We start from the raw sequence: 144,179 nt of genomic DNA on the forward strand, positions 1-144,179 counted from the left end.
ATGCAGGGGACACGGGTTCGTGCCCCAGTCCGGGAAGATCCCACGTGCCGCGGAGCGGCTGGGCCCGTGAGCCATGGCTGCTGAGCCTGCGTGTCCGGAGCCTGTGCTACACAACGGGAGAGGCCACAGCAGTGAGAGGCCCGCGTACCACCAAAAAAAAAAAAAAAAAAATCATGAAGTCATGTGCAAGCTTTGGTGTCCTGAAGATAAATGACAGCCCTTCCCTAGAACAGAGGTTTGTAGACATCATTGTTGTATTTGTTTTTACTAACTTTTTATTTCCAATGACACTGTCATAATGCTTAATGGGATAACTAAAATTCCCAAGAAAGCAAGTCACTTCACTTCTCTCATGAGGTAGGGTTTCCCTCATCTGAAAAATGAGGGATTGCAGAGCAGCCGATCCCTAAGATTTCTTCTGGCCAATACCATGCTGTGTCTTCCCTTCCCTGTAGACTTAGAGGCTGGGGAGGAAGGGTAGGGAGTAAACCCAGTGGATTCTAACATACCTGTTAATGGTACTTTGGAATGATTCTAAAAGAATCAACTGGAGAGTTTGTTAACTAAAAAAATACAAGCTCCCAAGGCCCATTCCTGAAGATTCTAAGCTAGAAAATCAGGCATGAGGTCCAGTACCTACATTTTAAAAAACAAAACAAACACCTCCAAAGGTGATTTTGATGAGTAACAAAGTTTAGAAACCACTGGATTTTTGTGACAATCCATGATAATAACCAAAATGCAGGTTAAAACAATCGACTGGATATCAAAGAGGAAAAGTAATATTCAGTTATTTCAATAGCTGTAGTCGATGTCTAGGGCACAAGACAACACAAACTGGCTTTTTCCAAAGATGATATAAAAAACCAAGAGGCTCCCCAAAGGATGTGTTGATTAAATGCTCATTAAAATGGAAGTCCAGCAAGCCCAAAGGGCAGAGCCACAGTATCCCCAAATACATAGCTGAGACTAGCAACCAGGGGTTGGCAAGGTCTCTTTAATATATAAGAGCTGGTGCCTCAAAATAAGCCATTTTAGGGTAATTAAGGACATCTTTGCAAGTAAAGTATTCCTTCTGGAATAATACAACCAATACTTTCCCATTCCAAAAAAAAGGCAATACATATTTTATCCCTCCTTATAGTATTACAAGAAAAATCTCTTCAGTGAAACTAAGAAGTTTGAAGCATAAAGTGTGCAGTATAAAATCACTTGCAAGTCTCTACCTTTATATTAGACACAGCAAATATTCATAGTTTCTTTAGATCTCAGTTATCCTGAAAATAATAGAAATGCTCTCATTAATGTGGAAAAGGGATCATTAGAAAACAAAGAATTGAAAACTGCTTTTGAAAAGTCAAACTTTTTGTTTCAAAATAGATTTTTCTAGCTTTTATATTCGTTGTCATTGCTATGTTGTAAATTGCACCAAAATTTGGTGACTTAAAATAATACACATGTACAGTCTTCACAGTTCCTGTGAATCACAAATATGGAAGTAACTTAACTGGGTGGTTCTCGCTTGGAGTCTCTCATGGGGTCGCAGTCAAGTCCAGGGCTGCAGTCATCTGAAGGCTCGACTAGGGCTGAAAGATCTTCTTTCAAGTTGGCTCACTCACATGCCTGACGAGTTAGTGCTAACTGTTGACAAAGCTTGTCACCCCTTGCACCAACCTCTCCATGGGACGGCTTAGTGTCCTTACAACATGGCAGCTGGCTTCTTCCAAAATGAGTGATCCAAAAGAGAACAAGACAGCAGCAGCAAGGTCTTTTATGAACCAGCATTCAAAGTCATGCTCAGTCATTTCCATAATATCCTGTTGGCTGCACAGGTCAGTCTTATTCAGTATGAGAAGGGACACACAAGGGCGTAGGTATCAGGAACAAGAACCATGGTGGACAGGGAAGGCATCGTGGAGACTGGCTTCCACACTGCTTGAAATGAACACCAGACCTCAGTAAACACACATTTAATTGGATCTTAAATACCATTGACTGTAAGATACATCTTTATTTTATGTAGCAGTAAGAAAGAAAAAATGGCCAAGATTGGGAGACTCTCCAAGTAAAGCTAGTCCACCAAAGCTACACCTTCTGTTTTGGGGTAAATGAGAATAAATTCACCCCACAAAAAGAAACAGCAGAAGACTTGCAAGTCTCAACTTGCACTGAGTGAAGGTGGGGAAAAAATATTCCCTGAGGAATTTGAACCCAAGCAGATAGGACCCCCAGACTGAGAGAGCTTTAAATATCAATAGAATCTAAGATCCCCTCTTAAGAAACTTGATTTCAATCCAGGTTGAATGCAACTGAAGAGACATTCAAATTTTAGAGGATGTTAAAATGTGGGAAAATGTGCATCTTAAAATCAAGAAAACACAGTAAGTTATCTCAGTGAGGATTTGGGCAAAATGTACAGAAATGGTTTAGAGTCAGCCTTCTTTAGGGCAAAATTACATAAATGGAGTCTTATTTTTGAAAAAAGAACAGAATCTTGGTCCATCTGCTGTGTTCTGTTGGCCAATACTTTGTCCTTTCTCATATCATTTTCTTAGACTCAGCTAATTACAGAAGCAGAAAATGAAGAGAAGCAGAAAGTTCATGAAGGGAATCAATGTAGAATCAATAGAAATAGAGTGAACTTTGAATTAGACGCACTTAGGTGCAGGTCTTTATAGTTGTGTGATCATGAACAAATTGCTTTCCCTCTCTGAGTCTCCAGTCATATGACTTCAGGTAAGGTCCAGGCAATGATTTACTTTACAGAGGTGTAAGAATTAACTATCACTTGTGTGAAACACGGTGCTTAGCGTATTTGCTCAACAATGAGAGCTATTGTTATGATTACTACCTATTTGTCAGTCTCTAAGACTATACTCCTTTTCTGAGATTTTTTTTTTTAAACCTCAACAAAGAGAAAGCCTAATACCCAGGGAAGACTACCTTCCTCCTGCTGTTCATTCAGTAATAACTGTCAAAAACAGAACATAGGTCCTGGACCCATGTGTTATTCTAGCTGTACCAGCTAGGCAGCCCTGTTTCCTTACCAAGGAGCTGTACAGAGAATAGAACTGATTATCAGCAATGGCTTCCTCAAACCATCAAGAGGAGTCCCACTAAGCCTCCATCCTGGAGGACTCGGGCAACTCTCACTGATAGGAGAATTGGAGGGAATGGTTCTTCATTCTGCAAACATTTATTTACTAAGTATCTTCTAAATTCCACTCTGAACCAGGTTTCGGGGATGTAGAGATTCATAGAACATGGCCAGTGGCCTTGAGCGGCTGATAGTCCTGTGGAAGAAACAACAGGGTGCATGAATCATCACAGCGAAGTGGAAGTCCCACAAGAGCTGTAGGTGGAGGCGGTGGCGGCACCTAGGACACATTGACTCTGCCTGGGGAGATCAGGGAAGGCTTCAAAGAGGAAGTGACGCTTGGATGAGCCTTAAAGGATGAGCAGTATTTTGCCAGACTGATCGTATTAAGGTCTTAGGGGTTCACTATATAATATCCATTTATTTTTTCCCTTCTCCCTTCTTCAGTTGAGACACAAGAGGTAGACAAATGGAGGTCAAAACGTCAGCTTTATTGCTGAGAAAGCCAATTGGAGAACACGGCTTTAGACATGTGGTCAAAAAAGCATGTCCAAAAAAGAGTAACTTTATAGTGGAGAAACCTGACAGATGCTGTCTCAGCCAGGTGATCAAGGTCAATATTGACAGTTGTAAATCACGTTGATACCAAGTGCCCTCGATATGATATGATATGATGAGAATAACACTTTACCTCCAAGGTCTTCCTCCCCAAAACCTGTAACTCCAGTCTAATCATCAGAAAAACTTCAGACAAATTCCAAATGAGGAATTTTCTACAAAATACCTGACGAGTACTCTTCAAAACCTTCAAGGTCATCAAAAATAAGGAAACTCTGAAAAACTGTCATAGCCAAGAGGAGCCTACAGAGATGTGACCAAAAAATGCAATGTGGTGTCCTGGATGGGCTCAGAACAGAACAAGGACATTAGGTAAAAGCTAAGGAAATCTAAATAAACGATGGACTTCAGTTAATAAGAATATATCAATCTGGCTTCATTAATTGTAACAAATGTATCATACTAATGTAAGATGTTAATAATAGGGGTAACAGTACAGAATATACGGACCTCTCTAAACCATCTTCTTAGATTTTCTGTAAATTTAAAATTTGTCAAACCCAAGTATCAAAGAGAAAAACAGGTGGGCCATGCCAATATACCCCAGCCCTTCATCCAAGTGGAGACAGTGGGTCAGCTACTTGGGAACTGCGGAGCAGACCCCCTGACCCAACATTGCTGCCCAGGACCGCAAAGAGAGGAAACTGAATCCCCAAGATCTGAAGGCATTTATTTGATTGGCCCCATCCAACCATGGGCCACTGGCTGTGACCCCAAAGCTGGTCACTAAGACGGCCTCCATGGAGGGTCAAGAAAAGGTTGCAAGAGGCCAGATATGTTTCCAGAGAGGCTCAAGGCAAAGCACTCAGCCCGTGGTTGCTTGGGCTTGGCTGTCTGAACTCAAAGCCTGGGTTTGCCACTTTCTCCCTGTGTGACTTTTAGCAGGTTGCTTAACATCTCTGAGTCTCAGTTTTGTGATCTGTAAGATGGAGATGGCAATAGAATCTACCTCAGTGGGCTGGAGAGGATTCAATTAGATCCTACAGCAAAGTGGGTGGAGCAGTCCCTGGAACACAGTAAGTGCTCGATGAGTGTAAGCTGTTATTATTACTCTCATAGAAACAGAGAGCCAGGGAAAGAGGTGCCCCCCCTGACCTAGCAGTCAGCGTGGGAGAGGACGCTGTGGCCCAAGAAGCAGCCCTTGCTCAGGCAGGGAGGCGAACGGAATTGAGGGGGGCACGTCAATGCTGTGGCCACAACCCAGGGTACCTGTGGGAAGATGGGCAAGATCAGACTGGAGTGGAGATTGGCTCAGCTGCGAAGCCAAAGAATGCCAGGATTCTGAACTTCTCTAGGGAGAGACAGAAAATATTAAAGCTGTGGTATGCAGACTTTTTCTATAAAAGGCCAGGTAGTAAATATTTTAGGCTTTGCGGGTCAAGAGTCAAAATCAAGGATATTATGCACCTGTTACATAACTATAAATACAGGCCTACCTCGTTTTATTGGGCTTCGCTTTACCGCGTTTTTTACAAATTGAAGGTCTGTGGCAACCCTCCACCGAGCAAGTCGGCACCATTTTTCCCATGGCATTTGCTCACTTTGTGTCTGTCACGTTTTCGCAATTCTCATGGTATTTCAAACTTTTTCATTAGTATTAGATCTGTTATGGTGATCTGCCATTAGTGATCTTTGATGTTACTATTGTAATTTTTTGGGCATTTTTTAGCATTAAGGTATTTTTAAACTGAGCCGTGTACATTAATTTTTTATACATAAAGCTCTTCCATGCTTAATAGACTACAGTATAACGTAAACATTTATATGCATTTGGAAACCAAAATCCTATGTGCCTCACCCGAGTTCAGTACTTGCTTCACTGCCTTTGTCTCAATCCTAAATGTCTCTGAGGTCTGCCTGTAAGTAACAACTCCTAGGTGAGCCTAGTGCAGTTGGATGGCTTAATTCCACCCCATCTCAAATGCATCCCACCCCACTTTAGTGTAAGCATAGGTTTAAAAATGAAAACAACCGAGGTAAATTGTGGGATTCTCTGGTCTACACTTGTTAGCAAATCCATCCTCAGCAACACTGTGTTAGAATCCAGAGCTTCAGAGTCACTCACTTCTACCCTCTTGTTCTCTGTCATTTGAAGTCTCTGGAACAGCTGGTAATAAGAAATAAAAGGAAATGCCCTAGTACAGCAGTAGGGGCAGCTCCCCAAATGCTGTCGAGTTACAAACGCAGATTTACAGCGAACAGAGCAGCAGAGCGAGGCGATGAGGGCATCATTTGGGCTCTTGGCAACTTCTCTGCAGCTATGGCAGGAAACAGCCATAGACAACTTTAGATCAATGGGCGTGGCTGTGTTCCAATACAACTTTATTAACAGACTGAAATTTGAATTTCAGATCATTTTTACATGCCACAAAATGTCATTCTTCTCTTGATTTTTTTCCCAACCATTTAAAAGTGGAAAAACTATTCTTAGCTCCAAGACCCTGCAAATATAGGATGAATTCAGCTTTCGGGCCATAGTTTGGCCACTCCTGTTTAAAAGATGGTTCTAAATAAAGACTTAATCCTATCAAGTCATTAACAAACGACAGACCTAAAGCGTCTTCTCTCCGTTTCCCGGGGCTGATGGTAACAACCTCTCTGCTTGGAGGGTCTCTGCATCAGAGACTTAGTGAAGCAGCTTGATTCACTCTGTTCATCCATTTTCCTTGTTTGCAGCCTCTCACCCCTCCCTTCCATAGCAGTTGCTGTCTCAGATGGCAGGAGGATGAAACTCAGAAAAATCCTTGTCACTCTAAAATGAGGTGCTTCTGGGCTCCTACCACCATTAAGATAAAGCTTCTTTGAGCCTCATGACTGTTGCCAGGATTGAATGAGCTCAGTTCAGTCGCTATAATTCACTTCTGGAGCAGCCATGCAAGGTGTTACACTAGATGGAAGCTCTAAGCTCCCGGCCTCCTAGAAAGGGGCTTAGGATGCGCTTGAGGAAAGTGACATGTAAACAACCAAGGGTATGGTTCAATCTAGTAGCAACGCCTCCACAATTAAAATAGTCTCCGGGGCTTCCCTGGTGGCACAGTGGTTGAGAGTCCGCCTGCCGATGCAGGGGACACGGGTTCGTGCCCCGGTCCGGGAGGATCCCACGTGCCACGGAGCGGCTGGGCCCGTGAGCCATGGCCACTGGGCCTGCGAGTCTGGAGCCTGTGCTCCGCAACGGGAGAGGCCACAGCGGTGAGAGGCCTGAGTACCGCAAAAAAAAAGTCTCTGATTTTGTAATCTAGTGGCTTGCAAATTGAAACAGGAGATTTGAAATAGTAACAGTAACCGTAGGTGCTGCCATTCACACGTTGGTGCAGAATAAGGAACAGATGCTGGATGAACAGGAGTTAACAAAGAAAAGGAGAAGGGAACCAGAGCACGTGCTCCTTAATCAGTCCTGAGGCTGCACAACTGACCCATTTTTCAGCTCATTTTACAGAGAAAGAGACGAGGCCACAAAGGCCAGTGGCTCGTCCAAGCCCACTGGCCAGGTAGAGGTACAGCGAAGGCTGGACCTCAGAGTCCCAGGCTGGGAAGCACACGTCAGACATAGACTTCTATTAGCAAACTAGCTGAAATCACAGGATTTCTATCAGTTTACACCGACGGTTTCATGTTCCTCCACTTTAGGAAGTGGGCGTTAGGGTGGGTGCCCAGGACAGTCTTGTATCTATTTTTGTCCTGTAAATAACAGTAACCTTTTCACTCTCAGCAGAGTGTCTGGCTGAACAGCAAATGATACGGTCACCCTAGTATTTGGCTGGACAGATAGCCAGTGTCTGCCAGGCCTCAGAGACTGATCAGAGGGGAAGCGTTCCCCGACTCAGCTGTAGGATGGCCGGCCCTCTTGGGAAGGCCTGAAGCCTGTGTTCATAATGTTCTGTTTTTCTTCACCCAGCCCTTAGCCTAGGTATCACTTCAAGTGCAAAGAGTCTTTGGTCCTGTACACTCTGTAGTCATCTTCTTCATGCCCACAAACCGACACGTTCAGGTGCAGGAGCAGGTCGGCGCACACAGCACCTTGCAGCACATCTGCCCCGCCCCTCGGAACAGCCCCGGCCCCTCCTGACTCTCCCGGGAGAGCAGCCACACCAACGCTCCAGAAAACCTTTTCAGCCTGGAAGGTGCGCCTTTGAAGTTGGGTGCCCTCTGGGAAACAGGAAGGTTAGAAATGCTTACCTGGTGTTGAAAAACAAGTACCTAAGTCTGGACAGAAGGCAGTCGGAGGTAAACACCAAATGGGCCAGAGAAACACAGTGCGAGTTTAATCATCCTGACGGGCAGTTCATAAAGGAAGGGGGGGGGAGGGACACTATTTTGAGCAGGTTTCCCAAAATGGGACCTGAGGGCCCCCTGACGGGCACGGTAGAATGACGATTCCTGACCTCCCGCAGGGAATCTGAGGATGAGGTGGGAGGTTGCACCTACAGAGAAGATGCTGGGGTGTAGAAACGTGTTTCAATAAATATACTCGGACCATTCTTCCCTCTTCCTGCCATTCACGCTGCCTGTGGTGGCGTCACAGGCCTTTTTTCCCAGAACTGAAGGTGAGATCTCCAAAGACGGATTCTGCTGAGAGAAAGAACCAGTCAGTCAAAGAGGGGCAAAGAGACCAAGAGGAGAGGAATCAATCGTGTGAACATCCGTCTCTAGAAGAGTTTCCAGCTGCTCCGTGCTGAAGGCCCTCTGCCCTCTCCTCCCCAGATCATGCAGCATGACCGGGCTCATGAATTCAGAACATGCCCCGTTCTGTGGGGTGGGTTACAGGTCCGATCCCTCCGAGGCCAGCTTCTCCGTTTGCTGCACTCTGCCATCAAACATCTCTTCCTGTGCATCCTGCGAGGTGAAAAAGACGGGGAAGCACTATAATTACTGCACAACAAACATGTTTACTAGCCTTCTAATGATCGCGCACTCAGATCTGATATGCGTGGCTGGACGTGTGGTATGGATTCCCCCCCACCAACAAATTCTCCCACACCAGCAGGGTGTTACACAATTCAACTCAATTCTGACCCTACCTACCAGGAGACAGAGTCAGATCTCACAGGTTAAGAGCTCAGTCCTATAGGAATGCCCCCTCACCCTGCTTCAGATGCCAATCACAAGCCCAGGTTGTCACCTGTGCTTCTGACTGACCACCTATAGACCAGAGGTTCCAAGAAGCCCCCTCCTTGGCTTCAATGCATTTGTTAAAGTGGCTCACAGAACTCAGAAACATTTTACTTACTAGATCACTGGCTTATTATGAAAGGATGTAACTCAGGAACAGCCAGATGGAAGAGAGGCTTAGGGCAAGGCATGGGGAAGGGGCTCAGCGCTTCCGCGCCCTCTCCAGGTGCTCTACTCTCCCCAAAGTTCCTCGTGTTCACCCACCTGAAAGCTCTCTGAACCCGTCCTTTTGCGTTTTTACGGAGGCTTCATTATATAGGCATGATCGATTAAATCATTGACCATTGTTGATTGACTCAACCTCTAGTCTCCTCCTCTCCTCCCAGATCAGGGGGCAGGACTGAAAGTTGAACCCTGTAATCACCCCCTTGGTTCCCCTGGCAACCACCTCCCCTCCTTAGGTGACCTAGGGGCTTTCCAAAAGTCGCCTCATTAACATAACAAAAGACACCGTTATCATTCTCATCACTTTGAATAAACTCCAAGGGTTTTAGCAGCTCTGTGCCAGGAACTGGGACTAAGACCAAATTCACATCTTATTTTAATTATAAATCACAATATCACACCTTCTCTTCACAGGTTAATTTGGGGTGTGGGGAGAGCTTTCAGCTTGCTTGCAATTGAGTGGGAAGAGGATGCCACATTGTCAGATCCACGTGTTTCTGTCAAAGTCAGACAATCAATACAGGACTGGCTTATCACCAGGAACAGGTGGAAGATTATGCTTCCTTTCAGAAACGGCTGAAGCTCGCAGCACTAATCTGATCTGAAAACCTCCCATCCAGGCCCTCTCCTCTCCCCTGGCTTGCCTTCTTTCTTTCCCAGTTAATTTCTCCCAGCCCTCGCCATGTCTTCTGGATGCTTCTGATGTGTCAGCAATGAAAAGGAGAAGCTGGGGGCGGAATCCGGGTTGAGGGAAGGAGACAGAAGGAAAGTGCTGAGGTGACGGTTTCGCCACAGCTGGGTCATTTCACTTCGGGTCATTCTCCTTGAAAGATCAAGAAGGCCATTCATCCCTGCAACCCAGATGGACATGTGTTTCTCCTGAGAGAATCATTTTACAACTGATTTGCCCTTTTAAGCTACCCAAGTGCAACTCTAGAAGGTGTGTGAAGCTATATTTAACTTCAAACCCAAATCTGAACTTCTGCTGCTGTGAGGGCTGGTTGCTCCCTCAGGAACCGGCCAGACTGGGCTTTGCTCTCACCCACCCCTCACTCACCGGGCCAGGCCTGCTGGGAGACCTCTAGGAAGGATCATGCTCTGACAGCTGCTCTACAGACACTCCTTCTCCAGAGCGAGGACTGCAGCAGACTAGACGGACACTCCCCGGCCTGTTGGGTTCCACGGCCGACAGAGAAGGACAGCCATCTGCTGACTTTCTACGTGCTTGAGTAGCCGAGTCAGAACATATGTCCAGGGAGTTGTGGAGATACTGCCCATGTCGTGCAGCCTTTGTCCACACACTTTCTAGAACAAAAGCCCTTATTAATTCAATGCACCCCTCACATATCCCCCCCTCCCCAGACATCTGTCAGCCCCTTGACAATTCTACCGAGCAGTTTTCTTGTTGTCCAAAGAAGGTCTTTCTTCATATCTTCCAGATAGTGGGGGCCTAATGTCATCTATCACCGGGGGCCTGAAAAAATGGGCCATGAGCACACCAATTTTTTAAGTTAACTATAAAAAAAGACTTCTCTGACAGAGCGGCGAATATTGCAATGGGAAGTGGTGATGTCTCCCTGGTTATGTCCCTACAAGAGGAGTGAGCCCCAGCCACGTGATGAAGACTTTGCTCAGCTATATGTAGGTAGATATGCACAGACTAACTTGTTTTCTTGGATTGCTTTTAAAATCCTGTGACTTCGAAAAAAAAAAAAAGACGGGAAAAGTGCCAAAATGTGTGGCAAACAGTGTGTGGTACAATTATAGATGAGGGCTCCCTTTCTTCCTATTGGATGTATTTTCTAACGTTCCAGCACAAGCTTTTATTACCTTTGTAATCAGAAAGACTGGGGGAGACGCTGTCCTGGCGCTTGGACAGCTGTAGGCTGTACTATGCAAATGAATTAACCTAGGGGCAGATGCTTCATGGGGGTGGGGGAGGGCGGGCAGGTGCATCATTTCCATGACTCATGCAGTCGGAATCCAGTGTCAAGTATTCCACTTGGGCAGAGCTGCCCTCCTTCAGGAACATGCCCAAACCCACCCAGCCCTGGGGTTAGATGTGGAAGCAGAGACTGGTGAGGTATCTCCCAGCCACATTTATAAAACCAGTTAAATTCAGGCTTCCAGAAACTTCCTTATGAATTTGAGAAGCTCAACTATAATGAGAGCTACCATTAGCCATCCAATCTTGGCTAAGGGGTCCAGGAACAAAATTAGAAGAGAAAGAAAGGGAGATGAATGGGCTGCCTCTGACCCATCTGATTCTGTGTCTCTGGCCCATAAAACTGACCATTGTCAGCAATTCTCTTGGAGCTTGCCCCAGCCTGGTTTAGCAAATCATTTCTCTAAACTGCAGAGAGCTTAAGCACAAATTGGGATCAGGGAAGAGGGTAAGTGTTTAGACCCTTCTAGGAAAGTATGTTAAAAATAGGAAGCAATGAGAATTTCCCCTCTCGCCAACTCCCGGCATTGATTTTTAATGGCATACGCTGGACAAAGGGATATTCAGATACTTCCTCAGTGCTGTGGAGATGATAGCTTGGTAGCTCTTTATCTATTACAACCTTCTTCTAAGAGCTTTCATATACTGCAGTCACTTTGAAGGATTAAAAATGGAATTTACCAGACCCTTGGCCGGTTTGTCCTGTAATCATGTTCTCCTGAAAATCATTCCTGGGGACCCAGCCTAAAATCCCACACCTTTAGCCCTTCCAACAATTTTCTAAGCAAAGTAACTACAGTGGACTTTGTTATCTGCAACTGAACCCTGACTTTCAGCAAAGATGTGCTGAAAGTCCCATATGCCAGGCCCTGATGAGAGCATAGACATTAAGTCACCTGTATTGAGCACCTCCTATGTGCCACCGATCACTCTGCTATTCTTTCCCTTCAAGACCTTATTGATGATAAAATTACATTTGGATAAACAAAAATAATTACGAATGGTACGTTATGATACAACCAGTTAGTGGATAACAGGAGATCTAGAGTTATGGAGGAGCAGAGAAGACAGAGACCAAGAGTTAGGTAAGCTTTCAAAAATGGGGTTCCATGCCCCCTAAATGTAACACTGCTATTAACTGCTCTTAGGCTTCTCCAAAAGCCTGCTTCCTTTTCTGGTTGTCTGCCTGCGTGCTAGGCTCAACACTTTCACTCCAGCCAGGCTGGTCTTCTCATGATCTCTCACCTCACCATCGTTGCTCATTTTAACCCTCGTACCTTGAGTGTTCCTCTTTGCCCATCAAAACTCCTCACTCATCTCTACTTTCTCTGAATTCCTACAGCACTTGGGGGCCACGCTCACTGCTTTGAGCTCAGGCTTCCTCGTGTGGGGTCTGTATAGTTTGTGATGGTCACCCATCTGCTTATCCTGCTGTGGATAAGCAAGGGACTAGGCACTAAGCACGTGGCTAGATACATTTGATATGTGAACAGCCTCTGCTGTGTGAGTCACCTGTTTATCCACATGGCCCTCACCCTTGCTGTCCGGAAGTGAGATCAGCACAAATAGGAATTCAAGGAAGCAGAGGGCGGCGTACACTCAGTTTAAGAGTGAAGAGAGAACAAGAAAGACAGGGAAAAGGGAGGGTATTACACAAGAAAGCAAATGAAAGAGGGAAGGGAAAAAATACTCAGCCCTTGAGCTAGACAATACTTTTCCGTCTTCCTTGGGTAGCATCGCCATCCTAGCTGGTACTTGTTTGACTTCCTGAGTGCCTGTTCAGATGATATGAATCCTGTTGAATTCTCCTGATGCTCATATTAGTGTGACAATAGAGGCCAAGTTCTGAATAATGACCCCAGCCTGCCATTCACAATCCCCATCAGCTGAGGTGGTGCAAACCGCTGGCATTTCCTAAGTACTTACTGTATTTCCATCGTCCCAGTACCAAACACAAAATCCTATCCATCCTTTCCTGTCCACCACACTGCTGGGAAAACCGATCTGCCTCTCTTTCTCTACTGAGCTCAGAAAAGTAAAATACTTCTGGGAACAAACTAGGATTTGGAAGCCTTTGTAATATTTATTTCCACATATTTATCTCCAGATGAGAGTGTAAGCATTCATTCATCTGTATTGAGCACCTCTTATGTGCCACGGATCACTCTGATATCCTTTCCCTTCAAGACCTTATTGATAATTACATTTGGCTAAACAAAACAATAGTTACCACCAGCCAGTGCTATAACAGGAGTTTACCTGGGAGCAAACCGGGTTTGGAAGGCTTTGCAATATTTATTTAATCTAGTCACCTTCCACATGTCCCCATATAGGGTCGTACATTTGACCATTGAAAAGGCTCGTCGGCAGCTGCGCTGAATGTTCTCTGAGCATATTGATAAACACAAAAGCGTCACCTGGAGGGACTTGGCCCTCAAATGGATCCAAGGTTTTTTTACACTTGGAACTCAACGGCCCTTGCTTAGAACACAGAGCCTCCCGCTCATGCTGCTGATTCTTCCCCAGGGACTCTCCTAGACACCATTTATTCATCTAGATGCTCCCAAGAGAGAAATTACTCCCCTTGTGTGGGGCACTCAGGGCAGGCGCGGTAACTCTCTGACGCCCCTGGACACTCATTCATCACAGGCTGCTGACCGTCCCCCCTCAGAGCAGAAGGATGTGGTGCAGTGGCATCCACGGGCCAAGGGTGAGGTGGGACCCCTCCGCACAGGCACGCTGGGCCCCGCCCCCGTCCGAGCCCTCGGCAGGCCTCCCCTCACACAGCCCCGACACTTCCACGGCGGCCTCACAACCTCTCGAGGCAGATACTTCCCTCATGCGTCTAACGATGAAAAGGAGCAAACAAAACGAACAACAGCAAAACCCAGGCCCAGGTGGTGTGAACACCTTGGCCAAGGTCACGCCGCAAGATAGATTCCGAATCCTCAAACTCTTCAATGGCTCCTTGCGCCGATAAAGTCCAAACTGCTCAGCACATGTGCAAAGCCCCTGTGAATGGCTGTCGGCTTCACCCCTCCCGGCCTCGCGCTGCAGCCTCCAGCCCTGCTGAAATCGCTGACCTCCGAGACTCCTGGTGCCCGTTCTCAGCCAGATGCTTGAGCCGTGCCATTACCGCTGCTGGGATATCCTTCTCCAGCCGCCAACCCACCACCTAGGACGCCCCCTCCCGGCTCATTCCCACTCCTCCTTCGGGTCCCAGCACCTCATTCATCCTGTCAGTCAGTCAGCCCACAGGCATTCTGCTAGTTCTTTCCCTACGTGATGGTACTTGGCACTGAGGGTACAGCAAGGAACCAACAGATCTGGTCCCTGCCACCCAGAGTTCATAGCCCAGTGAAGGGACATAAGTAAACAGGCAGTGATAAGATGCTGGGAGGAGATGGTGTGACAGGATAAGAACAGGGTGTGTATTCAGGGTTCTCTGGAGAAACAGAGCTAGTGGGCAAGAGACTGTGTGTGTGTGTGTGTGTGTGTGTGTGTGTGTGTGTGCGTGTGTGCGTGTGTGTGTGTGTAGACAGAGATATAGAAATTTATTATAAATACTTGGCTCGTGTGATCACAAAGGTGGGCAAGTCTCAAGCCCTGCAGGTAAGTCGTCAAGCTGAGACCCAGGAGAGCCAATGGTTTAGCTCCAGTCCATGTCCAAAAGCTTGAGTACTAGGACAACCAGTGGTGGAGCTCCAGGCCAAAGGCCAGCAGGCTGAAGATGCAGGAAAAAACAAAGTTTCAATTCTAGTCCAAAAGCAGAAAAAGAGCTGATGTCCCAGCACCAAGGCAGGAGGAATGCGCCCTCATTTGGGGGAGGGGCAGCTTTTTTGTTCCCTTCAGGCCTTCAGCTGACTGGCTGCGGCTCACCCACAGCAGGGAGGGCAATCTGCTTTAGACGGTCTACCCTTTCAATGTGAATCGCATCCAAAACACCTTCACAGAAACACCCAGGATAATGTTTGACCTAATTTTCCTGTGGCCCAGCCAACCTGACACATAAAATTAACCATCACAGGGCGCCATGGGGACACACAGCCAGACCCCCAACTCTGGAAGTGCTTCCATGATCCCCACCAAGACTCCATTCAGGGTCCCTCTCTCTGTTCCCACAGCCCCCATCACACTCCGTATCATAATTCCTGTGGGCTTGCCAGTCTCTCCCTCTAGACCATAAACTCCTTGATGTTTTTAAAATGCTGTTAAGACCTTGCTCTGAAATCAGACCAACTAGGCTAACTTCCTGATGCTCTTACTTTTAGCTGTATACCTGGGCAAGGTTTCTAACCACTCTGAGCCTCAGTCTTCTTTTTTTTTTTTTTTTGTTTTTTGTGGTACGCGAGCCTCTCACTGCTGTGGCCTCTCCCATTGCGGAGCACAGGCTCCGGACGTGCAGCCATGGCTCACGGGCCCAGCCGCTCCGTGGCACGTGGGATCTTCCCGGACCGGGTCACGAACCCGTGTCCCCTGCATCGGCAGGCGGACTCTCAACCGCTGCGCCACCAGGGAAGTCCTCCTTTTTTTTTTTTTTTAATTAATTAATTAATTAATTTTTGGCTGCACTGGGTCTTTGCTGCTGTGTGCGGGCTTTGTCTAGTTGCGGCGAGCAGGGGCTACTCTTCTTTGTGGTGCACAGGCTTCTCATTGCGGTGGCTTCTCTTGCTGTGGAACACGGGCTTTAGGCACGCAGGCTCAGTAGTTGTGGCACATGGGCTCAGTAGTTGTGGCGCACGGGCTTAGTTGCTCCGCAGCATGTGGGATCTTCCCGGACCAGGGCTCTATCCCATGTCCCCTGCATTGGCAGGTGGATTCTTAACCACTGTGCTACCAGGGAAGCCCAAGCCTCAGTCTTCTTATCTGTAAAACAGGATAGTATTACCAGCCTCACAGGAATGTTGAGAGGATTAAATGAAGTAATACATGGAACAGGCTGCGTGCCAGCTGGCACATGGTAGGTCCCCAGAAAACAGCAGCTCTTACTATCATCCTCTGTTGAACTTCCAGCCCATGACAGACCTGCACGGCGCCACCTGACTCCCTTTCCTGTCCCGCCAGCAGTTGTGTCTGTGCCCGCGAGCATCTCAGGGCCTTGTTCTCACAGAAGGCTGCTAGCATCCCCCTGGATAGGTGCAGCGGGAGGGGAAGTGTCTGGTCTTGTGGGAAGGAAGGTGATGACAGTATGGATATTTGTGAAAGTCCGTAAGCGCCTGGAGCAGCTGTACCGAGAACTATTCTCAACAGCTGATGAACGGTTGTCTTTAGTGACCAGCGCTGCCAGGCTTGACCTTCAGTTAACAGCAGGACCGACTTCAATTGGACAATTGATTTTTGGTCAATCACCTTCAAAAGGTGGAGGCCTCAGGACAACTGGTTATCCGGTATTTGATTTCCACTTCAAGGAGAAACGGTACCCAGGGGAATGAATCAACATTGTGCAATTTCACCTTTCCCCATCATTAAGAGGTCTCCTGTCTTTCTGGGAGATTTGGAACAAGTCCTTTGTGTATTTTTTTTTTTAATTGAAGTATAGTTGATTTACAATGTTGTGTTAACTTCTGCTCTGCAGCAAAGTGATGCAGTTATACATATATATATACATTCTTTTTTAATATTCTTTTCCATTATGGTTTATCATAGGATACTGAATATATTCCTCTGTGCTATTAGGAGGACCTTGTTGTTTATCCATTCCATATATAAGAGCTTACATGTGCTAACCCCAATTTCCCACTCCAGTCCTCCCCCTCCCCCTCCCCCTTGGCAACCACCAGTCTGTTCTCTATGTCCCTGAGTCTGTTTCTGTTTCATAGACAGGTTCATTTGTGTCATATTTTAGATTCCACATATAAGTCATATCCTGTGGTATTTGTCTTTCTCTTTGTGACTTACTTCACTACCACTGCACCCCCAGGGAAGCCCCCGCCATAGCTTTTTATTTCTAAATCATTCTAACCCATCTTTCAGCACTACAACCACCAACTAAATGACTGTTTATAGTGAGATACTAAAGTATAACAGCAGTGAATGTTAACAGCACAATGGCCCCCAACAGCACTCTGGCTGGGGTTCCTCAGCACATACCACAGAGCTGTTTGGAATTGGGTATTTTTACTCATCAGCTAAAGGGCACTGCCTGAGGCCACAGCATAAGCTGTTTACAGTTCACTGGGCCCAGTATGAAAGCTGGGTGTCATGGGTTTGTGTCCCCTCCAAGACATTGAAATCCTAACCCCAGTACCTGTGAATATGATCTTATTTGGAAATAGGGTCTTCGCAGATGATCAAGTTAAGATGAAGTCATTAGGACAGACCCTAACCCAGTATAACTGGTGTCCTTACAAGAAGGGGAAAATTGGACATAGGGACAGACACACATAGAAAGAAGACAATGACCATGTAAAGACACAGGGAGAAGCCAGCCTTCTACAAGCCAAGGAACACCTGAGGCTAAGCTACAAGAACCTAGGAAAGGGACATGGAACAGATTCTCCCTGCAGCCCTCAGAAGAAACCAACCCCGCCAACACCTTGATTTTGAAGTTCTGACCTAATGAACAATGAGAGTATAAATTTCTGTTTAAGCCACGCAGTTTGTGGCCCTTCGTCTTAGCAGTATATTAGCAAACTAATACACTAAGCTATCCTTGATTATTTTAATTTGGAGGGACTCTCTCCCATAAGGTAATATCTTTTAAATTATTAAATAGCATACTGCTTCCAGTGTGCACAATTAGCAGTGGTAACCTAGGAATCCACGAAATGTTCGAGAAAGAAGAATTTGTAGAACTCTGGCCTTCCTACAAGTGAAGAATGTGGGGCTCAAAGCAAAAGAGTCTAGGATAGATGTGTAAATAATAATGGGAATAATAGCTAATATTTATTGGCTATTTCTATGTGCCAGGCACTGAGTTGAGCCCTTCACATATATTAACTCATTTAACTTGCACAACAAACTTACGTAGTAAATACAATTATCACCCCCATTTTTCAAATGAGGAAGACAGCCAGACAGATTTAGTTACTTGCCTAAGGTGGTCCAGCTAGTAAATGGGAATGCTGTGATTCGATCCTTGGCAGTCAGGCACCAGAGCACATCTCTTATGGCTAGAAAGACCTGGAAGCCACCAATTTTATAAGATAAAATTAATTCCGTGATCAGCGCCTCTGAGATATTGAGGAAGGCTCACATATATCCCTTCAGCCCATATTCACTGATGGCCTCTCATGACCAGGCATCATTCTGGGCACTGGGGAAGCAAAGCTGAACTTGATGCAGACCCTGCTTGCAGGGGACACAGCGTCCACGGAACATAGGCCAGTGCATAAATCCTTAATCTCATTTTCATCTCTCTGTGCTAACTCTTATTTCTGCTTACCACAAAATTGAGGCTTATACTAGGGGGATTTCTATGATATAGTTGTGATGGTTACTTTTATGTGTCAACTTGGCTAGACTGTGGTACCCAGTGATTTCATCAAATAGTCATCTAGGTGTTGCTGAGAAGGTATTTTGTAGATGTGGGTAATTTCTCAAAGCAGTTGAGAGTAAATAAGGAGATTAAGCTCGACAGTGTGGCTGGGCCTCATTCAATCAGTTCAAGACTTTAGGAACAAAAACTGAAGTTTCCCAGAGAAGAGAAATGCTGCCGCAAAACTGAAGCATTAACTCTCATCTGAGCTCTGGCCTGCCAGTCTGCCCAAAAGGTTTTAAACTTGCCAGCTGCTACAATCACATAAAATAATCCTTAAGATAATAATAATATGATAATATTAATAAATAATAATATTATATGATAATACATAATTCTGCAATTAAAAAAATAAATTTTATATACACACATATACACATACACGTTTGTATTGATATATGCATATGTGTATATGCATGTGTGTATTCTATTGGTTCTGTTTCTCTGGCAAACGCTGAGGGAACAATAGTTTTGTTTAAAAATCTCAAGATTAAGAGTTGAAGATTTGGGTATGAGTCCCAGATCCATCACATACCAGCTATGGAAACTTCAGAAGTTTCTGGAAGACATAAAAATTACCTTCAGAAATTCTCTTCAAGCTTTCAATTCCTTATTTATAAAGTGACAATAAAATTTTTTTGAATAATAATATTTGCCTCACCTCTTTCATAGAGTTGATGTGATGAGCATCAAATAATACAGATGAAAATACTTTTTAAACAAAATGCCACACCAGTATCAGTTATTAAATTCCAAGGGCATATTTCTTACAGGTGATAGGTGACTATTTCTTTTCCTTTCCAACTTTGCACAACTGGCCTCAAAGCGGGACAATAAAAAGACGGTGCTCGGCGTCAGAGGGAATGAATGAAGACGAGCCAGCTGGAGGTCACGGCGAGTCAGGGCCAGGAGGTGATCAATACATGCCGCGGGGCACCGGGGAGGACAGAGGCAGGCAGGCAGGACCTGTGTGCGCTCTGTTGGCATGGAGACAGAGGAGAGAAGGTATTTTCCATCAACCCTGCAATCTCCTTAGGAGACACGTTATAACAGGGAAGAGCCAATCCTGACTCCATGTTGGACCTGTTTCTTTTACCTTTGCTTCCTATTGCTTTTGTTCACTAAACGGATACTGTCTATACAGAATGGCCTGCCTCGGGGAACCCCGCCCCTCTGCCTGAATGTTAAACCAAAGTGCCTTTGTTCAGGGAAGTATCCTGACCCTGTCCACCTGTGGATGGCCGCAAGAAAGAAGAAATTAACACATCCTCACCCCCTGGCTGGCCGTTCCGGGCGATATTTGCAAGACTTGTGGCCTTTTTACTTTACTTCCCCACCTCCTCCTCCTCTCTGTTCTATAAAAGAAACTGGCATCCAAACCCAGATGAGATGATTTTTTGGAGACATCAGTCCGCTGTCTCCTCGGTCCAGCTTTCCGAATAAAGTCATATTCCTTGCCTCCGCACCTCGTCTCCCGATTTACTGGCCGGTCATGCGGTGAGCAGAGTGAGCTTGGACAGTGTAATAGCGTGACCACGAAAACCAGCAGGCAGAGTGCCTGCTCCGCGCCGGGCAGTGAAACTACTGGCCGAAGCCTTGGGATCTTGGGTCAGGATGTCCCTGAGCTCCAGCTGAGCAGCCCCCTGTGATTTGAGAGGTGGGGAGGGAACCCCTAGACCCACCAGTGGGCCAGAAATAGGCCTTCAGAGATGCACAGCCTTTGGCTGGGTTAGGAGCGGTGTCCCGTGGAGGGGTGCCTCCTTGTAGGTTGCACGTGGGAAGGGCGTGAGATGTGGGGCGCAGAGTGCCAGGGAACCCAGTGAGTGTGCCATGTGCAGAAGGGTGTGGACAAGTCAGCCACCAAACCACCCAGCAGCACCCCTGTCACTGGGACGCCCTGCAGTTACCTCCCGGTCTACACAGCACGGAGGCCAGGCTGCTGGTTTAGCTGAGTTCCTCCAGGAGCCCCCTAGTGAGTCCGTGTGCTTCCGCCCCTGCATTACAGAGCGCTCGGCAGTCACCATCTCGGGTGTTTGGGGAGCAGCCTCCATCCAAGCCCTTCTCTCTACTCCTCTTTAAGCCAATGGCACCGAACGCCAAACGACACCACACCTGTAGGGCCACAGGGCCACTGAGGATTTCCCTGGTCTTCCAGGTTTTATCCAGGCCAACCAATTAATTCTGAGAACAAAATGCTTTCTTCTCAAATCCAACAGAGTCAACCCAATCCTCTAATGTCATAGTCCGAACTTAAAACGTGTCGTGTGACTGGTGTGAGCTTGTTTGAAGCCCTGCAGCCTGTGGTCTGGAATTTCTCCTTTTTCTCAAAGCTCCTTACCATACATTTTTCATCACAAATATTGATTTCACACTCAGCCCTCAAGACGGGTCATATTTTTCTTTTGTATTTTCAAGACTGTTCTGTGTTAATGTTATCTTTGTCTTCCAGGATTACCGCCATTCCCCATAGTTTTCTTCCCTAGATAATCATAAAAATTAAAAGCCCTCATTAGTATGCATCATTAAGGATGCCAAGTATTTATGGCTATGCGTCCAGTGAACACTGCCTGGCCCACCCTGTGTCCCCAAGCAGCATCTGTTCTGGAGCGAGAGGCAGGAAGCGTTTCCACACTGTACTGCCTGCTCGGGCCACACACCAGTTTCCAGAAGTGGGATAAGCCTCATTCTGTAAGAATTTTATGGAGAAGAGTGACTCTGGCACTCTGCTCCTCAAAGGTAATTGATAAACATTTGAGTTCAGGACTTCCCTGGTGGCGCAGTGGTGAAGAATCCGCCTGTCAATGCAGGGGACACGAGTTCAAGCCCTGGTCCTGTAAGATCCCACGTGCCGTGGAGCAACTCAGCCTGGGCGCCACAACTACTGACCCTGCACTCTAGAGCCCGCGAGCCACAACTACTGAAGCCCGCGTGCCACAGCTACTGAGCCTGCGCGCCTAGAGCCCGTGCTCCGCAACAAGAGAAGCCACCGTAACGAGAGGCCCGCGCACCACAACGAAGAGTAGCCCCCGCTCGCCACAACTAGAGAAAGTCCGCGCACAGCAACAAAGACCCACTCAGCCAAAAATAAATAAATGAATAAATTTTAAAAAAATCTGAGTTCAAGCAAGAGGTTCCCATAAAAATGATAAAACGTGCAAGCAGCATATTGGATGGAAGGAAAGAAGGGAGGGAGGGAGGGAGTCATGGACTATCAGGGAGAAAGGGGAGGTGACAGATTGTGTGACTCTCCAAAATCATCTCAGGAGCATTTGACAGTATCTAATAGGCTTAGAGACACAGGTAGCCTCATCCCGGTGGTACTCAGAGCAGGACCATGCACTAGCTAGTTGCCCAAATCTGCCAGCGTACTGTGTACAGCCCTCAAATTAAGAATGGTTTTTATATTTTTACAGGATTGTGAAGAAGTTGGGTTGGAGGGTGGGGTGTAGGGAGAGAATTGACAGAGGCTGTTAAAAGCTTTGTGGCCACAAGGCTGAAAATTTTTATGATCTGGCCCTTTACAGGAAAAGTTTGCTCTGGAGTTTCCCAAACTTGCCTGATCATTTTAAGACTCACCTGTGAAGACAGTCACACGCATAGATCCCCTGTAATGACAAGTGCCTCACAGCATTGTTCATAATCACTAAAAGTCGGGGCCTAAACATCCATCCAGGAGAGAATGGACACCTCCTGTAGAATAAGTGACGTGGCCAAATTATCATACAGGAAATTCTTACATGTAAAAACCAGGTTACAGACAGATACATGGAATACGATGCTATTTACATGCAGTTGTTTTTTTTTTGTTTTGCTTTGTTTTTTTTTGCGGTACGCGGGCCTCTCACCGCTGAGGCCTCTCCCGTTGCGGAGCACAGGCTCCAGATGCACAGGCTCAGCGGCCATGGCTCATGGGCCCAGCCGCTCCGCGGTATGTGGGATCTTCCCAGACCAGGGCACGAACCCGTATCCCCTGCATCGGCAGGCGGACTCTCAACCAATGCACCACCAGGGAAGCCCTATGTGAAGTTTTTAATGTAGTATTGTTTATGGATCCTACATAAGTAGTGAAAATATGAAGACATGCATGGCAAGGATACACACCAAATTCAGGTTCATATTTACAGCTGCAGAGAGAGAGGGATGGGTCAGCGAGGCATATAAAAAGGACTTCAGTTTTATCTGTTTCCCTTCTTAAGCTTATGACTAGTAGATAAATAGGTGATGAACAGATATTTACATGGATATAGATAGATACAGATATAGATATTTCTTTTTTTTTTTAATTTATTTATTTGTCTGCTTCAGGTCCTAGTTACAGCACACGGGCTCTTCGCTGCGGCGTGAGGGCTTAGTTGCCCCGAAGCATATGGGATCTTTGTTTCCCAGCCAGGGATTGAACCTGAGTCCCCTGCACTGGAAGGCGGATTGCTAACCACTGGACCACCAGGGGATTCCCCAGATATAGATAGTTTGCTATTGTTCCTTGGATTTTTTTGTACACTAGAAATACTTTGTTGTAATAATTTCTTTTTAAAATTACTGCTCAGTAATTTACAGCTCTTAATAGATATTCCAAGAAGCTGAAGTCTTTTAGGGTCAACATGTGGATCACATGAAAGAAAATGCACAGTCTCTGTTCCCTTTTTAGATTAATTTATCAAGTGATGAAGATTTAAAATATCAAGTGACTCTTTCTAATCATTTTAGGGCGTGATGTCAGCTGGGTTGATGCTTGATTAAGGAGGTTCCTCCATTTCTTCCCCTGGAATTCCTTTTACACTTTGGTTTTTCTGGTTGAAGTAGGGAACATACCTTCTGTGAGCTTCTTTCTGAAAGCAGCAAAGAATGCTGGTCAGCATCTTTATTAAATACATGGACAGGTGGAGACTGATTTGGGGAAGCGCCAGGAGTGAAAATCAGTGGGGTAGGGATAGGCAGGGGGTGGCGGTTTAACAGGCTGTGGTCTCAGCCGGGCTTACAACAAAGACACACTGGGAGAGAAAAAGAATGCAGCCTAAGGCGGCCAGGGAAGAAATCGTACAGATGATGCTTCCAGACAGAATGAAACAGATTGGAGCTGCCAGAGTATGGTGAGAGCTGCAAATAAAACCTCGGGGCTAGGAGAAAGGATTCTGCTAATTGGAGTGTATAATTTAAGAGGTGAACACAGTACAAAGCCCTAGAGGGAATGACTGCAGGTTTAATTAAAGATGATTTTCCATAGCCTTGTCCTTGATTTAAAAAAACATCGGCCCGAGAAATGCTGGAAAAAAACATGTGTGCCTTGTTAGACGAATTTCTCCTTCTTTGAAACTTAGCTATGGACGCCCATTGTCCTACCCATAATTTTCCCCCATGGGGACGGCTACTGGATTTAGGGTACTTACTCAGTGGCCACCTCCACCCCCAGCCAAGTATGACCCCAAGAGGGAGAAATGATACAAACACATTTCAATACTAAGGAGTAGAAAGTGTCATACACAGACAACAAAGATCAAATCAAAAGTTCTTTCAGGTCCTCCAAGCTTCTAACTATGGAATTGGAGAGCTTGAGAACTGTGGGGTACAGACACTTGTCCCTCACAGGCAGATGCTCCAGTCTTGCTTCTAGAGAGTCTGATGGTGGCCTTGAAGACTTAAGGTGTGCTGTCAACTCCACTGAACTCCCCCTGGTTTCACACCTGTGGTCGAGCAGAATCAGATCAACGATGGGAACAGATCAAGAAGGAAGAGGGAGGAGAAAAAGCAAGGGCCTTAAGGGTAGAGATCATCATTTTTAAAACTGAAAATGAGCAAGAGAAGTATTCTAAGTAACCACACGCAGTATCTCTCTAATTATATAATAGTAGGGTGCTGTATGTTTATATATGCTAACATACATATAAACTCTAATCCTGTTGCTTTCCAACTTTACAGATAAAGAAAGCAAGGGGCAGACACTTAAGGCAGCACCTGAAATCACATAGATAGTAAGCAGCAGAGCTGGGGCTGATTCCAAGCCCAATGCTGCTGATTGATTGATTGATTGGCACCATGTCTTTGCAGTTACTCAAGCTTCCGATCTGATGAATACACTTACCATACTCACTTGCTTCTGGTCGATGGTCTGGTTTTTTTTGGCCGCGCCTCACGGCTTGCAGGATCTTAGTTCTCTGACCAGGGATCGAACGTGGGCCCTTAGCAGGGAGAGTGCGGAGCCCTAACCACCGGACCACCAGGGAATTCCCCTGCTTCTGGTCGATGTTTATGCTGTGCCCGACCTTTTACATTTATTGTTCATTTGCACCTTTCTCCTCCACAAGATAGTTAAGGCAAATATTCTTAATTTTAAGAGGAGGAAACAGAAGCCCAGACAGAATCAGTTGCCCGAAGACCCCAGGCTGTGTGACAGATCCAAGTGCTTTTTTCACTCTGCCAACCCCCTAGAGCCCACTGGAGGCCCACTGTGGACCTTATCATAGTGAAGGCCACGCCTGCCCCACACAAAAAAACAAAACAAAAAAAACAAAACAAAAAAACAAATGAAAGGGGGAGAACAGAGGCGGCAGCAACATTATTATTATTTTTTTTTGCGGTACGCAGGCCTCTCATTGTTGTGGCCTCTCCTGTTGCAAAGCACAGGCTCCAGACGTACAGGCTCAGCAGCCATGGCTCACGGGCCCAGCCGCTCCGCAGCATGTGGGATCTTCGCGGACCGGGGCACGAATCCGCGTCCACTGCCTCGGCAGGCGGACTCTCAACCACTGCGCCACCAGGGAAGCCCGACAGCAACGTTATTTTAAAAACCTGAAATGCACAGCGTGGTGGGCAAGCTCCATCCACTTTCCTGAGGAGACAATCCCACCTGACAACTACAGGTAATTGAAAAAAGCTCTCGCGTCATGAGAACCTACTGTATAGCACAGGGAACTCTACGCAGTGCTCTGTGGTGACCTAAATGGGAAGGAAGTCCAAGAAACAGGGGATATATGTATACATATAACTGATTCACTTTGCTGTACAGTATAAAATGACACAGCAGTGTAAAGCAGGTATACTCCAATAAAACAAAAACAGAAACAAAAAATAAAAAAATAAATAAAAGCTTTGGGTGGAAAACCAATGTGATTTCCAGACTCAACCAATCCCATATAAAGATCTGAAGAGTTAGTCATAAAACATCCATGGCAGACATCAACATTTACTTTCCCAATTACTCATAAATAACCCCCAAGGACTTTTCACTGAAACTCTGACAACAGAAAAATAATGACCCCCTTAGTAATGAAGTTAGTATTTGAGGGAGTTGACTGGATTAATGATTGGTTATCAGTTTCAAACCTCTTCATTTCTGCTCGTTTTTCCCCAGACGATCGTCACTGAACTAACATTCAGTTTGATATCTGTTGTTGGCAATAAAATGGGAGTTTCAACTCTTAAAGGGTTTCTGCCTTCAGGGTCTGCAGCTCATTAGAAATATTGCTTTGTCTGGTTCATCCTATACATGGATGAGTCATTCTTGATATCAGGGAGGTGGAAGGGTGGGAGACTGCTTAAGCAAGGGCAATTTCTGTTCTGAACATTAAATGTGCGGCCTGCTTGTAGAGTGGCTTTATGAAGTATCTTCCGTGTTTCCTCCACATAAAGATCATAAATTACGAAGCAGCACCTTGGATTAAATGAGATTCATGATAAAACACGAGCAAAAAGAGCAATTAAGAGCTTCCTCCTCCTGGGCTTCCCTGGTGGCACAGTGGTTGAGAATCTGCCTGCTAATGCAGGAGACACGGGTTTGAGCCCTGGTCTGGGAAGATCCCACATGCCGCGGAGCAACTAGGCCCGTGAGCCACAACTACTGAGCCTGCGCGCCTGGATCCTGTGGTCTGCAACAAGAGAGGCCACGACAGTAAGAGGCCTGCGCATGGCGATGAAGAATGGCCCCCGGCTCTCCGCAACTGGAGAAAGCCCTCACACAGAAACAAAGATCCAACACAGCCAAAAATAAATAAATAAATAAATTTATTTAAAAGCTCAGGGAAAAAAAAAGAGCTTCCTCCTAGACGTTATAAAATATTTTATGGAATTTAAATTCCCGGCCCAAATATAACACAGTAACTTTCTTTCTTTGCACACCTAGGAAACAACAGAAGAATGTACAGAGAAGTGGTTTGTTGAGGTCCAGGGCATCATTCTTATCCTTTCTTCCCTCGGTTTTTTTCCCAGGGACAGGATGATAAAGTGTGGACTTTTCTTCCACTCCTTGCTCTGCATTGCACACCAGTGTTCACATGCTTGTCTTTCACATGTTTGCTTGTTTGCCGACCTAAACAAGATGCTAGAAGGGATGGGAGAGGAAGGAGGAGGAAAGGTATTTCTCCAGGTGTTCTGTCAGCCCCGGGTGTGCACAGATTAGCCAAAGGGCTTTGGCCGTTGAAGCAGACCTGTGGCCTGTTGAAGCTAAATCTACACCAAAGGCTTGTGATCCTCAGAACCTATGGGCGGAACTCACCACACAAAGCAGAAGAGGACGGGGACGTGGAACCCACCTCCCGAACGAGCCTGTGTGTGAGTGAGACGGGACCAGCCCCACTGGCTTCCCTTAGTTCCCCGACCAGGGATCAAACCCGCGTGCCCTGCATTGGACGCGTGGAGTCTCAACCACTGGACCACCAAGGAAGTCCCCGGAACCTGCATCTTTTATAATGGGCAGTAAGCTCATGTGCTTTTTGCTTTAGAGGGAGAAACAATCTCTATCCTCCAAGGCTGTTTGCTGCACATACAAACATATTGAAAACATTTGTCCATAACTAAGGCAATGTCTGCCCACAAACATGCAGAAACATGAGAGACCTGTGTAGAACTGTCTCCTTACAAGGATAACACTGAATTTATATATGTGTGTGTGTGTGTGTGTGTGTGTGTGTGTGTGTGTGTGTGTGTATAAATGTGAGCAAGTCAACAGCACTAACATTAAAAGTGCCCTTTTTTAAATCCCCATGTTTGATAGGACTTCCTACCTCTAGAATCCACCAAAACAAGGTGAACCCCAACCAGCAAGGTCATTTAATACACCCTACTTGAAGAGCCTAACGCCAAAGGCAATATGTAGCAGAGATAAATCTGGCCTTATTTATTCAGTGGAGCCAATAAAAGCACCAGAAAAACAGATTTCCAGGACCTAATTTGCAGTCGTTCTCGTATCAGTACTCTACTAAGTTGCCCGTCCGGTGTGCTGTTGTGGGAACATCCACACAGCCGAGAGGTGAACAGTCCAGTCTCACACAAACAATTCATCCCCAGGCAAGCAACACCACAGTGGCATCAGAACCCTTAAGAAGTGAAGCATTTCCAGCCCTTGTGTCTGAGTCGGGGGGGGGAAGGGAACTCCATGAAGTCTGGACTGTTCTTTCTTACTCACAGAAGACCGTGAGAAGCCACCTGATTTTCACAGGCAAGTTACAAACACATAGCTAGTTCCGTCCCGAATCCCAAAGGGAATGGCACTAGCTCCCAGTAGTAACTCTCCAGGATCCTTTGGGTTGAAATAAATGCAAGAAAGAAGAAAAGAGCAATGTGGAAAATCACCGGTCCCCCCTGTCTGTGTCCAGTTTGAAACTGGCTTTCCCAAAGTTCCAGTTACCAAATACACTGAGTTCTTCTGTGTTTTCGGACAGACCACAGACAAGGGGTCCTCCCCACCCACAGTACTTCCCCGCCAAGCCACCTTAAGCCATTTGAGCCATCAAAGGGTCCTGAGGCTAGTGTCCAAAGCAGGGGTGAAAGGAGGGGGATGACAGGGGTGGGAGGAAGCTCCCGCAAAGTGCCTACACTCAGGGAAGGTCCCCGAGAAGCAGAGGGAAACCCCAGCACCTTTGACTCAGAAGAAAAAATGAGGTGGGAGCAGGGGAGTGTCGATCAGCAGTCACACGAACAGTGGCTCTGGGCCTGGGCGTCTCAACGAGCAACACCCGAGGGGCAGCGAAAAGAACGACAAGCTCAATCCCAGTGGGCTGGGCGTGGAGCAATGCCCAGAGCAGCACTAAGCCACAGGGCAAACATCTAGCTCCCACTCTGACCATGGAAAGGGACAAGCTCATCTCCCAGATGCTCCCCAACCTGTATCTCCAGGTGTGGGCCTCGTGCTTCGCTGGCTGTCTCTTGGCTGTGGCCCCTTCTCTGTACCCCTCCATGAAATGGTAGTCATGACTCAAACAGGGCTCATGTTCCCAACCATTTAGTCTTCTTGGAAAGAGCCAGATACAACCACGTACTCCCCTACTGTTGATAAACTGATTCTGCGCAGCACACAGTCCTTCGTGGGGACTCCAGGTCGTAAATGAAAATCAAATATCTGTGTGTTGCAAGAATTGGAAACCACATTACCCTGGGCTTCTCTTTCTCCTAATTTTGTTCTCTCAGGAAACTGATGAAAGGGCGCTCCATGCCAAGCGGCTAAGGCCAAGCCCAGGAGCTTTTTGTTAGGGGAGAAGGCATAAGAGCCCAGAAACAGAGGGGCCGCGGTACAGAGCCTGGCTGCCCTACAGCTCGGGAGCCCTTCGTTCTCAGGACTGAGAACCGGCAGGTGGCCGAGGACCCCTCCGACCGCAGAGCCTCCCCACGCGCCCCCGCCAGCTCAGGGGCCCGGCTCACTGTAGATGGAGTTCCCAGCTTTCACTCCTGTGCATGGCACTGAAAGTAACCCCTGTAAGAGGCAGATAAGCCTAATGGTCAAAGGGTTTGAATCTCAGCTCTGTAACTGTGTGACCTCAGGTAAGCTGCTTAACCTTTCTGAGTTGATTTTCTAATCTGTAAAGTGAGGATAATGCAACGCACCTCATGAGATTAATGTCGAGATTTAATGAGATAAGGCAGGTAAGCACTTAGCAAAATGATCAAGAAATGGGAACTATTATTATGATTGTTGTAAATGGACGCCCCTCCGTAAAGTTTAAACTTAGATTCACCAGTGTTCGAGCGATCACTGGGCCAGAAGTTGGATACTTTGGAGTCATTTTCCTAGTCCTGTGCTTTAATTCCCCTCCAGTAGAAAACACAAGGAGAAATAGATAATGTGCTCACGTCACAGCTGCCACCTGCCGTGACAGCACAAGCAGGATGCCATGTGATCAGATGTGTGCATCAGACTACACAAGAATGACCCAGCGGCCCAGGGCCGCTCAACCTGGGGACCTTAAAAAATGCCTGAGCTCTGCTCCTACAAATTCTCATTAAGTTGGTTAGGACTGGGGTCTAGGCATCAGCTGTTTTTAAAGCTTCCCAGGTGATTCAAACGTACACTCAGGTCTAAGAATCACTCTCCTAGCTGGGAAGGAAACAGTTGAGTTTTCTTGAAGAATCTTTTATCATATTTATTCAATTGACAAACACCAGGGGCTTAATTTATAAGACCCAGTTCTAACCTCAAGGATCCTAGAGTCGAACAGAAGAGATAACAGGTGAATAGCCAGTAGTGATACCGTGGAGACATGCCACGAAGCCGTGCACACACTTAGGAGGGGTCCAATCCAGCTCTCCAGAGAGAGCCTGTTGGTGGAGAGTGTGTTCCAGACCCAGGCAATAGTTTTAGCAAAGCTTTGGAGGAAAAAAATACAGAGAACCTTCCAGACACCCCAAGCTTGTGGCTTGAGCACTCAGGGGAGTCAGGGGTTGCCAGTCCCTGAGCAAGGGCAGGGAGGAAAGGCAGGCAATGCGTGATGTGGTAGGATCAGAGGCCTTTGGAGGACAAGTTCATTCTTATTTCCTCTGAAGACCGTAACTTGGGCTGGTCAAGCCTAACAGAAGTCCTGCGAATTCTGATTTTTCTGTACTCACAGGGTGAACGGGTTTCTAACAATAATTGGAATATCTGAGTAATCTGAAATCTTGAGGATTTACACCAGATGGGCAAAAGGGAGTTTTCGTGAAATGCAAGGGGCATGGCCTGAGACAGGGTTGGACTAGAAGGCAGGCAGGGCCAAGGGCACAGAGTCACTTTCTGTTTCCTTCTCAAGCCGGGGATGTGTCCCGGCCCCTTTGCTTTCACTGCCTGATCTGGAGACACCTCAGGTGAGGTCTAGGATCAAATGACAAAAGACCTGAAAATGAAAAGCTGATATAAATGCTTGGTACCCTTGTCTGCAGAGCATCTGATGAAGTGAAATCATCACGTCAGTGTTTTTTTTCAAGGCAAACACGTAAGCAGAATTGTAAGCAGCTTCATTTATTTGCGTAAATAGCTTGTAAATAAATCATTGGTAAACATTACAAAATTAAATACATTTTCAAAAGCTTGCCAGTGTACATAAAATTCACAAACATAGTTCTTTTAAAAAATAAAATATGTTCAGAGCACCCTTGATATAAAATGCCTGACCCCTGTCCTCTGACAGGGCCACCCAGAGACACCTTACAGTATGGGGTGTTTCTGTGGGGAGGCAGTGGGGACCTCCTGGAGGAAAGCAAGAGTTTCTCCTCTGACCTTTGACCCCGCCCACAGCCATCTGCATTTTGATCCTTCTCCAGGGATCTGGTATAGAACTGAGAGGGGCAGGGTAGGCATCCCAGGCTCCGCTCCAAGCAAAGGGATCAGGGTGCACAACTAGGGCCAGAGTCCTCACCACACGCCACTGAGAGAAGCCAGAAATGAAATCTCCACCACGCTTCCAAACCAGCAAATGCTCCTGTATCCACCTTCTTGAGAGGAGGTGAGGCTTTCTCTCTTTTACACCTGCTCATCACTCAGCTCACCCCACCCTGGTCTGATGCTGCCCGGGCACCGAAGTGACCAGAACTACTTCTAAGGAGGAAGAAACTTAATCTGCTCACTTCCTTACGACCTGCTTTCATGGAGAGAGAATAATACATAGTATTTGGTTGAAAGCAGAGGATGAATTGCTACACGGCGCTTCCTCGTTCCACTGCAAAACACCACTCAGGTAGCGTGGGCATTTCTCTAGAAATCTGAATAAACATTCAAAGAAAGGGTTCAGAAAACTCGAATAATACCACAAATGAGGCAATAAGTACATAACCTGGCAAAGCATCCGATTAACAAAATGATACAAAGTCCATAAATTAAGCCCTTGACCAACTCCACATTGTTGTAGTGTAGCTCATTAAAATAACGGATACACTGAATTCTTTCACTTTGGTGCATAAAGTGAATGTTGTAGGTCTCCAGCACTCACGCCAAGAATACCTAGTGGCCTCGTGAAAACATACGTGCCGTGACCTCCAATGAAAGGACGACCACAAGTGTATTCCATCAATGTGAAATAAAACTCACATCAACATGTTAACTTAGTTGCCTGAAGATATATACAAGCACGAGAAATTCAACTTCTGAGTCAAATGTACAACTTCAGAAAAAAGTCTAAGAAAACCATCATCCCTGTATAGTTAGGTCCTAAACATCTGGTTTCTCCAAGAAGATGCCTGGCCCAGCCCAGCCCTGCGTGTCTGCCTGGTTTGTCAATCCCTGGTTGGGCTGAAACCAGAGTGGTGATGTCTTTGCTATTAAAATATTACACCATCAAAACCTTTAAAAACAAAAACAAAAAAGTAACATTCCTGAATAAATGTCGAATAGATACCACCCCTCCCTACCCCCAAAAAAGTTGCTCATAAGGACAACTATTCTTTAATAAAAGTCTTCGTGAAGTCGAAATCCCTTCTTGGGTCTCCAGGAGAGCTCCACCTCGTCCGGAATTATACAGTCTTCTTCTGTGGGGGGCTCAGTTTCCTCATGCCTCTTATCCGGGAGAGCAGCTCCTTGATAAATTCCTAAGAGATCAGAAGAAGTTATTATGAGGGGGTCATGCTATTAAAATTTGGGTTTAAAATCTGCTTGAAGTCATTGATGTCAACTGCAGTTAACCTTAGTTGATGAGCTTAGCTGGGTGTGTTAACTCAACTGGTACAATATAGGACATTTTTTAACAAATGAAGGTGCTTAACCTTCACACCTTCCTGCTTTCTCACTGTTGTACTCCAGAGAGAAAACCAAGCTGCCTTTACTCACTGACGTTAACCACTTGGCCCCTGGAGGCCTTTGTGGCTTAGATCAATGCCTCCCAACCTTTACTAAATCTTTAATCCGTGCATACAAATCGCCTGGGGAGCGTGTAGACTCTGAATGAGTAGGTCTGGTTAGGGCTGAAGATTTTGCATTTCCAACTGGCTGCCAGGGTTAGTCTCTGGACCACACCTGAAATAGCAAGACTAGACCAGTGGCCTTCAAATCTGAGTGCACATCAGAATCACCGGTTGGGGGGGGACCTTATTATATAAACCAAAGAGTGCTGGGCCCACTCCCAGAGTTACTGACTCAGTAGGTCTGGGGTGCGGCCTGAGAATTTGCATTTCTAACTAGCTCCCAGGTGACACCTATGCTTCTGGTCTCAGCATATTCCTGAGAACCGCTGGTCTAGATCACAGTAAGAGTCTCTTGACTTTATTTGACTACAAATCACAGTTTGAAAAGAAAAACAGACACGTTTACATTTACAGTCCAGTACGTACGTACAAAAACATACCTGAAGTAAGAATTTAAAGAATAAATACTTACTATATGCCATGCACCCTATCGTTCCTATTTAAAAGGTAATGCTGGGGGAGACCCACTAAAATGATGTCGTGACTATTCATGGATGAAAACCCAAAGATTAAATAAAGGACAACCTAGAATGCTTCCCACTTGAAACCCTCAGCAATCTTTCATTGTTGCCTCATGTATTAAAGTTTTTGCCTACCAAATGTCACATTTATTAGATAACAATTACTTTGTCCTCCTTTCTTATATTTGTTGAAGCAAAGCTGACAGCCAGTCAGACTTTCTGATCAGCAAAGGACAGCCAGTGCACGACAGAACTGTGCACAGTAGGGGCATCCCAGAGCAAAAACACTAAGGAGGCTTCCTCTCCGTCACGGCCTCTGAAAACCAGCTCTCAGACAATCTCGCCTACCAATTACAACCCCTAGTCATAGCACCCAGACTAAATGGTCCCTGTGCTTCTCTCCAGCACGAAAACACAGTATGCTTAAATAGTTAATATTTTATTAGCCACCACGATTTCTTTTTTTAATAATCTTTTTGCTATTATAAAAATAACATGTGCTTTTTCTAGAAAACCTAGAAAATACAAACCAGCAACAATTACTCTTCAGAATGAACCACTATTAATGTATTTTCTTCTATGGAAATTATTTTTACCTAATTAAGATCATACTGTATAAATCTATCTTTTTTTTCACTTAGCATTATGTCAAGGCTTTTTCCCACAACATTAGTCTTTTTAAAAATTAATTTTAATGGTTATACGGCCCTTTATTATGTGGATGCTCTGCAGTCTGCTCAATTCCTCCATCACTGGATATTTGGTTGGTTCCTGGCTTTTCAAAATGATAAATAATGCCACAATTAACATCTTTGTGTATAAATCTCTCCCTGCAATTTGGATTATTCCCTTTGGAGAGCTATCCAGTAGCAGGTCAAAGGACATAAACATTTTAATCACCACTGTTTCTGAACCTGGACACAATGGAATACACGGGAGGTAAAATGACACCCTATTTTAGTTTTCTGAACACTACTTTTATCTAATTTAAGAACTTTCTAGGATGAAATAATGTCAAATTTCCCCACTTATATTTTCCCCACTTATATTCAATTTTCATTTTGTAAAGTTAAGTGCATTTCCTGTTGCCCCCTTTACCATGTGGTTTAAACAATACATAGGATACTGAGCATACAGTTTTAATTTCATTGTTTTTGCAATCTGTTACTCAAATGACTGCTGTGAAAATTTCAGCACTGGAGTGTAGTTTCCCTTTCCCTTTTTTTTTTTTGAAGCAAAGGTCAAAATCACAAACCTTATCATTTATCTTAACTCTGGTCATATTTCTGCACTATTTTAATAACATGTTTTTCATAAAGACCATTATATAAAAATAAAGACTAAAATCACATAAGGAATAATGTACCCTAAACTACAGACCTTTCTTCTTCAAGAGAAAAGCGATTTGGTAATTTAAATCAAATTCAAATTTTCTCCAAAAATTGGTCATGCTGTACATAAATCTCAGTGATTAAAAAGTTTAAATAATGCATCTTATATTTATGATACATTGACATTAATGAAAAACTAATTTTAAGTTTTACAGTAATGCATTTTATATGTCTATAACTTAATATAACTGTATTGTACATATTTTAAACCATTCAATAAATTTGCATAATGAGATGCTCAGCTAAGTTAAAAACTAGCAAGACCAACATTGATTCTTCAGAGAAAAACTTGTAACACCACTTGCACAGAAGGATTCTGTTGATCACAGATGATTCTCAAAGAAGATTCAAGGATCTCTAATCAAAAATAATGGGCTTCCCTGGTGGCGCAGTGGTTGAGAGTCCGCCTGCCGATGCAGGGGACGCGGGTTCGTGCCCCGGTCCTGGAGGATCCCACATGCCGCGGAGCGGCTGGGCCCGTGAGCCATGGCCGCTGAGCCTGCGCGTCCGGAGCCTGTGCTCCGCAACGGGAGAGGCCACAACAGTGAGCGGCCTGTGTACCACAAAAAATAAAAAATAAAAAAAAATAACTGACTGATGGGTCTTGGCTTATATTACTCAAAGATACCTTATATAAGTAACAACATATCTCATTCACTTCCAAAACAGATCACCTGGACTTGGGTTGGGGACACTACTTTAGTCAAAGAAGGACTGCCCCTTTGAAGAAATGACTTCTGAGTTGCAACTTGAATTAATAAAGAGAGCCAGCTTGAAGAAGATCTGGGGTCTGGGTCATGGCACGTGTGCAGAGTCACTGCAGAGAAACAAGCAAGGAAGTGGGTGTTCCTCGTGCAGAAAGGCCAAGGTGAGCGTGATGGGCGCCATGCTGGAGGTGCGAGGGCTAGCTCACCAGGGCCTTGTAGGCCACAGTAAGGCCACGAGGGAGTATCCTTGGTGTAATGGAAGACCACTGGAGGCTTTAAGCAGAGAAGCAACATCGTCTGGTTTAGGGTTTTAAAAGATCCCTTTGGCTGCTATGTGGAGAATGAGTTTTATGAAGACAAGAGTGAAAGAGAGATCAGTTTGGAGCTGTTGCAATGGTCCAGGCAAGGGATGCCAGTGGCTTAGAGTAAGTCCATGGAAGCCAAAATGGAAATAAATGGGTAGATCTGAGATCCATTTCAGAGGCAGAGCCTAGACCTTGCTGCTGGACTGAAAGTGGGAGTAGGTGCAGGGAGCAGGCACAGGAGCAAAGGAAATGAAGGTCACTGATCCTTAGCAGAACACTGGCAGAGGGTGGTGATGATTACTGAGATGGGGGTAACTGGAGGAAGAAAACAACAAGTTTACAGACTTGAGTTGCCTAGTAGGTACCTGAGGGTAAGTGTCAAGAAGTCAGATAAATGTAACTTCAGGTCTCAGCTCATGGCTGAAGACATAAATATGGGCATCACCAGCATCTAGATCAGTGGCTTTCACCTAAAAACAAAAACAAACAAAAACCCCTAAAAATCTCTATGTGATCTATCCATGGTTATAGCAACCTAGTACACAGAGATGCAAGAAGGAAACAAAAGTTTTCTGTAAAAACGTAACTTTTACTACATGTGAGATATTTTCTATTCTATTTCATCTTTTGAAAAAAACTACAGGTCAAGACCACTTAATGGTTACCACCCATAGTTTGTAAACACAATGATCTAGACCCAGGCTATTCAATACAGCAGCCCCTAACCACAGGTGGCTATTTCAATTTAAACTAATTAAAATAAATAAAAATTAAAATTCACTTCCTTGGTCACAGTAGCCACATTTCAAATACTCAATAACCATATACATCTAGTGGCTACCACATTGGACAATGCAGATATAGGATTTTTCCATCATCTCGGAAAATTCTATCGAACAGCACAAGATGACAATACTTGGAATCACAAAACCAGCTGAGAAAACTTTGGAGGAAAGTGTACATAGAGAGGAAGAAAAGGCCACAAGCAAGTCCAGAGGCCCTCTAACAAGTGAGGTCTGGCAAAAGAGTTGCAGCCAGCAAAGGACACCTTAAAAAGAAGAACCAATGAGACAGGGGAGAACTCAAGAAAGTGTGCTGTTTTAGTTTATTTTTAAAATGTTTAAAAAAATGTTTTTAATTGAAGTATAGTTGATTTACAATATTGTGAAGAAAGTGTGCAGCTAAAGCCAACAGGAGGAATTGCTGATGAGAGGTTGAATCAGTCAAAGACAGAGCTATTGGATTAGGCAAGAAAGGGGCCACTGTGTCCTGGAGGACAAGTTTCAGTAGAATGGTTGGGATAGAAGCTCTCAACACTAAAAGGATTCCAGGGACTTTTCTGTAAACAGCTTTATTAAAATATAATTGTTATGCCATAAATCAGGCATATTTAAAGCATAAAATTACTATGAGCATACCATCTGTACAGTGAACGTAATGGACCCATCCAATACCTCCAGCAGTTTCTTCATTCCCCTTGGCAATCCCTCCCTCCTCTCCCTATTCCTCCTACCCCAGGAGAACACTGATGTGTTCTGTCACTATAGATTAGTTTGCATTTTTCCTGAGTTTTCTATAAACAGAAACGTAACACTATATACTTTTTAGTCTGGCTTCTTTAGCTCAGCATAATTATTTTGAGGTTCAGTGATACTGTTGCATGTATTCACAGTTCATTTCTTTTGTACTGCCAAGTGGCACGCCACTTCAGAGAAGTATCACAATTTGTGTACCCATTCACCTGTGGATGAAAATTCGAGTTATTCCCAGTTTGGGGCTATTACAGATAAAGTTGCTAAAACATCACGTACAAGTCTTTGTATGAAATATGCTTCCATTTATTTGGGGTAAATACCTAGGAGTGGAATGGCTGGGTCATTGATCTATTTATGTGTCTGTCCTTACACCAATACCACCGTCTTGATAAGTACAGATTTTTATAAGAAGTCCTAAAATCAGGTAATGTTAGTCAGCCAAAGTTATTAATCTTTTTCAAAACTATTCTAGGTCCTTTACATTTCCTTCATAATTTTAGAGTTATTGAGCTTGTAAATGCCTACCAATAAAAACCTGCTGGGTTCTCACTGAGACTGCATTAAATCTATAGATCAATTTGGAGAGAACTGACATCTTAACAATAATGAATCTTCTCACCCATGAAAATGGTATATCTCTACACCCGTCTAAGTCTGGTTTAAGCAACATTTTGCGGTTTTCAGTGTACAAATATTACACATCTCCTGTCAGATTTATTCCTAAGTATTCTATATTTCATATTTACGTTATTGTGACTGGTATGCACTTATTTCAATTTTACATTGTTTGCTGCTAGTACAGAGAAATACAATAGATTTTTAAATATTTATCTTGTATCCTGCAAGCTTGCTGAACTCACATATTAGTTCTAGTAACTTTTTTGTACACTATTGGATTTTCTACATAGACAATCATGTTGTCTGTGAACAAAGACAGCCTAAGTGAGTATCAGCAGAAGAGAGGATAAGTGTATTATAGTATATTAATACATAAGAATGTTATTGCTTTTTTCGGGAAAGACCATTGCCCTGCATTTGCAGTACTTGCATTCTCTTGGGATTCCAAAAAACTTGATTTGGGGAGAGAAGAGAAGCCTCGCCTAACTTCTTTGCAGTTAACACTTAATGCTTTGGGGTCCTTTACTTGGCAAGGAGAGTTGGTAAAGTGAGTAATACACTATTTTTGGAAGATAAGCCTGGACAGTTTGAAAATGTTAAGTTTGGGCACAATTATTTAACCCTGGAACTGCACGTTAAAAGCCAGCAGAGTAATAGAATGTTCTGTTGCTCAGGTGCCCACTGAAACTTTTTTTTTCTTTTTTTTGCGGTACGCGGGCCTCTCACTGTTGCGGCCTCTCCCGCTGCGGAGCACAGGCTCCGGACGCGCAGGCTCAGCGGCCATGGCTCACGGGCCCAGCCGCTCCGCGGCATGTGGGATCCTCCAGGACCGGGGCACGAACCCGCGTCCCCTGCATCGGCAGGCGGACTCTCAACCACTGCACCACCAGAGAAGCCCTCGCCACTGAAATTTATAAGGAATTCCAGAAGACACTTGAGTGTGGGCAGGTCTGCTAAGATAGTATAGTCTCAGGACCTGGGAGGCCCGGCGACCCTTTCAGGTTTCCTATGAGGTGAAGACTTGTCATAATGACACTAAGATATTGGCCTTTTTTACCATTCTCAAATAAACAGAGGATTTTCTAACGAGTGGAAAGCAGATGCCCATGAGAACCTAGATGTCTTACTAAAGAGATCCATGTCGGTTTCTAATGTATTCATGAATTATAATAAAGATGACTATACACACTTTTGAAAACGTTACTGCACAGGAATGCAATAAAAATGAATAAACTAGAGCTTCCTGTATCAACATGGACAAATCTCACAAATTTCACGCTGGGCACAATAAGCAGGCTGAGAAAACTTGCAAAGTATCATTTATATAGTTAAAAAGCATGCAAGATAATTCATGTGCACACTTGTCACTCCTACTTGGTTGCAAGGATCCAACTCCTCTTTGTTTTCCTAGCGTGGAGCTTAATACACAGGAGGTGCTCAGCAAAGGATTGCAAAGTAAAGATATGTGTGTATGAAGCAATTAATTCATACGGCTGAGGCATTAAAGTGAAGTAGCAGAGAGAGGCAACCCAAGAGTCTTTGTATATCAGTGGGGGAGGGTGGAATTGTACAAAGTATCAACTGGCTCCAGCTACCATGGAGGAAGGTTCTAGAAGGTCTCCTTTCAGCCCTGGAACATTAGGCCACCTGGGAGAGTTAGGGAAAAGGAGAAGCACTTGGAGAAGAGCAGAGCCTAGGATGCTGGGGGTGGAGGGGTCAGGGAGGCATGTGCGCGCGCACACACGTACAGAAGAGATCAAAGAAGCAATAGAAAGAAAAGAAACATTTCCAGTGACCCTGGAAACCTGACTTTATATGACAGGCAGCCACCTGATTTACAGAGAGACTCCTAAGAGAGAAAGAAGCCAAAGTACACTTCTGAAGGGACCTGGCAGCATCACGAGAACACAAGGTCCCTCCTCGCTCTGGAGTTTTGGCCGTGTGGCGCTGGCACAGGGCACGGCCTCGCGGTGGCCATGAGCTCTTGTCCCGGATCCCTCCTGGGTCCCGTGGCTTTCAGCTGCCACCCCCTCCTGCCTGCTGGGGTCTGCGCCAGAGGCGGCAGATGGACGCGCATTTTGTAATTAACACCATAGGCAGGCGTCTGGGACCCTTCCCTAGTCGCTCAAAGTGAAGTGATTCATCCGTAACACTCAGTGATGACACTGCTCTGCTTTAAGGAAGGTGGGTCCAACGGAAAGGGGGAAAAGGAGAAACCAGGGTATCACTGCAAGTCGCTGCTCTGTGCATGATTCAACCGCACTCGTGTTCTTTCAAGCATTTCAAGTCACTGGAAAAGATAAACAAGACAAATGGATATTATGCGGTAGCCCTTTGATTGGAAGTATTTCCTGACAAAAGGACTTTCCAAAGAAATGCTTAAAACCGCAGCTCGGTGAATGGTGCCACCCACCACAGTGATCGTGTAGATCATGCGAGCGCCGAACAAGGGCACCCAGCAGAACACTGGATGCTCTACCTACTTGCCAGAAAAATACCACCCACCCCTTCCACGGAGTACCAACCGGGGTGAGGAGAAACAGCAGGGGAGGGTTCTGAAGCCTGGGATCATGGGGGTCAGCGGCTTCCCCGTGTGCTGCCTCCTCTTTGTCACCCCAATCAATGCACTAGTCATTTCCTAAAAATGCACGTTCACAGGGCCCATCTGCCCCAGGTCCTGAGCCTCACTGCCAAACGACGGCAAATCAAGTCACCTCGCGCACGTTCTACACAGCTACCTGACGCTTCTTCCCAAAAGCCTGACATTCAACAGATGACATGGGAATCAGGCAAGTAGTGATCGGGTGGAGAAAGAAGAATTTCTTTTTTTTTAAATTGAGATGTAATTGACATATAGCATTATACTAGTTTCAGGAGTACGACGCAATGATTCAACATATGTATATACTGCGAAATAACCATGACGGTAAGTCTAGTTAACATCCGTCACCACAAAGAGTTACGATTTTTTTCTTACGCTGAACACTCGTAAGATCTACTCTCTTACCAGCTTTCAAACATACAATACAGTATTGTGAACTAGAGTCACCAGGCTCTATGAGAAGAACTTCTAGATCCAACAAAGATTAGATACGTGAGAACAATGGAAGGGTAGGTAGTACGTACCTCTTTTCAAACGTGATGGCAACACCTGAAAACTGTTCCAAATGGCAGAATGTCCTCACCCGAAGAACTGGCTAAGCATTTAAAAATCACACTGTAAACTTTCATTGGCTTGGATATCGGGGTCACACAGGAGGCCAAAAGGGGCACGCAGTGAATCAGCCCTGAGGAACACAGCTTCGGGGGCGACCCCATCCCTGTGTGATGCTGGGATTTGCTCCCCGCAGCCACTGGCATTATTCAGTACCACAAATGCCATCATCACTCATCACTGAAACACTTCACTTCCCCTGCTTTCTTGGGGGGAAGGGAGAGGGTTTACCTTCAGAGAGGTTCATTTGCTGGCAGGGCACACAGAACTGATCCTGTTTCTCATTATCTGAAAAGAGGTTTATGAATCTGCTTTGGGTGAGGGTTTCTGCCTACTGTGCTTATAATGACTTCTGCCAACATGAATTCCTGAAGGTCTTAACAGCATCCTGGTTTCCCCGCCTTCAACTTAAAACCACTGACACTATTCTATTTATTTTCTTGACTATCCACTATTAAAGATTAATTTGTTCTGCTGGTGAAAGCAGTCCCATTAATCTATTCTAGAGATTCAGACCACTGCTCTTAGATTAATTTATTTTGTACCCAAATTCTAACCTTGATTTATATGCAGCGGAACAGTTCATTTGCCCTCACCAGATTCAACCTTACTGGCATTTAATTCTTCCTTCACTTACTAATGGGTTTCTCACAATCCGTACACTTGCAATTCCCTCAACGTAAGGTCCACATAAGTAATCCAACCACAGTAAATTATCAATGGAGTAAATTCAGCAAAATTATAATCTCCCACTTTATAATCACTAAAGAAACTACTTTCATCATGGGTCCCATTATCAATGAAGAACAATATTATTTACTACAAATACATGAATCTTGTCTAAATGAAAGAAACCCATTTCTGAACTGTTTGAGACTTGCTTCTTTGATTGTGACTCCCTTTGCTAAAGATATAGAAATCCAAAAGTCACGTGTCAAATTGTCTTTAACTCATATTTTTTTCTTCTGTCCATTTAAGTCTAAACACAAAAGAATGTAAAGCTGTTTTTAATATAGGGTTGATCAGCTTTTAAAACATGATCATTCATTCTGAATTTAATGGAAAAAGAAAAGGCCATAAAATCACAATCAATCACTGGAAAATGCCAACCATTTGAAGATCCACTGCCCTTTAAAGCCTGTACCTCCTCCACCAAGTCTTTTATAAAATAACAATCATTAATTTCTTGCAGGGGGAGGTCAGAGGGGGGAAGCCTCCCAAAAGGCAAGATGCATGTGGCTCTTCCTAGAATGGCATCTCTTTCCTCTTTCCTAACGTTTTCTTGCAATTACTGTTATCATCGTCATTATCATTATTCTCATGGTCATCCTGCTTCTAAGAGTGTAGTAAAGAATTTAACCTTGCCCTAAAGGAGGTCTGGTCTTTGCCCTAGAATCCCAGGTGGCAAGCTCTAAATCCTTGGAACGCCTCCCTGATAAAAGTGCCTTTGTTTACCCGGGGACCTTGGGCCATGCAAGAGAGTCTAACAGTGTGATTTCGGGGGCGGGGGGTGGGGGGACGACACACTTCAGGTCATGTGGTATCAGCTCTATATCCCCAGGGTCTGGAGACTGAGGTTAGCTACATGCACAGTCAACCATGTCTATGTGTCCAGGTCCCAATAAAAACACTGGACTCCCAGGCTCAGGTGAGCTTCCCTCATTGGCTACTCTGTACATAACACACACATCACAGCTGAGGGAATCAACACTGTCCATGACACCACGGGGAGAGAACAGTCTGAGGCTCTGCATTTGCATTTCCTGGATTCCGTCCCATATATCTCTCCCCCTGGCTGATTTTAACCTGTAGCCTTTCACTGTAATAAAACTTAACTGTGAGTATGACAACTTTAAGTGAGTTCTGTGGGTCCTTCTAGCAAACTGTCAAACACGAGTATGGTGTGGGGACCTTGGAACTTGCAGTTGGTGTCAGAAGTGAGGACGGTCTTGGGGACCATTCCCTAACACTGCAGAGTGCTGAGTAAGACCAGGAAATAAATGCAGTTTTGCTCCATGATTACATGTCTTTGGCAAGCTTTCCTAATATTTCAGGGTTGATTTTCCTCAATAAAGACAATCAGAATCAGATTTATAAATACTCCGAAGTAGAGCTTGTGCTCACCTAGTAAGAATTAAGAGAAAGGCAGTGAGAAGAAGACAGCACAGGATGTCGGCTCAAAATGTGTCCAAATGCCAGCTCCAGCACATCCTGGCTCTTTTCCCCTGGTCAGAGGAGGCCTAATGAACGTGTGTGAGCAACTGACATACTGGGACTAAAATCCTTTGGGCCACAGGTGAAGCTTCCCATGTTTCTGGCTAATAAATCCCAACTCTTTATTATTTACCTGTCTAATTACACTAAGACATAATTAGGCTCTCATCGCCAATGGCTCCAACCACTAGAATGTCATTCTCATTGATTTGGGTCTTTCTTTGTAATTTCCCAATTCTCACTTTTCAGAAACATCGTTCTGAAGGTGACAGCTTTCAAAGGGTAGGTTTCCCTGCATGTAGCCTGCCTCTTCTGCTTTTTCTAGCAGAGTACAGATCCCCTAAACTCACTCTCCATTAAGCAACTGGTTCCTAACTTAGAGAACCATGGGATAAGCTGACACCCTGGCATTTCTGTCCCTTTATTCCTATTTTAATATTCTTTGAGCATTGAAATTCTCACCATAGTTGGCTGTGTCCTTCTAAGAGATTGTTTTTAACAATCACATATTCACTACCCTAAGTCCCTAGATTAGTTACGGGCATGCAGATTTCAATAAACATTTGTTGAGCAAATGAACAAAGAGAATATAGCAAAATGCCAAGCCATGCCTCCTCCAGTCACTCACCCAGCCTCTCCCAGTTTATATTTTCTCTCTGCTGCAGTCGGCTCAGTGATCAGGGGCTGGGAGTACTTCCATGTACACATAAACTGAACAATATTTTAAACGACAGGTTAAGATGTTAAATGGGAAAAAAAAAGATGTTAAATGGATAGAGGACTGACGTGAGTAGTATGAGTTGACAATGGCCATCACCAAAGCCTGTCAGGAAAGTACGATGCAGTGACCGTGACACCAAAGCAAAGGAGAATCTGCCTTCCTACCACCAACACAGGACGAACAATAGAGCAGGCCAGCCTTTTTGAAAGCTCTGGTCAATTCCTATGTGCAAACAATAATTAGATGTCCTTCTTCTGTACCGTCACATGGCATGACATTTCCATGACCCAGCTGACTACTGGAATTCAAAGATGCCTTTCACCACCTACTCACAGACTGAGTCATCCTGAGTGAACCCCTGATGCATATCAACTTACAGGCTTTGATCGCTAAGATGATAGGTAGTACCTCGACCTCCATATAACAGAAAGGAAATAAATCAGAAAGAAAACTCCGATGTTTATCAGAGAGCAATGGCACAGCCCCCTTTAACTATAAAAAGAGGCTTCTAGAAGTCCACAGATAGAACTGGCAACTCCCTTAACAGATGGTAAGAGAGATGCCCTCAAGCCCATACTACATGCATTTTTCTGTCCACCACCCCAGTACAATGGAAGCGCTCCTCCGTGATCCTGAGATTTGGAAACCATGCAAAGTAAGAGTGAGAAATAAGAAAAGAAGCTCCTCTCTAGCCTGGCTAGCTGGCCTCGACATCCTTCTCCCTGATTTCTACAATGTCCACTAGGATCCTTCAAATCCAAGTAATAACCAAAACAAAATTACTCCTTTTCTACCTTTAGAAGAAACATCCTTCTTCTACCTTTAAATCAGCTCTATTTTAATATCAACTACATCAGAAATGGCATTTGCTCAAGGGGAAAAAATTAAAACACCATTCATACTAGTTAATCACTAATCTGTTAGTGTGGTGACCACAATTATACTGCTGTGTTTTCTAAAGGGTCTAAGTCAGGAAATATTTAAATGTCAAGGGTCCACAGTTTGGAATATGAATCAACATGGGGACACATGAATATGAATCAACATGGGGTTCCTTTCTTATTAGCCAGGGACCCACACACGATGAAACCATGGAGCCACAGTCTGTGACAGAAAGTGACATGCCAAAACAATATCACTTCTGTGAAATCAGCAGCTTCTTTAAAGTCTGCTCTTCAAATTGAATATCATTATCAGTGAATTTGGGCATGTTGCGTATTTAATATGTAATGGAGTAGCACGGCCTTACATGGAACCAGATTCAACTGGCATGTGTCAAGCTCCATGTTACTTGCTTTCCTATGTACCCTGACTTCTCCACTTATTTACTATGTCACCTGACGCAAATTATGCAGCCTTCTGTGTCTCACATTCTCTAGCTGACGATCATAGTGCCAACCTCACAGCTCCGTTGCGAAGGTGAAATGAGTTAATACATGTGATTAGATCAGTGCCTGGCATGTGCTCAGTAATGACTGAGCTGTTATTATCATTGTTGTTGTTGTTGTGGCTAAGAGAATTATCATTGCAAACAGCCCTTACTAAAACCCAGGGAGGTGGTTATGATTACCTCCATTTTTATAAAGGAGGAAATGGAGGCTCGGAGAGGTTGAGAAAATTGCTTAAAGTCACACGCGTTTGCTGCCGGTGCTGGTGTAAGACTCTTGATTCAAAGCCCAGCCTTCTTTCCACCCGTCACTCCCCACCCCAGCCTCTGCAATGAGACTATAAATAGACGTGTCTGATTCCGCAAAGATGGCTTCCTTACATTTCTAACTTCAAAGTGGCATAATAATTGTATGTAAAATTCTTTTGATCAAAAAAATAGCACCTCCAGAGAAGACGACTTGAAAAAGAACATCATTAATTTGTTAGGCATTTAGCTGAGATAAGACAAAGTCCTTTAATGTCCTAAAGGTCTTGCCGAGTCAAGCAGCTTAGGAAGACTGGCAGGATAGAAAGAAAGAGCACAAGATCAGGTGTCAGAAACTCAGGGATGAGTCCTGGCCTCTCTGCTCACTGCCATGAGGTCTTAGACAAGGTATGCAAGTTCTCTACTTCAAGTGATGGTTGTGAGGATTAAATAAGATAATGCTTTTTCCCCCGCAATCTGAACTCTAGAGCTCTGGGGAAACACAAGCTATTATGTTTATCATCACAATCCCAGAGCCAGTAAAATCTGTTTCTTATGCACGTAAGCTCAAAGGCAAAACTACCCAAACTTTTCTGAAATGATTCTTTAATAGATCAATGACCTTGACTGAAATTCCCCAGCATTTGACACCACTTCCATTCCTAGAAACCATGAGCTAAACAAGGAACACGAGAGGCTCACTCGTAAACTCCAGCGCTTTTTCCTTCTTTCTCCCTTTGGAACTCTGAGAGCATTCAAATACCATATCCTTTCATCTCATAAGCCTCCTTACAGAGACCGGATGAGGAACGCTTTTGTTCCAGGAGGACAAGACCTTGCATTTCATCTAACTGTTGTGAATGAGTGTAAATATTTTTCTCCCTAGACACTGCAAAACCTCGAGGGAGAGGGGGACTCATGCATATCCAACCTTTCTCACCTAAACACCAAAACATGAACTTCTCCACCCAGAAGAACTGAAGAAAAAGGGAATGATAAAGTGAGTAAATGGCACGTCTACACCCACCAGTCCGGATCTACTCTCAGCTGCAATCCCCCACCCCCTCATCACGTGTTAATTCATCAGCATATAATCCGTCACTTTTCCTGACTACGATCCCACTAAGCTTGTCTAACCCTTCACAGCAATTTGCTACTGCTCTCCAAATACCTAATTGTTTTAACTCTTACATTAATTTCCCAACTAACTATAAATAAAGGAGTTCTAGTCCCCAAAGAATTCAATGGTGAGGTCTTCTGCCACCTTCCCATCCTTACTTCCAAAAAGGCTGAAACCGGATGATCAACCCTCAGATAGGAGTTAACAGGATCAAACTCTTTAAAAAAAAAAAAAACTCCAGAAAAACGATGTCCAAATAGTGACAGTATGAGGAATCCCCCTGCTCCATACACACACACACTGAAAAAAATCTGATTTGCAACCTGGTCACTCCATGGTGAGACCCACCAATGGACAAGCTGTGCTCACACAGATTCCAATCAGTGTACTGGGTCCTAACATTCAAACATGGGTACACGCCCCAGAATCACTAAAGACAGACAAAAACAGACAGAAAAAAAGGTGACTCTGAGAAAATGCAGAGGGCAGAATAATCTTGAAAACAAAAACAAGGAAAATAAAACATTTGACTGATATTCTCAAAGGAAAAAAAAAAAGAAATGAGTGCCTCCATAATATAAGAAGAAATACTAAAATGAAATAGTAGGCAGTGATTTAAAAAAAGAGTTCTTAGATATTAAAAATAAGATAGCTGAAATTTTTAAATATCAGTAAAAAGGCTAGAAGATAAAGTCAGGGAAATCTTTCAGAAAGTAGAACAAAAGATCAAGGAGATGAAAAACAGAAGGGAAAAGATAAGAAATTAGAGGTCCCATCCAGAAGGTGAAACATCTAAATAACAGGAGAGCCAAAAATATAGAATACTGAGGGCAAAAGTAATAAATGATAAAAGGCAAGTTTTGAAGAACTGAAAGGCATAAATCTTCAGACTGAAAGAGTTTACAAGGGTGGGAGGAATTGGGAAATTGAGATTGACACACATACACTATTGATACTATGTATAAAATAGACAACTAATGAGAACATACTGTATTGCACAGGGAACTCTATTTAATGCACTGTGGTGACCTAAACAGGAAGGAAGTACAAAAGAGAGGGGATATATGTATATGTATAGCTGTTTCATTTTGCTGTACAGTAGAAATTAACACAACATTGTAAAGCAACTATATTCCAATAAAATTTAATTTAAAAAATAAATAAAAGAGCTTACAAAGTACCCAGCATATGAATAGAAAAGGACACACACTAGAGCGTATCACTGTAAAATTTCAAAATATGGAGATAATCCTAAAAGTTAACTGAAGGGAAAAGAATAGGTCACCTACAAAGGTCTGAGAATGGAAAAGGCATCAGACGTCTTAACAACAGAAGTAATACAACAGTAGAATAATGCCTTTAAAACTGATTTTTAAAAATGAATTTTATTCTAGAATTCTACACCATCCAACCTATTGATGAAGATACATTTTCATATATGCAAGGATGGAAAAATTTACCTTTTATGCATCCTTTCTCAAAAAGCTACTGGATGATGTACTCCAACTAAAATGAGGAAGACTGGGATTTAAGAAACAAAGCATCTGAACAGAACTTTCAGGACAGTAGCTACTCAGGAAACCCAGAGAATAACTTCTCCAGATTGTTGCATAGGGGCTCCAGGAAGAAAGCCTGGCATGGAGGAATAGTAATTATATGTTGGAGCGTACAAAAAAAAAATTACAAGTTTGACAAAGATTCTGGAGAGTTTAACAAAAAATATCAATAGGCACTAGACAAAAATAAATGACAAGGTAGTTATCAACTCCAGGAAAAACAAATGACTATACAAGAAAGGAGCAGTGGTCATACTTCACTGTTTGACTTAGCAGTGAAAACATTTGTTTAAATCATAATATTATGCACCTTGACTACTGATTTAAACTAATACTCTAATGTAACTTTATTGAGGGGATGGAGGGAAATGAATTGTGTGGAGCGTGAGGGATCTATCATATTTCCTCTTAAGTCAAGAAGTGAAAAAATAAGCAGTAAATGTATATTTAGGAATAAAAGAGTAAATAGCAGAGAAACAGCCAAAATTGTTGTTGTATAAAAATATATAAATATAGTATGTAAATATAAAATATACACCTCTAGGGAAGGGGACTAAGGAGTGGGAAAGACACTCCTACTTTTTCTTCATAAGCCTAACAGTATTTTCAGCTTTCAAAATTATGAATATGTATTACATTGATTAAAAAATATATTTTTAATAACTAAAATTTAAAAATCTCTATGAATACAGAATGTAATCAATATAAAGGAAAACTGGAGATTGTTAAGAATAAAGCTCAAATAAGTAACTGACCTCAAACCAAATTACCCTAAAGCCCCACACTCATTTAAATGTTACACACTCTTAAAAGCATGCTTTCCTCTCACTTTGTAATTATACCACTTCCAAAAAACAGAAGTCCTACCATCATTGCTTTGATATTGCAAACAGACTACAAAACATCTGATGGATCTTCTAATGTCTCTGATTTATCGCAGGAACAAACTGAAAGTACCTCTTTTACCAATATATTCATAACTGATCAAATTCTTAATTTGTACACTGCTCAAGCTTTTGGTCATTAGAGTATACATTAAATGCTTTGCTCTAATCAAACTAACATCTATTGTTTTTTACATTAATACTTACACACTTGACAAATATCCAAACAAACCATAAAATGTATCCTTCCAATCAAGGCAATCGCTCAATTGTGAATGACAGAATCAGCTTTAAGCTTTAAAAAAATACATACCTATACACTAATAGAATGTATTCTCCAGTTATAAATCTAAAACTTCTACTGAAATGATTCCAAACCCTCTCACAATTTCCTCTGAAGTTTGGCTTTTATATAAAAGCAGGCAACACACCCAATTCCATTAGTTTTAAGTCTTCCGGAACCAGACGTGCTGAGGTTTACAAATAAGCAAGTTAGTATTATTCAAACCCGTGAGGGTTTCCCTGGTGGCTCCGTGGTTAAGAATCCACCTGCCAATGCAGGGGACACGGTTCGATCCCTGGTCTGGGAAGATCCCACATCCCCCCCGGAGCAACTAAGCCTGTGCGCCACAACTACTGAGCCTGTGCTCTAGAGCCCGTGTGCCACAACTACTGAAGCCCGCGTGCCTAGAGCCCATGCTCTGCAACAAGAGAAGCCACAACAATGAGAAGCCCACACACCGCAACCAAGAGTAGCGCCCGCTCACTGCAACTGGAGAAAACCCACGTGCAGCAAGGAAGACCCAACGCAGCCAAAAATTACTTAATTACTTAATTAATTAAAAACAAACAAACAAACACATGCCCTTCACTTATGGATAATAATGGCTACTTAGTATACACATAACCACCCCGATTTAATAAAAACAAATTCAAACTTGGCATTTAGGAAAAGTAATTTGTTTACCTCTGTTGGTTTGTAGCAGTCTACGAGAGCTTCCTAGAAGGAAATACACAGAAGTTTTAATATTCAGTATCATTTTAAAAGTGAAGTCAAAAATCATTTCATCTTTATAGTATTATTCTTAACATGGTAAATCAATTTTTCATATTGACTACCTAGAACCACACTTTATTTCAGCATTTGTTGGTCCTCTGAAGATACAAAAAGTTGTACCCTTCCTTTGCAGGAATGCCTTGCACTCTTCAGAATACACACACACACACACACACACACACACACACACAGAAGCACACACACATACCCGTCCTTCTGGCTGCCAATGTGGTTAATAATGAACTGGATACACTTAAGTTGAGACAGCCTGTAAGAGATGGTGACAATCACACTGGACGTGAAGAGTGAGAGCCTGGCTGTGATTTAACCACAGAGTAGCCTGTCACACCTCAGCAGGCTTTGGTTGTCCTCCCCTGGGAACCAAAGGGGGTGATCTGATGGCAGCCAAAGCCCCTTTCAAGTTCTTTCTTTTAAGAAAAATATTTTATGTCATTACATTTTTTATAGAACTGGTGCCTGTTTTTTTTGTTTTTGTGTTTTTTGTATTGTAACTTTCAGAACTAGGATGCTATCTTCTCCCAGCTAAATTTACCAACAAGAGATAAACATTAAACTGAGACTGTTCACCACTCAAGAGACACTAGCAACTGTTAACACATTAAACACATTCGTATGTGCCCTTTACTTGCCTTTAGTGATCATTTGCCATCAGTGATAACTGACAGCCATTAACGGTAGATATCAGTGAACATTAAGAACAATGGCAGGTCAAAGGTTAATTGGTTTTAGAAACTCCCAAATGCAGATTTAAAAATGATAGATTTGACTTCCTTCGGGGAAGGGAAATAAATAATTTATTGCTCTGGACAAAGGAGACATGGGGCATCTCAACATCCATTGTATCAGGCGAGCATACTCCAATAAAGGTTATTTTATTAAACAGAATTATACAGTAAACAATCGTATCTAGAAATTAATTCCATGAATGATATAATCCACAACTGCAAGACCAGAAGCCTGAGCTTAGATACTCCAGTTCCAGCTCAGCCCCTCTCCTTCTCATGTAACTGTGGGACGTCACTTCCTTCTCTGGCAAATGGATCTTTGGAGAGAAGAAAGAAAGAACCATCCTTCTTGGAAAGAAAGAACCATCTTTCTCCCAAGAAGTTAAGGCTGGAGAAACTCATATCTGTAAGGTGCTTTAAGAACTGACTATAGTCAAGACCGGCCTTATCACCAGAGATGCAGTTTGTGAGGGTGAATACTCAGCATCCCATTGCTTTCTCTCTGCAAGCGGCCATTGCCCGAGTGCCGCCCCGGGGCAGAATCAGTGCAAGCCAGCTCAGGAGACCCAAGTGGATTCAAGCATCCATCAGAGGTTCTAGATTTTGAGTGCTGCTTACCCGTAATTTTAAAGCTCTCTCTTCTTCACTGTCTGCATCAAGAAGATCGTCAATGTCAATTTCCACATCCGGCATTTCTTCTTCCTGGGGGGCAAATGTGAAAGCATTCTGTTTAGTGAGATACTACATTGTATCGAACCAATTTAGTTCAGTTATATAGATGCGTTGACAATTAAGGGGTGGGGGGATAAAGAGACTAGGAGGAGGGGGAGGAAAAGAAGAAGGAATGGGAAGTAGGAGATAGAGAGAAAGGCGGAAACAGTAGAAAAAAGGAAGAAGAGGTGGGAAGGGGAAGGAGGGAAAAGGAACCGAGGGAGGAGTAGGAAGCAAAGGAGACATAAGAGTCACAAAGCGTAGAAAGTAACGCTATTTCAAAAATGACGATTTTCTACTTTCTGGCAAAAAAACTGCACATCTGAGTATGTAATGGGGGATTGGCAGATTATAGGAAGAGTAGTGAGACTTGCAGTTTCCTGCCCAACATCTACCCTTCCCTGATCTTTTTTGGGGGGAGAGGGGAGGTCCGCATCTCCCTTCCTAGCTCTGGGTCTGGGAAAACCTGAGTGTGCCACTCATTTCTGAGGCAGGGCTCTTGGGTCAATATCACCCCAATCCCAGTTACAGACTCAACCGAGACTAATGGGGGTTCTGGGAACAGAAGCTCTTTCAATAGAAGCATCCCTGCTGGAGAGCCAGCTGAGGAAGCCTGTAACCTAGAAACTGCCGGCAACAATCATGCAACCACGAAGGGAGAGCCTGACTCACGGTGGGCAGAGTGGGGAGAAATACGGAAAGAGGGTTCTGGATAACGTCACCGAGTCAAACCACTTCTGAAGCCCACTGACATTCTAGTAAAGCCCTGTTATTATGAGTCAAGTTTCATATTCCTGCAGCCAAAGACATCCAGTCCATAACAGAGGGCAGGAAAGTCCAGCTGCAATGCGGTGACAGACCTCACTGATTTGGAATCTGCAGCTCCAACCCACAGTAGGTCTTGGCTACCTCGCATTCTGTCTGTTACCTGATCTTCCCCACATCTCTGAGAACGTTGAGAGAAAATCGCATTTAGGACAGGGCTGTAACTTTGCATTTCCCCTTCCCACGAGGAGTCACCTGCAGGCCAACTCGTCCCAGCCACAGGGATGGCCGAGGAGTGTCTGCAGAAGCCATGGAGAAACCTGTGTGGAGGACACCTGTGCGGACCCCTGGGCTTAGCCGCTCTGTGCCAGCTGTGTTGTCTGGTCTTCAGGGGCAAGGCTGACCTTCTGAGAACGTCCTTTCTAGTAAAATGCATTTACTAATAGTGCTCAACCATTCTCTTTCCTGCTCCAACACAAAAGTGACGACCCAAGTGTTTTGAGAAAACTGAGGAATATTATACACCACTGTGAATAATAATAAGAAATATATATATTGGTCTCTGCCTCCAGTTCCTGACACAGAGTTCCTAAAACCCTTGTAAATAGAGGTGCTGACTTGTTTCTTTACTACGGTGAGATATGCAATCCACACTGGAAAGCTCAGATAAAGCAGAAGGAAAACTGAACCCAAAGCAGAGGGGCAAGTCTAACATCTTAGCCTTATTAAGGTTAAAATCTCTTTTAAAAGTTTTAATAATAATACTAACAAAAAATGGGAAAAAGAAAAGCATATCTCCTGGGCTTCCCTGGTGGCGCAGCAGTTGAGAGTCCGCCTGCCAATGCAGGGGACGCGGGTTCGTGCCCTGGTCCGGAAGGATCCCACATGCTGCGTAGCGGCTGGGCCTGTGAGCCATGGCCGCTGAGCCTGCGCGTCCGGAGCCTGTGCTCCGCAACGGGAGAGGCCACAACAGTGAGAGGCCCACGTACCGCAAAAAAAAAAAAAAGAAAAGCATATCTCCTTAGAAAATTCAAATGACCTTAGAACTAGAAAAGAACACTTCTTACTGGAGAGTAGGGATAGGAGTAAAACTAAAACAGAATCACCTGGCTTCCGAGGATATCAGGAAAACGGTACAGGGGTGGAGGTGTATCTGCCTATGGGAATATTTGACAGTATGTACCAGGCCCTGAGACATCTACATATGGCAATGGACACAGCATCACTGCCCTCCGCTTAGATCCGGCTGAGCGGCTGTGGCTTTTCCCTCCTTCACTAGAAGCCATCCATCCCACACTTTCATCCAGCCAGTCTGTCTCTCAGACTGGCACAGAGCTGCTGTTTCAAATGAGATGCCATTTTTAAGCCCCCTCCAGGGCAGAGCAGGGAGATGGGTACAGATGTGGCCTCCATCACGGGGGAGGATGCTGGAGGATCCCAAGGCTGTACTCCATTCAGGAAGGATGCTGCGCAGTGCTTCCCCGTATGGGTACCAGCCTCCCTGGCGACTGCGTCCCCTCCATCCTGGCATTCTCTTGCCCCAATGTGGCCTATGCCCGACTTCCGATTTTGTGTATATTTGGAATTGTGGCTGAAAGTAAGACTGCAGGGGGAGAGGGGAGTCATTTGGGGAGCCACCAATAGTGGTACAGCTCTCAAGGGTCTGCCAGACTTTCCACAGTGAAAGGACCAGTGGGAACTGAAACACCAGCAAAGAAACTCACTGGATTGTAGAACAACTGGCAGCCCATGAACACAGATTGCAGCTGGGAAGCTGCAGTGTGGATAAATCACACATGGACCACGTGGACCCTCCCCAGGCCAAAGAATGCTGAAGCCACAGCCATCCAGCCTCTGGAGCAGCGCCGGGCACACGTTGTGTGTGTATTCCAGCAAATGTGGCTCAAGATTAATTCACCTACGTCTACGGCTTGGCGTGGCTTTAATAACCACCGTGCGAGGTCAAAATACCCAGAACCGATTTCAGCTGACTCTGTTCAAGAAAAGCCAAGCAAAAGCGATAAACCCACAAGTATCAATCTGTGTAACCGTCTATACAGCCTCCCCCTAAGTTCCCCCGCTCCTCCCCCAAAACCGTCATTTGGGTTCAACATTTATACGTGGTTTGGGCACCAAGTATGTATTTATGTCACGGTTTAATGAAATCAAGCAGAGGAAGCAGGTTGTAGAAACTGTTCAAGTAATCACAGCTAAGGGGAGCTCTGTGTCTGCTGTTCTGAAAGGAAATAAAAGAATGAGCGAACAATGCCCCCAGCAGAACAGCACAGCCACGGGTTTCCCTGCAAACACCGTTCAGCTTTGAAGCCCGGCCAAGTTTGGTCAAACAGGCTTTTACTTGCATAGCAGAGTCGCACCCACGCAGCAGCTTCTGCAATTAGGTGTCCTCTCAGCACGACTGCACTGGGCTCTCCCGCAGGCGCTGACCGCATCTGACCCATTTTTCCCAACCCTTGAGGTCCGGGCTGTATTTCAGTTTAAATTCGCTAAGATGAACTACAGTTAAGAATCCAGTTCCTCAGTCACCTTAGCCACGTTTCAGGGCTCAGTTGCCACACGTGGCGAGTGACTGCTGCACCAGACACGGGGCCTTTCACACCGCTGGACGGGACGGCCCTTGAGTCCACTCACCTTCTGGCCCAGACAAAGCAAAGCCTCCTCCCCTCTCAAAGGAGCTTGACAGGAATAAAGAAAACAGCTAGCATCGCAAGGTCACTACCAGGCCCCAAGGGCATGTGGCTGCGAAACCCTGGGCTAGGCTCGATGCGAAACAAGTATTCACTGGCTGAGTAATTACAACAAATCACTAGACATCGGCATTTTCTCCCAACCTATGAGCTTCTCATTACCCCCATCCACTTCTCTCAGGGGCCAGGAGGAGGTCAGGCTCAGCCAGGAGCGTGGAGCAGGGTGGGTTCTGCAGGTCGGCGATACTGAAACCAAAGCCCCACTGAGGACATAGAGATGGGGGTCATGGAGGTGCACGTAGGCAGAAAAGACCGATCTAGTATCCAGCATAGAATCCTGTGTATATGTGGTATTAAATATTTTTAACGAGTGCAGCAATAGTCCAAATTCAATTGTTCTCTTGAGCTCTATCTTCTGTATAAAGCAGTATCACTGAATAACCTTGGTGACAGATCAAATCACTTACCAGGGAGTGACTACACCCACAGCCTACTCTGGGGGATTTCCCCACGTTAAAAATAGATCTGCAAACGGGGCTCTGGTGACAAAAACGAAACAACCTCTTAGGAGTGGCTGGGGTAAGTCACCAGCTAACAGCATCCTATATTCACCTTCCTGCTGATACCCACAGAACGAGGCCCTTGACCATGTCTGTGCATCTCTCTGGTTGTACGGCGTTGGGCATCCACCATACACGAGCACTGTATCAACACTGTGAGGCCCTGCTCTGGAGGGGCAGCCGAAGCATAGAAACAAATGATATCCAACGGCACCAAAAGACAGAGACAAACCCAAAGTGCTTTATGATTAAGGAGGGGGCAGGCGGGGAGGGTTTCACAGAGGAGAGAGCATGTAAGCTGGCCTTGTGGAACGGCAGGATTTGGATAGGTTTAGACGGAGAGAGAGAGCACGCAAAAGAGGCAGAATGATATACACAGAAGGCAAAATACAAGGGCTGTTCTAAGTACAGGGTGTAGAAAGGTCCTTGGCCTGGGGCTCAGACAACTCTGGGCTATGAATATTAATGACTATGAAAGCCAGAATGAGAGCTGAGGCAGGTGGGGGGCTATAAGGAGTAGTGAGGAGTGCGGCAAACAAGAGAAAGCATGCCCCAAGGAAAGGCAGCAAAGAGCAAAACAAAACAACCCTCCATTTCCAACTCTTGTAACCTTTTAGGAACACGTGCTCTATGCTGCCAGATTTTCCAACTTTTCAGAAAACCTGAAAATACAGATTTTTAATGCTAAAATACCTTTCCTTTTTTAAGTTGGTTTACAACTCTTTAAAATATTGTGAAAGACAAACAAAATCCATCAGCCTTCATGCTGCCAGTTTCTCCTCAGCCTGCAGAGACTGTAGCCCATGAGGGCTCCAGAGCAAGGGTGGGAAATGCTGGGAGAGCTGGCCCAGCAGCAGGGCCCCGGGAACGAGGAGGGGGCAGGGGAGGCTGCTGAGACGTGGCCATCCCGTGGGAGGTATCAGGGCCTGGATGCCAGCGGTGGCAAGAATGGAAAGATTTTAAACAGGAAGGGAAAAGGGGTGGAATGTGGAGATGAACTGGATGTTGGAGGAGGGAGAAGGGAAAGGTAGAAGGAAGGTGCAGGTTTTGAGCCCGTGAGGTTTTGAAGAAACATGCAGTGACAGAGAGCATGCCTGGGACCTCGAAGACACTCATAAACCAACAGGCAGTTCAGAGGGAAGCCACCTCCAGCAGCCACCGACCCTATGCAGAAGGGGGACCCCGCGCTGCCACTGCACAGGGACACACGGTAGCGCCGAGGGCCAGAGGCACAGCCCCGCGCAGGCAGGACCTCAGCCGGGCCTGCAACCACCCGGGACCCAGGCACCAGGATGCAGTGGTGCAACAAGTATTGTGCTCCCGAAACAGACGGCCTGCGGTGAAAACACACATGCACACTCACACACACTTCCAACTCGCCAGAAAATCCACACCACGAACCCCGTCAAGCGTGGCGTCAGCTGTTAAAAAAATACAAATGCTCGCCGATCTCCACAACAGTGAAGGGGGCAGGAACGCTAAAACAGCTTGAAAACGGATGATGGTTTCCACGCTCCACAACACACAGCTTAAGGGCTCCCCGAAAGTGACAGCGGCTCCCAGTTCTCTGTATCTCTGTCCCAAGATATGGACGTGAAGGACCGTGAGATTAGAGTGCGGTGGACACCGTGGCAGTGAGGGAGAAACGTGGGCAGCAGGGGTCGGGGTCGGGGGGCACTGGCCTATTCTGACAGCCCACACTCCCCAGGGCTCCCCTCCACAGGTCTACAGGGAAACTGATGTAGGAAAAACCTAAGAAGAACAGAGGCACGCCGCCTCCCAGGGACCATGTGAGTATTACTATTTTCTCTGTGAAATTATTTACATTTCATGCTTTCATTTTTTTTTTTTTTAATTTATTTATTTATTTTTGGCTGTGTTGGGTCTTCGTTTCTGTGCGAGGGCTTTCTCTAGTTGTGGCAAGCGGGGGCCAGTCTTCATCGCGGTGCGCGGGCCTCTGACTGTCGCAGCCTCTGTTGTTGAGGAGCACAGGCTCCAGACGCGCAGGCTCAGGAGTTGTGGCTCACGGGCCTAGTTGCTCCGTGGCATGTGGGATCTTCCCAGACCAAGGCTCGAACCCATGTCCCCAGCATTAGCAGGCAGATTCTCAACCACTGCGCCACCAGGGAAGCCCCCATGCTTTCATTTTAATGACAACCCAAAAACATTTCCATAAGCAAGCACATTTATTCTAAGAATCGTCTGGATGACCATTCTATAATCAGATCAGCCCTGTGTTTATCATCAAGCAGAATTAGGTTAATGACCTAATGAGAAAAAGGCCGGAGAGTAGATTTAATGCATAACTGACTTACTTATTCACACCAAGTGAAGCCCGAAGCCATCGCTCAAAGGACTCTGTGCTACCCCCAACTGCACCTAATTCCTCTCACAGAAAGAATGACATCAGCCGTCCCAGGTGATTCACGTTGGACATCTGAGTTCCGTTGGCTGGTTACTTTGTGTTTAATGTGCAATTTTGATTTTCTAATCGGAAGAACCATAGCATAAAGAGTTTTCCCTTTAAGTGGTACATATCTAAATATTATCGTATTAAATCTTTAAATCAGCCCTGGCATCCGCAAGAAATTTTTTCTACTTAAAAAGGAGCCCAGCCTACCCTATGCACATCACTGTGGAACACCAGAACATTGGGGACGAAGCGGAGATCTGGGAAGCTTTCAGGAGGAAAGCAGGTCACACACAGAAGGACAGAGAATCAACGTCACCAAGATTCCCAACAGCAACGCTGTGAGCTGGAAGCCAAGGGAACAATCATTCCAAAATCCTGAAGGGAAACGATTTCCAACCTGGATGCCTACATCCCCCAAGACTGTCGACTAGGAGTTAGAGAAAAACTATAGACATTTTATGACACATCAGGCCTAATATCTTATATGTTTACCTCCCATTTCAGGAAGAAGTGCTCCAGTGAAACAAAGAAATAAACTAGGAAAGTCACCTGTAGCTGTGGACCATGAAGGCCAGAGGCATAAACAAATCAAGACTGAGGCAGGGAGGCTTAAAGCGCTGGGAAGCTGCGTGAAGGGAGAGGAGATGAGCCTATTTTTAATACGGGCATGGGGTCCGCTGCCTGATGGGCACACATCCACTGGGCCACTTCGAGGGGCTGGGGCAGGAGAGGCCTTAAATGGAACTAAAATGGGGTAAACAATTGTAGGTCATTCCAACTTCAACACTGGCGAATGGTACCATCCCACGTTACTAACATGACCCTAATACACGCTTGTTTTAGAAGTTAAATAACCTTCAAAGGCTTGCTCGAACAGCAAAATCCCCCAAAGTCCTCCTCTAAAAAGATTAAAATATCCTGACTGAACTTCATCCTATGATGAACTGAAGGGATGGTTTAAATAGTATGCAGAGAGGCTGCTGTCCTTGCTGCCCAGGAGAGCAGGTCTGGACGCCCCTTTATACCACACTCCCCACAGCTAAGGTTCATTTCTGGGGCATCAGCGCATACAAATGACGGCTGCAGCAGAAAGCAGAAAAGCCACAGGGCATGCCCTGTCCCGAGCGCCCCCCCTTTCCTCCTGCTTAAGAAAATACACTGTGATACCACTGACGTTATTTTACAAACACCCAGAATATGTTTTAATTTTTTGATAGTTCACCACTTTTATTTGGTCCTTTCACTATTATCATTGAACCAATTACTCGGGACACATCCTCGTGTCACAGCAGCCCAGCTGAGGACTGTCACCCTAACAATCAACAATATAAAACAAATACCAGCTCAGAGATATAAAGATCCACACTACTGGTCACATGAAAATCCATGGGACATCTAGTTACTGAGGACCTGCTATCTTCCAGAAACTTCCTAGACGCCGGGGATAAAGAATGAGCAAGGGACAAAAATACTTGCTCTCACAGAGATTCAACCCTGATGGGGGGGACTTCCCTGGCGATGCAGCGGTTAAGAATCTGCCTGCCAATGCAGGGGACACAGGTTCGAACCCTGGTCCGGGAAGATCCCACATGCTGCGGAGCAACTAAGCCTGTGCGCCACAACTACTGAGCCCACATGCCACAACTACTGAAGCCCGCACGCCTAGAGCCCGTGCTCCGCAACAAGAGAAGCCACTGCAATGAGAAGCCCGTGCGCCGCAACGAAGAGTAGCCCCCGCTCACCACAATTAGAGAACGCCTGCGCACAGCAACAAAGACCCAATGCAGCCAAAAATAAATAACTAAAATAAATAAATTTATTAAAAGAAAAAAAAACCCTGATGGGAAAGACAGGCAATAAACACCTAAGTACAATATATGATGTAGCACATGGTGATAAATATTTTCAAGAAAAAACAGCAGAGGAGAAGGACAGGGGCTAATACGATGGCTGGAATTTTAATAGGGTGGTCAGAGTAGTGAGAGAAATATCTGAAGAATAGACCTGAAGAAGGACTGTGCTGAAATCTGAGGGAAGAGCACCGAAGGGGAACAGAGCAGGTGCCCAGGTAAGTCTGAGAAGCAAGGTTTCCAGGGTCACTGCAGTGGACTTGGGGTAGGGCCCCTGTAAAGACTCTGACTTGGACCCCGACTGAGACAGAAGCCTCTGGGGGTTTGAGCAGGGCATGGCGTGATCTGATTTTCTTTTCTTTTCTTTTCTTCTTTAACATTTTTATTGGAGTATAATTGCTTTACAATGGTGTGTTAGTTTCTGCTGTATAACAAAGTGAATCAGCTATACATATACATATATCCCCATATCCCCTCTGATTTACCTTTTACAAAGGCTCGCCCTGGCTGCTTTGTGAAGAAAGGGCTGAGGGCATAGGCAGGACCACTTACAAGGCTGCAGAAATAACTGGGTAAGAGATGACACTGGCTTAGACCAGGGCGACTGCACAAAATGTATTCTGTTCTTATTTGGGTCACCGCTAATGCAAACCTCAAAGGGCAAACTCCTCTATGTGTAGCTGCACCGGTTAACAAGGGGGGCTGAGCCGGAGCGTTTTGCGAGGAGTTGACCTCAAGGCCCCCTGTTGAGCTCGGTGGGTGCGACGGTGGGTGTGAGCTGTTGGCAGTGAGGGAGGGCACCTGGCGAGGGTGCCCAGGCCGAATGTTGGGGGAGACGACCTAGATGCTGCCTGGGAAAGCGTGGAGCCCGCTGAGGGGCTCTCCCCAGGCTGCACCCCGGTTTCCTTCCCTACCCTCCATGCATGCCACTCCCCTTCCACAGGGCAGCCGGGGTGGGGGCCTCCTCTACCCCCAAATCTCTGCCCTTCCTAAAACACTTAGCAATTCGTTTGAACAAAGGATTGTCTCTGGAGAGATCATCATAACTCTCCAAACAAGGTTTTTAAAAAAGGACTCAGAGTCCGGGCAGAAAGGGTTATATGTCCCATCCTCGGTCCCAGGAGCTCATGAGGCCACATCCTTCTGTGATAAAAGGACACCAGGGAGATCTGGGTCAGACCCTGCATGTTCCCACACACGCCTCAGGTGGCTCTGCTTCTCAGCACATATGACACCCCTCTGGCAGGGGACACATAGTGGTAGGCCCAGTGCGCGGAGTTTGGAGACAGGGCCAGGTTTAAATTCTGTCCCTCCCCCTTACAACTGGCGTGCGAGGGGCAAGATAACTCACCTCCCTAACCCTGTCTCCCACACCTGTAATTCTCAGGGCTGGATAAGAAGCTGGCCTGCAGGTGCCTGGCCAGGTAGTGCAAAGTAGCAAATGGTAACATGACCTCAGAAGGTGCTCAGTTGACTGGGCACTTTTGATCACTTCATTCCTCTTTAAAAATAAATAAATAAAGTTCCATGTAAATGTCTCTTCCAAGAACTCTTTCATTCCTGATGACTGAAAATGGTAAGTAAAGACCTAGCACATTGAAAACTTGTTCAAAAACATAAGGACTGGGCTTCCCTGGTGGCGCAGTGGCTGGGGGTCCGCCTGCCGATGTGGGGGACGCGGGTTCGTGCCCCGGTCCGGGAGGATCTCACATGCCGTGGAGCGGCTGGGCCCGTGAGCCATGGTCACTGGGCCTGTGTGTCTGGAGCCTGTGCTCCGCAGCGGGGGAGGCCGCGGCAGTGGGAGGCCCGCGTACGGCAAAACAAAAAACAAAAGACAAAAAAACAAAAAACAAAAACATAAGGATTAAGAGGAGAAAAGAAAAAGAAAATGTAAGCAAAAATCCCCAGATGCAGAGCTTTCTGGAAACAATAACACTTGGTTCTGCATTTCTGCATATGAACATTATAACAATGCCAAAGTGACAAGAAAACTGGGAGGTTGTCCCTAACAAGGTATTTGAAAATAAGGGGTGGCTAAGGCATATCATAAGGATGACAGGGACAACCTTCTTAGCCACGGCATACCTGAGGACAGTGGGGACCGGACATCCTAAAGGCTCTGGCTACAGCAGATGCTCAACCACCATCCTCATGCTCCCTGGGCTGACGGACAGCACTGCCTGGCCTCTGACCCTCTCATCTCCACGGCAGCACCTGCATCATGAGGAACACCTCACGTAAGCTCCCAAGTGGGTACCGGGGGAGTGGAGGACACAGACATTAGGACACCATGAAAAGACAGGAGGGACCGGGCAGCTCCAAAACATAATATGAACAAGGCAACTCAGCAATGATCTCAAATTGGTCCTGGACTGCAGGCAGTGAATGAGGACACTGGGGAAGAATAGTGTGCCAAAGGACAGGGCTGATGTCGTCCAAGGACAGCAAGAGGCAATGGCCGTGCAGCCTGTCTCCAAGAAGTCACACTTGGCTATGACCCGCTTCCCATCCATTCAGTGATCTGGCCAGGAACGTCTTCTGATAAAAGATGGTATACACTCACCTTTGCAGTAGAACTGCTTAAGGACCAAGCAAAACTTTTTAGGCTGGAAACCCTCAATTTACCCCCAGGGTGTCACAAAGGCAATAATAACGCAAAGTGTGGTACAGCCCAATTCTTAGAGAAGGCAGTTCTCCCAGCTACCAAAACTTTCACTGAATCATTCCGATGGGAATATGGAGTCACTGTGATTTCCTGAACACGGAACACTGAATCCAGTCATTTTCCAGCTCCTGTCTTGGGAAGGCTCCTAAATCAGCCAAATGTCTTCAGGACTGACAGGTGCGGAGAAGCGCAAGACTGAGAAGATGATGTGGAAATGCCGCTTGGAAGATACGCCAGGCACCGAAAAGAAATTGTGATTTCCACAAGGAGACCTCCAGGTACAGACCGGTAGCCACGGTGCAGATGGAATTCAAAAGACTTGGTGAAAGGAGCTATCAAGTCACGAGAAGACGCGGAGGGGCCTTCATGCATATCAGTAAGTGAAGAAGCCCATCTGAAAGGACTACAGACTGTGTATGTAAGTCATACTGTATGACATTCTAGAAAAGGCAAAACCATGGAGACAGTAAAAAGATCAGTGGATGTCACAGGCTCACAGGAAAGGAGGGTTGAATGGGTGGAGCACGGGGCATTTTTAGAGCAGGGAAATCACTCTGCATGAAACTGTCATGGTGGATCCGTGTCATCACTGTCAAATGCCACAGAATGTACGACACACAGAGTGAACCCTAATGTAAACTATGGACTTCAGTGAATAATAACGTATCAATATTGGCTCATCAATTTAACAAATACACCAGACTAGATACCAGTTGTTAATCACAGGGGAAACAGAGGGAGGGGCGGGGACCGTGACAGGTGTATGGGAGTTCTGCACTTTCCGCTCAGTTTTTCTATGAATGTAAAGCTGTTCTAAAAATAAAGCCTACTGATTAAAAAAGAGAGAGAAAGACTACTGTTTGGTGGTGACAACACACAGCAGTGTGAGAGGCTGACCCTCCCGTTAATGGCCATGTGAATCCTTATTACAGTATACGGAGGTGTAAAAGGTCCCAAGTGTGAGTCAAACTATGACATTCAGCCAACTTAGGTGTATCCAGGCACTTAGCTCCACCACGGACCAGGATGAGGGTGTAGGATGAGGACCCTGGGGGCAGACTGAAAGGAGCCTGCTCGGCCTGAGTGGAGGGTTCAACTTCATGCTGAAAGGGCCACATCGCTGTCAGAGGGTACATGGGCCCAACTGCCATTGGTCAAACACCAGCCTCAGGGAGACAGGCCAGCCCTCTCGTCCCCCCTTAAAAGTCATTTAACGAGAGTTTCCATGAGAACTCAGCATACCAAAGGGAGAGCTGCTTTATAATTAGCATAATAATTTACATTTAATGAGGGCTTACTCTGTGTAGGCAATGTGACTATTCAAGGATACCTTGCCCCCGACCCCTCCTCTCCCTCTGTCCCCAACATCAAATCATCACCAAGTCTATCAATTCCACGGCTTAACTGTCTCCTGAACCTGCACTTTTACCACCTTCCAAGTCTAAACTAAATCATCTCTTGCCTAAATTATTCCAGGACTCTCTTAATGGCCTCCACACATCCACTCTCATTCCCCCTCCAAATAGCTTCCAACTTTGAGAACACAAATCTGTCACTTCCCTGCTGAGAACGTTTAGCGGTTTCCCATCGTTCTTAAAAGCCAAATTCTTAACACAGCCTACCAGGCTCTGGATGCCGGGCCCCTGGCCTCCTCTCCAGCCTCATTTAATTCCTCCTCACACTCCCCACTTAGGCCTCCACAGGGCCTTTGCACATGCTGCGTGCATATGTGATATGCAATACTCATTAGCTCAGCAATTACTTCCTTGGTCTCCCTTGTAACGAGGTCCCCCTCCCCACCCCTGAAAAGTGCGTTCCTAACATCATGCATCTCTCCTTTGTGCACTTACCAACAGATAAAATCTCCATCTGTTGGTCTCCCTCCCTAAACTCCAAGTCCATAGAGCAGCGCCTTGCACAGGGCCTGGCACACAGTAAACCCTTGATAACCATTTTTTGAGTTAAAGAGTGAACAATTCCCAGAGGTGGGTATTATTATCATCTCTATTTTACAGATGGAGCGTGTCAGGGTCTTGACTAACGGGGCTGATAGGTTTAGTTTCAAACCCGGACAACCTGACCCAACACGTGTGCTCTACGTCTTTCAGGATGAGGCACTGTTGGGGGAAAAGCTCTCTCCCTTTGATTTCCGTGACTTTTGGAGCAGCGAGGGAGAATGGCAGAGCCTTGTCAGTGGTGGGGGGCCAGCAGCCAGGGAGCCCTCCAGGCACTCGGCACATCAGAAGCAGCCGGGGCACCCACGGCAATCTGGAAGCAACTCTAAATTTCCACGGACCACACCCTTTGTGAGATAGAAGCAAATGGACTCAGGGTTTTAGGGCAAGTCTGGGAATGACTAACCATTTCCAGAGAACATGCTAAACCGCCAGCTGGAGGCCTGGGCCTCACCTGTGACAAATCCTATGGAGGTTTTTTGATTTAGACATTGCTGTTCTCTGAGTCTGTTACATCTGCCCCTGAGGGGACTTGTCCACAGGGCGGGAGCCAGGGGCTGGGCCAGTGCCCACTACCCTGCAGTCAGTGGTGAGAAAGGAGTGCTCCCCAGGCTGGAAGCTGGAACTGGATGGATTTCCTTAGGGTGCAAAGGATAAGCCCAAGTCTGGAGACTTGGGTAGAGAAGGGTTCAAGGTTACTGAGAAAAAAAAACCCTCAACTGTTCTGTAGAAGCAAGTAATTAGGACCCTGACACCAGGAGGGGCGGTTGTGATGTATCGCTAAGTCTCCTGGGGCTAAAATCGAGTTTCTTTAAGATCTGATATTTGGAAACTTACATGTTTTTAAAATGTATGTCCAGTAATTGTTTATTATTGTTCTCCTACAAAAGTACTCAATTTTTAAAATGTCAGCTGGTTGCAACCATGCCACTGAAGATTTAAAGTGTACTTGAAGAGAATTTTAAAGTGTGCCTCGGAGACTCAATGTGGGACGGCAAAAGAAATCAAAGGTTGGGAAACCCCAGGTGCACGATGAAAGCAGGGGGAAAGGGCAAGAGCTCCCTTCTCCAACTGTTGATTCCCCACTTGGAGAGATTTTTCCAGAGCACTTCTCAGCTAGAAACTTGAAGGTCTCTTTCTCAAGTCATGATGCATGGAATACCTGCCCCCGAAGCCCCCTGTGGAGGTGCAGATTCCCGGGCACCCCCCTCAGGGTCATCTGGACCCTAGCGTGTAGGGAGGAACTCAGAAGCCCCGCAGGTAACCGGAGCCCAGGGGAACTGAGGCCAATTACAGCTTGCGAACCACTGCTTCAAGAGGTTCTGAGCGTCTTCTAAGATAGTGACAACAAAAAAAGGAAAAGCCTTTCCTTGTCCGTGGTGGCTGATTTCCATAGCCCTTTAAAATCCTTCTTTCTACACTGGCTGCCTACCAGGGGCTGGGCAGGGGCTGGGTGCTGAGGACTAGACCACGAACAAGATGGGAGACCCACACCTGTGCACAGAGGATGCTGACGGAGGCAGGTGGCCACTACCCAAAGGCACGCTGCCGCTTGACCGTGGCAGCAAAGCTCAGCTAAGCGAGCGGGAGCCGGCCGCCCTGTCCTGACCAAATCAGGGGCCTGGGAGGTTCTCTCCAGGCCCAAGGCCGCCGCTGCTCTGCTGCTGCTCAGGACCCTCTGCAAACAGATGGCACTGCTGCGATCACCTGAGTGTTTCCCAACTCCTGCCGGGGCCTCTATTTTGGAAATGAGTCCCCAAAAAGCCATCTTCCATAGCTTTTGTAATTGCGCAGGTCTTAAACACAGGAGAATGCCCAGGATAAAGGAAGTTGCGGCAGGGGGACTTGAGCCATCCACCAGCCCTCATCAAGGAGCTGCCCTCCTCCCGCGGGGTATGGAGGTCATCTGACAACAGCGCAGCCAGAGCAGGGCCTAACCCAGGGCCTCCACCGCATCGACCGTGGCAGTCAGGGGACAGATGTCACAGGCAGATTGCTTCCACACTGGAAGGCGATACCTACCACCAGACATCCCATAACAGCCTGGAATTCAGCAATCTGCCAACTTACAAGTAGCCCTTTAACTTTTGGGCCACCGGCCCCCTTCTCCCTCACTTCACAGATCCCAGGGACGGGGTTAACATCAAATTCAATTCAAACACGTGGTGCCTTTTACACGCAAGCCAAGTGCCCTCCGGAGCCACGGGTCTGCTGGAGCAGCTTCTGGAAGCGGGTGCTGGTGAGAAGAGGCCCACAGTGGAACCTCCTAGACAAACGACAGGGAATAGAAAGCAGTCTTCACCTGAACTGAACCTGCAGCGGGTCCAGCTTAAATTCTCAGGCGGGGCTGAGGTTTCACCCTGGATCCCTCTCCTGACTTTCTCTCTCCCACAGAAATACTCCCCCATCCTCCACTTGTACGTGGCCGGAGGAAGGCAAGTTCGGCTGCTAATCCCCGTAACCGCCCGGCAGTCCTTCTAGGACAGTTTGAATCGTTCCCCCAGGCTACGTGTCTGGGAACTAAAGGGGTGAGGCAAGCAGCAGAAGTTCAAGGCTTAGTCAGTGGTGAATGGAAGGTTACTAGGTTTATGTGGCACCGCGGGCAGGGGAGGGGAGGACGCCCAGGCCTTCCTGAAACCTGGGAATTCTCATCTGTCTTCCATAAATGCTGTCAGCCCTGATTATGATAGAGCTTCCCCTTTACGACAACAGCTTTGTAACTTAGACCCTGGGCAAGTCACATACAATTCCAGTAATCCCCAAAACTCCAATTCTGTTATTCTGATTCAGTCACAAAGTAAACTTCAACTAGTGAGGCAGCGGGTTGTCACCTCGCCTCCATCTGTGACTTCAGCTACTGGAACAGACGCGCATCTGAGAGCACCAGCACTGGCACATGGAGCAGGAGCAGGGGTGCCAATACTTTTGCATTTTAACAAATGCATGGATTGAACTACAGATTTATTTTTCAAAGGGAAAAAACGGTGACAAATAACAAGGGGGGCAAATTTCTTGCATTTACTACGTTTTTATTCCCAGAAAGGTGCTGAATGGTCTAATCTTCCCCCAAAGCTTTATTTATTTTGTCCTGAGCAGAGAACAATTTGGATTGAAGATGATACACTCAAAACCACCTTACCAATTTTTTCAAAAAGTCCTTAGAAGAGAAATTAGATTCAAGAATCCGATGCCTGCTCCTACTCCGCTAAATATTGACATAGGGCTTCCCTGGTGGCGCAGTGGTTGAAAGTCCGCCTGCCGATGCAGGGGACGCGGGTTCGTGCCCCGGTCCGGGAAGATCCCACATGCCGCGGAGTGGCTGGGCCCGTGAGCCGTGGCCGCTGAGCCTGCGCGTCCGGAGCCTGTGCTCCGCAATGGGAGAGGCCACAACAGTGAGAGGCCCACGTACCGCAAAAAAAAAAAATAATAATAAAATAATAAATATTGACATAAATGGGGGAAGAAGGCCTCACACTTAGTGGGCACTCCATAATTATTTGTGAGCGACTGCCTGAATGATTTAGTCTGAGTCCCGATGGGCCTTTGCACCAACAAGCTAACTCCGCTGTTACAAAGGCAAGCAGGGTTGAAGATTTATGATGGCCCAGTTGCCCCCATGACCATAAATGTTCGCCAGCCTCTAGGCTGCCTGAAGCAGCCCAGCTAGTACTCAGCAGGCATAACGCCAGTATATTGTGATGATTCCCTTCTGAAAACCCTGTTGTTATTCCTACTTGGAAAGGGAGGCTCTACTAGGACTACAGTCCTCAGAGTCTATGACACAGGACAGGAGAACCCCGTTTCTCCCTCACTGAGACAGGTTCTTCTGCCCAGTGATCAGGCCAAAGGGTCTCGGGCCTTCTCCCCTCGGTATCCAGTGAGCATCAGTAGATGGGGTGCCAGCCATTCAGGGCAACCACTGCCCACAAGCGGACACTGTGTTAGCACCTGGAGTCTCCAGCCGCCCGCACTCTGCAGTCACTGGCACATTAAATCTCATCACGGTCACTAGCACATTAAAACTCATCAAGATGTATATCTGCTGTCTCCGCCGGCAAACTCAGAGCTCCAGGAGGGCGGGGGCTGTGCTCCGTTTATTTTAGTAACCCTCATGTATACCATGGTATCCAACCCACATACCCGCGCAGTGAAATTTTTATTGAGTGAATGAATGAGACCCTCTCCCAAATAAAATGCTTAGGCCTAAAGCTTTACCATTAAACACACTTTCTAGATTATTCAAGTTAAGAATGAGGAAGCCATATAATCGCATGGGTACTTAATTTCCTCTTGAAATTGACCCAGAATTGGAGATAAGATAATCATGCAGGTTATATAAGAGAGGCTGTAGATAGTAACTGCTCTAGGTATGTAAGTAAAGATAGTCCAAAGAGAAAGTAGGCATACATTCTTTTTATAATTCTTGCCTTTGTTGATTGATTCAACCCAGACAGAGACCCACTTGGATCTATCGTTATATTTATGAACTGGCTCGAGCTCACCTTTAAATTCAATATCAATAATTAAATTCAATAAGCATCAGTACTTAAACAAGAGGATTTCCCCTTGACTCATTGAGATGTTATAGAATAGAAAACATCTACTGCCCAGGAGTTTAAATAAATGAAACAGGGTTTTAAATTATGGAACAAATTATAAGAGCATCTTTTGCATTTTGTAGTCGGCCAAGGCAGGCATTTCATAAAGTTAACAAATGCCAAAACTGTTGGTACTAAAGGTGAAATGACGCAAGAGTCGCCAGCTTCTTACTAAGTAAAAGGGTTAGTGATGTCAGAATGAGGAGAGGCCGATGTAACTCTATACAAAGTAAAATCTTTTAAATGAGAAGTTTTTTCATCACTTCAAAATAACGTTCAAAAAACCATCCTAGGATAATAAACTGTTACTTGGTAGACAATTGGAGAGGTCTTCCTTTAAGTAATGGAAAAAGAATGATTTGTAATTGACACGTAAATTATGGTGGGACATTAGTTGGTTCTCCTCACTAAGTTACACACACCGCTTAGAAGTCCTGTTGACTGTATCCTTCTGTACACATTCTTTAAAAAGAAAACAAACAGAGCTGTGCAATACAAAGATAAATCTTGGCTCAAGCTGTGTCCGAATCCTCAGAAGGGTTATGGACCCGTTGAGTAACCATTTCTTGGGATAAGAGAAGGGTAATCAAAATGGAAGAGGGATTTGGGGGAAAAAGAGCTAAGAAAACCATGCCCACATCAGGCATTCAATGAATGTCTGCCAGAGAACTGGATGAGAGGCAGGGCAAGGAGGCTTAGGACAGTGGTGGCAGGAGCCACATCATAGGAACGACAGTTGAAGGAAACGGGGAATGAGCTATTATCAAGCCCAGCTGTTCAAAACCAGAATGGGCTGCACTGGAAGGCCATTCCAGACCTGAATGACCCAGCAGAGGCAGATGGAGGGCGCCATCCCTCCTCCAGACTATAGTCTCCTTCTGTTTTTCAATGTTGATTCTTGGGCCCTTTCTCCGGAGATGCAGATGAAGTAGGCCTGGAGTGGCTTTAGAAAACTCCACTGATGACTCTGATAAGCAGTAAGCTTGGGAAACACAGGACTTGATAACCTCTAAGCTTTTCCCTCCATGAATCAAGGCCTGGCCCCTACCTGTTGTCCAGTGGTAGCCTACACAAATGATTTTTACTTTGCAGTTAAACAAGAGATTAAGAGAGGAGACATGCAGAAAGGGAACCGAGCACTCAGAATATTCCAGGGCGTATCTCCTACGGGAAGCTTAGAAACAGACAAAATGGAACTGCAAACCAAGTGACTCATTCTGCACATCGAGTCTGAAAGCTCCCGCCTCCACATACATGGGCGTCCACACCTGGAATGCTCTTCCATCCCCATCTACACCTCACTCCCAGCTTAAGACCACTCTGGTGCCTGAAGCCACTTCCTTGTAGAACAGATGGCAGGGTAAGATCTCTCTCTTTTAAAGCCTCATATCGGGATGGCACTTAAATAATGATTCTAAAAATAGGTGTTATGCACATGTCTTTTCTGTCATGCTATCGAGAACAGTCTGAGAGCATTATACAGTCTAATTTATTTTTGTGTCCCTCCCAATTCTAAGCACCATTCTTTGTGCATAGTGACCATAAGTAAACATTTGGCAGATAAATTCATTCCTCAGATATTTATTGAGTGCCTACTATATGCAAGGCATTGTTCTAGGTACTAGGAATAGAGTAGGAAACAAAATAGACAAAATCCTTGTCCTCCTGGGACTTATTTAGGTATGCAAAATAATGTTAAGTGGAGATAAGTACTATAAGGAAAATTAGAGCAAGAAAGGGATATAGGAGGGGTTGAGGTATTGCAACACCAAAAATGTTGACTGTGGAAGGTTCACTGTGAGTAAAGCGCTGAAGGAGGTGAGGGAGTGAAACATGCAGGCGTCCAGGGGAAGAATGTCCCAGGCAGAGGAACAGCAAGTTGCAAAGCCCTGGAGAGGAAACACACATGGCTTGTTCAGGAAAAGAGTGAAGGGAAAAGAAGGGGAAGATCAGAGAGGTAACGGGGTGGGGGTGAGGGTCAGATCATGCAGACTCTGTAGATCAGAGGAAAGACATACACATGATTTGACTTACAGTAACAGGATCACTCTAGCTCCTGTGTTGAGAATAAAGGGGTAGGAGGCAAAGGAGGAAGCAAGGAGAACAGGTAGAGCTAAAATAATCCAGGCAAGAGAAGTAGGTGATACAGATCACGGTAGAGGCGGTCAGACTCTGGTTATACTTTGAAGGTAGAGCCAATGGGATTTGCTGACCGCTGGAATACAGGATGCAAGGAGAGGACGGCTCCAAGGTTTCTGACTTGAGGAACCATTAGGATGGGGCTGCCATTTCTGAGATGAGCAAGATGGGCTGGAAGAGCAGTTGGGGGAGGGATGGAGCTACAGGTCAGAGCTTGGTTCTGGACGTACTGAGGCTCGGCCACATTCTAGGTATCTAAGTGGAGATGTAGAGGATGCTGTTGGATATGTAAGGATGAAGTCTGATGGACAGGTCCAGGCTAGAGACATAAATTTCACAAGTGTATAGATGACATTTTAAGCTATGAAACCAAATAAGAACCCCCAAGAGATGGAATGTAGAAAGAAAAAAGGTCTGAGGGCTAATCCTCGAGACCTCTAACGTGTAGAAGTTATAAAGATGTGGGAGGGTGTTTGGAAGGTCTTCCCTGAGGAAAACCAGGCCACAAAGTCTGGGAGAATTTGCTGATTCTTCAGATGTGGAAATCCTCACAACAAAAATAACAAGGCAGGGAGTCAAGATGGCGGACTAGGCGGATGTGGAATTCGCATCTCCTCACAACTAGGGCACCTACCAGGCACGGTGTGGGGGACCACAGACATCTAAGGGGACGGGAGGAACCCCCAGCAACCAGGTAGGACGTGGGGCATGGGGGGGAGTGAAGGGGGAGGAGAAGTGGGATGGGACTGGCACCCTGTGGGGCGGCTGGGGGACCAGAAAGGATCCCACGCCCAAAGGGATAAACGGGTACCACTGGGAGGGCAGAGGATCAAAAGGGAGCGTGGCCAGGTTTCCCCTGCCCACTTGGGCCCCCAGGAACCTGCTGAGATTCCGGGCCTGATCCTCTGCCCACCAAGGCCCCCTCCAGCCATGCGGGTCCTGAGGGAGCAGGAGGGAGGGAAGGGCGAGCAAAAGTAAAGGCTGGACCTCAGGTACGGCACCCCTGAGGGGTGGCTGGGGGAGGGGACGAGTTCCTACACCCAGTGGGACCCACCCACAGTTAGGGGTCCAGCGGGGACAGGGGCGACCCTCGGGGAGATGGTGGGGGAGGGGCGCGAAGGGAACGGGGCCAGTGCTTTCCCTGTCCACTTAGGCACCGGCAAGCCTCTTGGGCTCCCGGGCCTAATCCTCTGCCCTCTGAGCCTCCCTCCTGCTGCGCACAGCCCAAGCCCCGCCCCTACACCCCCACCCCCAGGGCCCCACCTCTACACTCGGAGACCCCGAGCTGGGCCTAAACCACACCCACACACCCTCCTCAGGGCCGTGCCTCCAAGCTCCAGAACGCCACACTCCGGAGGCCCTCCTTTCCGCGCTGCCTCTTCCCTTCTGCGCAGGTCCTAAGCAGAGGCCCCACCCCATGCTTGAACGTCGCTCCACCTAGGCTCCGCCCCACATTCAAACGTCACCTCCCCACCCGCCTAGGTCCCGCCTCACCCTAAACACTGCCCCTGCCTAAACTCCGCCCCCATGGCCAAGGTTTTTTTTTTCTTTTCTTTTTTCCTCTTCTGGATTGGCGTCCTGTTTTACCTTGTTGATTCATTGTTGTTGATTCTTTTATATTTTTATTTTTCCTGATAAATCTTTTACTCTTCTAATTTTATTTTATTCTTTTTACTTTGTTAGTGATCTCTCCTTTTGGCTTGTTTCCTCCCCCCCACCCTTTTTTTTTTCTTTTTTCTGTTGTGGTTTTATTTTACCTTGCTGCAGGTGTTTCAAATATAGTTTTATTTTTCCTAATATATTTTTATCTGTCTAATTTTATTTGGTTTTTTATTCTTTGGTATTATACTGCTCCTTTTTCTCTTCCTTTTTTTTTTTTTTTTTTTAACTGCACCATGAATCTTGTGGGATCTTGGTTCCCAGGCCAGAGGCTGGGCCCAAGCTCCTGTGGTGGGAACTTCCGAGTCCAAACTGCTGGACTAACAGAGAACCTCAGACCCCAGGGAATATCAATCAGAGTGAGGTCTCCTTGAGGTCCTCATCTCAGCACCAAGACTCAGCTCTATCCAACTGTCTGCAAACTCCAGTGCTGGACGTCTCAGGCCAGACAACCAGTAAGACAGAAATACAGCACCATCCATCAAAAAAAAAATGAAACGACAAAAAAATTTGTTACAGACAAAGGAGCAAGGTAAAACCCTAAGGACCAAATAAATGAAGACAAAATAGGCAACCTCCTGAAAAAGAATTCAGAGGAATGATAGTAAAGATGATCCAAAATCTCAGAAACAGAATGGAGAACATACAAGAAACATTTAACAAGGATCTAGAAGAACTAAACAGCAAACAAACAGTGATGAACAACACAATTACTGAAATTAAAAATACTCTAGAAGGAATCAATAACAGAATAACTGAGGCAGAAGAACATATATATGAGCTGGAAGATAAAATGGTGAAAATAACTGCCAGGGAGCAGAATACCTCTGGGACAACATTAAACGCACCAACATTCGAAGTATAGGGGTCCCAGAAGAAGAAGAGAAAAAGGAAGGGTCTGAGAAAATATTTGAAGAGATTATAGTCGAAAACTTCCCTAACATAGGAAAGGAAATAGTCAATCAAGTCCAGGAAGCACAGAGAGTACCATACAGGATAAACCCAAAGAGAAACATGCTGAGACACATATTAATCAAACTATCAAAAATTAAATACAAAGAAAAAATATTAAAAGCAGCAAGAGAAGAGCAACAAATAACATACAAGGGAATCTCCATAAAGTTAACAGCTGATCTTTCAGCAGAAACTCAGCAAGCCAGAAGGGAGTGGCAGGACATATTTAAAGTGATGACAGGGAAAAACCTACAACAAAGATTACTCTACCCAGCAAGGATCTCATTCAGATTCCACGGAGAAATTAAAAGCCTTACAGATAAGCAAAAGTTAAGGGAACTCAGCACCACCAAATCAGCTTTACAACAAATGCTAAAGGAACTTCTCTAGGCAGGAAACACAAGAGAAGGAAAAGACCTACAAAAACGAACCCAAAACAATTAAGAAAATGGTAATAGGAACATACGTATCAATAATTACCTTAAATGTAAATGGATTAAATGCTCCAACCAAAAGACATAGACTTGCTGAATGGATACAAAAACGAGACCCATACATATGCTGTCTACAAGAGACCCACTTCAGACCTAGGGACACATACAGACTGAAAGTGAGGGGATGGAAAAAGATATTCCATGCAAATGGAAATCAAAAGAAAGCTGGAGTACCAATTCTCATATCAGACAAAATAGACTTTAAAATAAAGATTATTACAAGAGACAAAGAAGGACACTACATAATGATCAAGGGATCAATCCAAGAAGAAGAAATAACAATTGTAAATATTAATGCACCCAACATAGGAGCACCTCAATATATAAGGCAAATGCTAACAGTCATAAAAAGGGAAATCAACAGTAACACAATAATAGTAGGGGATGTTAACACCCCACTTTCACCAATGGACAGACCATCCAACATGAAAATAAATAAGGAAACACAAGCTTTAAATGACACTTTAAGCAAGATGGATTTAATTGATATTTATAGGACATTCCATCCAAAAACAAGAGAATACACTTTCTTCTCAAGTGCTCATGGAACACTCTCCAGGATAGGCCATATCTTGGATCACAAATCAATCCTTGGTAAATTTAAGAAAACTGAAATCATATCAAGTATCTTTTCCAACCACAACGCAATGAGACTAGATATCAACTACAGGAAAAAACTATAAAAAATACAAACACATGGAGGTTAAACAATATGCCACTAAATAACCGAGAGATCACTGAAGAAATCAAAGAGGAAATCAAAAAATACCTAGAAATAAATGACAAGGAAAACACGATGACACAAAACCTATGGGATGCAGCAAAAGCAGTTCTAAGAGGGAAGTTCATAACAATACAATCCTACCTCAAGGAACAAGAAAAATCTCAAACAACCTAACCTTACACCTAAAGCAATTACAGTAAGAAGAACAGAAAAAACCCAAAGTTAGCAGAAGGAAAGAAATAAAAGATCAGACCAAAAATAAATGACAAAGAAATGAAAGAAACAATAGCAAAGATGTATAAAACGAAAAGCTGGTTCTTTAAGAAGATAAACAAAATTGATAAACCATTAGCCAGACTCATCAAGAAAAAGAGGGAGAAGACTCAGATCAACAGAATGAGAAATGAAAAAGGAGAAGTAACAACTGACACTGCAGAAATACAAAGGATCATGAGAGATTACTACAAGCAACTCTATGCCAATAAAATGGACAACCTGGAAGAAATGGACAAATTCTTAGAAAAGCACAACCTTCCAAGACTGAACCAGGAAGAAACAGAAAATATAAATGGACCAATCACAAGCACTGAAATTGAAACTGTGATTAAAAATCTTCCAACAAACAAAGTCCAGGACCAGATGCCTTCACAGGTAAATTCTATCAAACCTTTAGAGAAGAGCTAACACCTATCCTTCTCAAACTCTTCCAACATATAGCAGAGGGAGGAACACTCCCAAACTCATTCTATGAGGCCACCATCACCCTGATACCAAAACCAGACAAAGATGTCACACACACACAAAAAAACTACAGGCCAATATCTCTGATGAGCATAGATGCAAAAATCCTCAACAAAATACTAGCAAACAGAATCCAGCAGCACATTAAAAGGATCATACACCATAATCAAGTGGGGTTTATCCCAGGAATGCAAGGATTCTTCAATATATGCAAATCAATCAATGTGATACACCATATTAGCAAATTGAAGGAGAAAAACCATATGATAATCTCAACAGATGCAGAAAAAGCTTTTGACAGAATTCAACACCCATTTATGATGAAAACTCTCCAGAAAGTAGGCATAAAGGGAACCTACCTCAACATAATAAAGGCCATATATGACAAACCCACAGCCAACATCATTCTCAATGGTGAAAAACTGAAACCATTTCCTGTAAGATCAGGAACAAGACAAGGTGCCCACTCTCACCACTATTATTCAACATAGTTTTGGAAGTTTTAGCCACAGCAATCAGAGAAGAAAAATAAATAAAAGGAATCCAAATTGGAAAAGAAGAAGTAAAACTGTCACTGTTTGCAGATGACATGATACTATACATAGAGAATCCTAAAGATGCTACCAGAAAACTACTAGAGCTAATCAGTGAATGTGGTAAAGTAGCAGGATACAAAATTAATGCACAGAAATCTCTTGCATTCCTATACACTAATGATGAAACATCTGAAAGAAAAATTAACACTCCCATTAACACTCCCATTTACCACTGCAACAAAAAGAATAAAATACCTAGGAATAAACCTACCTAAGGAGACAAACGACCTGTATGCAGAAAACTATAAGACACTGATGAAAGAAATTAAAGATGATACAAACAGATGGAGAGATATACCATGTTCTTGGATTGGAAGAATCAACATTGTGAAAATGACTCTACTACCCAAAGCAATCTACAGATTCAGTGCAATCCCTATCAACCTCTCAATGGCACTTTTCACAAAACTAGAACAAAAAATTTCTCAATTTGTATGGAAACACAAAAGACCCTGGACAGCCAAAACAGTCTTGGGAAAGAAAAATGGAGCTGAAGGAATCAGGCTCCTGGACTTCAGACTACACTACAAAGCTACAGTAATCAAGACAGTATGGTACTGGCACAAAAACAGAAAGATAGATCAATGGAACAGGACAGAAAGCCCAGAGATAAACCCATGCACATATGATCACCTTATCTTTGATAAAGGAGGCAAGAGTATACAATGAAGAAAAGACAGTCTCTTCAATAAGTGGTGCTGGGAAAATTGGACAGCTACATATAAAAGAATGAAATTAGAACACTTCCTAACACCATACACAAAAATAAACTCAAAATAGATTAAAGACCTAAATGTAAGGCCAGTCACTATAAAACTCTTAGAGGAAAACATAGGCAGAACACTCTATGACATAAATCACAGCAAGATCCTTTTTGACCCACCTCTTAGAGAAATGGAAATAAAAACAAAAATAAACAAATGGGACCGAATGAAACTTAAAAGCTTTTGCAAAGAAAACCATAAAAAAGACGAAACGACAACCCTCAGAGTGGGAGAAAATATTTTCAAATGAAGCAACTTACAAAGGATTAATCTTCAAAATATTCAAGCAGCTCATGCAGCTCAATATCAAAAAAACAAACGACCCAATCCAAAAATGGGCAGAAGACCTAAATAGACATTTCTCCAAAGAAGATATACAGATTGCCAACAAACACATGAAAAGATGCTCAACATCACTAATCATTAGAGAAATGCAAATCGAAACTAAATGAGGTATCACCTCACACTGGTCAGAATGGCCATCATCAAAAAATCTACAAACAATAAATGCTGGAGAGGGTGTGGAGAAAAGGGAACCCTCTTGCACTGCTGGTGGGAATGTAAATTGGTACATCCAGTATGGAGAACAGTATGGAGGTTCCTTAAAAAAACTAAAAATAGAACTACCATACCACCCAGCAATCCCACTACTGGGCATATACCCTGAGAAAATCATAATTCAAAAAGAGTCATGTACCACAATGTTCATTGCAGCACTATTTACAATAGCCAGGACATGGAAGCAACCTAAGTTTCCATCAACAGATGAATGGATAAAGAAGATGTGGCACATATATACAATGGAATATTACTCAGCCATAAAAAGAAACGAAATTGGGTTATTTGTAGTGAGGTGGATGGACCTAGAGTTTGTCATACAGAGTGAAGTAAGTCAGAAAGAGAAAAACAAATACCGTATGCTAACACATATACATGGAATCTAAAGAAAAAAATGGTTCTGATGAACCTAGGGGCAGGACAGGAATAAAGACACAGACGTAGAGAATGGACTTGAGGACATGGGGAGGGGGAAGGGTAAGCTGGGACGAAATGAGAGAATGGAATGTACATATATACACTACTAACTGTAAAATAGCTAGTGGGAAGCAGCTTCATGGCACAGGGAGATCAGCTCGGTGCTTTGTGACCACCTAGAGGGGCGGGATAAGGAGAGTGGGAGGGAGACATAAGAGGGAGGGGATATGGGGATATACGTATGCATATAACTGATTCACTTTGTTATAAAGCGGAAACTAACACAACACTGTAAAGCAATTATACTCCAATAAAGATGTTTAAATAGAAAAAAGAAAGATGTGGGAGGACCAGCAAAGGGAATGGGAACAGTGTGGTGCCTGGGAAGCCAGATGTAGAAGAACAAGTTTTAAGGAGGAGGGGCCAATCAGCTGCATCAGATCCTGCAAGTGAGATGAGACACTGGACTGAGCACCGTGGACGTGACAGCTCCCTGACAAGAATGGCCTTGGTGAAGTGCTGGGGCAGAACCCAGGGTTGGACACAAGTAAAGCAGGTTCCTTTTTAGTGGACCTCTCACGTCACCTTGCACACTGTTGACACTCCATTCAATATTTGCTCCCGAAGGAACATTCTCAAACCCAACATCACCTGCACCTTCAAGCCGTAACAGTATTTCAGAACATAGACACTAGAGCCGAGCAGACCAGGGTTTGGGTCCCAGCCCTGCCAGTTATAAGCTGTGCAGCCTAACCCCTCTGCAGCTCCATTTCCTCGTCCATAAAAATGGGAAGAAGAATAAGACAGCCTACCTCACTGGGCTGTTTCAAGGATTAAATAGCACGTCTTTTGCTTAACACTGTGCCGGCCTTATGGTAAGTGCTCACCAGTGAGAGCTTCTATAATCCGAGGAAGTCAACAGTGGACCCAGGCCAGGGAAAAGATTAGTCTTGATTCAAATTCTTTATCATATCTGAGCGATGCCTTTGTTTACCGAGCTCAAAATATTTTATTACGCAGCTTTTTAGGGCGACTGGCCTCTGTCCAGAAGACCGCTTAGCAACCACCAGATCTACAGCCTCTGAGAATCAGGAAAGCCCCAGAGTAGAGACTATTATATCCACTGATTAGTAATAAAAAGGCAAAGTCCTGAACCATAATCAGCTATGAATCAGTGACTTAGAGCCTACGTGTTTATTTTCTCTAAGAAATCTGTGTAAAACACAAACTATCACAAAGCACAGGCGTAGGTCTGGTCAAATAGTGCAAAAGTAAGTAAGGCAGTCCTCTGTTTTTCAAAATAATAATAGCTAATATTTATCAACACCTCTGTGCCAGGCATTGTGCCTGTAACTTTTACAATCAAGAGTTTAATTACTTCTCATCTCAACCTAATTGTAGGTACTAGTATAACAAGTGAGGAAATGTAGACTTCTAGAGGTTCCATGATTTGTCCTCCGTAAGGCAGCTTGACCCACAGGTGATCTGACCAAAAACATCTTTTCCCTCCTTTAACCTGCAAGTGAGATGGAGAATCAAAGCCAGGCTAAGAGCCGGGAAGGTCTTGATGGGCAGTGACCTACTTGACCTTCACCTTCCAGGAGCTGGTCTGTGTTGGGGAGAGTGGGAGGTTACAGCCCGGAACAGATCTGTGTGACTCCATCGATTCAGAACACTAGGAAGAAGGGGGTTGGATTCAGTACAGAACCAGCCAGGATTAAGATTCCAAACCATAGTTGTTGGTGTTAAGATGTCTACGGCTTTCAAACTCTACCCAGAGGTATGCTTATAATAGCTTGGCCGTCACCAGAATCCCTCCAAGGTAAAAGATGGCTTGATAACATATTGAGGATGAGACTTGGGTATTTCCTCAGTCCTCCACAAGGCGACCAGAACACCTGCCAAATTCAATCAGGGACACGCAGGTGTCTTCCTTATCAAATCAAGAGTCCGGAGTCTCCCTCAAATCCAATAACAGTGACCATGAAAAATGGGACGAGGATGTCAATTAAGTCATGAAAGAACACTGCAATCTGCTCTATTGCATTCTGACCTCCGTCTGAGCTGGCACTGTGTCAACAGAAGGAAATACGTCAAGAAGCACAGCGGGTGAGGGATGAGACGTGGACGCAAACATTTTAAATGTGTCACTCTTTATCTGGCACTTTGGGGGGAGAGGGATCGCACTGCCTCTCAAGGATTGATTTCAGTCAGATCCACAAAACATAACTCAAAGGAGGGGGAATTTAGGGAGTGAACAAAGGGAAATGAAAATACCTCCTACAAAGGCAGCTCCCTTTGTTCTGTTCACCACCAATCCTTTGATCTCCCTTCTCAGTACCCTGGTGCCCCTGCCTTGCAGGACAGCTGCCCTGAGCAAATGACCACTGTCGCCTTCCTGCTAGACATGACACCCATCCACTGGCAAGTCCTGTCAATCTCACCTCCGAGGAGCACCTGCACCCACCCCCTCCCCCCAGCCCCACCCCCTTGGTCCAGGCTACAGGCCCCCTCCAGCCTCCTAACTCTCTCTCGAACTTGGCACTGTCTACACACAGCAACCACCTGGGTTTTCTCCAAATTCTGATCTGCCTTCAAACATTGAGAAACAAAACTTATAGTTTTAGAATGTGTTGGATAAACATTTGTCTGACCATCTAATTAAGCTCTTACCAAAAGAAGAAAGATTCAAGTAAATAGATTATCTCACCATAAAACCAGCAAAGCCAGAAGTATATAGATTAATCTGTTGAAATTAGAAACATTTAAGCACACACATACAATGTTAAATTTTGACAAAACAACAAATGGTAGCTATCACCTAACAAGAGAAATAAACCCTGATAATAAACAGATCTCTCTCCACAGTGACTGAATCTATGCGAGAGAATAATATTCTCCCTCTGCTTTTTGTTGAATTTTCTGTGTGAGTGAAAAATACTGGAAAAGATGAGTTTAAGTGCGGTTATTCAGCGTAAAATATAGCTTTAGGTTTAAGACAGAAATTTTGCAGAGAGTCATTAGTCGTGGAAGTATAAATCATACCAAGAAGTAAAGCATGGGAAACAAAAAATTTTATGACTAAATCAAGAATAACTGTAAAAAAAAATCAAATCTGAACACCTTGCTCCCCTGCTTCCACCGTGACGGACTAAACTCAAAGTTCTGACTCCTCAGTTTGCCCACAAGGGTCTCCTGATCTGACTCTACCATCTTCATTTTGTGCCTGAGGCAGCCATGTAGGCCTGTGAGCCTGTCCTGCAGTGCGCCCCCCCCCCCCCACACACACACACGCCTTCCACTGCAGGCCAGCTGACTGCTGACAGCTCCACCACCTGGTCAGCGCCTGCAAGAGGCCCAGCCTGCCTGACCCTCCCTCATTCTTCAGCCCAACACTTCCCTTTGCTTCTTCTCTCAAGCCACCATCGCTGTGTTTATTAACCGCATGACCATAGCACCCCAGCTCCCAGCACAGTGCTGGGCACAGGGAGGTTACCCCCGCAAAGGGTTATTTACGAGATTATCAAAGCATGCTTACTGGATGTGGAACTTATCCATACAATGACAGGCCCACCCAGTCATCAGGATGCAAGGCTGTATAAACCCCTGGCAACAGCCTGATAAAATAACTGAGGGGCTTTTCTTGTAAAACACTCCCCTTTGAGGCCCGGCTCTAGATTACACAGGACATGTGGTCTTCAGACAGACAGCGGTTATTTCCTTCAACGTGGACAGGAAGACTGTTCCGGGGGAGCTTTGGAAGACCCTCAAAAAGGAAAACCCCATTTGTTAAGCTTCCTGGGATTAATTTGTCTCCTTGACTAAATAAAATAATGATTTAATATGAGGGCAGAGACGTGGCAGGAAACAATCCCTTTAGTGACAGTAACACTCCATTTTTCAGCAAAATCTCTCTGGTTGCAAATATTCTGGTGGCTCCGTCTGGGTACAGGGCGGGTCTGTGCTTTGCTGCTCCCTCTGAAGTTAGGTGTGGCAAGTGACTTGCTTTGGCCAATAAACGGGAAGCGGAAGTGCTGTGTGCCCTTCCTGGTAGAAGCTTTAAGAGCCCATGGGTGTCTCACACGCCACTTGATCTGCTGCTTTGCTAATCGTGGAAACACGTGTCTAGAGGGAGCCCCGTCGGCCTGGGCCCCTGAGTGGTGATGAGGAACACAACCCCCCGCATCAACCCACACTGGATACACGGCATGAGTGAGAATGATGATTTTGTTGTTTCAGACCACTGAAATTTTGGGGTCACACCTGATTGCAACATAACCTAACCTATCTTGACTGACAATGCTGAGCTAATTTGTCACTGATTGTTGTAATAAAAGATCATCATCAGGGCTTCCCTGGTGGCACAGTGGTTGAGAGTCCGCCTGCCGATGCAGGGGACACGGGTTCGTGCCCCGGTCCGGGAAGATCCCACGTGCCGCGGAGCGGCTGGGCCCGTGAGCCATGGCCGCTGAGCCTGCGCGTCCGGAGCCTGTGCTCCGCAACGGGAGAGGCCACAACAGTGAGAGGCCTGCGTACCGCAAAAAAAAAAAAAAAAAAATCATCATTAGTTTCCTATTACAGACTAGGAGTCTGCAGATCTGTTATGTAGTAGAGGCCTTCAGACTGTGGGGCCTTAGCCTCACACCTGGCAGGGGCCTAGGCGGGGAACCTCAGCATCCTCCAATCAACAGTTACTTATTGATATGCATGACTTGCAGACCCTGGGCTAAGAGCTAGGGATACAGTGGACTGTAACTGGAAAACTGCAGTTAATTTTCTGGTGGCTGTGAGGGGTGTCCCCAGGGCAAGTTGAACAAAGTTCGGAAACCAGTGAGGTAGCTGGCAGGGGCAAGAGTAAAGCAGAGATGGCCCAGGGCCTGAGTGGAGACAGCTCTGCATGTGTACACGACACTGAGAGTGACTGTTAGTGATCAGAGCTGACCACTGCCAGGCACTTTCTAAGTACTGACACTTCACACCATTAACTCCTCTCCTCCTCGCAGCCAGCCTATCAGATGGGCAGAACCACGGTTGTCATTTCATGGATAAGGAAAGTGATAAGGAAAGAAGTTCAATAACTCACCCAAAGCAACCCAGCTAAGCTGAGAGGTAGGGATGTGAGAATGCAGACATTAGAAATTAGCTATCTTAATATGAAATTAAAAGGGGGAAAGATCTGTAACAGAATGTGATAGCCAAGATCCAACAACAGATGGTATGGTTAGCAGAGAGAAGGTCCTGGCTGCCCGGCCAGGAATCAAGGGCAAGAAGGGGGAATCAGTCATTCCCTCCCCCGGTGGATGAGTCAAGATCAAAACCTCTTCATTGTATCTCAGGCAGGCCACGTGTGCCAGCTCTGGTTTGCTCAAAGACATAAATTCATTCATTCACTGACTCATTCACAAATCTTTTGGGGCGCCTGCCACACGCAAGGTACTATTTACTGTACATTCAAGGATACAATCGTTAATGAGCCCATGCAGTGGCTGAACTCCAGGAGCCTTTTATCCAATGAAGAAAACAGACAAACTGCGAGTGTGGACCCCCTGGGCAAACCAGGGGTCACTTATCTATATCTTCGGCAAAGAGAAGCTCTAAACATGCCTAAAAAGCAATATCCCCCAAATTGCAAGCAATGGCGAATCACTGCACGTGGCCATAAAGGGAGAGCAGTGGGGAAGGGGACAGAGAAACAGGCATCCATATGTACCTGGAGCTGGCTGGATGTGCTCATCAAAGAGAAGGCAGCTTGCCTGCTAACAGGAGGACGTGTCAGTGAGTAAGACAGCCCCTCGGTGCTCCACACAAGTGCCACCTCAGCTCAAAGACGCGACAGGCCCAGTGCTGAGCCCCTGCTGTGAGAGCATCACATGCTACCTGGGCTACATGCTCACCAGGTGCAGCACTTACTGTACTCAGACGCATGACTACACCTGCAGATTAGTCAATGCAGAGCCCAGACATTAACTTCTGAGTCCGTCTATGACAAGGAAGAAAATGATATTTAACCTGCCCAATTTAGTTGCTCATCAAGTTTTGACAACCAATCCTTCTTCAAAAGCCAGATGAATCACTGACCTGACACCCAAAGTGACTACTCAAAACTTGAGAAATATGTGAACGGTCAAAAGGAGAGCATTCCACCATGGCACGTCTCCTCTGCTTTTCTCAGATGTTTAAAATAAAGACTTATTAATGTTTGCATCCGTGTGAGATTTTACACAAATCACTGAAACTTTTCTGTTTTACTCACTCATCTCAAGAAACTTCCCAGTTTAGAAAGGTAGAAAGCAACACTCAGATGTTTCACCATAGGTCTGTAATAACTCTCCGTGTACTATGACATTGGGAAGGATTTTTCTGAACGCTGAACTTCCCTGAAGTCCTAAGACAAAATACATTTTATTTTTCATTCTATTTCCATTCTGTGGAGATAAAGTTGAATTTATAGACCCATTTCACCAACTTGTTTTCCTTTTTATAATTCTGTAGCTAACTGTACTATAGAAAACTCAATTGAAATTTATGATTAACATTAGCTAGAGTTGCTTGCTAATAGTCCAAGATAATTCATCTTAAAAAATCACTCCCTTTCAAATGTGGAAAGTCTAAGTTACCACAGCAATTATGAAAAAGACAACCCACAAGCCAACAGAATATTTGCACTTTAACTGGGGATTTATGAATTTCTAGAGTTATAGCGTGCTTCCTTGGTGACGGTACAGCGCACCTTACATGTACCATTTCATTTAATCCTCACACTGACCCTATAAAGGAGGTATACACCTTATTATCCTCAGTTTACAGTTGAGCAAACAGAGGCTAATAAGTAACTTGCCCCAAGGCACACAGCTTGGAAGTGACCAGGCCAGATTCAAACCCAGCAGGTCTGAATGTTGAATATGTGCCCTTGGCCATACTAAACTAACAGTGCTTCTGGTACTGACCCTAACCAATTTGATAAAAATGGTTCAATTTAATCCAATGACAAGATTAAGTTCTATTTTTCTTTAATATTGTTGACATCCAAGTTAGTTAGCTGTATAGTCCACATCAAGTTCAGCATTTCCAAAAAACGGATTCTTTTTTTTATTTTTTATTTTTCGCGGAACACGGGCCTCTCACTGTCGTGGCCTCTCCCGTTGAGGAGCACAGGCTCCAGACGTGCAGGCTCAGCAGCCATGGCTCACGGGCCCAGCTGATCCGCGGCATGTGGGATCTTCGCGGACCGGGGCACAAACGCGCATCCCCTGCATCGGCAGGCGGACTCTCAACCACTGAGCCACCAGGGAAGCCCCAAAAAACGGATTCTTATTCTACCCCTGCACCCAATTTCCCACTTCATCCAGGAGCTGCTATGGAAGAAAAGGAAGAAAGAGACAAACCATTTACCACACAAGGTAGTTTTATTTCAAGTCTCAAGTTAGAGGAGCAATGAAAAAGAAAACCAGTCAGAGACCCAAATCAAAAATAAATCATCGGGACTTCCCTGGTGGTGCAGTGGTTAAGAATCTGCCTGCCAATGGGGGACACAGGTTTGATCCCTGGTCCGGGAAGATCCCACATGCCGCGGAGCAACTAAGCCCGTGCGCCACAACTACTGAGCCCGTGAGCCACAACTACTGAGCCTGCTCACCTAGACCCCGTGCTCTGCAATAAGAGAAGTCACCACAATGAGAAGCCTGCGCACCACAACGAAGAGTAGCCCCCACTCACCGCAACTAGAGAAAGCCCGCGCGCAGCAACGAAGACCCAACGCAGCCAAAAATAAATAAATTTTAACAAATAAATCAATCAATCATCACATTAATGAAAAATCTTAACAAAGATACCCACAAAGTGTGCCATGTTTGTCAGGTAGATGGCTCACACAGACTGTGGGCAACCTCTCTCTCCAGTGTGCTACAATTAAGGCAAAGGACAAAGCATCTTATGTTTAGAAACAAGAAGTCTAGGCTCCTATGTGACATTTTCCCTAATTAAGGTATAAGCAAGAAAACCATTATGTGTAAGAGACCTTTTTTAAATTTGAGAAGTGTGACACCTGGGGAAACAGGAAGGAGTAAAAGTGAAGAGCTGGCATAACAGAGAAGAACATGAATAACTAACAGTTAAATATTCAAGACAAGATTTTTTAAAGGTTCTACCATACTGTTAACATTTCTCCTCTAAGGACAATCTGAATCATAAAGCAGAAAGGAAGGGGAAATGCCCACCGGTGCCTCCCCTCCCTGAAAAGTGCCCTCAAATGATAACTCCAGGTGAGGAGGTGATTCCCCACTGGGCTGGGCAATCCTTATCAAGACTATCTCCTCGACTGCCAGCCTCACCGGAAGCAGTCAGCCCCTTACAGAAAAATAGACAAGGAAGCAGAGCGAAGAAAACTTGCACTTCTGAAGACAGGCTTAGTTGATTTCACCTTAAAAAAGATATATATCATTTACTACTAAATTTAAATCTGACCATTAGTTCCTAAGGGAGAAGCTATAGTTTGTCTACCTTGCTCTCACCCAAATAAACCTAAACTCTGTCTGTCCTTACTTCAGATGCACTGCGATAAGAACATGGACATTAATTTTTCTAGTGACAATGCAGATTGGCATTAAGTCATTTCTTTTTTAAAAAATTAATTAATTTTTGGCAGCGTTGGGCCTTGGTTGCTGTGCGCATGCTTTCTCTAGTTGCGGCGAGCGGGGGCTACTCTTCGTTGTGCGCGGGCTTCTCATTGCAGTGGCTTCTCTTGCGGAGCGTGGGCTCTAGGCACGTGGGCTTCAGTAGTTGTGGCACGTGGGCTCAGTAGCTGTGGCTCACAGGATCTAGAGCGCAGGCTCAGCAGTTGTGGCACACGGGCTTAGCTGCTCTGTGGCATGTGGGATCTTCCTGGACCAGGGCTTCAACCCGTGTCCCCTGCATTGGCAGACGGATTCTTAACCACTGCGCCACCAGGGAAGTTCCAACTGAGTCATTTCTTATTTCAAGAAGAGCCCCTCTGAAACCTGATGATATGGTTCAGGATTAGCATTCAGCAGTAAAAACCACACCCAGGCTTCCTTCAAGTTCAAACCTGTAGTTTTCACACTCACCCACCCCTTCCCCCATCACACTGTTTGGTGACAGTCCTAAATCTCTGCAAAATCACCCTGGTGTCACTCTGATCTCCACATCCCATGTGCTGAAGGAGCTCACACAAATGGCTTCTCCTGTGACTCCCACTGAAGTGACCCCAGGGATGTCCTCCAGACACACGCTTAAAGCATCACTTGTATGGCTGTGACAATGTTTACATCAAAGAAAACAAGCAAAGGCAAACTGAGGAGCTCTTGAGATTTATCTCCATGTGTAGAGTTCTTTATGCAATGCTGGAGAATTAAAAAACTACCACGTATGGTCCAAAGTACTTATATTTTGTGAAAGCACTTTCCCCAAACACTATCACGGTCGCTCTTGTGACAGCCTTTTCATATAGGTGAACTCATCTCCCCATTATACGAATGAAGAAACTGAGACTCAGAGAAAGAGGTTCAGTTACTTGCCCACAGTCACACAACCGGAGCCTTGTATCAGTCTACACTATTCTGCCTCAAACATTATAATAGCTAACATTTACTGAGAGCCTAGTATCTACCAGACACCGAGCTAAATGCTTTATCACCTGGATCACCTCAATTCAATCTCACAACATCCCTTTCGTGACCCCCAATTTTACAGATGAGGAAACCGAGGAACAGAAAGGCTAAGTAATTTCCCCAAGGTTGCACAGTCACTATGTGGCACAGTTGGTGCTCAAACTTTCCTCTTCCTCACTCATTCTTTGCATGCTATTATCCTTCAGTTTCATCACAACCACATTACAAAATAATTAGAAGGATGTTTCATCGAACATATATAACATCATCCTGAATAATGGCCATTATTTTAATAGCTCATGAACCAACAATAGAGTTTTAACATGAGATGCGTATTTGGGGATTCAGATTCTAATTAAGGGCAAATCTGCTGGAATAGTTTCCCCCTAAAAGACAGGCCCCCAAGTCCGGACACTTACTGGGACCCTCGGCCCTGGGGGGCCGTTCCCTTCACTGAGGATGAAGGCCTCTGGGCCTGGAAGTCTCTTCCCTCCCTGTGCCCCTCCCCAGGCTTCCCCACACTGGATCCACTCTCAGGACAGCTGACACCACAGGCCTCCCTGCCGTCCAGGAGGAAGTGGGCTGGGAGGGTAATTTAGGAAGTAGAACAGAGCTTTGAAAGGGACTTCTGCACTCCCAGTGACAGAGAGTCTAGGAAGCTAACAAGCACAGCTGGCTGGCCTTCCCTGGAGAGCTTGCTGTGTCTGCGGCATCCAAGAGGAGCACGGATCTCATCTTCCCTCCTTCTCTGTGGATGAAGAAATGAGTCAGCTGTGCGATTTGAAAATCCCCATCTCAGGGAGCGTGCCTACATGCCTCCGTATCTCCTCACGCCAGGTCAGAGTCTGCCAGCTCTTCATCTCAGATCAGACGTAGTAACACAACAACCAACAGCACAGAGATCCTCTTCAGTGTTCCTGATACCATATTTTGTGGCACCATGACTATTTTGAAAGCCAGGTGTAACTCTGATTCCAAAAAAGGAAAGTGGAAACCAAGCCGTGTGGTGATGTGTCTATGACTGTGCTTTGCTCACACACACAGTCATCTCTTGGGTTGAGATACTTTTCCAGCAGGTCTCTAGATCAATCATCAATTTACTAACATGAAGAACTGAACTTCAAGGGCTGGCCGGGCATAAAAGGAGAACAACAAATCTTCACCTGCGGTAACCCCCTTCCCCTCCAATCAGAGCCCGGAGCCTCCTGAGACCCTCCAGCTGGTCTTGCCCCTCCCTCTCTGTCAGCCCCCATAGGACTTCCACCGTCCTCGTGGCCCCCAACATGCTCCTCTGCCCACACTTGGGGTTTCCTCCAGCCTCCCGCATGGGCTGGGTTATCAGACAGACCAGACCCTTCGCCAGACCTCCCACTACTGCTCCCAGGTGGGCCCGAGACAGGCCACCGCACGCCTTTCCAGCATGGTGCCAGCCCCTGATCCCTGGACGCAGACGGACCAGGAAGCCTCCTCAGGGGAACTGTGGGTGGTGGCGAAGGGCCCCGGGTGCCAGGACACACATACGAAGCCCGCTGGGAAATGATGTCACAGCCCACAGCCATGTGCGGAAAGCATGTTCATGATCGAGGTAAAACATTAAACCAATAAGCAACTGAACAATGTTTGTTCCACGGCCAGGGCTAAGTGCAAAGAAGAAGGACACAGACAGCAAAGAAGCCCATCTTCCTCGCCCGAGACAGGGCCCTGGCGATGAGGTCTGTCCCGTCTACTCGCTGGGAGGATCTCTGAGCAGCCCTGGCTGCTGGGTTCTGATGCAGGACCAACCGGCCCAATTAAAGTAACTCTCCCCCATCGGTCCTCTGCCTCCGTCCATGGGAGAGGAAGACAGGCGTGCAGAATGGAAAGGAGAAGGGAATCACCGCATCTCCGCAGCCCCTCGGATACACCTCACATGACCCTGTTTCCCTTCTTTATTGTCAACAGACAGCGTCCAGTCCTCGGTCACATTGGCAAGGATTTTCACTTATCTGCCGAGATAGTTCCCTTCCCAATATAGACTTGGCCTGAAAGCCCCATTAAGTGAGACCCACACCTGGGCCCAAACTGTCACTTCATTTTCCATCTCTTCTCCCCAGATCCCTTCACAGAAGCGACAGGTACAGAGTGGTGTGTCCTTGCTCCTCTGGAACTGTTGGGATGCTTCTCCTGAAGCAGACGCCCCTTCCCTCTTGGCCAACCCACAGTGCAGGGGAAAGGCCTGCATTCTCTCTGCTGCCTGTTGAGACTGGGCTTAACTGTGTACAGAGGACAATACAGGGCCCAGGGCATCTACAACAAAACCACTCAGCAAGTCACCTGTCGGGAACTAGGGCCCAGTTTGCAGGCTGGGAACACGGATATTAGAATTTCTGGTAATAGGAAGGCAGCAAACAGGACATGGAGTCATGAACTCGGGAAACCAGAAGGTAGAGAGACAGGCCAGCTAACACACAGGGCAAAGGCCAGGTCACTTGCCCGGGGGCACCTGCCTTAAATAACTAGCTGTGCCTGCAGATCTTTCATCCCACTTCCCTGAGGGGCCTCATCCGTCAGTATAAAACCCACCGCCTCACCCACAGGGTCCCCCCAACAGCGAACAGGATTCTCCTGATTCAGTCACTCCTCCAAGCCCTCTGCTGAAACCACGCATCTGCGCGATGGCAGGGACCTGCCTGACACGGGCCTCACCCCCAAGAGCAGCTTAAAAGAAAAATCTCGCTTCTATGACCGGAAAGGGATTTGTCTGAATGTGGACTAGTTGAAGATGATCGTAAAGGCTCTGCTGGTTCCCAGCACACTAACCCACGAATCCACCGAAATACCCATATAAAGAAGCAGAGCATGAATCAGAGAACAGTTCCTTCAGAGGCACTAAGGCAGTACTCACATTTATTGAGCTTCAACTTAGTTGGTACTTTAAATGTCAGCACAGACAGAAACAGGATGCTGCTCTTCTGTCATCCCTTTGGCATTAAGACTTGCAGTCAAGGAGAAAGTTCAGTTTAAAACAAGAGATATTGCCTTGAGACAGGAAACAAAACAAGAAGTGACAGCACCCACCTCACAGGTCTGTTAAGAGGATAAAGAGTTAATAGGGGGAAGGCTAACTGTTGTTTGGGTTTTACTATTTGCTCAGCGGGGATTAGAAGCCATAACAGCACCATTAGCCACGTTCAAGCCACTCACAGTATGCTTCAGGTAGAATGAGACCAAAACACACACACTCTTCGTTATTTATTACCGCATGACTTCCCAGGAAATCACACTTACTTATTAAAACACATTTATCAAACAGGGAACATCTGCTGGACTTTCCGGAGGACACAATATACTATAAACCAAAGTTCCGACCCTCAAGGAGCTTACAGATGAATTAAGAAAATAAAACGTGTACACATAAGAAACCACACCACAGGCAGCATATGGGAGGTGCCAGCTGAACGATGCCTTAGCATTTATTTTCAATTGATTTATAAATACTAAGAAGTGCTGTGTAAGCTGATTGATTTCAGCCTAAAGTGAAAAACATCGTGGAAGTGGAATCTGAGTTGGGCTTTGGAGGATGGATAGGAGCCTAACTGAGAGAGAGGGGGAGGGTTTGAGGAAGGGTAATACTGGCCCGTCTTAAATTTGAGACGATGGACTGGTGTGTTTAAGAACTTAAGGTCCTGAGTCAGACGGCCCCTGTCCAAACCCCTGCTCAACCACATACTAGCTGTGGGACTGTGGGCAGTTAGTTACTTAACCTTCTCTGTGCCTCAGTTTCCTAATCGGTCCCCCTCATACGTACTGTCCTGAAGACTAAGATAAAGCATCTCAGGAGCTTAGCACAGTTCCTGGCACACAGTAGGAGTCAAGGTCAGGCATTGAGACATTAAGTGGTGTTAGGGAGGCTGCTTCTTCTCTGCAGAAGAGGCCAAGGTCAAAGCTGGAATGTGGTGCAAGACGAAGCTGGAAGGTGAGAAAGGAGGCTGCGGAGAGCCCAGCTTTCACTCAGGGAGAGCTCTGAGCCGCCTGGGAAGAGTCACTTTATGATGGTTCACTTGGCATCTCTGGGCATCTCACAAGAAGGTGGGCAAATTGGGGGCAGGAGTCTGATAATAACGGGCCAGGGTCCACATGTGAGTGACAAGGAGCTGGAGCTGCATCCAGGCACCTGTCCCAGGAATGGGAAAGACGGGCAGGTGTAAGGGGCCAGACCAGGTGGCTCCAAGAATGGCTGGGCTAGGAGAGAAGGGGTCAAGAACAAACGCCACTAAATGCACTGCGATATTCTAGATTAGGTCCTGGAAGAGGAAAAGGACATTAGTGGGAAAACAACAACAACAACAAGGAAATCTGAATAAAGACTGTAGTTTAGCTAACAGTATTGTACTGATGTTGATTTCTGAGTTTTGGTACATGGACCAGATGATAAGATGTTGGCATTAGAGGAAGCTGGGTGAATGGGGATATGGGAAAACTGAATACTATCTTTGCAATTCTTCTGTAAATCCAAAATTATTTCAAAAAAAAAAAAACTCCAGGTCTTTTGGGTGAGTCATCACATCATCAATAAAAAGAGGGAAGCCACGGCAAGTACTGGTTTGGAGTTCAGGTAACGAGTTGATTGACCAACTTAGACGGCAATACGGTTGCTGGGAGGCCAAGGAGATACGCAAGCCTGACATGGGAGAGCGTGACCTCCTGCCCACATCCATTAAACAGGGAACATCTGCTGGACTTTTCGGAGGACACAATACACTATAAACCAAAGTTCCTACCCTCTAGGAGCTTACAGAAGAATTAGGGAGATAAGACACATACACATAAGAAACCACAGGCAGCATATAGGAAGAGCCAGCTGAGCGATGCTATCACATTTATTTTTAATTGACTTATAAATGTGCTAAGAAGTGCTGGGTAAGCTGATTGATTTCTGCCTAAAATGAAAAACATCATGGAGATGAGATCTGAGTTGCGCTTCGGAGGATGGATAGGATCCTAAACGAGGGAGAAGGAGGATTTGGGGAAGGGGAATACTGAGCCATCTTAAATCTGAATGGAGAGACTGGTGTGTTTAAGAACTTAAGGTCCTCAGTCAGATCTGGACAAATCTGGCCTCTCAGGGATGTGGGATGGCCGGACTACACTCTCCAGTCACCATGTTCACGGTCCTCGTCAGGAAGCTACCTCCCCAGCCCAGTTACGTAGAGCATCCCCCTACACGCACGCTGCTTCCTGTTACAGCAATTTTGCCCAGCAGGAGCCGTGTCAGATAGCATTTCCAGAGAACTTTATCTTCAGACCAAGAAGCTTCTATTTTGAGGCCCATAATAAACCAAGGCTTCTTAAGGAAAATATACCCCTAGCAGCGGCTCTCAGTAACTCAGGTCGGCCTTGCTCTGTAGCAAGCCTTGCTCTGCAACTGTGCTCCCCACCACTCCGCGCGGCCTCGTACAGAAGGCCATGTGTGGTCTGCTGCATTGCCAAACACACACAGAAATGCACTTTCACAAAAGAGCTTCACCATCTCACAAAAGCACCAACACCCCAGGGTTAGAGAGATCTTCTAGAAAGTTGACTAGTCTCACTGGCCTGGGAGAATCAAATATTTCCTACCTATACAACTTGAACCATCAGTTCTGAATGTTGAAAGTAGCATAGAGTGAATATATATGTATACAAAATATATGTATCATATATATATACCTGTGCGTGAATATACCATATAAGGAACATACATAGGTTAAATAAAACCTATATAATGAATATCCTTTAAACCATGAGTGATGAATCAGTAAATTCTTCAGTAAAAAACAAGAGAGATTCTGAACACCTACCACATAATAAATGCTAATAAACATTCATTGATTTTACTTAATGACATGGTTTGGTGGTCTTTTTTTTTTTTTTTTGCGGTACGCAGGCCTCTCCCCGCTGTGGCCCCTCCCGTCGCGGAGCACAAGCTCCGGACGCGCAGGCCCAGCGGCCATGGTCCACGGGCCCAGCCGCTCCACGGCACACGGGATCCCCCCGGACCAGGGCACGAACCCACGTCCCCCGCATCGGCAGGCGGTCTCCCAACCACTGCGCCACCAGGGAAGCCCTGGTTTGGTGGTCTTTAAATTAATCCTTCCAAATAAAATATATCTTATGCTAAATTATGAAATCAGGAATCGGGTTGTTTCCATAAGAGTGAAATTAGAGAGCAACAGGAGAAAGAGATTAAACTCCTGTCCTGGTTTGGAGCCTGAAGAAAGTCCCTTAACTTTCCAATGTGTATGTCAGTTATGGGTTCTGCACAGGGACATGAGAAATCCGAGCAGCAGAAGCCCTGGAATATCCTTTTACCCGACTGTAGATGGAATTAATGTGTCAGGCAGAGACAGCGGAATCGATGATCTCTAGGGTCTCTTTTAGATCTGAGCTTCTGGGATTCTTTCACAGAGTTTAGTTTGTTGTTATGGTCAAATAAGGTTACACAGTATCCCTCAGCTCTAAGGAGTTAGGTATGTGCAGTGGGGTGCTGGAGCTGGCTTATACCAGCCCACCAGAGACAACTGGTAGCTTTTCAGGAATTTTACAAGACAGCTAGTAAACAATCATTATTAAAAATTAAATTTTATAGACATACAAGTAAATTAATTATATATAAAACAAAGTTAGTAAATATTCAAAACTCATCACTTTCTAATGATTTTATTAATTTCACTATTATCTACGCTCTTGAGGTGAATTCCCTGCTCTGAGTTTGTGGCTTCACAATGGTAGCCTGAAATCAACCATGGAGGGAGTGTTTACACCAAGGACATGGGCAAATGCTATAAATCAGGGGAGTTTTCTTCTGAGAGCTGGTTGTTATACATTTACCATCAATGCACTGGACCTCTGTGTCCTTCAAAGACAATGGAAATGGGAAACTGTATTGTGATGGGGAGGGGAAAGTGATAGGGGGAGGGGAAGGTGATAGGGAGAGAGGAGAGAAAGTGGAAGGGCAGAGAAAGTAGTAAGGGGAGATGGAGAGGTGGGAGGAGGGAGACAGGGGAGGAGAGTGGGGAGGGGAAAGGGAGAGAGAAAGGGCAGGAAGAAAGCAAGAGGGGGGAGCAGAGGAAGAGGGGAGAGAGGAGGAGGAGAGATGGGAAGACAGAGAGAAAGAATTGTTTTCTCTATTCAGTATTCTGAGGAAAATAATGGCTCTATATGTGTAAGCAAATTATTCCAGATAACCAATATTTACATTATTTTTCTGAAATTTGCTCTAAATGTGCCTGCCTTCTGAAGCAGAGGTTACCAACAACAGAGTTGAATATTCTCTTAATAACTCAGGTCAGACGTCCTACTGCGCTGCACTGCAACCCTCCAGGCCACTGACACGCGTAGAGCTCTTTGTCTTCTGTGAAGATGGCTCCAATCTCCTGAGCTTTTTATAGATTCCCTGTCAGCCCCCTACCGTCAGGCTGTCAGCCGTCTTGAAGATGTTCTCCCCGTACTTCTATCTAGCAGCCTACTTTGCTGCTTCTAAATCAGAATGAACTAAGAAGACGGGAAATCAAGCTTGTTAGAACCACGGCTAAAGTAGGAGGAAACAAGCTCTCCCCAAAGCCTCAGGCCCTCTCCAAGAAAGAAAGAACAGACACTCCGGGACAGCTCCTTCAGCTCCCAAAGTTTCCCATTCTGCTTTCTTTTAGGTTCTTCTCTGTGTCCAAATGAGTGGCCTCTGGATAGGTGAGGTTTAACTCAGCACATAAAAACATTCAATTGAGACAAACTAAAAAAAAGAGAGAGAGAGAAAATAAAGGGCCAACATTCACTAAATAAGAAAGTGAATCAAAGTCCTGCATGTAAGTGATAGTCGAAGGAAGGAAACCCTGTTCTCTTGCCAGTCTCTGTCCTTTTCCTGAGCCAGAGGGCAGAACCGGCCATGGCCCAGCTCCAGGGCTGCCTCTCCCAGTGTGAACAAAGGGCTCTGAGCGCCGGAAACCACCGGAAACAGGCAACAGTGGGCAAGGAAGGGCTGGCGGGGGCAACCCCAGTTTCCAGCAGCTAATGCTGGGGGCTGGCTCCAGCTTAGGGTATCTGCCCAACCCAGGCCTCCTCATTCTCATCCCTGGAGAGAGTCAAGGAGCGGGGCCCTGGGACATGAATAGAGCCCTAGCAACACGGAGCAAGATGGCGGCCACGGAGAAGCCATCAACTGACAGGTCACGCAACGGACAGGTAGCAGGAGCGGCACCAACATGAGACCCACTTACAGTGCAAGCTGAGGTAACAGCACTGACTCTTCTCCTAGGCACAGTGCCAACCTCCTGAAAATGCACGTCTCTATTCCTCTGAATGTGTTCTTTGGGCTGGCACTAAATTCTGAAAATAAAAAAAGTATTTCACTGCTCACTAAATTCACTGGATGAAATAATGTGCTTTTACAAAAAATGTTTGGGGCTTCCCTGGTGGCGCAGTGGTTGAGAGTCTGCCTGCCGATGCAGGGGACACGGGTTCGTGCCCCGGTCCGGGAAGATCCCACATGCCGCGCAGCAGCTGGGCCCGTGAGCCATGGCCGCTGAGCCTGCACGTCCGGAGCCTGTGCTCTGCAATGGGAGAGGCCACAACAGTGAGAGGCCCGCGTACCGCAAAAAAAATAAAAGTTAAAATAAATAAAAATTTAAAAAAATTTTTAAAAATGTTTAATCTCTTTTCTTTTGTAGGGTTTTGTTTTAAAATATTCTGATAGCAACATAAAAGCTCTAATTCTTAGGTTTGTTGCCTGTTTACCCAGACTGTCACAGAAAAATAATTTAAAATAACTATAATAGAACAACAAAGCTATCCCCGAAACAGAAGAAAATTCTAAAAATTACCCTCCTCACACTGAACATTTAACTTGTAAAGAAAGAAACAACAAATGTTCTAAAATCAAAAATAGAAACTCTGGAAGTAAGTCAGAAAGAGAAAAACAAATACTGTATGCTAACGCGTATATATGGAATCTAAAAAAACAGTACTGATAAACCTAGTGGCAGGACAGGAATAAAGATACGGACGTAGAGAATGGACTTGAGGACACGAGGAGGGGGAAGGGGAAGCTGGGATGAAGTGAGAGAGTAGCATAGACACATACACTACCAAATGTAAAATAGATAGCTAGTGGGATGCCGCCTCATAGCACAGGGAGATCAGCTCGGTGCTTTGTGACCACCTAGAGGGGTGCGATAGGGAGGGTGGGAGGGAGACGCAAGAGGGAGGGGATATGGGGATATATGTATACATATAGCTGATCCCTTTGTTGTACAGCAGAAACTAACACAACATTGTAAAGCAATTAAACTCCAATAAGGATATAATAAGTAAATAAATAAATAAGAAAAACAGAAACTCTGCAAAGAATCCCATTGTTTCATAGTTCTACTTTACACCTGGCACATAGTAGGCCCTCAACAGCTATTTATTGGGTGGCTGACTGGATGGTTGAATAGACGTGGCCCTACCAACTCGTCTGAAGTTAACTGACCTTCCCTAGGACTGTGGCCAGCAGGACTTTTCCAAAACCATATTTGGGCCTGTTGAAGAAATATAGTTAAGTAGTCAGCAAAGTCTTCTCTAAAATGAAATCTGAGTATCTTTTCTTTGAGCCCGAACCTAGGGATTTTACATACTCTCGCCAAAAAGGCAAGTTCAGACCTAATCATCAACTAGCTAATACCTACTGACCATTTACAGTGCATGGGCCATTGTGCCAGGACTTGGAGATGGAGTACAGTGAGCACGACGGGAAGGTCCGATCCAGCATGAAAACACACTCAACAGAATCTATAATAGACCCATACATACAAGGTCCTCTGTTTTGTGACTACTGCACAGTGGGGAAGAGGATGATCTTTTCAATGAATAGTGCTGGGTCAACTGGATGTCCCCACGGAAAAAAACGAAATCTTGATCCCTGCAGTATACCATACACAAACATCAATTTCAAATAGATTACAGATCTAATTATAAAAGGTAAAACAATGAAGGGTCCAAAAGATAACATTGGAGAACACCTTCATGAGCTTGGAGCAGACAAAGATTTTTTAGACAGGATGCAAAAGGCACTAACTATTAAGAAAAAAAACTGGTAACTGGACAATATTAACATTAAGAATTTCTGTTCATCTAAAAACACTTAAACATTAAAAGAGTAATAAAAAAGGCAACTCACAAAGTGGGAGAAAAGACATACAATACATATTTCTGACAAACGACTGATATCTAGGATGTATAAAAGATTAGCATCCAGGATATACAAAAATCAGTAAGACAGACAACCCAACCTAAGGTTTTATTTTTTAATGGGCAAAAGAGTTGAACAGGCACCTCACAAAGAGGATACCCAGCGGGCCAATAAACATGAAAGAGGACTGAACTTCATGATAAATGCAAATTAAAACCACAATGCAACAACAATATATACCTCACAGATGGTTAAAATGAAAGAGAAAATACCAAGTGTTGGCAAAGATGTGAAACAACTGGAACTTTCAGATACTGTAGTGGGAATGTAAGTCACTATAGTTACTTTGGAAAATTGTCTGGGAATATCTAGCAAAGCTGAACATATGTATACCCTATAAGCCAGCAGTTTCTCCACTATGTAGGCAACCCAACAAAAATGCAGACATATGTTCACCAAAAGACACGTGCAATAATGTTCACAGCGGCTCACTTCAGAATAATCCCAAACTGGAAACCTCCCCAATGCCCATCGAAAGCAGAGCAGATTAACAAACAATTGTGATGTATTCATACATGGAACACTGCATGGCAACTAAAATGGACAAACCTCAATGGCATGCAACGACTTGGGTGTACCTCACACAATGTTGAACAAAAGAAACAGACATAAAAGTTATTTTAAAAGGCAACCAGATTACCTTGCAGGCAGGGGTGTGGGGGGTGGGGTGATGCTAATGATGGAAAGAGGGCACAGCAGGGACTCCTGTGGTGCTAGCAATGTTCCCTTTCTTGATCTGGATGGTGGCTACGCCGTGGGTTCAATTCTAGACAATTCATCAGCCCACACACTTAGGATTTGTCTTCTCTGTATGCCATACTACAGGAAAAAGTTTTTTTTTAAAGTACTCTCACTCATGATCTCAGCTCACATTTTTTTCTGTCCCTAGTCCCTTGACCATGTCAAGGTCCATCCTGCCTTGGGGTCTCAGCATTAACTGAGCCCACTGGGAAAAAGCTCATCCTCTCCCATCTTTGCACAGCTGGTGTCATTTCTCACCATGTAGGTCCTGGTTCAAATGAAACAAACTTCCTCAGAGAGGTCGTCCCTGGTCCTAGCAACCTAGGCACAGTCATTCATACTTTATTCCATTACTATGTTTTATTTCTTTCACAGAACTTCTCACAAGCTGAAACCATTTTGTTTTACTCATGTGTATTTGCTTTCAGAGCACAGGGACTCTGCCTCTCTGGTTCACTGCTGTTTCCCTAGCACCATACGCCTAGCACTTAAAAGTACATCTGGCATATTTACCCAAATGATTTGAAATTTATAACCACACAAGAGCCTGTGTGCAAATGTTTATGCCAAGTTTATTCATAATTGCCCCGAAACTGGAAGCAACCAAGATGTCCTTCAATAGCTGAATGGACAAATTGTGGTACAAGCCAATAAACAATGGAATATTATTCAGCTATAAAAAGAAATGGGCTGTCAAGTGATGAAAAGACATAGATGAATCTTAAACGCATGTTGCTAAGTGAAAGAAGACAGTCTAAAAAGGCTACATATTACATGGTTCCAATTGTATGACATTCTAGAAAAGGCAAAACTACGGCAATGGTAAAAAGATCAGTGGTTGTCAGGGGCTCAGGGGGAAGTAGGGAAGGTTGGATGAGTAAAGCACAGGAGGTTTTTTTTCGCGTGATGAAACTATTCTACATGATACTGTAAGGGTGGATACGTGACATCATGTGTTTGTCAAGGCACATGAACTTTACAGCACAAAGAATACGTACGCAAATTTTTAAAAGATCATTTAAGAGATTGGGGGATCCCAAAATGGAATGCAGAATGTGATAAAACAATCTGACTATATTACAAATGTATGAAACAACCTCACTTTAGGAGGTATGGGGAAAAGGTGCTGATCTAAGTAACGGGAAATGAATAGAGTCTGTAAGACTAAATGCAAGTGAATTGCGCGTAAGCACTCTAGTTGATAAAGTTGTTTCCCACAGGGATATGGGTTAACTCTGATGCTGCTGTACCTGTATGCCACAATCGAACAATTAAGTGAATGGATGGCAGGTGGTGGGAACTTCAGGTTTCTTGCTGATGGAGTGAGAATTTACAGATGGGCAAGAGAAAGAGGCTAGAATAATTCACATGGTAATGGATTCGAGCTGGAGACATCATCTTGAACTCATGTTTCACTTAATATAGATACTGATGGCTATGTATAGAAATATTTACAGATATATGTATATACACAGGTTAGTATACACACATACATTTCCTTACTCTGACAGCTGACAGACCCTAGAAACAATGACACCCCAGTAGCAACAAGCACACCTGTCATCCATGTCTTGGTTTCTGATACCATTCTCCAATAAAAGGAACCAGATCTCCTTGGAGAAATGGCTGATTCTATGCCTGAGGCAAAAAATATACAAGATGAACCTGGAACACCTTGTAGTGCCAGAAAGTATTAAACACACACACACACACACACACACACACACACACACACAATGATGGGAGTACGTCAAACATACAAAGGAGCCAACTGAAATAGCTCCCAAAGTTGAAACAATTTGAGCAATTTGAATTTTAACCCAAAGTACATAATAAATATCCCCAAGTCCATATTGATTTAAATAAATTATTGACTAAATAAACAAATGGGGGAGAGGAGACAAATGTCCCATGCAGAAGAATTCCATATAAATCATATAGAAATATAAGGAGTTGGAGCATAACTCCCTATTCCTTAGGTAGGGACTGCACGTAGTGATTTCCTTCCAAAGAATACAGTATAGAAAGCGGGAGAGTGAGTAACTTTACTGTGAAGGAACCTGACAGGCACCACGCCAGCCAGGTGGTCAAGGCCAGCATCAACAGTGATAAGTCCTGTTGATAGGATGCACCTTGACAGGATGTGATGAGAACTGCCCTTCACCTCTGTGGCCTTCCTCCCAAAAACCCATAATCCCAGTTTAATTATGAGAAAAACATCAGACAAAACCCATCTGCAGAGCATTTCTACAAAATACCTAACAGTACTTCACACAACTGTCAAGGTTATGAAAAACAGGAGAGCCTAAAAAACTGTCATAGCCAAGAGGAGTCTAAGGAGACATGACAACTAAATGTAACGTGGTATCTTGGACAGAACCCTGGAACAGAAAAAAGACCCTGGATAGAAACCAAGGAAGCTAAATAAAGTGTGGATTTTCGTTAAAATCATGTATCTATATTGGTTCATTAATTGTAACAAATTTACCATAGTAATTTAAGGTAAATAGGTAAAACTGGTCACAGAGTACATGGAGTACAGTCTTTGTAGTTTTTCTGTAAATCTAAAGCCATCTAAAAAAATAAAGTTTATAAAAAATAAAGTTTATTTGTTAAAAGAAAAGTAAGTGGGCCCAACAGAAAGTGGTTGCAAGGACTGATGGATGGGTATTGGAGACAGGGACAGACGATGGCACAATGGCTGATGGGAGGATGGATGGAGGGCAAGATGGCTGATGGATGGATAATGGATAGAGTGGCTTCATAAAGCAGGGCAAACACTGCTGAGGCGGGTGGTGGGATGAATTGGGAGACTGGGATTGACATATATACACTAATATGTATAAAATGGATAACTAAAAAGAACCTGGTGTATAAAAAAATAAATAAAATAAAATTCAAGTATTCAAAAAAAAAAGAAGAGAGAAAATGCCCAGGATTCCAACTATGGTCTGAGATAAATAAATTTATTTAAAAAGAAACAAAAAAACACAAAAGACGAGAACTGAGATGGACACGAGGGTCTCAGCAACCTGAAGGGCATAAGCCCTCTGGGTGGAGAGACAGCGACATGGCAGTGGGCTGCGGGGAGCAGAAGGTGATAAAATGCAGGCAAAAGGTACAGACAAGCTCCCTGTTAGACCTGGGCAAAGAGAGGAGGAAACGGGGAGAGAGTCTTGTGTCTGTGTGTCTAGCACTTGATTGAGGCATTATTTACATACCATTAAATGCACAGATCCTAAGTGTACAGCTCTATGACTCTTGAAGGAAAGGCTGAAGATGAAGAAGAAAGCCCCTTTTGCGTAAGAGGATGGGGATGGGCTCCTCAGAGAAGGTAAAGGGTGATCCCATCTTCCTTCTAAACTTCCTTCTGTCCTGTGGTTGGTAGCACCATCCTCTCCACAGATGGTCTTTCCGCCCAAAAAGATAGACACCCTACTTTCCAAAAGCCTTATCACTAGTTATTCTGAAAATGAAAAGTATTTAATACAAACACACTTGTTGCCTCATTTTCCCCTTAATTGTTTGCAATTAAAAAAAAAAACTGGGCTTCCCTGGTGGCGCAGTGGTTGGGAGTCCGCCTGCCGATGCAGGGGACGCAGGTTCGTGCACCGGTCCGGGAAGATCCCACATGCCGCGGAGCAGCTGGGCCCGTAAGCCATGGCCGCTGAGCCTGCACGTCCAGAGCCTGTGCTCCGCAACGGGAGAGGCCACTACAGTGAGAGGCCCGCGTACCGCAAAAAAAAAAAAAAAACAAAAAAAACTGCCTGAGAAGGCAAAACACCCCAAAAGTTGCTCTGAACATTATCAAGCCCTGTGACAGGAGAGAGATTGATCATGGAAGAGAAAGGAAGCCTTTTCTTACGATGACAGCAGAGCAGGATACCCACCCCCACCTCTTTTTCTAAATAACTTAGATTTCTCTTATGAAAGGAATACACATTCATTGTACAAAGCATAAATAAAATTAAAAGTACCCATAATGATACTAAAAAGCACTTTTTATTATATCTTTGCAGTCTTTTTTCTAAGCACAAAGACATCCTATGAAAACGATTTGTATCCAGAATGCAAGTTAACCATTATCACTTAACTCAAATGTGGTAATTCTCTTGAATTAAAAAGGTAATTTTCTTGAAGCAACCCAACAAGAAGACTTTTCATTGGGACACTGACTAGATTATTCTATATCCACAAAACCTGGTGTGTGACCAAAATTTTCAATCAAGGTGTAAACTCCACCAAAAATTATTCAAAACAAAAAAACTCCAGGGCTTCCCTGGTGGCGCAGTGGTTGAGACTCCGCCTGCCGATGCAGGGGACACGGGTTCGTGCCCCGGTCCAGGAAGATCCCACATGCCGCGGAGCGGCTGGGCCCGTGAGCCATGGCTGCTGAGTCTGCGCGTCCGGAGCCTGTGCTCCGCAATGGGAGAGGCCACAATAGTGAGAGGCCCGCGTACCGCAAAAAACCCCACAAAACTCCAAAAGCCTCTTCTCTCTTTTTGACCAAAGGACGTACCTTTCATTTGAATATATGTATTAACAAGGCAGAATTAACTATGGAAAAAAAGATCACAGATGTTGCTAGTAATACTTTCATAAGTATCCTTGACTTTTCCTGGGATGATTTTTTAACCTTATTAACCCTCAAAACATCCCCGAGAGGGCTCTATCATTTAAAGGGGGAAATTAAAGGAAGCCAAGAATGACGGCTCACACACAGTCTGCAAATAAAGGCGGGTCGGGGAAGCCTGCCTCCTCCTTCTGGAAGACCACGCCCACCCCTACCCATCCCGGCATAAAGGATGGAAAAAGAACCGTGATCCCAACCAGTAGGGATCTTGAGATGAGACAACCTATTTCCTATCACCAGTAAGAAGCTGTCTCTAAAAACTTCAGTTTGTTTTGATTAGTGAAATGGAAAAGATAGCCTGAATTCCTTGGGAGGGAGGCCAGGTCCACACTCACGCCCTTCAGGACTGCTCAGAGGTCGGCCTTGCACCCGCGGAGGCAGCAGAGGGGGTCAGTGTCTTAGTCATAACGACTGGCTTGAGAATTTGGATTTCACTTTACTGTTTTATATGTTCTCTGTATCTCATTCTTTGCCCTCCTTGATTGTTTTAAATTGCTTTATGCAAGGCAATTTACAGTAAGGTGTCAAGGATAAATAAACTCGTTCCTCATTTTCTTCTTCAGAATAATGAGTTAACTCAACCCAAGGATCTTCCACATATTAAATGCAGCTCACTGTCCCTCTCTGAAATTTAACGTGGGAATACTGCAGAAGTTTGAGACGTGACTGGCAACTAGATGCTTTTAAAGACTCAGGCTAGTTTGGGTGATGGTCTGTCTGTTTACCTAGATACACACACACACACACACACACACACACACACACACACACACACACACACTTTCACTATCTAAACATCCATCCATATAAACTGCTTCTGGCATAAGCTTACTAAATACTGAACCATCTGGGGTTTGATGATGAAATGGAATATTTTAGCTTAACAAAAGGCCCTTGTCTACCAGAGATAGTACATGTTGTTTTTTTTTAGTTATAATATTTGTAGAGTGTTTTCATTATAGCAAGCATAATCATGTTTTAGCACCAAATCAATGACTCACTCTCTTCCGACTTGTTAGAGAGCTTCCACACCCCATCACAAACAGGAGAAAAACCAGTTGACTAGTTAGAATTGTTACGTGGAGTATTAGCTCATAAGAACTAAGCAGAAAAGCTATCTTTACCAATCTGAAAACTCAACATCTTACCTGCTTGGCTTGAAACAGATTTGATTCCATTAACATTTGCAGAAACGAATGAAGGAGCTCTGTCAGCTGTACTACTGACATAGAAAACATAAAAGATATTAATAGACGGTGGACCATAGCAGCTCAGGACAAACACATCCTTAGGCAGAGAAGCAAAGGATGTTGTTAAGGGTTTTTCACATTTTATTTAGAAGAAGCATTATTTCTTTACTTCAGCCATGTCAAAGGTAATATTTTGTACTTTCAAACATGTAGGATAAAATGGCTTATTTAAAGTGAGTTTCCAACTTTTTACCTCAAAATTCCATCTAAGTGGATAAATAGAGAACATAAGGACTCCAATACTAACTGCTCATGCAAACCTGGCAATCAGAAATAAGTAGCACACTCAACTGTGATGTATACTTGAGAACTAATAGATTTGAATTTTTCTAAAGAAACAGCTGAATCCTGTAAATGGTTCATCTAAAAAATAACAGAATACTGTTAATTGTTCAACTAAGATGCAGTATATTTGAAAATATGTCAAATAAATTAAGCAGAAAAGGCTTGCCCAGTGTATCGGTCAAAAATGCTAGAATACATGGAAATGATCAGGGGGTGAAGGTGAAACTGATGCTCGTGGTTTCCAAGAGCTGTTTCCAACTCTGAGTCTTCCTTTTCTTCTTACTGGCAATTTCAACGTGGGCATGTTACTAAGCCCCTCTGAGTCTCAATTTTCACATTTTAAAAATAGGATAACTACTTACATCACAGAGCTTTTGTGTGGATGAATGGGATTATCTGATGGTGCTTTATGGATTCTATCATGAAACAAAATAAACAAATATTATAAAGATCAATCAATTCTGCTTTGCACTTCCTACCGGAACTGCCTATGAAAAATCTTACTTTCTTTTTTCTATCCCATCATGTTCTAAAACTAACTATAAAGTGACATTCCAGGAATAAATTCCCCAGTGAAAATTAATTTGTTTAGTACAGATTTATTCAGACTCTTATTTAGGCTAATTTGTACTCTTTGCCTTTTTAAAAATTTATTTCCTAAAGCTGCTGCACTTTTCTCTCAGATGCTCCTTTTATATCTCAACACAAATCTTCCTCAAGTTAAAATAAACACCACCATTAGTTAATTATAGCTGCCAAGATAATGGACAAATAATAACAGGAAAGGCCTCCAACAGGCAATATTATAATTTATATGCCTAAAAGCTTTAAGTCAAATATGCCAGCTCTTCTTAAAGGTTAACCCAATTAAATGCAAAAAAAAAAAAAAAAAAACAATGGGCAAATAGGGTAGCTCTGAGTATCTGCACTGTTAGATTTCAAATTTAACTTGGAAATCAACAGAGGGGAGGAAGTGCTGGAGGGGAAAAGAGGGGTTTTTTTAAAAAGGCTTCTCAGCTGGATCCTTCCCATCCAAGTGGCATCACATAAGACATCATGCAAGGGAAGGCTGGAGACACTCACTTTAGCTACTGAAATGACTATGTAAATCGGATGATCCTTTGGTGAACTAGTCTGTCTCAGGTTTGCCTTGAGAGGAAAGGCCCTCTATTACTGCTTTAAATATCACCCTCTCTTTAATAAATCTCATTTTCTCCAATGCACGGTCAGCTTTATTATAGAATCTCTATAAAGATCAGAGCTTGAAAGCCCTAGACTTCCCTCTTTTTTGTTTTTTTCAGATGAGGAAAGAAAACCTGAAAACAAAAGCCTATGTGAAAATGACTTGCCAAGGTCATCTGGCTGGTAAGCGGCAGCCCTGCTAGAACTGAGGCCAGGACCCTTCCCACCACATCATATTGGGAACACGTTTCATAGATCTCATAGATGCCAACATGGTCCCACAGCCCACAAATGATACAGCCTGCCCTGTGTATTCACTCCCGAAGTCCAGCTATTAAGTGACGACTTTCTCTTACTTAAGACCTTACTTCCTATTAACATGAACGATAAAGTGGTTTTAGTCATTTACATTATAATGTCAATGAATTTAAGATAACCTTTCCCGAAAACAGGCTTTGAGTAAAGGAAGAAATACACAACCACTATGTGGTAAATAAATGTATTGAAAACACTAATACAACCGTGAACAGGAAATAGTTGCCGCCCTCAAAGGGCTTCCAATCATATGGACACCTCCGTTCTTCCCCTACAACAGGAAGGTTTCCTTTACTTTCTCTTTTTCTCTTATACAGTTTAAATGGATGAAGGCATCTTCTTCCTCTTTCCCCATCTACGTAAATATCTGTTGGAATGAATGAATATTCCTTCCCTCCACAGGTCTTTCCACATCTTGACCTAAGGATTCTTTCAAAAAGGAAAAGCCCTTCTGTGATCACTTTTTCTTCAACCATAAAGTGACGCTTTACAGACTAATTCACACTCTGGTCTCTTCTTTTTTCTAAGCTTTTACACAGAGGAACAGATTTCCAAAATGCCAGTGGTGACTAAGAAAAATCTGGTGAGAATTTATTGGCCCGGACTTTTAAGCAGAGGCAGGAATCCTGGCTTTCATTCCTTGTTCTATCAAGACTTGTGTGAGCCTGTTGCTCTGAATCTTATCTTCTAATGGAAAAGCCCTCACCCCTTCCCAGCACAGCAGGCATCTCCACTTCCAAAGAAATGAACGATTACAAACAAAATAATATTCTTGTACATACTGAAAAGTTAAAATTACAGAGAAGAATGGCAGTAACGTGTGATTACTTCCTTTGAAGACTTTCATCACCCGGGCATCTGTGCCTTAGTCCATCATAATGTCCTTTTAGCTCACAGTTTCAAAAAAAACACATGTAGGGGCTTCCCTGGTGGCGCAGTGGTTGAGAGTCCGCCTGCTGATGCAGGGGACATGGGTTCGTGCCCCGGTCTGGGAGGATCCCACATGCTGCGGAGCCATGGCCGCTGAGCCTGTGCGTCCGGAGCCTGTGCTCCGCAACGGGAGAGACCACAACAGTGAGAGGCCCATGTACCAAAAAAAAAAAAAAAAAAAAAAACCACATGTATATAATTCCTAAGCATGAAAAAGAACTGAAACTTCAGGTCAACGATAGAAGAGCAAATTTTTTTTTTTTGGCTGCACTGTGTGCAGCATGCGGGATCTTAGTTCCCCAACCAGGGATCAAACCCACACTCCCTGCAGTGGAAGCTCGGGGTCTTAACCACTGGACTGCCAAGGAAGTCCCATGAAGAGCAGATTTTTAATACAGGTAGAGCCAAATTAGATTAATGCCCTTAACTTGGGGTATGTATTTCTGAAATGCACGGCACCGGAAGATGCTGCCGTCTGGTCGAGGGGACCAGTTTCTGCGTCACTCACTTGACAGCCAGGTCCTGGACCCCTGAGTGCAGCCAGGATGCAAGAGGCCACTAGGGCTGCAGGGACCACAAGATTTTGCCCTCAGAAGCTGCAGGAGACAGGATTATAGAAAGGTGCCGAGACAGGGGTGAGCACAGGCCAGCAAAGGGCTATCAGCCAGCCTGCCAGTGACGACACCTGTGACAGAGGTTTGCTGGAGGAGAGCAGGTAAGAGGTAGGCAGGTGAGGAGGAGGGAGAGGTGATTCTGGCAGAGGGAGACAAACGGGAAGGGGTTCCTGCCTGACCTGCACTAGGACCTCGGTTGATAACTGAAGAAGCAAGGGTGGGGTGGGGGAAGGAGATGAGACCAGCGAGGGGGCAGCAGCAGAGCCCTGAACCTTGTCGCAGGCCATATCCTGAAGGCCGTGGGGAGGGACTAGATCCGGTCAGGATTTTAGAAACAGTCCAGCCGGCCGTGTGGAGGGGGGTCTGAAGCTCCCGTGGTGAGGGAGAGCTGGAGATGAAGGACCAGAGGAGAAGACCCCAGCCCAGGAACCAGAGACAGGGCTTCGCTCCAGCCTCTGCCACTTGAGAATCACGTGGCCTCTGACTGGGACCTGTCACTCAAGCTCTCTGTACCTCAGTCTCTCTACCTCCCTTGCAGAGTTACTGTAGGGAATGAACGAGGGCTCAGGAAGGACGGGTTGTGCAGTAAGAACTTAATAAATGCAGCTGCTGGAAGCCATGGTAGCATCGAGGCTATGTAACTTTGGGAGTCAGCGTGACCTTGGACAAGCACAAGGAACCACTTCTCTGACCTCAGTTTCTTCCTCTATAACGAGAAGAAATTAAGATAATACCACCCACCTCATAAAGTTACTGTCAGGATCGACTGGAGGAGATAAAATGTATAAATCACCTGGCCCTTGACCGAGAGCTACTCGAGTAGCAGAAGTAGCGATAACAGCAGCAATAGTAGAGGGCTGGTAGTAGTACCAGTGCTAGTAGGAGCAGTAATTTGAGGGACATGAGACCAAAGTGTCTCTTCTATAATCCAGGTGAGAAATTATATGGTGCTGGACGAAAGCGGTGGCAGTGAGAAGCCAAAGAAGATTCCAGATTCCAGAGCTCTAAGGAGGCGTCCACAAGACCTCCTGACTGCTGGATGTGACCCGCAGGGAGAGGTCAGAGGAGGATGCCAGTATACTCTTGGCTGGGACACCTGTGGACAGGGTGCCGACCATTCACCCAGGGAACTGAGGAAGAGGGGCAGGTTGCAGAGGAAAATGAGAAGCTCAGTTTCAGAGCAGCTGCAGTTGAGGTTCCCACAGGGCATCTGAGTATGTCTGGTACTCAGAAAACAGATCAGGGTGAAATATACAGATTGAAGAGTTGTCAGCACATGGCCAGCAACTGAAGCCACAGGAGTATTCCTATCAACCAGAAAGAGGATGCAGGAGTGGGGAAAAAAATAGAAAGAATACAGCAGAGGCCCAGAGACAGAGGCAGTGTGACAGCACTGAAGAGGCGGGCAGAGGACGAAAAGCGGGAAAGGAGGCTGGAAGGGTAGCTAGAGATTAGGATGAGAGCCAGGAGAGGACTGCTCAAAGGTTTCCCTAGGAAATGGTGAAGGGCACCTAATGCCTCAGAAGGTCAAGTAAAAAAGACCCAAACAAACCACTGGACTGCAAAGCAAGAAGATCCTCAGGGAAGCCATGGGAGGAGCCAACATCAGATTGCAGTGGATAAGCAGTGGGTGTCATGGGGGGAGAAAGATCTAGAAAAATAGTAAGGGAAGGAGAAGATAGGGCAGCAACCAGAGGGAGTACAGGATTGAGAAAGGGAAGCATTTTTGTGGTAGGAGGTTGTTGGTAAGGGAAAGAAACACTGCAACTTGTGTATGTGCTGGGGTGAAAGGAGGAGGTTGAAAAGCAGCCCAGGTAGGAAGGTAATTAAGAGGAGGAAGTGCCCGGGAGGGTGGATGGTTGGCTAGAACAGCGGGAGGCTGCAAGGGGCAAGGAAGGTAACAGAAAGGATGCCTTGAAAAGACAGGTGGGGACTTCCCTGGTGGCGCAGTGGTTAAGAATCCACCTGCCAACGCAGGGGACACGGGTTCAAGCCCCGGTCTGGGAAGATCCCACATGCTGTGGAGCAACTAAGCCTGTGTGCCACAACTACTGAGCCTGCACTCTAGAGCCCGAGAGCCACAACTACTGAGCCCACAAGCCACAACTACTGAAGCCCACGCGCCTAGAGCTCAGGCTTCACGACAAGAGAAGCCAACACAATGAGAAGCCCGCACACCGCAACGAAGAGTAGCCCCTGCTCGCCGCAACTAGAGAAAGCCCATGTGCAGCAACAAAGACCCAACACAGCCAAAAACAAAATAAAAAATAATAATAATAATGGTTTTTTAAAAGACAGGTGAAGGTTTGAAATAGAGAAGTGCAGGAAACGGGAGACAAGAGTAAACTACAAAATGCAGTTATGCACATGGTACACACACCACATGGAAAATGAAACAGACTCAGTTGTTCCCTCCATCTAGAAAGAGATGATGTCTTTGAGGAGACTATGAGCTGAGCAAGGGTACCCTATGAAGCCAGGTTGTTTCAAAGGTGAGAGAAAAACGGAAGATACTGGAAACAAACAGGTGTCAGAGATGAGAAGGGCAGGTAGGCTAGTGTGGCAAGGGGAACAGTAGAAGCAAAGGAAAAGAGTGGATGGGAGACATGAGGAAGATTCAATTTCAAAAGAATTCTCTCAGTCTAAGCTTAAAAATCAATTAGCTGCGACTACTGTCTTTAAATTCCTGTTTTGAGCAAATAGGTCAATGGAGGTAGGCGTATATCCAAAAATGCTGAAATAAAACAGTAATGATGCAAGAGCTTGATATAGATGATTATAACCGAACCCTGCATCAGTTTTTTTCCATAGCCATGAGTATGATAAAGGAGCACCACCAAATAAGCCGGTAGTAAAAGATCAATGACTTTTAAAAGGTTTTCGGAAGGTTGACCCTTTTTCATTCACTCAAATGCTTAAGGGCCGAAGAACAGTGCCCTACAAGGAACACAGACAAAGAAAATTCAGACCAATCCTGCCTTCAAATTGTTGATGCCTAAGTTCTCTCCACATATATGAAAATCCACAGGAACTTCCAGAATGAGGAAGGCTCTAGGAAAAAAGGGAATGACAGAGCGAATATTTGCCCATGTTCAAGTTCAGAAATACACCAATGCCTCTGACCTCACATCCGTCTCCAAATTCTACCACCAAATAGGTATGAATACTTCTTTTTTCTTCCCCCCTCCTGCTCTCCCACATCACAGAGAACGACCAACAGTTAGTGGCTGGTTATGATTCAAACTACAACACTGACTAAGGTCCATCTCCACGGTCTGACCCATTTGGTCCTCCTAACACCACCACAAAGGGGCCAGGACTATTCTCTTAAACGCAGGGGGAAAGTGGGGCTCAGAGAGGTTAAGGAAATTGCCCGATCTCTAAGCACTACTAAATGCTGGGCCAATGTACCTTTCAGGTTCACCTCGCTTCAAAGCATTTACTCTTTTAATCACTGCCTCCACACCAAATTTCCCTAACCACTGTTCCAAAGGGAAACCTGTTAAGTACAGTTTTCATTTCATCGTTTGGCAATTTAGAATTCTTTTATTCATGGACTTTTAACATGTTTAATTTATTCCTTAATATTTTACAGATTGAGTTTATGGAGTTTTTTTTTTTTTAAGCAGTTTGGTTTAAAAGTCTATTCATTCTCAAATACCTACACAAATGGGGATTCACCACATAATCCACAAACCATCTTCTAGACAGCACTTTCTACCTTCCAGCTGAGGGACTAACAAGGCAGCAAAGCAGGCTAATTTGGTGTTGCAGAGGAGGAATCTAGAACAAAGCAATGACCTGAACTAAAAACAGGAGGCCTGATCCGAGAACAAATCCACGGACACTGGAGTCCCCCAACATGCAACGTCAGTCAACTCAGAAGTTACAACAGCTGCATCAGGGGAGTAGAAAACCTACAGGGGTTCAAGAAGGTGCCAGGCACTGCCCCACCTCAGGAAGCAGTGATTAAGGTACAGCTGACTTTCTGGACACAGCCCTGCTCTGCTGTGTCCCAGCTGAGGGGCCTGGGGCAACTTCTTGACTTCTCTGTGCCTCAGTTTCCACATCCATGAAATGGGAATATCAGAGGTTGTTACTAGGATTCCATGAACCATACCTGATACACAGAAAGCACTCAATAAATTTTAGCTAATTATCTTATATATGTTTAAGCTTTTCCCCTTCAGGAGCAGTATTTTTTTAATGGCAGGTTACAACCCCAAAATGTGTTATGAAATCAATTTAGAGGGTCACAACCAGCAATTGTGGTAAATTAAATAGAACAGAATATTGTATTTCAACATTAATAAAGTCATATTTTATATTAACGTTGTAATTTTTCTTTCACGTACATGGTAACATTAAGTGGCGCTTCGTGAAGCTCTGTTTTCATCCATCCACGTGTCAGTGTATCTATCAGGCAGCAAGAGTGTTTCTTTCTAGGGCCACAATCAAAAAAATTTGAGAACCACTGACTTACAGAATGAGGATGGTAGGGAGTAAGGGAAGATGAAAAAGTGTAATGTGCCAGAAACCACTTTTTAAAATGTAGACAGCTGCAGCAAAAGGAAAGCCCCCCAAATGGACATTCAGGATAACCCAGGAGATACTCTCAGTGTACAAGTCTGTTCGTGGCTAGCCTGCTGCGGGCGTTTCAGTAATCCGAGGTTAACAACAGGCTCTTATTTCCAAAGCAAATCAAACCGCAAAACTGGAAGTACAGATGTTATCTTGATGCTGGGCAAGATGGGAAAAATTGACATGACTTATCCAGTTAAGTCCTCTTGCAATACTCGTCAAAGTAAACACTATGCCAGATATCAAATGCTCTTAAAAACTATCAGGGTTTGGGAGAGATATGAAAATGTCTTAAAACAGAAATTCTTACATGTGGATGTAGATTTAACCTAGCAGTTCTGTTATAAGCAAATTCCTAGGTGAAAATGTAACTAACTGTACAAGAAGATGAAATGGAAAATAACTATAAACGTAAATAATCATTTTAGAATCTATAAAGACATTTATTTATGTAACCAAAAGGCTGTATGATGTGGGGGGCGGGGGTTATTACTTTTTATTGGTGTATAGTTGCTTTACAATGTTGTGTTAGTTTCTACTTATGTACGATGTGGTGTTTAACCATACCACCCTTAGACTGTGTAGGAACAATACCACCCTTAGACTGTGTAGGAGGGCCACAGCCCTGGGCCCCACTCATCTTCCTGCAGAGTTCCTGGGACCAGGTGGACTTACCCATCCAGACAGGTATCCCTCCATCTGGTTTTAGCCTACACTCTGTCCCCAGAATTCCCTGATCAAATACCAGGACACTTTCAGGACATGAACAGGCTCCTTCCAGGTCTGGCCTCCCAAAGGGGGACTTTGCCACTGGTTGGAGCCAGAGGCACAGTTAGAGGGGGGACAAAGGGTGTGGACAGACTGGACATGCAAGTGGACACGATGTCCTTTACCTCATTGAAGGTATCACAGGTGAAGAACCGAGGGAAGAACCGAGGGAAGCAGGTCCTGGCCCAGGGGAAGAGTCTCCCAACCAGCTATGAGCTCTGGGAAATCTGAGAATTCCAAGTTCAAGCCTAGCTTTCCAGGCCATTATGAAGATATCTTTGCCAAGGTAGGATGACAGAGTATATATGAATGCTCATTAGCTTGATTCATAACTTTGAAACGTTTTGACACATGCTATGAGGGCCCCCATCTGTTCTCTTGCACAGGACCCTGCAGAGTTATAAGCAGACTCGCTGCTTAGAACATGGACCAGAGCCACACTGCTGGGTTCTTACCCCACCTCACCCAGTGACATTCACCAGCTATGTGAACTTGGGAAAGCCTCTTAATCCCTCTGTGTCTCAGTTTCCTCATCTGTAAAACAGAGATGATAACAGCACTCTCTTCATATGGGTTGTTGTAATGACTAACTGAATCAGTGACTGGAACAGCACGCCGTGTGTAATATAAGTACTCCATAAATTCTGTCTTTGTATTATTCTCTGTATAAAACCGATTGGCCACTGAAAACTTCTAGATAAAACCACAGCCAGGAAGTTATTCTGTGTATTTCTTCTCTCCCACTCCTTTCTAATTTTAAATATCATACTTTATGCCACTCTAAAAGACCACTATTTTCTATTCTGAAAAGGACAAGTCATCTAACTGCTGACCTGCCTGATGCAAGTTCTTCTGAAATTAAATACACGTTCATCTGGAAGACCCCCAACCTGGCAGATAGCTCAGGGCTCTGGCTGGTTCGAAGTCTGGCAAGCTGGCTTTCCGTGTCAATTTCACGGGCTAAACATTTGGAGACATTACCAATTTTAAGTGTAAAAAAGGACATTTCCTAACCTTCATATTCATGAGATTCAGAGCTACAAGCCAGGTAGGTCCTTCTCGATTCACAAACCAGAGGCTGAAATACTTGAAGCTATCAGCAAGGAAAGGCTACCAGACCAGAGAAATGAAGCTAAAAATAGAGCCCTAACAGTGGAAAAATAGATGGCAGACATCTATGGAAGACAATCCCTTAGGTGGATACTTATTAGTCCACAGGCTTTTTATTATTCAACGAAGGTGTAGCATCAATATAGTATTTACAAATTGCCAACAGCCCTTTCAATGACTTGTATTTCTTCAACCTAAAATGACAGAACAACTTGAAGAGGAATATTTGCCCCATTTTAATGACATGCGGGCAGCCTATAGCATCTTGTGTCATTTCACCACAAAACCTCTCAACTCTCTAGCTGTTTGCTATACGTTGAGGTCTGAAATGGGAGAAGTACAAGGAAAAGATTCAAGGTCATATTTACCCTTTAAAATAGGTACCTAACCTACATGTTTAATACAGTGAGTATTCAATCTTTCATTTTTTTCCAATTATTCAGAAGAACCTTTAAAATATATGATTTGCCAACCTGATGAGAGGCTGGAACTCTTTCCCAAGCTACAACTATTTAGTCTCCCATAAAAAGAACATTGCTAAATCATTGTTAATTTCAACAACAGTTTCTCTAGTAACCCAAATCTTCTCCAAACCCAAAATGGAGTATAAAGACCAGTATGAAATAAGTGAAAAGTAATTGGATTCTACAGAGGCAAGACTGAGCACATCCATCCATCCCAGAGTAATCCCATCTAAATCAAATATATTGTTTCTTTAAAGAGTTTTGCCAACTTCCTATTTTAAAAAAAACCCATAACACTTCCTATTTTGGCCAGTTTTATTTATGCAATTAAAATGGCTTTTTATAAGAGCTGGGCTGGAGAAACAATATATTTTTACAAGCCCATTAGTCATATAGTCAAGCTTCATTATATCACAATCATTCATCAGGAGTGTGTAATGAGAATGCTGTTTCCTTGCGCGATGAGAATGTTAAGGAAAATATGTATTCACAATAGGCCATAAAATGTGTGAAATCTTAACCAGAGGAAAAGCCAGTGGGTTCATCTGGCTTTCATTTTTGCTGTAGAGGGTAACAGCCCTATAGACACAAACCTAGCTTTAACTTAGAAACCATATCCTTAATTATTAACCCTCTTCATTCTTCCACCCTTTCCAAACTCCACTCCCTTAAGAGAAGTAGAATACTTCATTTACAAATACTGTTATTAAAGACTCTCATGGGCGATCATGTTGGCTTCGGTCATTTTTCTGCCATACTTTTGTTACAGCTTATTCTAAATATTTCTCCTTTTATCAACTATTTCTCCTGACGCGGCAGTCAGATTTGCGTATAAGCTTAGCCCCTGAACTGTGGGAAGTAAATGTCGTGGCGGAGGGGGAGCTGGGCGATTCCGGGCATCCCGCACACCACCCGCAGGCTCCCTTCCTTCCACCCAGGCACCCTTCCAGGTTGCCCAAGGCTCTCATTCTGCGCCCGTCAGCGGGAGTAACTGAAACTGGGCAGGAAGAAGGAAAGCGGCTTCAACAAAGCCCAACGTGTGCAGCTTTGGCAATGCAAGGCCGAACTATGGAGACGTGCGTCGGGGCTGGCTAGCAAAGGGAAAGCGTTCAGCTTATGATTTTGTTGTATATTTCAGAAACCGAGGTGGTCTCTAAGATCCCCAGAATCTCTCCTCTCCGTTAAGCAGCTTTCAGTCTTTTCCCTGCTCCCCCTCCACAGAAACCGGGTCTGCCAGGGTCCCAGCAGTGAGCGCTGTTCTCGTGGGTTTGCGCGCAGCCGGGGTGATCCCCTCCGAGCCCCACTTCGGGGAGCTGCAGCTGGAGCCGAGAGGAGCCCGGGGCTGGCAGAAACGCAGCGCGCCGAGCAAGACCCAGCTCTCGGTACGGCCATCAAGGGAGCCCCCAGCTCTCCGGGCACCCGGCAGCTGAACCCAGGAGGGGCTTCCCCATCGCTGCGCCCCGGCACCAGAGGGCACTCTGGAGAGAGAACACGCCGCGCCTCGCTCCCAGCCCTGGGTCCCCAGGAGCCAGGGCGGTGCGCGCCAGGGAGTCAGAGCCCTGGAGAATTCCTGTGTTTGCGCAGCGGGGCCAGGGAGGCCCCCGACCCTCCCGGTCCCGCGTCCAGGTACCTCGCAGCCGTAAAGCTGTCCCAGCTGCTCCACGATCCACTCCTCTAGCACGAGCCGCTTCCGAAGCTCTTTGCGATCGTATTTCACTGTCACTTTTCCCTGCTGGTGGCGCCGCTGCTGCTGCTGAACATGCCCGGCAGCGGACGCCGTGGCCACGGGCGCCGAGTCCTCCCGGGAGGAGCCCGAACCGCTGCTCGAGCCTGGGCTGCCGCCGGCGCCGCCCCGGGGGCTCTGGAAGAAAACCCGCGCGCCGCCGCCGCCGGCGGCCCCACCGGCCGCCTCACTGCTGCCCGTCGCCACCGACATGTCCCCGTGCGCGCCGGAGACCGAGTGAGGCCCGGAGGAGGGGGCGGGCGGAGCGCCCGGCGCCGCTACCGCCTTGGGCCGGGCAGCGGCATGCGCGGGCTTCGTCAGCACCTGCTCCGCGCCGCCGCCGGCTCGCGGTGAGCTCTGGAGGAGGAGCCGCGGCGACCGGGAGGAGCGCGGGCGGGGGAGGGCGGGGAGGAGGGAGGGCGGGGGCCGCAGCCCTAGGGACTCAGCCGAGGACCCTCTGGGTCCAGCCCCGGAGGCAGATCCGGCGCCCGGCAAGCAGCGGGCCCGGGGCGTGGGAGTTGCGCGCGGCGAAGGGGGTGTGGGCGCGCAGACACGCACGGGCGACCGGCGTGGGTCTGGGGCCAGGTCCTCTGCGCGGGTGACCGTGTGCTGCCCTGCCGGACACGGGGATTGCGCTTCTCCCGCCGCCTCGGCCGGCGCTGCCGGGGACTGCGCTGGCGACCGCCTGGGCAGGGGACGCGGGAAGGGGCCGAGGCGCAGGTTCCTCACAGAGGTTTCCCTCTCCCTGCCGCCTCCTCTGAGGGCGGGGCGGTGTCTCCTCCCCTCCCGGGCCCATCCCGCCGCTCCAAACACCCGTTCCTATCCGTGCCACTTCCTCTCTCGGAGAGTGAGAAAAACTGACGAGGCGATGTTTGTGCCATCAGGCAATCACCGCGCCTGAGAAATTCTCTTCAGACCAGACAGTGTCTTGTTACCTCGAAGACAGTGCATTCAGATATCTTCGTATCTAAAGGGCAGAAGGCTTGATGTCTCTTGGGCAAGGGACTGGGGATATCCCGACAGCAAATACTTCTCTAAGAGTCAGTGCTGGTTACTGGTCTTACATTTCTAGTATTGTATTCCCTGCATTGCCAGCTTTCTTAATACCATTTCCAAACAACGTCTTTGAAGCTAGCAAAGTAACAGCACTGACTGACTACTTTTAAAACATCAGGCGGCCAAGAAGGGTTACAAATGAAGGAGCTTACTATGCGGTTTAGGGCAAGGAGATGGGGAGGAAAGTTCTAAACAGAAAACTGCATGTGTATGTGTGTAAAATTATAGGGAGACACTAATATGTTTCTGTTGTACCTAACAATACATTTCTGTTCAGGCAACTGGACGAAACCACAAAAGATGTTCAAACACAAGTAAGTAGCTTTTATGAACTTTTTAAAAACCTGGTAAAGGTTACTGGCAGCTACTCAAGTAAGTTTCTCAGAGAGAAAGAATCAAGTCAATTTCCTCTGAACACTTTCTATGATGGAGAGGATTCTGGGTGGGCTCCTAGACTCACAGCTATAAAGACACTGAAAATAAAAGTAGCCAGCAGCTTTGTCCTGACTCTTCTGGCTGGTGCCCTGGTCTGCTCTATCCAGATTTGTGTCCGCTTTATTCCTTCACTTGGGGTTTTCCAGCCAGAACATGACTGCGAAGGGATTTTCCCAAGTGTTCCATGCCTAATGTGCATCATCGGGACAGGTCTGGCCTTGAAGAGTGAAAGGAAAGATCTAGTGGGGATTGTGTGAAATAGGTGGCTGGTGTGCGTCTTGGACTCTTCTTGTAATTAGACGGGGTCAAGGCTAAAAATCCCTGCCCCCTAGAAGAGGCCAGCAGTCCTTAAGGTGGTAGGTTTCCCACCCAACCTTTCATGGAGAAGGGAGACAAAACTACCCTGATTGGCTCCTAGAGATTTTTTTTGTTTAATAAATTTATTTATTTACTTATTTTTGACTGCATTGGGTCTTTGCTGCTGTGCACAGACTTTCTCTAGTTGCGGTGAGCAGGGGCTACTCTTCGTTGTGGTGCGCGGGCTTCTCATTGCGGTGGCCTCTCTTGTTGCAGAGCACAGGCTCTAGGCGTTCGGGCTTCAGTAGTTGTGGTGTGTGGGCTCAGTAGTTGTGGCGCACGGGCTTAGTTGCTCCGTGGCATGTGGGATCTTCCCGGACCAGGGCTCGAACCCGTGTCCCCTGCATTGGCAGGCGGATCCTTAACCACTGTGCCACCAGGGAAGCCCACTCCTAGAGACGGATGACAGTTCTCCACATCACCCCCTCTAGACATCCAGCGCTTATCCAAGTTGCCTAGCACCTGCTTTAACCAGCTGGACTAACCAGGAGAATTTCATTCAAAACCAAAAAACAGCTAAAATTGTAGTTAATGAAGGAGAAACTATATAAAATCTTGGCCTCATTCTGGTGTTGGGGACTGGCCATACCAATTATTTTGAAAACTGTGCCTGGTTTCCAGGAGTGTGGCAAAGAGTGGAAAATTCCAACTCCTTACTTTGAGTCTTTGGACAATGAATTCAGTCATTCAATAATAACTTCAAAGGATTTATAGAAATTCACAAAGTTCTTTCTGAGAATTTCTTGTGTCAGTTTTTTTCTCACTGCATAAGACTTCTTCCTTTATGCTTAAAATTCAGCTTTCACTTATATGACTTCAAAAATGACAAGTACTAAGTACATATAAGAAGAAATTTAGAGTTTTAGGCATCCTAACTTGTAGAAAAATAGCCAGGGAAGAGTCAGGCTCTTTCCAAGGGTACACTGACCTTCAGATGCCCAAATGAGTCACCTTGACTTGGAATTATGAGTTGAAGTAAACAAGAGTTCCTCTTCCTATAAATCCAATAGCTTCACCCAGGATATAATTTACATTTGAAGTGAACTCCACAGCCCCATTCTTGCCACAAATACACACACACACACACACACACACACACACACACACCCCTCAGTGTTTGAATAATCAAAACTCAGTGTTCAAATCTTGACGGAGAATAGAATTACCGTTTTTGCAGATTTCAAATACTGAAGACAAAATATTTGGGAACAGGGGAATTATTCTCGGGCCAGAAACCGTTTACACAGATGAATATCTAAATTTAGCAAAACCAAAGATATTTCTCATCTCTAAGATTAAAATGTAAATTTGTCCAGGGCAAACCCCTTCATTTCTACTGCAAACAAGTTTTTTTAAATGGTAGTTAATCAAAAACAATGAATAGTTTTTAGTGAATTAAATGGTCTGAGAGTTTTCTAGAACACAAGAGATGAGCTTCCATCATCTGAGGAGTCTATCAGTTGCTCACAGTATTTTCACTTTGCAGAGTACAGTCCATTATTTCGTTACTCTTTATGGAGTGAGAGCAGCGATGTTGTTAACAGTATATCAGTGTAGTTTTCCTCTGGCTACTGTCTCTTCTCCCCACCCTGCCGCCACCCCTTTTTTTTTTCCTTCCTAATTCTGGACCTTTGATTGTATCACGTACTACAATTTGGAATCATAATTCCAAAATAAACTTAGCCACTACTTGCCTATATAACCAGAGCCAATAACAGTCACTGTCACGATTCTAAAATTTTGTCTAGGCAATTAACAGAAGTTCTTACCTGACTGTTCAGAGATGATGAAAAGCAGGGGGGAAATCCATAGCTTCAGCTCTTCCCTTCTAACAAAGATTAAGTATCCCTGCGCCTTCTTGTAAGCCTAGCCTGTGGAATAGTTTGTCTCTTTCTGTAAAACTAAGGTCAAATTTGTTTCGAGAAGAGCCAGTTATCCCCTGTCCAGCCAAAGACCTCCTGCCCTCCCCCTTTCACCGTCCAATGTTCTGGAAGAGTGGTCCAGAACATTGGACCATTGGTCCATTCCCCCAGGTCTCTGTCTTCCCCTCTCACGCCCCGCCCTCTGCAGTGCCGCTGCCACCACTGCCACCGAGGTCTCCCCCCGAACTCCATGTTGCTCACTTTGGTCTGTGCTTTTTCAGCTCTTATCTGCCTTGACCTCCCGCCACATCTGACAATCTTGAACCTCTTTTTGCCAACACCCTCCTGGTTTTGCTCCCACCTCTGTGTATTCCATCACAGTGATTCCAGTGAACTCCTTTTCCTACATCTCTGCCTTAAGATTCTACCGTCAGCTCCTCCTTGTTCATTCACATGCTCACTCCAGGTGACTTTGTCTCCTGATGAAGATTCCAGTTTGACAACCTACCATCTACCTGCCACAGATTCCTCAAATCATGACCTCCAGCGGATTCCTGGTCCGAGCTTCAGATCTACAGGTGTATCACCTTTAGTGCCCACGCATGCAAATACGTTTATAGTTAAAGTACACAAATATACACCCATCTCAATTCATTAGAAAGCAAAACAGTTCCGTGAATATTGTTCTGGTCATGGATGGCCAGCACGGTAAGATTTTTTTACTACAAACCACAATAAGAAATACATTTCTGGCGTGACCTAAATAGATATCCACACACATAACTTACCCATATTACATGTAATACACTCTGACATGTCCTATTCTATTCTGTTCTGTTTTATTATTTTTAAAGAATGCTGTTCACAATCTACTAAACCCACTAAAGGGTTGCAACCCAGAACTGGAAAAGTGCTGCTGTTGGCCAGAACCATGCCTACGAGTGCCAGGACTCTTCATGGCTGGTTATTTATTCCCCTGGCACTCTTTTTCTGTCATTCTTAACTTAAGTGTTCTGGTCAACAATTTTGACACCAAATGGCTGATACAGAACATATGTGTGATCCTCCTGGCAATGCCACAGAAGAACTAAAGAAAAATATTCTGGACATGAAGATGGGCCTTTGCTGGACCTCCACACTCCCTCAGGAAATGGTGGAGGGCCTGGATGGTAAAGATCGAAGGTCATCAGGGATTGGTAGAGCCTCCAGCCTCAAGACAAGTATATGGTAATGGTTACCAACACAAGCCTCAGATCCCAAGTGCCTGGATTGAATCAGGACTCTGCCACTTAGGCACTGTGTGACCTTGGCAAGTTACTTAACCTCTCTGTGCCTCCATTTCTCCATCTATAAAATGATCAGTAGCACTTGTCTCACAGGTTGTTCTGAGGGAAAATGAGTTACTAGGGAAAAAGCACCTAGAACAGTGCCTGCTGCTTTGTGTGAAGGGATCATAGACATAGCAGAGAGAACTCACTATAGGTCCAACAGTGTCGCAGAGAAATTACTGCCATAGGCACATCCTATGTCCAGGGATGTGAAGAGACAGTGGGAAAATATCTCCGTAGGGAACCTGCTCCAATCATTACCCAGCACGATTCAGTTAGCGTTCCCATTGACCAGTTCCAATAAATGGAGGTAAACACCTATACCCACTGCTTACTTAGGTAAACACCTATACCCACTGCATCCACGTGGAGGTTGACACCTCCACGTGGATGCCTTGAAGTCACCTCAAATTAACAAATTCAAAATGAAATCACCATCTTCCCAGGCCGGACCTGCTTCACTTCCTAGCTTCCCTTTGCCAGGACTGTTTAGCACCATTCACTCACTTCTCTGCTCAATCTAGAAACTTGAGAACCATCTACCTCAGTCTCTTATCCACCGTGTCCAATTAATAAGCAAACCCTAATGGTCCCATGTTTGTCTGGACCTCAAACCTGCTTCCTCCTCGGGTCCCCACACTGTCCTGTGGACTTCTCCCATGCTCTCCTACTTTGTCTTCATGCCCTGCCTCCCATGCATTTTCTATACTACTCCCACAGGGAGATTTCTGAAAGCAAATGTGATCAATATCCTATGCTTAAAATTCCCTCCCTATTCCCCATTCCCTTCAGGCTGAAGTCCAAACAACTTAGCATTGCACACAGGCTTTTCTTGCTCTGGCCCTTGCTTTCTGCTCCAGCATCTGTTCAGACACTCCCCATCCCACCCGAACACCCATACACACCTCACTCTGCCCAATACCTCACTGAACGTGGCGTTCCCAAACACAGAACCCTCCCGCTACTTTTGCCTGTGCCTACAACCCCCTTCCCAGCTCCCCATGGTGCCAGGCTGACCCCTCAACCCCTCCAGGATCATCTCCGGGTCTCACCTCCTGGACTAAACTCTCCGAGATCTCCTTGGTCTCAGCTAGATGTTGCTCTCATGTTTGCCCGTTGAACACCATCTGTCACATCCCCCATCAAGCCTTTTTGTGGTCAAGTCTCTGCTCCAGTGTCACCTCCTCAGCAGGCCTTCTCTCTGCACCCTCTCTCCCCTCGATCTCTTTCTTCCTTCTTCTCATTCTTAAGACAACTTGAAGAGCATATATGTATTTGTTAACAGACTCACTCTCCCGCCGGAATGTAAATTTCACGAGGGCAGGGACTCCATTGTTCAATTTCTCCACTTCCTAAAACCATCCTAGCACTAGGCGTCTCATTGTCGACAGAAGGAGTCTGTTAAGTCATCTGTCCCTTCCACTAGATTGTAAACTCCCGAAGACGTGGACGTGGTGTGGCTAATGGAGTTTATATTCTCAGCACCAAGAACGGTGCTTACGACATGGTAGGTGCCCTGAAATAGGGAGTGAGTAAAACTAATCTCCACTTCTGGCTGTACACCGTTTTTTTCTTGATTCTCCAATATAAATACACAGAAATACAGATCTCTCTCATCTCTCCTCAGTATAGGCTCAATCTGGAGGTGGTGGTTCTTTTAAATCAAAGGAAATCACGCTTCTCCCCTCTACAGAGAAGCTCCTGGGTTTTTACTTAGTTTCCATAGTAAACAAAGGAGATAACTGTCACTCTGCTCTCCCAAGGTCCCACACACCTTTTTTCGCCAGTAGTTAGTTTCAGCTTTTGAACACCTTGTTGGTTTGAGGCTGTTAGGAGATAGCGGCTAAAGAATCAGGTGTGAGATCAAATTGTGATTCCAACTCTCCTCTTACCTGACTTTGCCTTCAGCTGAGCAGTTGTTTTCCCATCTGCAAAAGTAGGAATGATTCTAAAGGCCACCACCCCAGGCCATCTGTGGTGACGGACCAGGTCATCGTGGACCGAGGCGTGGTCCTGCAGGACACAAGTAATCTGCAGCTGTGTCACCTTCGACTCACAAAGCAAGTCTGACAGCACTCAGACTGCTCCAAACCCTGTCCTCTGACACCAGTCTGTACTCGTCCCATGACGATGTCAAACGTCTCTAAAGCTTTCTAAACATCCACTCTCACATTCTGCACTTGTCTCGCCACGGCCCAGAAACAGAGCAGTTCACCAACAGTCACCCGCTCAGGGACTGCCCTCCAAAAGACTCTGTGCTAAAGGTCCTGTGTTGTCATTATGAATAACTTATCAACTCTAATAGCTGTAATAACAGCAATAATAACGGGGCATTGCCCTCCAGCTTGAAAGAATGAGGTGCTGGTTTTAATTTCCTCCTCTGCAAATCTTGTTAAAAATAGAGTTGATCCTAGTGACCCAGAAAGATGTTCACCTTCTGAGGAGGCTGCCTGGCCTCTGCACTCTGCCCGCCATGTGCTGCGGAGGATGGCGTGAGAATCCTTCCTTTAAAAACCCATATCCCTGTTCCTATACGTCTCTCAGGACTGTAGGGATCACTGCGTTGTGTTGTGTTGTATTGTATGTTGTGTTGTGTTGTGTTACAATGGGCTCCATCCCAGGGAAAAGGGGGCTGGGTGTCCATGAAGGGCCTGACATTCCCAGTGTCAATTTCCAGTGGAAAGCTAGAAGGTTCTTCTAAGAAGGCGAACTTCTTAGGTGCTGCAGAGGAAGGTGGGAGAAGTGATTTTTCACTGGCTTTGTGATGAGACTGTGTGGAGATGTCTAAACTTAACTATGCCTGTAGGTGTCCTCCACAGGGAAGTGGGCCCACAACCAGGTTGGCAGGTCCTGAGCAAGTCTTATCTGGAGCAGATGACGCAGGTTTACGATAGTTTGGGTCTTATAATACCAGAAGCTCCCCATCACTGACACCTATTACGTGTCAGACACTTTATTATAAATGCTGTCTCATCGAGTTCCCGCCCCCAACCCTGCAGACAACCTACCTTCAAGGATGATGATTCCACTCATTTGAAAGATAAAGAAACCAAGCTGTGAGAGTTGAAGTGACCCCTCCCTCCACCCTGAGGTTTTGTAGGTAGTGGAGCTAGGATCTTATTTTTTATCTGCTGCACTGGTCATTAGTAAGATCCTACCCGAAAGTTCCAGCCTCCTCTCAATTCTGTGAAGGATCTTTACGGCAGGGTTGTGAGCTTAGGGCAGAGCCATGGAGTTATAGACATGCAGCATCCCTTTTTCTTCCATTGGAGCTTGGCTTGGTGGAGCCCAAGGTCATTGTGAGAGAGCCTCAGGGGACAGGAAGCCTCATAGGACCATAAGCCCACTCCACACAGAGATCTCTAGTCCGGTTCCAAATTTGGAGTAGCCAAGAAGGCAGTTTTTCCTTTCCCCTTCTCTACTCCGAGAACTGAGATATTCTGAAATCAATTGGCAGTTCTACACGGCATCTCCCCTGCTCCCTGCCACGTGGGATGCAAATCTGATTCTGGTCCACCCCACACCAATTAAGTCAAAGTCTCTGGGGGTCAGCCTGGGACATTGTGCTAAAAGTTCTCAGGTGAATCCACTGTGCAGCTGGGGAGGAGGGCCACCACCCAGGACCATTTGGGGACAATCTTAAGTATAACAATGGGACTCTCCAAACACTGCCTTCTGTTCTCAGCCTTCCTCCATTCTTTCCCACTCTTAACTATTCTCTCTGGCTTTGCTTCACAAAAACCTCAGAATCATCATCACCAATCCTCCATAAGTGCTTAACCAAGGATGTCACGTTCTATAGAGATGGCTGTTCAGTCACAGTGTGAACTTCACTGTGCAATTCAAAACTGTGCAATTCAAAACCGGTGAAGCAACTTGGCAAGTGTTTTGAAATATAAAAAGAGTGGATCTTTATGGACAGACAAAATCATCTCAATTATAGAATAATAAAAGGATCAGATATAGTTGTATAATTGTATAAATAAGTAAATGGATCATATCACCAAGAAATCTAATTACCTAACTGGAAAAAAAATTTTAAACTGAAGGAGTATGGTCTGCCAGAACCCTAGGTAGAGAATTATGTTGATCCTAGGAAACATAATATGTTGAAAAAGTAGAGAATGGTCTTTCTTTCCAGCTTTCATATTTAAGATAACAGAAAAATCTATTGCACTGTGTTGCATACATCATGTTTGAAAAACAGACCAAATTATAACATTGTATGTCCTGGTACAGCAAAATGTTACAGCCCAGAAAACTGTGCAAGCAGTAAGTGTGCTTAATGTCCTTGTACAGACTGCAAGGCAATAAGCTATAGAATAAGTAATAAGTGGCATTACCCTCCGCTGTCCCCACTGCCCAACCCACAGAAAGAGAAAATTATTAAAAATTCCACAGATGCCCTTTGGCTGTCTGAACCCTTAGAAAGAGGTTCTGTACAGAAAAGCCCAGAACTGCTGCAGAGCATAATAAATGAAGATAAGCCTCAAGGTACTTCCAAATCTGTCACCGTAGATTTGCAGTACTGTGATTGTGACGGCGGCCATCATTTCTGAAAATAAAACTTCTAGTAAATTCATGATTCTAGTGAACCAAGAAATGTGGAGACTTTCTGGGAAACAGGGTCGAATCTAACTTACCAACTGTGCTGTATCCCCTATTTTGTCCTGTAAAATCAGTCAGGCTGGGCAAGGAACAAGCCGGACCCCACCCATGGGGGGTTAGCTGGGCCGTCTGCAGTTGCTAATCCTGGGATATGCTGTTGTGGTTCGGTTCCAGCTGTGAAGCAAGCTGTGAGTGGAGGAAATGTGTCCCTTTTCCTAGTTTTCAGGTCCCCATCTTCCCCAGGTGCACATGCCAAGTGCCCTGTCCGCCATCGCTACCCTTTGCTGGCAGACAGAGACTCTCACGGCCTTTCTTCTGTCACGTGTCCCACTCCTCTCTCCCGCAGCCAGCCCAGTTTCTTATCCTCCAGGACCAAGGCAGCAACTACTGATGGGGATAAACTGGCTGTGTGATAATGACAGAAGGCAAAGAGCCTGTACTAGGTTGAATAGTGTCCCCACCCCCCAAATTCTCATCCTTCTTAAAACCTCAAATGTGACTTAATTTGGAAATAAGATCATTGCAGAGGTAATGGATGAAATCGTACTGAAGTAGCGTGGGCCCCTAGTCCAACATGATTGGTGTCCTTCTACGAGGAAAAGAGACACAGCGGCACAGACATACACAGAGGAAGACAGTGTGAAGAGAGCCAGAGAACGTCATGTGAGGACACAGGCAAAGATCTCAGGATTGCACCTATAAAACCAAGGAATGCCAGGAACCACCAGAAGCTAGAAGAGGCAAGGAAGCATCCTCACCCAGAGCCTTCAGAGAGAGCATGGCCCTGCCACACCTTGACGGTTGGACTTGGAGCCTCCAGAGCTGGGAGAGAATACATTTCTGTTGTTTAAGCCACCCAGTTTGTAGTACTGGGTTACCCCAATGCTAGGTACTAACACAGTGCCTTAAGTGTGTACCTGGCTGCTAAACACAGTCTCCTGCAGACTCGGGGTGAAAATAAGTTTCATCTCAAATGGCAGTTCATATTGCTTCTGGGGGGCCACTTAGTGCTCTGCTTGGATTTGGGCTGTGAGGCGGTGTCCAGGCTGTACAAGGGAGAACACCACCAGGCACTAGTGTTGTCCATACCCAGAAGAGGGAGTGACACCTCATGTCAGCCTACTGCCAGCCTTACTGGAGGGACCACCCAGGACCCAGAGCCTCGGCACCCACATTCTAGTTATCAGCTCCCACAATCCCCCACTCTCCTACCATGTTGAAACGTTATCTGTTTTTCACTTCATGGGGGAAAAAAGGGACATGAATACAAAATAACACATTTAGAACTTTTTTCAAATGTCTGTTTCAAATAAATCTGATCTTTTTCCAAAAATGGAATTATTCATTTTTATACAAATACACTGAATGTCAGTTGATTTCTTCATTAATGGAAGCTTTGTTAGTAAGCCAAAGAATGCTGAAAAAGGGTCCTGCAGGACAGGACCAGCTTATGTAAGTGTAAATATCTAAGATATAAAGTCAAAGTAGTTTCGGAAATTTTGTGAGACTGGGAAGAAATGGTTTTTAACCAACAGGATTTAGATCATAAAATCTCAGAAGAAAAACAAAGAATGATCTGGCTTACCATGCTAGCTTGGCTTCCCCAGTACCTGGCAGGGGATTAGCAAACAGTAAGTTGAATGAATAAGTACATGACTACATATGTTCATTTTTTTAAAAAAATAAAGATATTTACATACCGAATGCTATTTGGACATGAAAACATCATCTTGATATGCTGTAACGCTTCTATACTCTTCTACTGAGCTTATTAAGAGAGAAATGCTGAGAACCACTTCAACATTCTGAAAGTCAACGTTCAAGGAGAATATTCATACTTCTTCTGTAATAACAACAGCAACACTTATATAACCCTACTATGTGCCAGCTACTATCACAATCACTTCTTTTACATCTACTAACTGTTTAATCCTCACGACTCATCATTTGGCAGATGAGGCAATGGAAACAGAGAGGCTAAGTCACTTGCCGAAGTCACACAGCGAGTAAGGGGCAGAGCCAGCCAGTGTAGCCCCCTACACAGTGCAGCCTCTCATTAGGAGTCATTCCTCCAGCAAACGTTTATGAAGTAGCCACTGCATGCGGGTGCCACATCTGGCCATCACACTGAGACGAAGAAGCACCACTGAGCCGCTACCGGGAAAGCTCTTCTGGGTCACGGCCCACTCACGTTCTTCCAAACCTGTGATTCGGACACTGCACAGCCTCCTCCATAAAGCGCTGTTCAGGCTCCGGAAGCTCTCGCTTACTCAACTCTCTCTCCCCCGAGTCAGGCAGGTATAGAGAATCCTTTCAGATATAACACCCTATGACCAAGGTGTGAATCACGGTGTGTTCATTGGGTAGGACCTAGAGTTCTGGCTTGTCTTCCGAAGGAGGAACGCTAGTGTTTGTAAATAAATTCCTTTAGCTTATTTTAAAAGTTGAACTATTTGTTTGCTTAAATAGCTCTTTCTCCCGATGTCACAATTCCCCCTGGACATGGTTAGAAAAGCCAGAATTGAAATTAAATTTTCAACAGACGAGCAAGAGGACAGCAGCGATGATTCCGTCTGCAAGGTCAAGACTGATGACTTCCTTTTGCCAAACTCCTGGAGGCTTTAGTAAATTTTCTGAGTGCACGTGAGAAATTAGAATGGGAATGAGGGAGTTTTGCTGGTGAGGATCATTTACCTGATGTGGCCAAGGTGATACAGGGATCATGTTTATTTATAGACTCCTTAGACCACCCCCAGGACACGTCCCAGACTGTAGCTGGTTAGCCTGTCTTTACTAGCACTAAATGGTATCTTGAAGCGATTCAGAAAAACTTTAATCAGTGCATCACTTTCCTGGGAAATAAATACCATGCATGGATTTTGTGTGGCACTTACTTCCATCTGGCCTGTGAGCTGCACGCTCCGCTTGTGCACCTGCTTCTGTACTGGTAACGCAGAGTGTGTTCATTAGAGTAGCTCACTGCTATGGCAAAGGCCCAGAATGTGTATCGGCTCCACCACTACAGAAGTTCATTCTGTGCTCACATATTAATCCTGGATGGATGAACAGGAAGGAAGGAAGCTTTAGAGAAAGTTCAAGCTTTTATATTATACCAACCTGAGCATATTAATTACCAGGTTGGGACTGGTTAACTGAAAGTGACCAGAAAAACTGCAGATAAACAGAAAAGCTTCTAGTTCTTTCACCTTGAACAGAGACAGGACCAGGCCCACAGGGAAACTTAAGGACAAGGAGAGACAAAAATGCCGCTACCTGTGATTACATTCGAGGATTCCTGCAGATTCACTGTAATAGTTACACACTCATTCATGACAGCTACTTATTTTAATGTAATACTCATAGACTAGAATCACCTCTTAGTATTATAGTACTAAGCAGTACAGCACACACTAAAAATACCGAAGTTTACTTGTGAGGCCAACATTTGTGGAGCTTAAAATGAGATCCAGGGCTTCCCTGGTGGCGCAGTGGTTGAGAGTCTGCCTGCCAATGCAGTGGACACGGGTTCGTGCCCCGGTCTGGGAAGATCCCACATGCCACGGAGCAGCTAGGCCCGTGAGCCACAATTACTGAGCCTACGCGTCTGGAGCCTGTGCTCTGCAACAATAGAGGCCGCGATAGTGAGAGGCCCGCGCACTGTGATGAAGAGTGGACCCTGCTTGCCGCAACTAGAGAAAGCCCTGGCACAGAAAAGAAGAGCCAACACAGACATAAATAAATTTTAAAAAGGCAAAATTCCTTTTAAAAAAATGAGATCCAGATATCAAAAAACATGGAGTGCCTCTTTTTTTAAAATTCTAAATCTAGATATCTAGGAAGAACTAGATTTACCCAAAAAGAAAAAATATATAATTGAAGAATACCTATATATTCTAGGTTAGTTTCCTAGGGCTGCTGTAAAAAAAATACCACAAACTGGGTGGCTTGAAACACAGAAATGTATTCTCTCACAGTTCCAGAGGAGAAGTCCAAAATCGAGAGCCACAGAGCCACAGGCCCCAGGCCATCTGCAGGGAAGCGGCGTTCCGGGCCTCTCCCCAGTGCTGGGACGGCCGCCAAGCCTTGACATTCGCCGTCCAGCAGCTGTAGCACTTCACCTCTGCCTTCCTCATTATCACACGGCTGCCTCACCTGTGTGTCTGTGTCCTCTCCTCTTCTTATAAGGACACCAGTCACATTAGATTAAGGGTCCAGCAACTCCAGTGTGACCTCATCTTAACTAATTACATCCAAAATGACCCTATTTCTAAATAAGATCACATTCGGAGGTACTGGGGGTTAGGACTTCAACAAATGCCTTGGAGAGGATACAATTCGACCCATAACAACTTAACAATTCACTTTTTTTTTTTTTGGCCTCACCACATGGCTTGCAGGATCTTAGTTCCCCAACCAGGGAGCAAACCCGGGCTGTGGAAGCACAGAGTCCCAACCACTGGACCTCCAGGGAATTCCCTCAGTTCACTTTTTAATTGCTATAAGGACCATGTATGAACTAGCATATTTAGCAAAAGACTCTAATATAATACACTTGCAGAATATTCCATTTGGGAGGTTTAGATTCTGAAATAGTTGGGTTGAGTTAATGCTGTGGTACCCTGATTTTATGTGCACTTTGTAGGAAGGAAAGTAGCAAGCCCGAGTGTGCTGCCTCAAGGACAAAGGACAACCCTGCCTGAAAAAGGGTCAGCGTTACACCCCCTACCGGACTCTTACTTGCCCTCCCCACCAAGTTGCGAGGGTTATGAAATTCCTGAGCCCACCTGGGCGACGCCCTCCTGGGCGACGGGACCTGTCCCAAATAAGGAAAGGCGTCTGCCCTGTCCCACTCCCACCCTATAGAAGGAAGGTGTATGTGCTTCAACCAATCAGTAAACGAAATTTTCACCTCGGACCATTCCTTTGTTTTCTGGTTATAAAAACTGATCAATAGCACATGTTTGGGCTCGACTCTCCCAGACTACTAGGAAGTCGGCCCTCTGTTCCGGCAGCGACCCTCCCCTCTAATAAATTCTGTCTCCTTTACATTCTGCCTTATGTCTGGAAATTCTTTTCCAATCCGCGTTCGTACCACGACACCAAGTAGATTACTCTCTGGAGGTTTCCAAAGCATTTACTTGCACGTGAAGGCTGTGAGGCATTGCAGCTTCACACCACCATTACTCCACGTGTGGTCCTAGCTGTCTTGGGTCCACCCATCCAACAGTCTGCAAAATTTCTTAAAGCAGAGAAGATGTTAACTTCACCCTCCTTGAAACAGCAGTAGTCTTCTGCTCGCTTAACAGCGTGTTAAGTTGTTCCCACGTTCTCCGGGAAGCCCTATCATCTATTGACCGGATTCTCTATTTTCACTGATTAGCCCAGTATTACACGAAATCACTCTCTGCTCAGAACACCAGAGCTACGGGCATCCATCAACATTTCAAGTCTCTTTAAAACATCTCATCTGAAAACTATCCCCTCGGTGAAGTGGGGTTCCTGTTCCAGTAAGCTCTGCAGGGACTGGCTATGTAATTTGGGGAGATTGCTTAGTGAAAGTGAAACTGTGGGACCCTGGTTCAAATATTACCATTAATTCCAAGACAACATCCGCAGAGTATTAAACCAACCGTGCAGCCCTTCCCAGCATGGGCCCTGCGTGACTGCACAGGTCACAGTCCCTGAGGCCAGTCCTGAGCTCCAGCCCACCACCCATACCCACCCTCCGCCTCCCCAGAGCTGATTTTCCCTGACCTCTGAGCATCTTCCTGAGGAATACAGCCTCTGAGTTGGTTAGAAGTGTTGACATCAGCATCATTGCGAAACCATGTTTATTCAGGTGCAAGTTTGTCACTTACCTTCTTTTGATTCCAGACACACAGGTTCTGAGCAGAGAATCCTGACTCTGAATTGCTGCAAATTCTCACCAGGCACTAATTACCCAGGACCTCGTCCCCACCAGCAAGACCTTCCCGGACCCGCAGCCCTCAGGGCCCTGGGAAGGGAGTACAGCAGCTCCATTTGCATATTAAATTCATGTACATTCTTCAGTCCCCCAAGATCTACTCAGGACCCATATGGCCACGTCTTCAATTTTTCAAAAGAATCTAGAAATACAATTTTTTAAATGTGAATTCTCCTAATTCTAAAATGTTGACAACTAAATAAAAATCTAAGAAAACTGTGCAAGCCACCTGCCCATGACCATGTCCCCTCCTTAAGGCTGCGCTTTCTCCCTGGACAGTCACCACCGCGTTACAGAGGTGTGAGTGTTACACTCGTGCGCACAGGGCACCGTAGGAGGTATGTGTGCTCCCTCAAAAGCAGAGAAGGCTTTGGAAGGTGCCGTGGTCTCTGACCGGGGCATGAGAGGGCAGGACCTTATCAGGTTACAAGCCTGGAGGAGAAGGTGAGGAGGTGAAGCCTGGGGTGTCTTACAGGGCAGGGGAGGCTGGCCTGAGATGAAGCCAGCTGGCCTGGTAGTTGGCGGCCAGTGGTGAGAAGGGTGTGGCCAGCGGAACAGGGGCAATGAGAGGAGAGGACGAGGAAACTGGAGGGGATGTGGCAGAGGAGAGAGGCCCGTAGGAGGGAGACCACGACACAAGCCCAGCACCGCAGAGCTGGCCAGGCTGGTGCCCAGCCCCATCGAAGCACTGCTCACGATAATGGCCTTCTGCCCTGGTTGATGGATTGTCCTGGAGAACAGCATTCCCTTCCGGACATTTCCACACGAGACTCACGATTGTGATTTAGGGGCAGCTGGCTGGGCGGCCCCCAGCGTCTCTCCGAGGGCAAGAAGCACAAAGTGCTTTCCTGCCCTGGCAGCCCCGAAGGGAGCAAACACTTGTAGAATTTGCTCATACTTCTCTTTGTGGGTTTCTGTTTGATGAATTCCACGTTCCCAGGAAGTTTCGGTAACGCAACAGCTCTTGTTGGCTATGGGTGGGTGGGGGGAGAACCGTGTAAAGCACCTGATTGACATTGTGACTAGGAAAAGGCAATCGGACACTACTGCATCCCAGAATGTGCTGTGTTACCTGGAGCCGGTCTGAGTGGGCCAGCCCTGGGCAAGGGGGCACGAGAGGGCAGGAGCTGGAGGGGCAAACAGCTGACCCTGCCCTCGTAGGCAGGCCCGGAGTTGACCGTGATGCTCAGGAAAGGCCTGAGCTTCCAAAGAGGCCTGAAAGGACCAGAAACATCTGTCGTCCCTTAGGCCCCGGGGGCTCCGCTAAATTGTCAGGATTGCCTCGGACCACCAAGCACACTGTCCATGAGCACTTAGCCAGGTCTGACCTGTTCAGAACATGAGTGTCAGTAGATTAAAACCCTAAGTGATTTGAGGTGGGCAGTGGCAGGTGTTGTGTGTGTCCCTAAAGCAGGAATTTCTGAGAATATCTTTCCAAAAAATCTATCCGTGAGCTATGGAGCCAATTGAAAATTTGCAGCTACAGTGTCTTGCAGATGTAATCAAAGTAGATGAAGTATATTTTCTTGCCTGAATTATCCGGTATGGTTTTGAACACTGAATACATTAACCATGTAGATTTTAACTTTCACTTCTCTCTAAATTGTATGGATCCGCGGCAAATATTTGTTAGAGATGACTTGTGTTCTTAAACATTTTACAGGAAACATGTATACACTTAATATATATGTGCTTCAGTTTTGAGGATTCATCCTTACAGAATTTTACAAATGTCTTCCATACTCCTGGCCCGTAAAGCAATGCAGAATCTCCATTAAATAATGAAGTTCCTTAAACGCACTGTTTAGAACGGCAAAGATGGACTTTATCATTGTGCCCGTGTGGAAGAGGATAGAGAAGGAGGAGGGTAGAGGGAGGAATACGGGGAGGAGCGGGAAGTGTTCAGTGTCTCAGGCAGGCAGTGTAGATAGCCCCAGACAGCCGGAGGCCCCTTCTGAAACAGACGGGAGTGGGCAAGGCCACCTTTTTCAAGCCCATGACTGGACTCCAGTTGTGGCTGTCTCCAGGTGTCTTTGGCAAAGAGGTACGCTGTCATGTGGGTAGCTGAGGCTCCGTCTTGTGCAAGTTACCTTCGGTGGTTTTACTTGCTCATAAAGGTAAAGGGGTCACCTGTGTCTGGGGCTGGTTTGTTCTGTTGAAGTACTGAATGTCTCACGTTCTCTCCCCCAGTGAAATGCAGACTTCGCCGCCTTCAGCTCTTTCTTCCAGTTGCCAAAAGAAGATCTGGCCTCTTCTGTGATTACGCGCTTGCATCCTCATCTCAGCATGCCGTCTCTCCTTCTGGGGTTGACGGAGAAAATATTTCACAAAGTTCAAAGTCACGGCATCCCCATCAGAGCAGTGGGGATGCTGGCAGATGGAAGCAGCGTGGAGGTCCAGGTTGCCCTGGGTGTCGGCGGATGCCTCTGAGCCCTGATGGCAGTGACAGTGCACTTGTGAGAAGGGTCAAGGGGAAAGGAGCGGGGAGCAGAGGAGCTTGGGGGGTGAAACGAGTAAGGGGAGCATGTCTCGGAGCCAATCCAGGGGTCCAGGCGCAACCGAAGCAGGAGACAGGCAATCTCCCTATGCTGAGCATTTGACCAAACCATGGTGGGTTTTCTTTATACCATTGACCTTCACTTCAACCGCAGAGTCATACTCTATATATCGCCAAAAATATTATTAGAACCGAAAACATGAGATAGTGGACTCTCAGAGAACCAGGAAAATGAAATTCCATGTGCCACGTATGTTGTTTATTGCCGCACAACCAATTACCTCCAAGCTAGGCGGCTTAAAGCAAACATAAACCTTTATCATCTCACGTAGATTCTGTAGGTCAGGACCTGGGGAGCAGCTTGGCTGGGCTGACCCAGCTCCAGTCCCTCATGGGTTAAAGCTGGGGCTGCAAACATCGCAAGGCTTGGCTGAGGACAGAGCATCTCCTTCAAGATGATTCACTCACACGGCTGTCGTTGGCGCCGGCTGTTGGCACGAGGCCCCATTCACTGCCACACAGACCTCTCCATAGCCTCACGGCGGAAGCCACAATGTTTTTATAATTTAGTGTTGGAAGACACACCCCATCCCTTCTGCAATAGCCCACTGTTTACATAGGATTGCTCCCCTATTTAGTGTGGGAGGGGACAAGACAAAAGCATGGCTAGCAGGAGGTAAGGATCGCTGGAGGCCATCTTGGGGAATAGCCACCATACCAGGGAAGATTCATGCATCTATGTAAGAAGACGACAGACACAAATACATTCTTGGGGAAAATGAGAACTGAAATCCTCAGAAAATCCAATTGTGTTCAAGTTCCCAATCTGTCCTGCATTTGAACCAGAAATACTTGTGGCAGACGTGACTGAACTCCACTTTCCTTTCAACTTTCTGCCCACCCCTGAGAGAAGAGGACTAAGGGCTTCATGAAACGCTCAGAGGTGAAACCTGCGGGGAAGAGAAGCGGCAGGAGTACTATTCTTCTCTTTCCTTGCAGCTCACTGGAACGTATATTACCACATGCTTGAAAAGTACCACCAGGATAAAAGACCGCTCTTAATCAATAAATCAAAGCTAAGAAATAATTGAAACCCAGTGAAATTCACTTCTAATATAAAGACCAAAGGGACAATTTGCTAACATGACACAGATGAGAAGTGACAGCATCGAACTCAGAGAAAGGAGCACAGACAGGATGAAGCAAAACGTTTTGATGTTAACAAAGTCACTTCCACACAGTGTGATCGGGAATCCTAAGCCATGGTGGACAAAGTGACAAAGGGTAACATTATTATCTTTTGTTAGGTAGCAAAGCATTCAAGGAGACTTTCCTTTCTCTTAATTGCATTCAAGATTTATAACCCAGGGCTTCCCAGTGGTTAAGAATCCTCCTGCCAATGCAGGGGACATGGGTTTGAGCCCTGGTCTGAGAAGATCCCACATGCCACAGAGTAACTAAGCCTGTGAGCCACAGCTACTGAGCCTGTGCTCTAGAGCCCACGAGCCACAACTACTGAGCCCACGTGCCACAACTACTGAACCCCATGCGCCTAGAGCCCATGCTCTGCATCAAGAGAAGCCACCGCAATGAGAAGCCCACACACCGCAACAAAGAGTAGCCCCCGCTCGCCGCAACTAGAGAAAGTCCACACGCAGCAATGAAGACCCAACACAGCCAAACATAAATAAATAAAATAAATTAATTTTTAAAAAAAGTTTTATAACCCAAAGATTGTGTGTGTGTGTGTGTGTGTGTGTGTGTGTGTGTGTGTACTGTGCTCATTGCTTGCAGAGGAGATCTAAAGATGAAGAAAACACAGTCCCAGTGCTCAGGGAGCTTATACTTTAGAGAGAGAAATAGACACACATAAATAAGTGAAACATGAGTGCCTGCAGGGAAGTAGAGGCAAGGGATTATGGGAGTGCTGAATGAAGATGACTTAAGGAAGGCTCCCCAGAAGAGGTGGCAAACAAATGGGGCATTGCAGGATACACAAGATGTTGATAGGCAGGACAAAGGCGGAAAGAGAATGGACAGTAGAGCAATTCGGATAGAAGAGCTTGAGCAAAGAAACAGAGGTTGGCAAATGCAGGATTTGTTTAGAGAACAGAAATAATCTAGACTGTAACTGGAGTGAAGGGTTGGAAGTGGTCAGGAGTAGAGGGTTGTCCTTGATGGGAGAAGAGATGAAGAGGGTACGCTGGGACTAGAACTGGAAGGGTTGTTAATGCCATGACACTACTTGAAAGCAATGGAAACCATATTACCAAGCTCAAATCCCAGCTCTGCCAATGCTTACTAGCTGTGTGAACTTGAACAAGTTACTTAAACTCCTTGTATCTCAATTTCTTCCTTGGAAAAAGGGGATGACAATAGTACCTACTTCATAGGTTATGAGAATAAAGGACTTCATGTATGTAAAGCACCAGGACAGTGCCTGGAGCAGTGTTCCTCCATCATCATCATAATCATCACTGTCATCATTGTTATCGTTTGTTTAGGGAGATAACTGTGGCAGCTCTGTGAATGGAAAGGAGGGGCAGGTCTGTGGAATATTGCAAGGGTAGAATCGAAAGGACTAATAATCAGTCAGATGTGAAACTATGAAATTATGAGTGCAAATATGTGGCTAAGTTTACACTTCCAGGTGAACTAAGAGATTGGGGATGGTACTGCTCACGATAAACAAAGTTAAGCTGAAGAAGCAAACTAAACCCTCCAAATCCCAGGCTTAATACAGTAATGAATTATTTCTCACCTAGGAGACATACCCTCCATTGGATGGGGGGAGGTTTTGCTCCGCTCAGTCTCCCAGGGATCTGATGGAAACCCCAGCATCTGGAACAATAGCCTCCTTGGTCACTGGGACAGGGGATAAGATTGTAGACGCCCACAGACCAGAGCTAGTGAACGGCCCCTCCTGACTGTGGGTGGGCAGGTCTTTGAGGTGGGATGACATGGATATTCAGTGAGCAGTAAATGTCTCTGCCGCAGAATGAATGGCTTTGAACAGGGAAATGATAAATTTGGCTTTGGGTGTTGCATTAGCTTGTATGAGTTTGCTAGGGCTGCCATACCAAAGATTGGGTGGCTTACACAATAGGGATTCATTTTCTCACAGTTATAGAGGGTAGAAGTCCAAGATCAAGGTGTCAGTAGGTTTGATTTTTCCTGAGGCTTTTCTCCTTGGCTTACAGATGGCTGCCTTCTCACTGGTCCTCACATGGTCTTTCCTCTGTGCCCATCCCTGGTGTCTCTTTGTGTACCCAAATTTCCTCTTCCATCAAGGACACCAGTCAGGTTGGATAAAAGCTAAGCCTAATGGCCTCATTTTAACTTAATCACCTCTTTAAAGTCTATCTCTAGATTATCACATTTTGAACTACTGAGGATTAGGGCTTCAACATTTGAATTCGTGGGGACACAATTCAGCCCATAACAGATGTGTTGAGTTTGTCCCAACTGAAGGAATCATCTAAGGTGTGTCTTAAGAATAAATTACTTTTGTTAGTTGTTGGAAAGTTTTACCCTGAGTCAAATGAGTCCATTCAGCTTGAGAAGCAACAATCGTAACTGTTATTTCTGTTCAGTTCAGAACAAACAAGTTAAATATCCTAAACATGAAACAAAAGGAAAAATTCCTCTTCCATAAAGAAAGAAAAAATCTGACCTCTGGAATATGCAAATATTAACAAAGAATGGAACCCATTCACAGCTGTGAAGTAAGTAATAGATTTAACCTGGCATTCATTAAAGAAATGGCGGCCACAGTGATGATCCTAATTAAAATAAAATTAATCTCCATGTCATACAGTAAACACTGACAGAAGGCAACACGTCCATGATTATTTCCTTACAGCTTTCATTAACCGTGATTAGAATCTCTTATCATTTGCCATGTTTCAGTCTACATGCTGCCAACATTTAAAAGAACAGTTTAAAATTCAATCCTACAAAGTAAGCAAAAAACAGATGATTGAATTTTTCTCTCTTTGTACTCATGTTTCATCATCACAGAAAAATAACCAGTAACTAGAATTAAAAGAAAAGGTGCCTTACAAACTTTCAGTGAAACCCCAGTCAAGTCAAATATGTTCTCACCATACTATTTTATGAAAACCAAACAAATACACCGGATATGTTGTGCGCTGCAGTTCTAAAACACAATATAAGGCCCAGGTGGTTCCATCATAGATTTTTTTCCATTCTTGACTCTTCAGGATGTTGTAAAATCTTCTCTAACAGCCTCCATCTCTGTCCCATACAATTCAGCACTTGGTTCTCTAACCTTGTACTAATGGTCCATGCATATAAGTTGCCTCCTACATTTTGAGAGGGATATATCTTACATGTTTTAAGTCTGTTACAATGCCTCTCATGAGACTGAACACAGCTGGCCCATGGGAAATCTTTATTACTACAACATTAGGGGATAGTTTATGTGTTATAAAGTACAGGGCTATTCTAGGTCAGCAGTTTTCAAACTTTCAAACAATGCTTTCCAATAGGCACTCAATTAAATTTTCCCTCTTCTCCCAGGGAGTCTGACAAAAATCATCTTTTTTTCTCCCTAACCAGCAAGTGAGACAGGAAACCAAGGCTGGGTTATGAGTCAGGAAGGCGCTGCTGGAAAGTGACTGTCTTCTTGACATGCACGTTCCTGTGGTATTTGTGTGACGATTCTGTGTTGTAGGTCCAAAGTCACCCCCAGACCTCCAACCACTGAATATATAAATGCAGCCACAGCTGCAGCATGTCATAAACACTTGCTTGTGGGAGGTTAAGAACAGTACTGAGCGTCTAAGAGCCCAGCTCCCGGAAGATTACAGGTGGGTAAACCATGGCAGGGAAGAGGAGCCACTTGCGGATGGACTTGGAGTCCAAAATGGGAAGAGCAATTTTGTTAATTGATAGAAAAGCCTCAGGTCCCACCTAGACAACTTCTTTATTCTGTAGGTTGAGAATCACCAGACCGTTGACTTCTCACGTCATCCCCTAGTCTCTGGGCAGTCAGTGAAGTCTTCTCCGAGGATTGGCAGAAGAGAAGACCAGAGGCAGAGAAACAAGTTAAGAGGTCTCTTGTGGCTGCAACCCAGGCAAGAGGAGATGAAGGCCTGAACTAAGCCACCCCAGTGAACAGGAAAGAGAGGACAGACTGGAAGATTAGAAGGAGGTAGAGTTGACAGGATTTCACAGCTGGTGGACCATGAGGAAGAAAGGGAAGGTGAGAGGTGACTCCCGCCCAGTTTTCTGACCCTGTGGGTTACATTTGTAAGACTGAGAAGGCAAGAGGGAAAGATTTCAGTGTTGATTTCTGTCTTGGATAGGTTATATTGGAAATTCTTATTGGAAGAATTCTTAAAGGGAATAAAATAAATGGACCCTCATCTCAGAAGAGAGGCTGAGATGGAAATATAGAGTTGGGAATCATACAGCTATCCAGAGTATAGATAGGATCTCTTGGGGAGAATACATGCCTTGCAAAGCACTACTGGATGGTATTCAAAAGTGAGGCCTGCTGCTAAATCTTCATGCCACTGAAACTTTGCATTCTCTTTCCTAGCTTTGAACAGTTATATTGAGAAGACCATCCTCTACTAAGATCTCTGCTAGGAAAAATCCCAAACCAAGGCTGAGGCCAATGTCTAAATATTTTCATTCTCTATCACTCTATTGACCCCAAAAATAACCGGGTGTGGTGTCACTGCTTCATCATCTCTTATTTACCATTTTGGATCCCCTCCACCTCACTTATCTCTTATTTCAGCCTGCACAGTGGCACCAGCTCTGGGACAGCTTAGTTTGTTTCACCTACACCTCAAGGCTCTCACCACCCAAGCCAGAACCTCTTTGTTGACACTACAGAGTGGGATGCCTCAGGAACCCATGGTGCCTGCACATCTCCAATCTGGAAGATGGGAGAGTTAACAACTTACAGGACAAACCTATGATCTACAGGGAACAGAAGTTAATGGACAGTCCTTTCCCCTTTCTTCCCCTGATGAACAGTTCTGAGATGCATTTCATATGGCTCCTCAGGTGGTCCCACATGATCAAGGAGTCAATGACCACTGCTGCCAGCAACTCAATAATACAACCTTCCTCCTTTCCCTGGGATCACACTCCCCAATAAGATCCTCATACATAAATAAGACTTTTATTCAGCCTCTTCTTTCTGCAGAACCCAAGCTAAGACACAAAGGAAATGAGCAAGTAAAGAAATAAAACAATCAACCTGATTTTAAATATTCACCTAAGCGGGAAAAGCAAAGAAAATGACATACTTTGGGGAGTATGTAGTACCAGCCCATTCTGACAGTTTTTATAACCTAGGTCAAATTCCTTCCAGCAGAGTCAACAACATGGTTTGTTTTCAATTTTATATTCTAACACTCATGATTTCAGAATGTATTTATCAGGAAACCAATTCAATACATACTGCCTAATGACCCGCTTTATAGAATGTTAAGGTATCTCCAGTCATTTTCAGGAGTTCGTGCATCTAATGTTCCAATCACTATTCACTGATCCAGTAAATAGACTCCCCTTTTCCTTCACTTTGTCTTGTTCACAATAATCCTCTAAGCTTTATTTGCCTTTCTCTGTCAATTTTTTCTTTCCTCTCACTGGTCATACTAAGAGTCAGCAGCTGCCACAAAGTCTCTGGAAATGAGATCCAGGTAATCACATACTCTGGGGGCCCACCTGTGAGGCTCCAGCCACTGGCCCTTTGGGAAAGAAGCAGGTAAGGTAGGAACCCAGAAACAGGGGGATTGACCACCAACCAGCCCTGGGCTGGGCCCTGACCTGTCTGAGGATGCACAGAGAGGACTTCTGGGCAGGGGGAGACATGTCAGGACCCCTTGGTGACAGAAAGGTCACAGTCTTTCATTTGACAGATACTTCTGTGTACCCACCACGTTGCTTAGACAAAAATGACCAACATCTCCCTGTCCTGGCTAATGAGTGGAGGCTGTTTCTTTACCAGTCACAGCTCTAGCCTCCTCTGTTCTTTCTACCTTCTAGATAAGAATTATTAAGATACCCAACCATAAAATTTCCCCATTTCCTGACAGCGTCCAATGTGATGAAAAACTATCCTCCCTCAAACTCTCCCTGATAGCGCTGAACACAAGCCCAAATCCTGTCATTCCTTTCTCATACCCTCTTAATGACATGCCCTTGATTCTCCATGGTGTGCGTCCTTCCCCACTGCAATGAGTAAAAAATGCAAGCCACTCAACTATAGATGAGTTTCTGATGGTCTTTGGCTAAAAAGGGACGTGTTTGTCTACTTGCCTTCCTGTGTCATTGAGAAGTAGCATAAATTTATTTATTTTTAAAAATATGAATTACTTTATTTTTTTTGGCTGCGTCGGGTCTTCGTTGCTGCGCGCGGGTTTTCTCTAGTTGCGGCGAGCAGGGGCTACTCTTCGTTGCGGTGCACGTGCTTCTCATTGTGGTGGCTTCTCTTGTTGCGGAGCACGGGCTCTAGGCACACAGGCTTCAGTAGTTACAGCACATGGGCTCAGTAGTCGTGGCTCGCAAGCTCTAGAGTGCGGGTTCAGTAGTTGTGGCGCACGGGCTTAGTTGCTGTACAGCATGTGGGATCTTCCCGAACCAGGGCTCGAACCTATGTCCCCTGCACTGGCAGACAGATTCTTAACCACTGCACCATCAGGAAAGCCCCAAGAAGTAGCATAACTTTAGAAAACAAGATGAAACATACTTCAGAATTCACAATTCATAAGTCAATTAATCCTTCTTTAAAGACTGAGACTTCTATGTAACTAAATTATAAATCAGTGTCAAAGGGTGTTAGTGAAAAGGCAAGTGCTTTCACCTATGAACACACATTTTAATGAGCACCTATTTAAGTAGGCCCTACCTCTGGCTTCTACATTATTTAATGTTTAACATAAGATGACCGGCAAGGGGGCTGATGAAGAGTGTTCACACTTGGAGGTCAGGGCCAAGGAGGGGCATGCAGAGGGCCTGACCCAACAAATGGAAGGAAAATGTAGGTTCCCCACTGTTCCAGGTATTAACACAGCAGGAGCAGATGGACCAGTGGATTCTCACAAGGAGAGACAGATAACCAAGAAGCAAACAAATAAACAGAGACTTCCCCGGTGGTGCAGTGGTTAAGAATCTGCCCGCCAATGCAGGGGACATGGTTTCGAGCCCTGGTCCGGGAAGATTCCACATGCTGCGGAGCAACTAAGCCCGTGTGCCACAACTACTGAGCCTGAGCTCTAGAGCCCACGAGCCACAACTACTGAGCCCACGTGCCGCAACTACTGAAGCCCACACACCTAGAACCCGTGCTCCACAACAACAGAAGCCACCACAATGAGAAGCCTGTGCACTGCAACGAAGAGTAGCCCCTGCTCGCCACAACTAGAGAAAGCCTGCACGCAGCAACGAAGACCTAATGCAGCCAAAAAAACCCAAAACAAAACAAAAACAAATAAACAGGATAATTTCAGGTAAGGAAAGGGAAATTAGATTAAGGAATAGTGAGAGAGAGGCTCCTTTCCATGGGGTAGGCTCATAAAAGGTCAGAAGTAAATAGCTGTAGTGTTATCAAAAAATGATGAGCGGAATCTTTTCCCTATGATGCATAGATACTGGCCAGATGCCACCAAATGTCTGGGAATTTCTATGAAGAATCAGCAATGCTTTGTAAAACTGTGGCTTGTCACATGGCTAGTTTGAGCTGGCTACCCGCTGGGAGCTCAGCTGATGCCGTCAGCCAGGGACCCTGGCTGGTTGACCACAGTCCTAATACACGTGTTGTCCACCCCTCCGCAGAATGAGTATAAGATGATAGCATGCTGAACCGCCATAAGGTACACACATATTCAGCTGTTGGATAGAATTTATTGTAGCTACAGCCGGCTCACCGGGGATGGCGGGGGTGAGGTCGGCGGGAGGTGGGAGGGAATAACACTTCAGTACTCGGATGATTTGATCACGATGATCTGGGGTTGTATTTTTTCCACATATTTACTGAAAATCTTCACTTAGTTCTTTAGACATCCTCAGTGTGGAAAGTCAGGGTGACTGGGGTGGCAAAGCTGCCATCCCAATATCAGGAACTATTTGTGTATGTTTAAAGTGTACGTGCTGCCGGGCAATTCCCTAAGCTTCATGTGCAAGCTCTCCACAAATGGGGGTGTTCCAAAGGAAAAGAGAGTGAAGCATGAGCTGGGGCTAGCAGGATTCAGAGTAAATCACAACTGAGAAACTGTTGATGGGAGCAGAAGAATTCTTCATTTACCATCACACAGAACTACCTTGCAACATCCTTGACTATTATAACTTCTTTCTCACTCGTCGTTCTTTTTTTTTCTTTTTTTTTTTTTTTTGCGGTACGCGGGCCTCTCACTGTTGTGGCCTCTCCCGTTGCAGAGCACAGGCTCCGGACGCACAGGCTCAGCGGCCATGGCTCACGGGCCCAGCCGCTCCGCGGCATGTGGGGTCTTCCTGGACCGGGGCACAAACCCGCGTCCCCTGCATCGGCAGGCGGACTCTCAACCACTGCACCACCAGGGAAGGCCTTCACT

General features: G+C 45.3%; 1 protein-coding gene across 1 annotated transcript; it reads right to left on the reverse strand.

Moving 5' to 3' along the window:
* Positions 1-30,660: 30,660 nt before the first annotated feature.
* On the reverse strand, positions 30,661-116,831 carry PPP1R14C (protein phosphatase 1 regulatory inhibitor subunit 14C). Its single transcript, XM_060030495.1, has 4 exons — positions 116,407-116,831; positions 51,385-51,468; positions 49,931-49,963; positions 30,661-32,232 (listed from the first exon to the last, which is right to left on the reverse strand). Exons 1-4 carry the CDS (start codon positions 116,710-116,712, stop codon positions 32,158-32,160), a joined length of 498 nt encoding a protein of 165 aa, XP_059886478.1. The 5' UTR covers positions 116,713-116,831; the 3' UTR covers positions 30,661-32,157.
* Between the last annotated feature and the right edge of the window lie 27,348 nt (positions 116,832-144,179).

Source organism: Delphinus delphis, chromosome 14, assembly GCF_949987515.2.
Source record: "Delphinus delphis chromosome 14, mDelDel1.2, whole genome shotgun sequence".
NCBI lineage: Eukaryota > Metazoa > Chordata > Mammalia > Artiodactyla > Delphinidae > Delphinus > Delphinus delphis.

Coding starts and splice junctions, on each gene's coding strand:
- PPP1R14C (XM_060030495.1), bottom strand. CDS start 116,712: ATGTCGGTGGCGACGGGCAGCAGTGAGGCGGCCGGTGGGGCCGCCGGC. Junction 51,469..116,406: donor GACAGCTTTACGGCTGCGAG/GTACCTGGACGC, acceptor TTTGCCCCCCAG/GAAGAAGAAATGCCGGATGT. Junction 49,964..51,384: donor AGAGAGCTTTAAAATTACGG/GTAAGCAGCACT, acceptor ATTTCCTTCTAG/GAAGCTCTCGTAGACTGCTA.